Below are 122,720 nucleotides of genomic sequence, written 5' to 3' on the forward strand. Positions count from 1 at the left end.
TATTTAAGGGGAAAAATCTCTGATAAATACTCAGTATTCACTTCCCAATCAGCACCAAACCACTGATTAGCCACTAATCTGATCAAAATGAAGAATTTAGCAGCTGTAGAGACAAACACTTCCCTCGGGAGTTGGTGGAGAACAAAACAAAACAAAAAAATAAAAAATAAAATTCAAGATTCAATGCAATTGCACCAAGTTTTAATACATTGTTGTCTGTAGATCTACTGAAATTTAATGTCTAATGCAGGGGTCTTCAACGCTAAGCTTTCCCTTTACTAAAATATGTTGGATTCATGTTAATGTGTATTGAAAGAAACTTAAATATCTGATGGGAAAATAGGGAAAAACATGTACAAAAAATATCTAATCAACCAGATTTTATGACTCCCCCCCTGCAGTGCCTCTGTGGACCCCCTAGGGGTCACTGTGGGTAGCACTCTGTGGGTGCTACCCACAGAGTTTTTCCTATTTAAACCTCAATTTCCCACTAGTTCATCAGAACTGAAGAAGCTACTCGGATGAGTGGCGAAACGTCTTCAAGAAATTCTACAAGTCCAGCTGACCTTATTCAACGCTTTTTTGGATTACCATGACCTGGATGACTGAGAACCTTCACAGACATATTGCTACGCACTTTGGACCAGCACCCTTCGACTAGTGCGGGAATATGAGAGGACCTCGAGGAAACTTGCAGACTACAGGAACCACCTTCGGTTCAACTTGAGATGCAGACAACACAAGATTATTCCCACCAGCCTACACATAGGTTCCACCGTAAAGGGCTTCAAAGCGGAACAAATTCTCCAGAAAGCTCAAGCCCAGCTGCTCAACGAGAGAGTGAGACAGGTCCATTTCACCATCGACGCTCTCAAATCCAAGGCCGAACACTGCTTCTGCAAACTAACTTCGCAGCTACCTGAGGACATTCTGGAGAAAGTCTCCAAATTTGTGGAAAAGGCCCAGATCACACAACACACAAAAGGTAAGGAACGACAGAAACGCAAATTCCAGGTTTTGCAAACTAGACACAACAGAAAACACAAGTCGGAAGAACTGACATGGAGGAAGAAGGATGACCACACCACGCAGCAGGGCATCCAGAAGAAGTGGGTCCAGAACCTATCGCACAGAGAACTCACGCAACCAGAGAATGAGATCCTGGCCAAAGGACTAAACTTCGCCATAACACCAGAACAGATTCCAGTGGTAGACCTCATCACTGCTACTGAGTCTGCCATCAAGAACAACAAACTGACAAACACAGAAGCCGAACAACTCAGACTGGAAATAACATCAGCCCTCGCCAGTGCAAAAACACCACCATCGAACATCACCCCCCAGGAAAGGAAGGCGCTAGTATCACTGCAGAAAGACCGGGACATCACGATCCTGCCAGCAGACAAAGGGAGATGCACAGTGGTGTTAAACACGGTGGACTACCAGGCAAAAATGAACAACCTCCTCAACGACCAAGACACTTATGAGACACTGAGACGCGACCCAACCAACATCTACAAAACCAGAATAATAAACTACCTACAACAACTGGAAAAGGAGAAGGTCATCGACAGACTCCTTTATTACCGTCTGTACCCAGGGGAAGCCACACCGTGTATTTATGGTCTCCCCAAAATACACAAGGAGGGAGCCCCACTCAGACCCATTGTCAGTAGCATCAACTCTGTCACATATAACATTGCCAAGCATTTGGCATCCATCCTCTCTCCATTAGTAGGCAACACCCCACACCACATCGAAAACTCCAGGGACTTTGTGAACAAAGTCAAGGACGTCACACTGGACCCAGAAGAAACCATCGTGTCCTTTGATGTCACCTCTCTGTTCACCTGCATCCCCACGAGAGAAGCCACTGATGTAGTAAGGAAAAGACTACAAAAGGATGACACCTTGGCCTCAAGAACCAACCTCACCCCAGAACAAGTCTGTGTGTTACTCGACCTGTGCCTGACCACCACCTACTTTCAGTTCAATGGAGGTTTCTACAGGCAAAAACACGGCTGTGCGATGGGGTCCCCAGTGTCACCGATCGTGGCCAATCTCTACATGGAGGAAGTAGAGACCAGAGCTCTGGACACCTTTGCAGGTTCCACTCCCACCCACTGGTACAGATATGTGACGACACCTGGGTTAAAATCAAGACAAAGGAGGTGGAATCTTTCACTAAACACATCAACACAGTGGACAGCAACATCAAGTTCACCAGGGAGGACATCAGCGGGGCCTCTCTGGCCTTTTTGGACTGTTTGGTACGTGTTGAAGAAGATCGAAGCCTCAACATAGAAGTATATAGGAAACCCACACACACAGATCAACACCTGTTATTTGACTCACACCACCCCCTGGAACACAAACTGGGAGTCATCAGAACCCTCCAGCACCGAGCACAGACTGTCCCCACCAGACAGGATGGCAAGGACAAGGAGGGAACACACATTAAACAAACCCTCAAGACATGCGGATATCCCAACTGGGCCTTTGTCAAAGGCTCAAAAAGATATCCCAGGAAGGACAGGGAAGAGGAACAAAACAGAAGGAAGAACATCACCATCCCCTACATAGCTGGGGTATCAGAGAAACTAAGGAGAATTTTTGGTAAACACCGCATCCCAGTTTATTTCAAACCTGAAAACACCCTAAGACAGAAACTGGTCCACCCCAAGGACAAAACACCTAGACAGAAACAGAGCAATGTAGTGTACGCGGTTCAGTGTAGCGAGGAATGTACAGACCTGTACATTGGGGAAACCAAACAACCCATACACAAGCGCATGGCCCAACACAGGAGAGCCAGCTCATCAGGAAACGACTCAGCAGTCCACCTCCACCTGAAGGACAAAGGACACTCCTTTGAGGATAACAACGTCAAAGTCCTGGCCAGAGAGGACAGATGGTTTGAGAGAGGAGTTAAGGAAGCCATCTGGAGATTTAATTTACCAACTATTTATAATTCAGTTTTGACTTCTGTCCCCAAGAAGTTTCAACAACATTCACACATTGAGCCTCCAGGTTCCCATGGACAATAGCCTCGTTAGAGCTCTATTCATAGGGTAAGCTAGCCTAGGCACACAGTTCCCCCCATTCAAGGACAGGTAAGTATCAGCCATTATGGTAATTAGTGACTCCAGTTTCTGGTCAAGCAAGTTTCTGGTGGGTGCTACCCACAGAGTTTTTCCTATTTAAACCTCAATTTCCCACTAGTTCATCAGAACTGAAGAAGCTACTCGGATGAGTGGCGAAACGTCTTCAAGAAATTCTACAAGTCCAGCTGACCTTATTCAACGCTTTTTTGGATTACCATGACCTGGATGACTGAGAACCTTCACAGACATACTGTTAAAGACGTATAGTCTGATGTAACATTTGGATGATTTATGTAGCAGTTCCCATACTTCCCAATTAGCAGTAAAACATGCAGAGAGATAAAATAAACCGCAAGCCGAAGTCAAACAAAGTAGTGAAGCAAGGAGCCAAAGAAGATTTTGTTCCGAGGCTGGAGGAGGAGAACAAAACAGAGCTAAAAAGTCTGGGAGAAAGCCAGAATGATTTCTAATGTTATCTTAGGCAACATGTCAGAACAATAAAACAGTAAAAACAAAGAAGTCCTGTGTGTGGTATGCGGCTGAATAAAAACGGCCACCTGTCAACTTGAAAACTTACTTCCAGTAAGTAAATCTAAGCTGAACTTCCGTCTCACGAAAACCCCCAATACTCCTCATCATCCTCTGCAATACCCAACTCTCAGGGTCATTGTAACTGAGAACCTCCTCTGTCAGGCCCTTATATTTTTAGGATAAGCTACTATTGTTGTATTCCATTGAAGCCAGCGTGCCCCAGGATGTGTTCCCCTCGAACAAGGTCAGAATTCCCGTTCCGTCATCGTTATTCTGCCCAGAGAATAGAAACCTCACTCACAATACTCGCGGCTTTGCTTTGCTCTGGTTCCTGGTACTTTGTTTGTCTTCCATGGATACAAATAGATCTGAAATGGCATTCAGCCACGGCAAAGTGAAGCTGTTGCGGCAGAGAACAGTTTGGGATTCAGTCGAACTCGGCCGGAAGTTGCGCTCGTTTGTCTACCACGAGACAATTAAAAAAAAAAAAACTTTTTTTTTAAATGAATTTACACCGGTACTGAATTTACCAGACAGGATTTAAATATGGAATTTATAGTCCCCAGTAGATGTACATTTATAAAGAAGATTAGTAACTTTATTGTTGAAGATTACACAAAACAAAAACAGAATAACACACCAGCAGAACATTATATACATATTTAATCACATTCATTTAAAGCAATCACTCAGTAAATCAGTCTTGTAAATTACATGCTTAGTTAAGATTATGGCCTTAATAAGCTACATATAAGGCTATTGGTATGGCTTATTGTTTTTTTGTTTGTTTTTTTTAAATGAAAAATCAATTAAACTCTTTAAGTTTTATGAGAATTTGGGAAAAACGTAACTTTTTGGTTCAAAAGGTGCAGGAATTTCACAACTCAACACCCCCTTCGTGGTTTTAATGTTGTGGCTGATCGGTGTGTGCGGTTCGTCCCATTCCTATCCTTTTCCTACACATTAAGTTTCTGTTTGTTACCATATATTTGTTTCCTACTTGTGCTTACTTATGTCTCTATTTTTATTTTCTATATTTATTCACAATTTTGTACATTTTTTGCTTATACTATTCTATTTTATTTTTACTTTTATTTATTTTATTTTACTAGATTTTTTACTTTTATTTTATTTTATTTTACTTTACTAGATTTTTACTTTTATTTTATAGTATTTTAACTAGATTTTTACTTTTATTTTATTTTATTTTATTTTATTTTATTTTATTTTACACATTTCACAGTGTTTTTTTTTTATGTGCAACTGAGCCTCTGTGACCAAACAATCTAAATAATCTCTTAAACTTGAGCTGCCTGGATTCAAATATTTGTCCAAAGCCGGAGAGATGCTGCGGATGGTAAATGCTCCTTTAGTAACCGCTTAGCACTGGCGTTGTTACGCCTTTTTTAGGGGGCCTCTCTTTGGCCTCCCTAAAATATTCTTAATAATAATTATAATGCAAAAAATCAATAAATTCTCACTCTTTGTTGGCTGTTTGTGAAATTTCGCTTACATCCTGTGCATCTCTTGGGGGCTGAGCCTCCCCTCTCCTTAAATCCTAGTGACGCCCCTGGTGTTTAGTCTGTACATCACAGCTACATGGACATTTCCACGGATACCTCTAGCTTTCCTGTTATTATTAGTTTTTTTCTATCGATGTAAATGAGCATAATGAAACAGAGGTACATCCAGATGTGCTCAGAGCAGAGACTCGCTGCCCACACGTTTATACCTGTTTTAAAGGATGGATGGCGTCTATAGATTTAAACGTACAGTGTGTTAAAAGCAAGAGGCTGGAGATATATTTGAAATAAATGTCAGGCATGTGGAATGTGGAGGCTTTTCTTCTCCTCTGAGTGTCTGCAGCGGAGCCACGTCTCCACACAGTTGACTTTAAATGTCAGCGTTTGTGTCACTTTTTCGTGCTCCCTCGTTCGTCAGTCCTTCGCTTCCCACACACGGCCGTCCCACGCCGCTCTGGGCCCCTGTGTTGAAGCTGCGCTTAAGTTGTTAGGGGGCATTAGAGGGCGTCTTAATTGGTCCTTCCAGGCAGGTAATTAGCTCTGATGGCATGTGCTCCCACGGTGAGGCGAATGACGGGGACGCAGCCCACGTCCTGCCCCTCACCCCCGGCCGCCGAAACACAAATGAAGACTATGCGACCTGCGGAGTTGCCACATTCTCTGTTCATTCTTGGGAAAAGACAATAGGTCTAGGCTTGTTAAAATAGGCTCTCCTCTCAGCGGGGAGACAAAGGAGCCACAGCAGCTGTCCCGCAGTATCAAGCTTCAGCGGTCCACGGAAACATCCAGCCCACAGGTTGTTTTTAACTTCCAGCGAGCACGTGTTGCATCTCATTCAGAACAAAGATTTCCGTTTATATCCGAGCTGCTGTGGAAACAGAAGCTTTACAGAGACTGCGGTTGACACTGTGATGCTATAAAACACACTTAATTAAAATAGATGGCACGTTAAGGTCCTCAGTTGGAGGCGCAATGACTTTCACTGGTGGAAACGTGGCAGATTTGTGATGTTTTTTTAGAAATTACCGAAAAATTTGAATAAAACCGTTGCTTAACTTGATTTTTAATAAGAGGCTTATGTCCCTTTTTATTTTTATTCAACATTAAATAACATCGACCATCTTGTCACTAATTACTGTTCTGCTGGGAAACTTTTGGACCTGGTATTCGTTCATTCCTGTGGATGTTACTTAGACATGTCCATTCTCTGATGAGTCACAAACTGTTTCGGAGGCACAAGGGAGACGCACACAATGTTAGGAAGAGGGTCATAATGTTAAGCCTGACCTTTGTACAAATTACCTATTGTGTTAAGTTTACGCTTTAATCAGTTGGCCTCTAGTATTGTTCACAGGTAGATAATACCCAAAAACATTTTGAACAACATCTTTAATGTGATTTCTTTTTTCTTTCTGCTATACAATGCTACTCCCCACTCCAGTATTCATTTCTTTCTTATTCTGATGACAGCATTATGTGCTGCTGCTAAAGGCCCTGAGACTTAAATCCATTGTGTTTCGGCTTCGTTTCCCCCTGGACCTTCTGTAACGTCCCGTACTTTGTTTAAACTTCGCTCCTCCATCTGTTTGAGAACTGACGCCGTCACAGCTGGACTCTGCAGCGCTGCGAGATAATTATCATGAAACATGGCTTAGTTGAAATATATATGTATGTATGTATATATATATATGTGGCCACCAAGGTCAGAGGAAAAGGAAAAGACAATTGAGGGGAAGGACTGCAGAGTGAAGCTGAAAACTAAAAGAATTATGCCTATGCACTAAAGGTTGACATTAAGAGTGAACTCTGACACGATTTGACACTAAATTAAAAGTCCTTATGTAAAACTGGTTATGTCTTTCTTTCTCCGGTGGCCGCTCTGAGACCTGAAGACGAATCAACGGCAGTTTTCCATCATCGAAAGAAACCCAATCGTATTACCTCAAACCTGAAGGACACTGATGAGGTTACCAAGGTGACATACTGCCCCCGGATCAGAGGATAAACAGATTTGAACCAGGTCGCTCGGGGCCAAATGTCCCATTTTGCAGAATTAGACCTTTGGTTGCGGTGACAATGTGTTGCCGTCTAGTTTCATCTAAATCACAATAAAATTGCACATTTATCTCACAGAAAAGAAAAACACTGTTCGTCATCACACATGGTTTCCGTCCAATAAACCATAGTTCACACAACATGTAAAATTCTTGAATTTGAATTATTTTTGCTTGATTTTGACACAATTTGTAAAGGTTGGCTTCAGTTTGACTGTAATTTAATACTTTTGGATTCATAACTACAGTCCAACAGGGAGCAGGAAAAAGAATCGGTTCTTGTAACATTCACATGGCATGATAAGGCTAAAATATCTCAACAACTACTGGTTTTAAATTCATTGTCCTCACAGGACAAACACAAAAGACTATGGAGATCCCTGACATTTTTCAATTTAGCGCCACCAAAAAGTTAATTTAGCAAGAAAGGCAGACTAGAACTTCTTGTTTTGGGCATGTTTTGGTGCTTTTTAGCTAAAGCTCTGCATGCTAACAGACTAAAATACACTAAAAACATAGTTAGTTCTGGCATATTTTGCAGCTGATTAGCTAAAGTTAGCATGCTACCAGACTGAAATACATTTGAAATATAGTTTTAGCATATTTTGGTGCTAATTAGCTAAAGCTATCATGCTAACAGACTAAAATACATTAAAAAATTATTTTGGCATGTTTTGGTGCTAATTAGCTAAAGCCAGCATGCTAACAGACTAAAATACATTAAAATAATCATCACATCAGCTCATCTGGCTCTAAAAAAGGAGTTTGGATTGTTACTGACACAATATAATAAGAATAAACATCAGCACATTAGCATCTGTATAGTTGTAGCCTCTTATAGTTGTGCAGCTATGTAGCAAAGCCTGTTTATTTTGCCATTTTCCTCTTTTTAACCCTCAAATTTAAATCCAAAATGTTCCACAGGGTCAATACTGCAATAACAGCGATGGCAGACATCTTTATTCAACATTAAATCCACCATAAGAGACCACGTTCTAAAAAAGATTAAAACTGTATTATTCCTGGAATTAATTTTCCTTCCCTAAGTAAATGTTATTAACTTGTATAATGAAACATTTAACCGTGTTACAGGCAGGTAAGCGCGTTAGGTCAGAGCCTTTTTACACCATTTGCATTGCGTGACAATCTAATAAATGAACCACTTTCACACTTAAATAATGAAAAATCCTTCAACGGATCGATTCAAATCCAATCGAGTTGACCCCCCGGGGAGGTCAGGAGACCGAAACGCTGCCGTCTCCTATTTGGTCTGACAGCAGCCGTTGTTCCTGGGGGGACGCAGGGAGGAACTCGTCTGCCCTCGCGGCTCACTCGAGGGTGACGGTTTGGAAAGTCCACTTTGACCCCTGACGTGGAGCCCCCCCCCCCTCCCTGCTTCACTTCCATCCTCTTTAGAGGCTCGTCTCTGGCCGTTTGACCTCTCGGGTGAACTCTGGACACTGTCCATGTCACTCATGTCTTAGCTGTTGGTGGCTGAGGACTGAAGCAGGACCACAGGGACGTTTAAATCTTCCAGTGTTTGCAGGGTAATAATTTAAATTACTTTTATTTAATCCAGCGCTGCACATGTATTTAACTTGGAGCTGAAAGGAATAACTTGTCGTCTTGATTGTTTGAAGAGGACAAAGTGGCGAAATGTTGTTCATTGCCACTTAAAAACATAGTATTTAAACCTGTTTATGAACCAACACATCTCTAAGAGGTTTAATTAATTTATTAAAGCATATTTCCTTCCATTTAAATGTAAAATCTCATCATTTCCAAGGCTTTTTAATGGTCATTTGAAACACATAAAATGTTTTACAGGACCACAGCGCCCTCTAAAGCCCGATGTAAGTATAGCAGTTCACAGTAAAGTTGCATTTCCATGTTTTATTTGCAGCTTTTAAACTGACGTGTAAATCAGAACATAAATAAAAACACACAACGTTGTACATTTGATTTTAATTATTCTGTATAAACTAAATGAATCAAATAATACAGCAACACAAACATCAGCTGAAGAGAAGGATTTGGAGTAGGATCTCCCTGTACAGAATATATATACATAACAATGAGCGCAAGAACAAACCATTAATCAGTAGAACTGCTAATTATGGTAATAACAAAGAAAGTGGAGAGTGGACATATATTCCTGGTATCAACAGAGCAGAGCGTCGTGAATCTTCTTGACAATCTTCGTTAGGAGCTTCTTGCCCGGAGTGAACGACGCCACGATCTCTTCAATCTGCTGGATCCTGCAAAAACATGAAAATATTAAACACACTGTCAGGTAACCATTAAAGCAGTAGTAAAGGTTTAATGCTTATTTATAAGTACAAGTGAGGGATAAAGTCTTGTTCTTTAAAAAAAATTCACATTCACTCACGTTGTGCTTCCGATCAGGTTTTTGAAGCTTTCTACTTGAAGGACACAGAGTTCGTTGGTCAAGCTGACGGCAAAGATCACCTCAAACTTGGAAAACGTCCGGAGGCTGCTGAAGATGATGCGCACGCTGGAAAAAGAAAACACGAGCAGCTATGTTTAATTTCGTCAAAATGTTTCATAAAGCAGAATGTTGCATCGCTTTCTCTTGCACGGGACCTTTTATTATATAACATAGTGCAAACGTTTTAGGCAGGTGTGGTGGAAAAAATGCTGCAAACTAAGAATGCTTTCAAAAATAGAATGAACAGAAGAGAAATCTAAATCTATTTGGTCTGACGATCCTTTGCCTTCAAGGCAGCATCACTTCTACAATCCTACAAAATCCCTGACTTTGTGCAAGTGAACCTATAAGGACTGATCCTGGTTTGAAGGCAAAGTGTAGCAACATCAAATATTGATTTGATTTCTCTTTTGTTTGCTCACTTTGCATTTTATAAATTGATAAATTATAAATATTTACAGCAGTTTTTCCCCCCACACCTGCCTAAAACTTTATACATGCATTGCTGTATATGTAGTTTTATTGTTAAGTTACGTGTGGAACAGAGAACCCCAAAGATTCAGCACGATCCCAGCTCACTGGGAGCGGGTTTATTGTATCGAGTGATGAATTGTTGTCCTCTGCGGAGTTCTTACTTGGAGTCGGTGCAGCTGATGTCGAGGATATCGAGCCGAAGACCCCCCCACATCTTCAGCAGGCGGATCTCTTCTCCCAGCAGACGACAGCGACTCACCACCAGGCTAACGTCGTTGAGCAGCTGCGCGGAAACAGACGAAATACTTGAGCGGGAAAACTTAGAAAGCATTTCAAGCAGGTCGTCCGGTCAATCTGTCTCATTTGTGTCATGCAGAAGACAAAAGCTCCTATTTAAATGAGCCCAGCTGACAACTTTTTGAGACTAATGCTTAAATTCAAATTGAAATTCAAATAAACTTTATTAATCCCTTAACCTCCTGAGACCCTGCATACTCATATGGGGACATTAGGTTTTAGGTTTGTGGCAGTTTATGCTGCTTCATTTAGACCAGTTGTCCTCATAGGTGGACGCTTTAGTCTGCCATCTAGTGGTAGCAAAGGGTCAACACACTAGTCGGTGTAAGAACATGATTTCAGCAGATCCGTACTGCAGCGGATAATGAGACAAAAGTGAACAAGGTACAAAACATCATCAAAGTTTACGGTTGTAACTTATTTACTTATACTTGTTAACTTCTCTAGTTTGTTAAATGTTTTCAAGATGAAATGAAGAAACGGTTTAATTTATTTCGACATATTTAAGCTGCTATGTCAATAGCAGCATATCTGGCTACCGTAATTATTGTAGTCTGTGTGCAACATTTTTTTCCCCTCGTTCATAAAAAGCTAAAATTGGGGAAATTTTCAGGGACAGCTTTAACTGGGGGACAGAGGCTGTACCCAGAAATCAGGGACGCCTAAAAAAAACTTTTTTTTTTCGTCTCTCGTTCTGCTGCTTCATTTTTTGGACCTTCCAGTCTTCACCACAGTATGAACCGGTATACCACCCAGCCCTAGTACCCAGTACTACAATAGTTCATCTCTTTTAGTTTAGAGCCAGAAGAATTGAGGGACTAATTAAAGCAAATCCATTAAGGTATAAGGAATACATGTAGGAATACATGCTAAATTCAAGTGGAACAGACTTAAAGGGCTTAAACAAGACCTTAATCAAAATTGCAACGAATGTAACATGATCTTCATTCACTCACCATTGGAAGGTGTCTGCTCGTTGGATATTTTTCCACCCAGGCCGATTCTCCCTCTATGTACTGGGAGACAAGGTTGTGAACGAGGCGTGCGTGGCTCCACGACTGCTCGTCTGGATGGAGAACGAAACGCGACACAAATGTTTTACCCAGATTCAGTGGAGACGTCACAAATAATGACTCGGATTTAGTTTCTCACCATCGAGTTCAAATTTGAAAGAGATGTGGGCTATCCTCCGCTCACACCCAACGCCAGCGTCATCTCCTTCAAAGAGAGAAAGGTTGAATCATTATCAGAGCTCTGATTAAAAAAAAACAACAACATGAATCACGTTTAGACTCTTCTACAGTGTCGAAAATCTCACCAGGAGACTTTTCAAACTCCACTTGTAGATACATGGTCTCATGGAGAAAAGTGAAGATTGTGCAGTCGTCTCTCATGTCCTTCAATTTCCATTCATTCAGCCTGAAAAAAAAAAAAAAAAGTAAAAGATTTAACTTTAACAATTTTGTGTAAGAAACTGACTTTATTTAAAACCTGCTTAAATACATAAACTGACATGTTGAGCATGTCGAGGCGGATCTCCAGGTTCCTGGTCTCAGCTTTCATCCGGTTAACGTCGCTCGAGTTCTGCTTCTTTTGCATCTCCAGCTCAGATATTTGTCTGCAGCAGAAACAAATACAAACGTTTATGTGTGATAGTACGATAATTTACCTACGTTCCTGTAAAACCTTGCATGGATGAGGAAGTAATATAAACTCACCTCTCATTATCAGCCAGAGTCTCAGTGACTTTATTCATTTCTGTTAAAACAAAACAAAAACAAAAAACAAAAACACACAATGATGTATTATATTTACTTCAAAACAAAAACCTGAAAATAAACAAATTACCTTCCCGGAGAGATTTCAAACTTGGTTTATTTTCAGATCCTTTCTCCTCAACTGCAGCCAGTTCTAGGAAAATAGGGACAACATGTCAGCCAGTTCTGTTTTACTGCAGAGCTGCTGTCATTCTGAATGATTTATCATGTACATTCATACTGATCAGGCATAACATTATGACCACTGACAGAAAAAGTAAATAACATTTAAACCATCTTGCAACAATTCAATGTTCTGCTGGGAAACTTTTGGGCCTGGCATCCATTCATCATGTGGATGTTACTTAGACATGTTGCGCCAACCTAGACCAGACCAGACCCCCCCACGACATAACAATTACACTCCTTGATGGCAGCAGGATGTGTGACAGACACACACACAAACATTGAAGAACAGCACAAGGTGTTGACCTGAACATCAGCCACAACTGTTCTGGAGGCACAAGAGAGAGACCTACAGTGTGTCAGGAAGGTGGTCATAATGTTACGCCTGATTGGTGCATATACAGTGAAATAAATTAGAGGCGTCACCAACGAGCAGCCATACCAGTTTCTAATTCGCGAATACAGTCATCGAGACTTTTTATCATCGCATCTGCCTCCTCAAGGGTTCCTTTCAATTTCTGCTGCTCCTCCTATTAAATGTAGAAAATAAAAATTAAAATCTCAAAAATCTTTTAAAAGTTGAGTTGAATAATATTGTGTGTGTGTGTTTGCAGGTTTTACCAGATTAGCCTGCACAAGGTTTGAATAGAGGACCTCCTTCATTTCATGCGACTGAACTTTGCTCGTTTTTCTGAAGAAGTTATTTCTCTCTTTTAGTTTGGAACCAAAAGATTTGAGCTGTTAAATTAAAAAGCAAATACAAGCGAGGGTTAGGAAAAATTAATTCCCACTGCTGTTTGCACACCAAGCAAAGTTCACAATCCTCATACGACAATTATCCTTTAATACCTCTTTCTCTGAAGAACACTTCATCTCTTCCCACAGAGGCCTATTAACAGCCTTAAGAGGTTTGTCAAGATCTCGCAATCGAACTTTTAACCTGGAAAAAAACAAAAAACAAAAGATCTGTTATTGAACTTCTAGGTGTTTTGAGACAAGTCTAACTTTGTACTTTTAAACTTCTAACAGTGCAGTTTTAGTCTGAGAGTTAAGGGCTGACAGGGCATTCAGATTTAACAGGACTCTTACCAGGCTAAGAGAAAACACTACATGCGTGGTTTGAAGCGTACATACCCTTCCACCTTCTCTGTGAGGGTCAGGACGTCTGACTCGTAGACCGTCTGTTTAGGACGGTGGACATGCCTGTCTTTCAGTGCATCCATTGGTGTGGTGTCCGTTTCTGACATAAGCTGCAAAAAAAAAACAAAAAAAAAAACAGTCACATTACTACCGTACATCTTTGTTTTTTCTAGATTTTTTTAATAACATAGATAAGATTGAGAGTTATACTCACTCTACCAGGAAGGACACTCTGTCTGGGATTGTGGATGACAAAGTCAATGCTGAAGAGTTTGAAGAACTCTAAAACTGTGATGCTGCCGTCTTCCAGTTGCTGTGATCAAACCATTGGAGACAATTACATAAATTGTTTTTCTTGGGATCCGTTTTAAAAGTGCATCTAAACACAACCTACCTTCTGCACCTCGCTGCCGTAGTCTTCAAGCTGGGATTCAAACATGCTGTGTTTAAAAGCTGAAAACAAAACAAAGACGTTTACCCAACTGTAAGTGTAACTGGGCGATCTGTCACCGCCAGATAAACGATATCCACGCGAAACCATGAGGACTTACTTGACTCGAATGCAGCCTCACATCTCATGCTGGCTGTGTGGCTACTGTTGGAGGAGTCTATGGTGTGTGAAGTCATACGAGCTGCGGTAATGTTACGGTCGATGGCGGACTGCAACGCCTAGCGAGAAATAAAACCAAAAGAGGAGAAAACCTTTACTACTACCAAATTAAAAGCCCACTGTAAACACATGATTATGCTCTGCTGATCACTGGTAGGGCTACACTTCAGTTCATGCACCAGGTCTGTTGAGGAATCACCAAACCACAATTCAATGAGCCTCAGTTCTTTAATCCAGTTCTGGACGCGGCAAAAACCGATTCAAAACCCGTTCAAGGAAACTAAACCGTAAGGCCACATATTTCTTCTCCACTCTGCCAAATCTGTTCTCTGGTTGGTCAATAAGCACTAAGATCAGTGTTTAACACGCAACATTAAATGTTTAAATGAGGTTTAGCGCTAGGAGCTTTAGACTTTATCAAGAAAAGTAAACGTGGAGGAGCTTCTGAGTTTGCATCAACAAGGAACTAAACCCTAAATAGGGTTCTTGACTCCTAATCTCCTACATAACCTTGGCTTTCTATTAATAACAGGTACATAACAGTACACCTCTATTATTTCATATTTCATGCAGTAGTTAAATCTGACCTACCATTTCAACCATCTCAGTGGTTGTGTTCATTCTCTTTTCGTCCTCATTTCTAAACGTGTCATCTTCTGGTAAAGGCCTCTTTCGTCCTTGACCAGTCCGAATCGCGTTTTCTTCGAATACGTTGTCGTCTAGAGGCTCGTCCACGTTCAGATCTTGGGAAGGAACCGTTTCCTTCTCATAGAGTTTCTGAGGACTCCTGATGTCCAGCGCTTCCGACATGTCCTCGCAGCTGCCCAGCTCCTCGTCGAAAATATCGCTCACGTCGTTGTCAGTGTTGCTCATCTGATGGGAAACGTCGAGGTTGACCGTCTTTGTATGTTCTGAAGTGTTTAGCTTCTTTGATTCATCGGATTTGCTTCTCTCTGGGAGCTTGGGTTTAAAGCCCCCCATAGAGAGTCTGGACATAAGTTGATTAGTCTTCAGGCTGAAAGGAGCTGTAGTGGTACCAGAGATTTGTTCGTCTTCTCTAAGACACTGAGCTTCATCTGGAACGTTTACTGAAGACATTTCAAGTTGTGGCTCCACTTCAGACGGAGATGTGGTTTTATCTTTTGAATTTCCGTCCAGGTCGTGGCTGAGATTAGGCAAAGGTGCTGTGCAGCTTTCCAATGGAACAGCATCAGGAGCTGCATTTATCATGTGGCTCAAACGCCTTATTTTTGTCTGGAGGTCAGCTAAAGACATCCGTCTAGACTTCCTCGGATGTGAATGATCAACGTCTTGGTCGGCTGCACTGGGTGAACTTTCCATCTTCTGCGATAAAGTAGTAGTTGATTCAGTTTCTTTCTTGGTCTCTGGTTCGTTGCAATGAGATGAAGTCATTTTCTTTATATGTTCATCACTGGAGTAACATTCAGGGGGCTCTTCTGTGCATGTTTGCTCCAAGATGTAGCCTGTTTGAGCTTCAGTCATATCCATGCTTGCATTCAATTCTTGACCATCTGTCTTCCCCGAAACCAAACGTGAGGCCTCACGTTCAGTTTTCATGCCTGATATCTGTGTTTCAAGCTGATTCGTATCTGTAGTTTCTTGAGGGAATGGCGTGTCAGTAGACTCTGCGTCAGGATCAGTCCATAAGGCACTTGTTTTGGACAATAAACCATGTCCTGATGAGGATCTGTTTCTACGAGGATTACAAGTAGAAGGCAAACCTGCGTTTTCAGAGATGGGTAGAACGTTCTCGTGAGATGGAACAGCGTGTGAGGCCACGTCACTGTTAATATTTACTGTGAGGGACTGGGTCATATCCATGACTGCTTCATTTGCATTGGACCTCACAGTTTTCTCTTTGCATGTAGGCATGGAGTCCACATTTGGTTCGAGAGCCGTGGCTATGTTTACAGTATGACTGCGTGTCACGTCCACAGCTGCGTCACTTGAAGTGAACCTCACAGTTTTCTCTCCACTAGTAGGTATAAAGTCCACATTTTGGTGTGACTGCAACTGTAAATCAGCCATGATGTTCACAGTGTGACTTTGTGTCACATCCATACAGGCGTCGTCAGCCGAAAACCTGACCGTTCTCTCTCTGTAGTCGTCCTCAGCATCAAACTTGACCTGAGAAACAAAAAGGTTTAAAGGTTTAACCACCATCCATGAAACTAAACCGAAGTATGTAATACAAAAAAGTGACCCCAACTGCAGTGCAAGACAAATAAACTTATTTAATAAAGTTGTTAATAATTGGTTCAGCCATTAGCTTATGTAGAGGATAAATGTTTAAACTCACCTGAGGCCTTTGCACCTTTGTCTTTAAAGAAGTCTTCAATGAGGTTTCAACACCTAAACATGAAGAATAAACATTTTGTCAAAAGTTAAAAACGACTCTTTCACGAGAATGCACCCATTTTGATTATATTAGTAATCAATTAGTCAATAAGGTCTTTGTCTTCTATTCCACAAGCTAGAACACAAACTATAATATAAAAGGTGCAGGTTTTTTAAAACAATAAATATGTCAATCCATTAGATACTCAGTTTAAATGTCAGCTTCATAAAGGGTTATCTTATTTTATTTGCAATTTTGTTACATTGCAACAACATTTCGTTCTGTATACACCCTGTGCATGCAAAATGACAATAAAGTTAGTCTAAGTCGTTATGGCATTTGTTTAAAATAACAGAGAAGTGTTGATTCAACTGGGTGGATCGACGCACATTTCTACTACTTTGACAACCAAATCTTAGTCGGTGGCCTAGATTAGATTAACAAATACCTTTGTGTCAATCCAGTTTAGCAACACCATAAAACAACCTAAACTATTTCCTCCTAAATTGTCATCCAGTTGAATAACGACCTTGTTTTTGACACCGTTTTAACCAAAAACTGCACATAATAACCACAAACATGACCCTAATATTATCAGATAAGGCTCATTTTTCCATTTCCAACAATTGTCTGATAACTCTAACTTTGTGTTGGTTACAAGTCTTATTTCAGTTATTTTCTCCTCAGTCCAAGAAATAATCCATTTCCATACCTTTAGAGTTAGATGGTCCACTGGTCTGTTGATGTGAAGTCAGGTTCCCACTTTGGGCGTACATGCCTTGGGTAGGAAAAAGACACTGAAGAGGATCATCTGCACCAGAGATTTCCATAATGCGGCCGGTCTGAGCTTCCGTCATGTCCATGCTTACGTCGTCTTCGGGACAGACTGTCCATCCATGAGAGGATGGTGGGACAGTCTCCCCTTCCGGTGTCTTCACGGGAAGGTCTGATACTAAATTACTGGCAATATTTACAGTGAGGCACTGGGTCATATCCATGGCTGCGTCGTTTGCATTGAACCTCACAGTTTTTTCTCCACACGTGGGTAAAAAGTCCCCATTCAGTTTTAAATCTGTGGAAATGTTCACAGTGTGACTGCGAGTCACATCCATACATCCGTCATCTGCAGAGAACCTCACTGTCCTCTCATCCAGAGAGCCAGGTTTGTCCTGTAGAAGCATTAAGGGTTCATAATCATAAAATCATCTTAGTATTTTAAGGACACAATGAAACATTAAGACAGAGCAGCTATAATACATAAGACATGTAAAAAATAAATAAATAAAATAAATGTAATCTCACCTGACGCCTTGGTGTTCTTGTCTTTATGGGCTTCAACATGGTTTCCATACCTATACATGAAGATGGGCAATGACATTTTTAAGCCATTTATCGTTGTTGTTCTAAAAATAACAATTATTCCCAATCTTTTGTTGTATTTTTGTGTTTGTATTCTAATTTTTAGTCTCCTTTAGTCTGTTTTTTAAGTCTTCAGTTCACCTGAGCCAAAAATAAACTTGTAGGTTTGTCCATACCTTTAGAGTCTGAAGGTCCACTGGTCTGTTGATGTGAAGTCAGGTTCCCACTTTGGGCGTACATGCCTTGTGTGGGGAAAAGACACTGAAGAGGATCATCTGGACCAGATATTTCCATAATGCGGCCGGTCTGAGCTTCTGTCATGTCCATGCTTACGTTGTCCTCAGGACAGAAAGTACCTCCATCAGAGGACATACTTCTGCGTGATAATGAAGACATGTTCGGAGGTGGACCGCACGTCTCACCCTCTGGTTTCTTCACAGGAAGATCTGAAACTAAGTTACTGGCAATATTTACAGTGAGGCACTGGGTCATATCCATGGCTGCGTCGTTTGCATCGAACCTCACAGTTTTTTCTCCACATGTGGGTAAAAAGTCCAGATTCTGGGACGAATGCAGCTTTAAATCTGTGGAAATGTTCACAGTGTGACTGCGAGTCACATCCATGCAGCCGTCATCTGCAGAGAACCTCACTGTCCTCTCTCTGTAATCGTCCTCGGAGTCAAGTTTCTCCTTTAATTTAAAGAACAAAACAACACTTTGAGCATATAGAAATGAAATGATCTTAAGATGCCAGTATACCTTTATTATTAGAGAGGCATGTTATTATTTTAGAGCCACAATGAGTTCAATACATCATTCCTTAACAGTGAAGCTGCATGATAATAAAAAAACAAGTGAATATTTAATCTCACCTGATGTATTTGCACCCGTTTCTTGAAGGATGACTTCAATGAGGTTTCCAACCCTAAATGTGGAGATAGAGGAATTACATGAAGAAATCAGGCAATGAATTTTTTTCTAAAGCTACATCTTCATTTCAACTAGAAGGTTCACGGTTTTCATACCTTTTTGGCTCAGTGATTTTCGTGCTTCCCTGCTCTGCGGTACTGAAGACATATCTGCTTTCTTCAGACCATCACTCTGGTCGTACATTTCTTGCGAGGGAAAGAGAAACTGGAAAGGATCATCTGACCCATTGAGCCCTATTATGCGTCCAGTTTGAGTTTCGGTCATATCCATGCTCACATCGTCTTTAGGACACACTGCATTTCTATCGGCTTCACCAACATGGGTCCTTGGTGTTTTCATCTGGAACAGGGAGTTGTTTGTGTTGGCAGATTCTTTGGAGGACGACGCCACAGCAGGTTTCATTTTGGCAGACACAGGTTTACCACTGGGCTCCACTGGTTTACAATGTAGAAATCCTGAACTATTTACTGGCATTTTCTCCGAAGCTGTCGGACCACTGGCAATGTTCACTGTGTGACTCTGAGTCATGTCCATGAACTCGTCATCTGCAGTGAAGATTATAGTTTTATCTCTGCGTTCATCTTTTGCATCAAAGCCGACCTGAAGAACAAAAGACACTTAGTTGCCCCATATTCTCCAAAAAACTATGCAGATGCACATTAACATCAATTGTACATGTTATGCTGTACTTTCTTCCATCAACAGTCAAAGAAGTAAAATAATTGTGTAACTCACCTTCTGCCTTTGATGAAGAGCAGGTAGAGGAGGGTTTATCAAGGACTTCCTCTCTGATTTTGGAAAAAAAAATGCAGTTAGACGGCTTTCAAGCTGGTATTAAACCAACAAAAAATATATTGCATGAGAAAGGGACAGATTTGAAAAAAAACTGAAGTAGCAGAGGCTGAGACATGATGACTTGTAGTCCTTTCAGGTAATTGCCATTACTTGCTAACTGTTGCTGTTTTTACACAGATATGCATAAAAATACATTACAGATCTCCTTTCGTTCGCTTGCCCAGGCATGGACCATGTGTTCACAACTTTTGGCCAATTACTCAGCTACCTTCAAATAAATTGATGTCAATTTGGTGGCAAGGGCAGCTAGCAGAGGTATTAAAAGCAATGTAAATGTGGGAAAACTTGAGTAGTTGTTTATTTATTCATCTTAAGTCGTGATGTCATTACAATACTGACTGTGTTAATATGGTATCCAATAACACAGAAGTCTACATTTTCCATAATGTGATGCCTTGTAAAAATCAAGCTTCCAGCACACGTGCTGTATGTAATGTTGCCATAGGTCTTAAACTTCAAACACAAAGTTCCTCAAGAACTGATCTATAATAGTAATAATACATTTTATATAAGAAGCGCCTTTCAAGTCACCCAAGGAGACTTTACAGAAAGGAACAGACGTATAGATGATAGAAGAATGCATCATACAACAGGGTAGTACTGCAATATTAGACATTTCATACCTTTTGGGTTGGTTGAGCCCAACATTTTACTGCTCTGGTTGGCCTTCGTCGTCTGTGATGCTCTTTTGTCAGCGTGGGCGTACATTTCTTGAGTGGGAAAGAGACACTGGAAAGGGTCATCGTCATCATCCACTCCCAGGATGCGTCCCGTCTGAGCTTCAGTCATATCCATGTTCGTCTCATCTCCTGGACAGAGTGGACCGCCATAAGAGGATTCTCTAATCTTCCTGGTGGTATTTCGTGGCTGGGGAGCCAGATTCTCTTTATCCACAACTGCTCTCTGCGTTTTATTCTGAGCCAGAGGGGTGTTTGTTCCCAAAGAGGACGGTCCAGCCGGGGGTGTCGTCATGGCGGTCGCAGCATTGGTGCTTGGGCCACTTGGTTTAAAGAGATTTGAGAGGAAGTTTTCAAATCCAGGATCCAAACAAGGCACTGACGTGGATATGTTTCTCTTTGTATTTGAAGCCTGACTTAGAACATCCTTGGACCCATCATCCACAGTGAACATCGCTCCTTTCTCTCCACCGTGGGTAAAATGTCATAGTTGCGAAGGGAAATATCTCCAAGCAAATCTCCATCTCTGGCAATGTTTATAGTGTGACTCTGAGTCATATCCATGTAAGCGTCTTCAGTAGAAAACATCACTGTTTTCTCCCCTAAGTTGGTTTCAAAGTTGACCTAAAAAAGTTGAAATAAACAGAACAGTGACTAAATAACAAGTTTTAGATTACCAAAAACTAAATCCATAATGTTATAGTCTAAAATATAAATATACCAAACTAATTTAACCATTTGGGAGCAGTCGTAGGAAACATCAGAGACTTTAAACTTACCTCATCCCTTTGCTGGGAAGCATGTAGAGGAGCTTTCAACAGGGTTTCCATACCTACATTTGGAGAAATGAGTTTAGTAATAGCAATCTTTCACTATACCAGCTTATGTGAGTGTTTGCTAGTAATGGTATAAGACTTAAAATAAACAGAAATATACCCATGATTTGGCTTCCATCTTCAGCGAATGCTAACTGGACTCTTTATGCAAATAAACAGAGCATTTATGTTAAAACAGAGGGATGCGAAATGCATGTTAAATGGTAAATACTGAAGGATAACAACACCCTACCTATTTTGTGTAGTTGCTGCAACTGTGGAATAGCACACATAGAAAAATGATAATTACAAAGCAGGAAAATGTAAATGACAGCAAGGTTGCACATTTATTGATACATTACATACTTGGAGTAAGGTCTTGTAAAGGAGTTTGTCCAAGGGAGCCATTTTTAACATCCCTATAAAGGAAAAGAGTACTTGTTAGAGTAAAATATCAGTATCACTGTGTAAAATAATGAAGCCTGAGTTGTATTTTTTTGTGACTTACTTGGAAAACAGGAGAACGTCGTTGGCAGGAGCAAAACTGACTCTCCTTGAATTCCTCTTTTCCACCACTTTCACACATTCCACCTTAGTGAAAAATAAAAACAACGTATAACTGACAGCTCAATTCTTCTTCTGAATCTCAAATCAAGCAGCTCATTTACCACGTTCTCCTGCTGCTCTGGGTCCGAGAATCTGGCTGATTTCCGTGGCGCTTTTAAAATCTGCAAAATCATATATATTTTCTTTTTAAAGCCATTTATTTGTTCTTGAGAAGTAAAGAATATATGTAATAACATTTGTCTATAAAAGGTTTATGTCACACTCACTGAGGAAATGCGCCGCTTGGAAAATGCACTGCTTTCACTGTAACAAAAAACAGGAATTCATATTCAGTCTTTGGGAGTTGTTATAACATGCAATGTTCCAAGTAACAGCAATACATTATATCAACATGAAGCGTAAAGATGCTATAAACGGCAAAATGACACTTTGAGGTTTATGCATGTTGCACAAGTGACTGTTTTCTCTAACCAGCACAGTTTTTACTCACATATTCCTCGTAGGATCTAGAGGCTCCATCTTTAACTGTAAGAATAGAGAGATAATATTTAACACACGATAAATGAATTAATAAATCGCCGTTTCTGCAGAATAAACTCTCTTCCCATATTGTTTGTGGCACGCCAGCAAAAACAGATGCATTGCAACTTGCACTAAATCTCAGCTTCATGAACGTTATGATATTCAGCATTTGTGTAAAATGGCATGTCGTTGATTCAGCTTTGTTTTCACTTTGAAGGCTGTGGTTTGTAGTAGTGATGAATTGTATCGTGTTGCGATGTGCCACAAGTGTTTCCATCATTGTGACAACACCAATACAGCCAGTGTGCTCAGTTAATAGCAGAAACAACCGTTTAAATCAATCCAAATTTAAAACCACCACAAACTAGATCTTGCAAAACTGATCATGCAGTTGATGGGGCATGAAGGAAGATTTAATGAAGGACTGTTACACTAGGATGACACATTTTCACTTGTGTAATTACTACACTGCATACTTAGACTTAACTTTAAATTAATCACAATGTTTTTATTATAGGAGGTGTAATACTACTCTATAATTGCAAGTGTATAAACTGCTGTCAGGTTGACTGTTAACGACTATTACACAGAAGACGCTGTAACATTGTTAAGGGGTAAAAACATAAAGTTAAGTTAAGTTTACAACTAAACATATCTACACAACAACCGACGATATTAAAGGTGAAATTTAACTAAACTATTCAACTAAAAATACACCATTAGCTCGGCAACGTTATAACTTCCCTTCGTCAGTATAAAGCACCTATTTCATTGAAACAAGCTAATGTTTACTTACCTCCGCAGCGACGACAGAGTTACGGACTATTTGGTTAGTTCTAACTTTACTGTTAGCTTGCCATTCATGAAATTAACGAGAAAAGAACCGAAAACCGAGGAAACATGACAGCTTACACACCACAATTTCTGTTGTGTTGTTTCACCCCGCGTTTCTGCGGCGGATACGTTAAGTTTTTGAATTTCTCCGCATGCGCAATAGCGTCCTACCTATGGCGTTTGTTTCATATACTTTCTTGTGGTTGTTGGTTTAAAACAAATATTTCGGTAACCGATTTTTATAATTAAGTCAAGAAAAAAATATTGTCGATTGAAATTTATAATATGTAACGTTTAGCTCAAGAAATTATTATCAGGAAGTGACGTAGATAACCCGGAAGAAGCGTTAGAGGGCGGCACGTTTTAAATATTCTTACGGTTTGACTGTTGACATTTTTTTTTTGCAACATACCCACAAAGGTACGTATTCATATTGTGTTATTGAACCACAACATATTCGTATGTTACATTTATGTATCATACTAACATACATTAACTTACAGACCAGCTAAACTAAGCTTATCTAACTAAACGTTTTTGTGTATTTTTCGTGACAGTTATATCGAACCAAACTCTATTCAAAGTATCACAGATTTTGTGTTCCGGGAAGTTTTATTTATTATTATCTTATTTATTCATATGTATATATGTTAAATGTATGTACAAAACAAAGTTTAGTTAATCGGATTGTTTCTTCATATATTCTTCATAGGTGTATTGGTAGCTGCCTGCAGTATTGTATTTATTGTGGAATAAGAACATGGCAACGAAAATCCCAAGAGGTGAGCAAATTTTGGCTATTGATTATATTGCAACAAAACACAAAAACTGACAATACCGCTGTCATCCATGTGTTTTTTCCTGCAGAAACAAAGAGAACCGGTCATAAACTTGAATCCAAAGACACTGTAGCTGCGACCCAAGCAGCAAATGCAGGACCTAAATCAGATGGTGTCCTTAAACCCACAAAAGAAAACATAACAAGGTAAAAAATAGACAAGAAATAAACAAACGTGTTGGGATTGTTATGCATCTGACTGCTCTTTATTTTCATCCTTCCCTTCATCTTTTGTCTTTTAGAAAAATCGTTGCACCTAAAGTTCACAAAGGGTAAGTCAGTGCTGAATCACCATAGTCAAAACTTTACAGGACTATTAAATATATATATATATATATATATATTTATTTGTTTTAAACAACTTTATTACAAATTACCACAGGGTCTCCACCAGGTATGGGCAACAGGCTGAGCTCAGGGAGCAAAATCAGCATTTGATGGTTGTGAATGAGGAGCTGCAGAAAAACCTCTCAGAGACACAGGTGCAAAAAGCAGTTGCTGATGACATATTACACACAAATCCCTTATTCTCTTTAGTCTATTTTTATTTTTTCATTCAGTGTATTCTATTAAAATCAAAAGCCATTTTGTTTTGTGTTGCAGCAACGAGTAGCTGAGTTGGAGCTGCAGTTCAGTGACCTTGAAAAGGAGAATGCAGATGTTCAGAGAAACCTTAAGGACTGTCATGTTCTTCTAGTTTCTGCCAAAATAGATCCAGGTGAACATAAACTATATACATATGAATATAAATGCTGTCGTTTTTTTACTTAATAGAAATCAAATTGTCTTTGATTCTTAGTTTTAGGAGAAAGAGTTGGTGACGCAGCGCGGCAAAATGAAGAACAGAGGAAAGAAGTTATGGTACATTTTATTTCTTTTTACTTGATGATATACAGTCTGTACATGCACACATCAAACTCACACAAATAACTACAAACATGAGTATAATTGAAATTGAATTGTTCCATGCCACATAATCAAACAACTGAAGGCAAAATATTAAGAGCACACAGTATATTTATCAAACACATCCTAGAAACACGCAGCATTTTAACTATCATAGACAAAGCCACCTAGCAAACCTCTATATTGTCTTTATTTTAGAGCGTTTCCACAGACCTGCTGAATGAATTAAAGGCCTTTGGTGATGTTGCATCGCAACAACGCGCTCGGCTTGAGGTGAGTCCAAAGTCTCCCCAGGGTTTTATTGTCCTGTGGTGTTGCAGTGTGAGTTAATGTTCTATTTTGAAACTTTTAGGACATCCAAATGACCATGACGGACCTCATTAAAGCACGAGAGCACGTGGCACAGGAAAGGGAGACGTTTTCCCTGCAGGCGGCTGAAATGGAAAAAGCTCTGGAGGAAGCGGAAGCTCTCTTACACTAACTGTACAGGCATTCCCCCGGTTTAAAATGAGCTTTTTTATTTGACTGTATTCATGCATAAGCGGTGTTTTAATGTTAGTGCTACTAAAAATGAGTGAAGGATTCTCACCTTTTTAATGGTTTGAACAGCACCTGTAATATTTTGTGCATCCCCTCATTTGAGTAGAAACTTTGTACAGTATATTTCCAACGAAATTGAAGCAGGTTTCAAAACAACAAAAATAAATAAAGCATTTTAAATATCTTGAAGCTTTTCTGTTGATTTAAACGTTGCATTAAAAATGAATGAAAACTGTGCAAAAACTAATTCTGGTAAAAAGATAAACTAAATCTTATACTACTAAAGCAATCTTCCTGTATATTAAAAACACAGGGTAAATAAAGTACCTATCTATCTATCTATCTATCTGTCTTTCTCTCTCTCTCTCTCTCTCTCTCTCTCTCTCTCTCTATATATATATATATATATATTTTGCAGGCCTATATGTCACACATCAGTGCACTTTCCACCTAACTCTTGCCGACCAGTAACGTGGCGATGCTCCTCATTTAAGAAATGATAAATTGCGGCGTATGTTGTGGTAGGGGTTTACAGTGGTCTCCAGACTGGTATTAAGCGTGGAGCTGCTGATGCTGCTGGTGCTGCTTAAGTTGCTCTGTTCGCCCGCACCAGCGTTGGCCTCTCCCGTGTGGCTGGTGTTGTAGTAGTAGATGAACAGGAAGAAACCTGGTGGACAGAGGGAGATGTTCACTATAGCAGACTGGAAAGGGCTTATTTGTTTTATTGTTTTTCTGCATTCAGTAGTTTTTCTGTCCTCCACACTTTTCTTTGAGTTGAATTTGCAGCTTTTTAATCCACTTAAATAAGTGTCATCTGACTAAAAGTAGCCCTACACTCACCAAGAGGCAACCCTTTATAAGACAAAACAGTAACTAAATAATAGTCACTCTTGTGGCATCACGTTAGCTGCGGTAAACACACCGCGTTAATAAACTCCTGCTTTGGCCCCTGATTGGACACTGGCAGCTGCTTTGAGTAACTGTATTTAAACCTGGTATTAAAATGTGCCTCCGCCTCTGATCCCACGCTCTCTATGGAAATAAATATAGCAGTAGAACATGCAAAACATGCTGTTTCCTGCGGATCACCCCAATATGAAAACGATTTCAGCGTGAGGCGCTATAAAGTCTGTCTCGCTCACTGAAAGCAGTAAAGTTATTATGTTTATATATTTAGAGTTCACAGAGATCATATCAGTTGTGTGGCCCTGACACATTGAGTGTTCACACTACTTCACACCTGCATTTCAAGCTGGCCATTGCTACGATCATCGCTTACTTTTGATCTCAGGAGAGCCATTAGCTTTTAAGCTGCCATTACTTTTAGCAATATCTGGTTCTTTCAGCTGAAAACACCAAATGTTAATGTCAATAAGAGATAAAAAAAAAATTAAAGGGAAACGGATTAAAAGCAGCATTAGTTTGAATCACAGGCTTAAATAGTGTATAAATTGTAAAAATTTATACACTAGCCACCCCCCCCCCCGCATCCTGCTGGGTATGGCTGCTGCCATTGCCACAACATGGTCAATGGTATTTACTCATTAACTCCCCCGTCAGCGGTTATGATTACATTAAAATATTGATAAGTTGTGCTGGACCACATCCATGCAGATCCCAGTTGCTGGATACCTTGGAAGGAGTTGAGGATGGTGAATATGTAGTACGAGGGGATCCTGAGGACTCCGTAGGCCAAGAAGGCAAAACCCCACGTGATACCCAGGATGCAACACAGGCCCATGATGGTGAGGATGCTTTTGCCATTCTGGCTCACTTGACCATTCAACTTGGGGTTTTTGAGACAAAAGAGCCAGGACACCACGATAATGAAGGTGGTGAAGGTGAAGAGGAAAACCACCACGTAGTAGCCGATGTTTACAATGTAATGGATGTCAGTGTCCGTTATCCAGCACCTTGGAACATAAAGGCGAGTCAGCTTTTATGAATTTAAAAAATCTGTAGACTGAAAAATGGTATAGCAACTTACAGGGACTCTGCGTTTTCTGCGTTGTCGGCCTGGACGATCTGTTGGCCGTATTTTCCCACAATTAACAGGACAACCACAATTAAACTGGGTATGACTGGGAAGGCAAACAAATAACAACCAGTTAAGAACGTTGCGTTTCTGTTTCTAAAAAATAAAGAACGTGAACTCACTCCAGCTGGTGACGGAGACTTTCAGGATGTAGCGATGGATTACGATTTTGCCGGCCATGTACAGCTGCAGGCAGAGGTGGAAGGCCTGCACGGCGAACCAAGTGAAAGTGGCCAGCAGGAAGTAGTGCATGACAGCCGCCATGATCTTACAAGCCCAGGTGTTGTTCAGCCTTGCCACGTAGTTGTTGATCAGGAAGGCGAAGTCGAGGAAGAACATGGCTGACACCAGGTGGACGAGGATCCTCGTGGATTTGCTGGCCTTCTTCCTCCTGTAATGAGAAACCAATCAGCAGAAGATACACAGATACGCAGGATCATGTTTTTACCGCCAACCGAAACAAATATACAAAGCAGATGCTCCGTCTCTAAACATAATGCACTTATTTTCATTACCCGCCACAATGAGGCCGCTGTTCAGGAATCTAATTTCCCTACTGTAAATATTTTGAACATGACCTTATCCCAGCAAAGCGGACTTATTTACATGACCCAAATATCATGGAACAGTACAGTTATCCGCACAAGATGTTCTCTGTTTGTTTTATACTATACTATACACAGAACAGACACGACATTAAAACCACTGACAGGAAAAGTAAATGACATTGATCATCTTGTGACAATTCTTGTAACGCATCCTGTTATCACAGGACAAATCCAAAAAAAAAACAACAACAAAAAAAAACATGTCCAGCTTGGGGGCTGCCTGTATAAGAAACAGTTCTGGATCTATCTGAGCAGAAAGGCACCATATAAATAACATTTTGCTACCTTGTAAGGAAGTGCATGAAGAGGACTATGCCGAGGAAGAACATGGACAGGCCGCAGCCAACTTGGGTGATGATGTTGAGGTTTTTCAGGTCGGTACTAGAGATGGTTTCATTGAGGGGTGTCTGCGGAAAGCAAAATAAGAACAACACTCTTAGGGACTCGGATGAATTGTTACTGCAATTAAAGCCATGAGAAAGGGGGGCTGAACACACCAGTAAAATAGCGAAGAAGGTCAAATGTGTGCACTGGCATGTAATGTTGCGTCCAGTTATGTTCGTCACGCATCCATCTTCGGTCCAGTTTGGTTTAGCTCCTACAAGAGTCACTGAGAATTAGTTTCTTAAAACTATAATGTTGCACTGTGTGTCACAAATGTTCTCATTCAAATATCACAGTCAAAACATAACAGATATTTCAGTAACATAATAATCGTGCCTACATCTTCCTTTTCTTTCAAAGAAATCAGTTTCACGGGTTAATAGAAGAAATAAAAAAACGTTGTGTTACAGACATTGATAATGGCTACCTACTGAAGCTACAGTGCGGGGATTTTTGTTTTAACCCTTCTAGCAGTATTAACACAGCATCATTTTTATCTCGAGCATGAAAACATTTTCTTAGATTTGATATTATCCCTCCTGATCACTGGAGGTTGATTTCATAGAACCCATGGTTACATTTATAACTTTTATACTCTAGTCTTTTCTTTTCTTTTCTTTTCTTTTCTTTTCTCTCCTGAGACCCTGCGTCCTCATATGAGGACATTAAGTTTTTCATTTTGCAAGCGACCATGGGACAAAGGTGGACAATGTGCAAAACCTCATCAAATTATACAGTTGAAACTTGTTTATTTATGTTTGTTAACTTTTCTACTTGATATGACCATATGACAGATTTAACAAATTCTGTCAATAGTAACGAGCTACAACGTTATTAACTAGCAAATACTCGTTTGAGGAAGTTGGAATTTCAGTGTTTGCAGTTCTGTTTATGCTGAGTCATGTTCAGGTATAAAAATAACTAGTTTTAGATTTTGTTACACATTGGTGACTTTATATTTTGTGTTATACAGTGAGATAATCCCCCTGTCCACATATGAGGGCATCGTTTATTTTTTAAAAAGCGACTTCCTGTTCAAAGATGATGCTTAATTTTGTTTACGTCTTAGGTCCTACTTATCCCAGAGTTGAAATTAAAAATGCATCACAAATAAAAGGTCAGGTCTCGGGAGGTTAAAAGTTTAATTTTTATCTGGAGGGCCAGAAAGATTTTTTCGAATTCTTCCTAGAGTCAATGTTATTCCTCCTGACTGAGATTGATTTCATAGGACTGCGCTTACTTTTATCATTTTAACACTGTTGTTTTCTTTGAAGGCAGTTCTTTTTTTGTCTGGAGCATGAAAAAGTTTTCTTGGACATTTTTTTTAGGTTCTATTTTATTTTGCCTGATAGTCAGAGATTGATATCATGGAAACATGGTTGCATTCATGACTTTTTTCGGACTTTTATACTCCATTCTATTCTTTTCTTTGCTGGCTGAGTTTTTTATTGTATCTGAAGCATCAGAAGTTTCATTTACTGCTTCCTTCGTTCCATTTTATTGTTAAGGGACCCCAGAGATTTATTTCATAGAACCATGCTTACATTTATAACTTTTATTCTGTCATCTTTTTCTTTAAAAGTAGAGTTTGATTTTTATCTGGAGCATTAGAAAGTTTTCTTGGACACTTCATTCAGTGTTATCGCCCCTTAACCACTGGAAATATATGTCATGGAACAATTGTTACTTTTAAAAGTTTTACACACTGTTCTTCTCTACGAAGACAGAGTTTTTATTTTTGTCTGGACTGTCAGAAAGTGCCAGTCAAAGAAAACTGCCAGTCAAAGACTGATATCATAGAACTATTTATAAAACATACACTTATAACTTTTATACTGCGTCTATTTTGTTTTTCCTGAAAACCAGGGACACAGATTTTATAGACCCATGGTTATATTTGTAACACTGGGTTCTCTGCCACAGACTCCAACTCCAAGATGCTTTAAGTTACACCATATAAATTAGACTTGAATGTAAATGCTTGAATGTAATAGTATAGCATTAAGTTAGGCCTTCTTACGTCAAAATTGCAAGTATTTTGCAGAATTTTGTGCTGTGTACACTGATGGGTTGATTTTTCACTGCACTGCATCTTTTTGTGCATGATTGATGACTGGTGTAATTGACTGGCGCAATTCAGTGGTGGCATTTTTTTTTAATCTTTTGTAATGATACTATCCTTGTGAGAATATGGGGTTCATTTTGAACCTTAATCTACCAGCGATGTACACTTGGACATAACTGACTGTGCTATCTTTGTTAGCATCAGCAGCATATGTTGGTTAAAGAGGTTTAATGGCATCATAGCAATGTCTTCAACCAACAAGCTAATTATAATGTGGGAAATATACCTTTTCCATCCCATGAATGGCACGCTGGTATCCCTTTCTGCAAACATAATAAGAAAATCGCGTTTTAAAGGGTAAACAACCAAAAAAAAAAAAAAAAAACTAAAATGAGAACAAAAAACTGTATTTAACTTACATATTTCATGTTCTTAAAATTGATGTTTATTGTGTCTGTGAGATTGGCGATTTTGGTTCCCATCTCAATTGCTAAAACCTCATCGCCTAAAACAGTGCTGTTCTTCTCATCCTAATAAAATTTGGAACAGTATATTAACATAATCACATACATACATTCAAATACATTTTAAACATACTACTCCTGCCATACCTCTGCCATATTAATAAATCGGAAAACAGCTGCAAACGTTGAATTGGAGCTATTGAAAGCTTGCTGAAAAGCTTCTTTTGAGACGGTTACAGACCTTGAGAATCCAGTTAGAAACTCTCTGTCTTGTATAATCTACAGGAAAGAAAATAAGCATTGTCAAAACTGGATAGGCAGATTATCAAGCACACGGATTAACAATTTACTCAACCTGGACTTGTTGGAAACCACTAATTGCAAAAAGCTAAAACATTCATTCAAAGGTCTGTAATGAGAATGAAGTTTAAAAAAAAAAAGAGTGATGCACCTACATTTATGCTTTGATTTGGATTTGCATAACCAAAGGATACTTCTTCAGCGTCCTCGACATGTGTTTGCTTCACTAAGATTCCCGACACTCCTTCTCCCACAGACAGCTCAGCAGAAGACCCATTCAGGCTGGAAACGATGTTTCCTATGAGATTCACTATTTGACTGTCGACAGATTAATATTAATATTAATATTAAGAGTTCACTTAGATATATCACTGCTGAAACAAAGGCAATATGTGTGAATTATTTGTGTGTTCATTCATCTTAAAAGATAGCACAAGACGAATGGCAACGACAAAAGCCCCTTAAAAAGAACACTGCATACCAACATGAACATATCGCTGCAAAGTATGGAAGGCATTGTCCTGACTTTGGTGCAACAATGAGGGGAAAATTGAAGTTTAACAAAGTGTCTACAAGACAGCGTCAGTGAGGGGTACAGCAGCTGATTGTGTTTACTTATACTTGAACATATTAATATCAGATCACATTTTAACACTAATTGATTTACGGTGAAAGTCAAAACACGGCATCTAAATAGTGAAATCTCTCCTTTACAAAGGTTTTTAGACCGAGTGTTCTGCGGCAAATTTATGGCCATGTGCGATTCATGAAATCCAACTCCACAAACAGGGTCAGGGCGAGGGAATGAAGCCATTTTAAAATGAATATGTCTGGACCCACATTTTTGACAAGATTACGTATCCGGGTTATAGAATACATATATAATAGAGGGTATGCATTGACATCACTGACGCCCTTGGCCACACCCCCCTGAGTGGCAAAAACGTGGTGAAATGTTTCAGTTAATACAGAGAGACTGGGAAAAATGTGGATTATCAAATCAAATTAAGGACAATACGAACTAGTATGGATTTGGAAAAGTGAATTAGCCTCAGTTTTAGGTAGTTTAAGTTGGTTTTAGGTCATTTTAGCTCAGTAAGAGCTTTACTGAGAAGTAACGTTAGCCATATAATACTTTGTTTTGTAAGTAATGCTGCTAATCTCCATGTTCAACTGTTTTTGTTTTTGTTTAAAACTTTTGTCGCACATCCGTGTCACCAGAGATGACGCAGGAGGTCATGTGACCAGTTCATTTAAAGTCCCTCTTCCCCAAGGTGAAGTCTCACCTGACGAGAGAATTATGGGATATCGCGACAAGACAAGGCTTTACGAGGGTTACAGCTCATCCGCAAAACTCCTTTCAATGGAAACACGTACAAAGCCTTTTTATTCTGCGAAACACTTTAATGGAAATGTGGCTAGAGATACCCTCAGATATACCACCAAGAGAATTTGTTAAATTGTCTGGGATGTCTCACCTTGAATGATTCTTATCCAGATCTTACCCTATCACAGTCTATATTTTAGGATAAAATAACTGACGCCCTAACTGACTAGCATCTTACAAAACCAATAAATATCACAGTGAGCCAGTCTTTGGAACGACTCTTTGAAAGGAACAGATCCACAAGATGCAGCTCCCTTCAAAGAGCCACCTCTAATAGGAGTCAAGGCACGAGGCCTTGCAAATCACCTAGCTAACACGTCCCTATAGTGAAGCATGGCAGTGCCAGCATCATGTTGCTAAGGTTTCTACAGATTACTGAGTTAAGGTTACGTTAAAAATGAGGGTAAAAGGCGCCTGGTGGTATTCATTTAAAAGGAAAAGGAACACTAACAAAAGTATAAGTGAAATCCTGAGACACAGAATTTTTAGGCACCGGGTGTAGTCATGGCCAGCTGACATGTCAACAGACACAGGTTTTTTTTGTTGTTGTTGATTGTTTGTTTTTTTAACTAGCAGTCAAAAATGTAAGTTGTTGAGATGTAGCAACAGTGGTTTGGTTTGCAAAGATGTGCGAGAAGGTAGAAAACGTATATATTCCTTACGCAGCTTGTTTCGGATCAATTGCTCCTTCCGGTGTATTTTGAAGATCTACATGCAGCTGTACTTTCTCATCGGGCTCTTGCACCGGGCTGTCACAATTAGTGCAGTTGGGGTCCAGTTTTGACATGTTGAATATGTACCTGTTCTTGAGGTTTTCAGCTGAAGGAGAGGGACATTTAGTTTTATCTCAAGCATTAGCATTTCTCCAACGAAACATTTAAAGCAATATAAATGAATTAAGAATTATAACTCATCCATGACTACTTACTGTAACATTATTTAATTAGATTGCACTAAATCAAAACCAGGGAACAAAAACATTTGTGCTTTTTGAAAAGTATTATGTCTGTTTGTTTCCTGGTTGGTTTAGCAAAAACGACAAAAATGCCAGAAGTCTGAAGAACGGTGGAAGCAGCAATTATCACATATTTATTTTTCACTTACTGTTTTCTATTAGTCCTTTGCAGTCTTTTTTGTCGTATGTAGCCATTTTACATTTGTTGTCTAAGTCCACACACTGAACATAGGTTGAGACTTCAAGAATAAATAAAAAGAAGTGAAATGAGGAGTAAAAAATTAAATTTAACTTTTTAAAATACATTATTGTTGTTTGTCAGATATTTAGTATTTTTTTCACACAATTTCATATTATTTGTTTAATAATAATATACTTTAATATATAATATACTTTTATCCTCGTCATTTTCCCACCACAGACTGAAGTGTAAAAGATTATAACTTACCATTATGGGGACATGATGTACATGTTGCATCTGAAGTCCGAACATAACACTCTAAACAAAAAAAGAGATTATTGAACCAATAATATTTTACATTTTAATTTGTGGTGCACACATTGAAGTACTGACATTTAGAAGAAAAAAAGCAACATAGGAAAATAGATTCACCTTTGCTTAAATTTCTAGTGGCGTTGTATTTCCCATACAGAACTACTAAAGAGTTCTGTTTGAGGTGCCAATCTGAAATGTACAGTAGGTAAGAACCGTTTGTTTCCACCAATTGAGGCCACCATTTTCGTTCCTGGAAACCTGAAAAGCAAGAACAGAAACACACTTGCCGTTTCAATTTGTCGAAACCCTGAGCCATTCATAATTCTGTGAATGTGACAGGTAAGCTAGACTTACGAGATCCACTTTTCTTCACGAATATGATGCAGTCATTTTCTTCTGAAAGAGTTTACCACAACATTATACTATATGAAATATATGAAAAATAAAATAACAAAACACACATTTAGAGAAGTTTAACAGAGGCACAGTAAAGAAAGACCCATGGCAAAGTCTGTTTGGGACCATGAGTCATCGCTATGGAAAATTGGAGCCATGTTTTGAGGAGAGCACATACAAAAACCTTCCACAAATAGATGGATCAGATTTTTGGTTTCAGAAATTAATGAATGATTAAATGCGTGCTGGACTCACCTTTTCTGGTATTATATTTGTTCACCATGATGATGCCATAGAAGTTGTCAGCAACAACAAAAGCCTTTTTCGGGGTTCCCTCATTTTTGTAAAAACAGTCTCTGATTTTATCCTTCTGATATTTTTTTTTTCCATTTTGCATTAGATCTAAATAGAATCACATGACACGTTAAACAAGCTGACTTTTCATTATCCTGCACAGAACATATAATTCAGTTACATGAGTCTTTCCAGTTTCCAAGTCCAGCTGCAATACAACAGTTTATGTCAAGCTTCACAAAAATGGATTTACTTACAACCAGGAAAAATCCCCAGAAGAATGAGGACCGCCAACAAAATCCAAGACATCCAGCCGTGTTGTGTCATGTTGTTTGCACTAAATCTCAGGACGTGCGATCCTTTCACTGCTACGGTGGACGATAACTCTGAATTCTATTTCCTTTATTGGTTTATCAGTCGGAAAAAAGTATTTTAATTCTTATCGTCCCTTGGTTGAAGTCAAAGCTGCGCTACGTCGGAGTAAATTCAAACATCTGAGCCTTCTGGTCAGGTGGATGTGGCAAACTTTGCATAGTTACCCGCTGAAAGACACTTTGTTTTGCAAATTTACAGTTCCTGAATATATAATAAGGCAGGACTGTGCTACTCTCTAATGCAAAACTGCAATCGGAAGGAGGTCATGCTAAGTAATGAATTGGGGTTGTTATAAAGTACTGCCGTGCAGACTGACTTGGTTAAAATAACACAAATGTATAAAAGTCAACCATTAATTTTGGAGCCTATCCCAGCTGTCATTAGGTGTCATTAGGTACAGACCCTGTACAGGTGTCGAGTCTATCACAGAGAGACAGACAACCACTCACACCGACAACCACTTTAGAATCAATGAACCTAATGAGCATGTCTTTGGATGGTGGGAGGAAGCCAGAGTACAAGGAGAGAACCCACGGAGACACAGGGAGAACATGCAAACTCCCCATCAGTGCTAAAAAACAAACAAACATGAAAAACAGATGTATGAGATAAGTTAAACAGACAATTTTTTTTTTATTGTTTGTTTTTGATTTCTAATGAATTAGCAAACATTTCTTTACAAAAAGCTGTCATTACAGGTTATATATATATATATATATATATATATATACTTTGTAGCTGATAATCATTTCCCCATTCCTGCTGCTTGCTAAGTTTGATATGTTAGCTATGTTTTATTGAATTTGCGATAAACAGACATTAGTTAGCATCGAAGCGTCTAGTTACAAATACCACTCCTGTAAATGTGTTGATTCTCTTTTATTCTGTTAAAACTGTTTACAAGAGGTTATGTACAAGATTGTTTCTTGGTTGGACTAGCACTGGCGTCTTGATGCTAAGCTAAGCTATCCAGCTTCTCATCTCATCTAGCTGTCACGAAACATGTGAAATAGTGTATTTCTTAAAATATCAAACTACTAAAGTTCAAAATGGAGAAATGTGTTGTGGTACTTGTGGTCCAGCAGTTGTCGGGGGAGTGCTGGATCTCAAAGTAAAGTCTCAACATGTGTGTGGGTAAATCGAAGGAGTATATGGAGCACGGACACATAAACGCAACACTGAGGTAAAGAAAATGCACACTCATATGCAATATCATCTGAGAACTTCTGCATATGACATGACTCCGTGTTGCTTTTGAGGTCATATGCTCATCATGTAGAGAGTCAAAACAGCAAAATCACTTCAGCTAAAATGATAATTAGCCTAGCACCTGACCCTAGCATTAGCACCTGACCCTAGCATTTTTGTAATTGTTATTGCTTTTGAATAACTTATTTAAATAAGCATGATTTATGAATTACTAGGGCCACGGGGCAACGACCGAGTCACTATTGCTATATTGCGTGTTTCTTCTTCTTGTTTTTCCCTCTTCCTCCTTTTTTTTCATCCCTTAACTCGTCCTACAGCTCTCGAGCTGTAGGACGAGTTATATATAAAAACGTGCGGTTTGATCGGGATTGGTGTGCTATTACTTTTCTTGACGAAATATGAATTTTTCGCAATATGAGTTTTTGAAACGTCTACATACTTTCACATAGACATAGAAACTGTAGAGCCTTGTGTATTGATGTATCAAAACACGTTTCGATAGGTCTTTTAGTTTTTGATCAATCACTGTTCAATGACCATGATCATTTTTGTGGAAATTCTGACTTTATGATTGGTGTGTATTGCACGGAATGACCAGAGTGGATGAATTATCACTTAGAGTGGAGGCAGGTGTCTGAAATTGTGAGAAACTTTTCTCTTTCCACGCTTGTCCCGGCCACAATTTACAAACTAGACACATGATTTTTCCCACAGTTGTATACAAACTAGTTCTGTCTCTCACAATGTCCTCGGCAACCCCGCAGGCCTGAGCCACAACTGAGACTAATTCGTTAATCAGGGACTCCTCCGATGTCTCTGCTGTTAATACTGCTAATACCTGTCTCACATACATTTATGTTACAACAACACACACCAACACTCACTACACAGGTAACTTGGTGACACACACACACACGAAGAGTTGTGGGACGCACACACACATGTGCTCGTAAGCGTGCATTACTTTGTCACACGCAGGCTAAGTGTACTAACCCTAAGCTAACTGCGCTAACCGTATGCTAACTGTGCTATATGTGGGTGCTAAATGTGGGCTAACTGTGCTAAATATATACTAACTATGTTAAATGTGGGTTAAGTGTGCTAACTGTGCTATCGGTATGCTAACTGTGCTAAATGTGGGTTAACTGTGTTAACTGTGCTAAATGTAGGCTAACCATGCTAAATGTAGGCTAACTATGCTAAATGTGGGTTAACTGTGCTAAATGTGCGTTAACTGTGCTAAAAGTGGGTTAACTGTGCTAACTTTGCTAAATGTAGGCTACGTGGTGTAATGTTGACAGAGACGGTTTAGCAGCAGTAGCCCCTGTGGCCCTTTCAAAATTTCCCAGAAGGAATTTTCTAGTTATTTATTATTATATAAATTGTGCTTTTGTTGGTAATTATCAAATACCAAATAATGTATTCAGAAAATAAATAGTCAAATAGAGAGGCATCAGTAAGAGAATTTTCCACTCTACTGCCTCGGACACGCTGACGTCCTTCAATTTACTGTTGGTATTTTCTAGTCTTTCCAAGAGAAGCAAATTTCCATGTCTCTTTATTTTTAAAAACAGAGCCTGCATGTTCTGGAGCTGATAAAATCTAGCTGTTGACATACTGATGACATAAATATACAACCAGGTTGAATAGGAAATATTTTTTATTTTCCTATTACCCTCCCTGCAGGATTGTGTTTTTTTTTTTTTTGGTCATCTGGTCAAGAGTTTGGTGTACATTTACATTCTCACTCTGCTATATTTGTTTTTCAACTGTAACAGTATTTGCATGCATGTATTTAGTCTGCATATGAGTTTCTTTACCTCAGTGTTGGTGTATCCGTGTGTCACAGAATCCTTACATTTACCTATACTTATTCAGAGAATCCACAAACGGCTGTCATTATATTGTACTTTGCTGCCTTTTGGTTGGATCACTTTTGCAAAAGAGATTCTCTAACTGAATGAGCTCACCTGGTTAAATAAAGGTCTAATAATTTTTTATTTTTTTAATTAGCAGTTAGCAGCTAGCTACAAAGTAATGTTCTGAAAAGGGTTAATGGAGGTCAAAGCAGAGCTTAAAAGAAGGGTGGCCAGAACACAACTCAAAAATAAAATGTGATAATTCTTCTCCAGGTCTGTCTGGAGTGAAGAGATAAACATGCATCTGTTTAGAGTTTATTTACCTCTTTGAAAACTTTAAAATTTAATTTTTTTATGACCACTAACCCCTGCTGCATTTCAGCCTCAGGTCTAAAAGTCCGGTGGAAGTAAAACTAGAGCAATATCGGTTGTTTTGTTATTTGAGTGAACCGAACCTTAAATTTTTAAATGTGCTTCCTATCTTGTCCAGCAGAGGGCAGCACATTAGGTGTGTTGCACATACTGGATTCAAATTAGGAGAAGAAGAAGTAAATGCCGGAAGAAGATGAAGTAGTCACCCTGCTTCGTGCAGAGAGCCCGAATAAATGACATTGAGTAACAGTGAGTAAAACAAAAACACAGTAAAAACGAAATTTGAAGAATTTAATTCCACTCGACGTTACCGTTTATTGTCTAATTTGAACATTCGTGGCAATATTGATGTTTGTAACCCGCTGACTCCTGTTGTAGAAGGGACACTTTAATGACAAACTTGAGTGCATTCGTTTAGATCTCACTGTTTACTGGCTAAAACCACATCGACAAGCTTGTGAAATCAGTTCGTCATATCGTTGCTTTAGATTATTATTATTATTTTCAGTCAGGTGGCAGTGCCAGCGCTGTGCTCGCTTTCCAAATTGACAAGCGCATGATTAAAGTGTAAAACGTTCAAAAACATAAACCCCGAAGCCAGAGTGTGGTAACCCGAATGATGGAGTGGATCTTGGCGATTCGGAAAATGATCTCGGCTAATGGCTTGTACGATGCGTGCAGTTACTGTCATGAAAGAAATATTAAATTTGACGATTTCCGAATGGAGTCTGGTTTGGATAATGTGGAATATGGGGATTTTTTTTTTCTCACATCTGTATGAACTTGCTTTTGGTGCATTTGGTTGATCACCTTGAGAGACGAATGCAAAGATACATTTGAACTTCACATCCAATGTATGTGATGTCAAGTTATACACAATCATTATCTTTCCTAGTTTTTCTAGGATATGTCTGCGGGTTCTGTGAGTCGGCTGCTGAGCCGCACAGTGAGCGTGTGTGCTGGAAGTCCTGCCTTCTGGACACGGACGTCGAGATGTCGTGCAAGATATAACATTATCGCTGCCTCGTGGCGATGGTCCCCTTTCTGCACGCCCGTTCACGACACAGGAGAAACTCCTGCTCCAAAGACTAAAAAGCAGACCCCACGAGCTCACGGCTCAGTGGGCAGCATCGGTCGCAAGATCCCTCATCGGCAGATACAGGTGATAAGCAGCAGTGGCGAGAACCTGGGCGTCATGCATCGTGCAGATGTGATCAGACTCATGGACGAGGAGGGTCTCAAGCTGGTGGCGCTCAGTGAGCACAAAGACCCCCCGGTTTATAAGCTGATGAGCGGCAAAATGATCCACGAGGAGCAGCTGAAGCAGCGGGAGAAAATGAAAGTTAAAGCAGGTGCGGAGTGGTAAACTGTTCCCAGCAGTCACCTCTTATATTTCTCATTTGTTGGCTTTTTATTTTTATTTTTTTCAGGAAGATTTAAATCACCGTGCCTCTAAAACATAGGTCTTCAACTGGGGGTCTGCGACCTCTAGGGGGTCTGTGGAGGTACTGCAGGGGAGGTCGCAAAATCTTTGGTTGATTAGACATTTTTATATATTTATATTTTAATTTTCCCTCATAATTTTATTTCACGAGGCTACATATATATATATATATATATATATGTATATATATATATATATATATATATATACACACACACACACACACACACACACAGATATATGTATGTATACACAGATATTTGACGAATTAAATCTGAAAGTACAAATCAATTCCCGTACAGCTTGCAGTTGTGTAGAAATTCTGAGGGTGCAGGTTGAATTTCTTTTGCTTAGGAACCAAAATAAAAAGTACTTAAAATACTGGAATTAAAAAGTGATGCATACAGGAATAGTATTGTAAACATTTTTATTCCCTATTATCCTGCAAAGAAAGGCATTTTTTATTTTTAGTTCATTGCAAGCACATCTTGAAATGAAAAACAAGTTAAATGTGTGTATTCCATCCACAGCTCCCGTGCAGGTGAAGGAGCTCTCCTTTTCACACGGCATCGGGTCCGGTGACCTCGCCACCAAGCTGAAACAAGTGGAAAGCTGGCTGGAGAAGAAGAACCACATCAAGATCACGCTGCGGTCCGGACGTTCGGGACCTGCAGCCAACCTGGTGAGGACGAACGCTCTGAAGTTTGAAAAAATGATTGAACTTTAGCATTTAAAGTTTTTAGTGTTAGTGAGACAAACATATTGTTTTTTTTTTTCAGCCCTTCTACTCCTTAAATACCTCAGAAATAGGATTAAAGTGGCAAATTCTAGGCCTGAAAGTATTGTCTGATTTTATCTTAGGTTCTTATTTTCTTTATAGGAAATCCTTGATTAAGTTAAAAACCAAATAGTGAGAAGCCATCTTCAATCCTGTGCCATTTCCCTAAACTTCACCTTAACGTCTCAGAGGGCGAAGCTCCAATGTTCAAAGAGATGTTCAGGGAAATCTTAAACCATTTGTGTATTCCTTACTCTCAGGACGCCGCTTTGGAGCAAATGGCGGAACAATTAGAGGTACCATTCGGATTTGTCTCCAGACCGAAAGTCATACGGGACGGTAAGGCGGCCACGTGCATCGTCCGACTGCCTTCGGCAAAGGAACTGGCAGAAAAAGCAAAGGCCGAGTCTGAGAAGTCGTCGAAGGCCCCTAAGAGCACAGCGCCTCCTGGTGACAGCACGGACACGACTTAAGGCTTCGTACGGCAGCAGTGACACGACGGTCATAAAAATTTTTCAGGGAAAAAAAAAATACATTGCCTGAATGTCACGGTCAGTTCTTCAGACTATTTTACTGGAACTACCTGGAACCGTGTTTGAACACCATCAAGTATCCGGTTCATGAATTTACACCTGTACAAACATTTAGGCTGGAGGATGTTCATGACCTAATGCATCAATATATCCTGCTTTGGGTCCTGTGTGTTGAGGGGAGGGGCCTCTGTGGATCATCCCACAAATACTTGATCAGTTTTTACTTTCACTAGTGAATTTGGAGGCCAGGTCAACACCTTGTGCTGTTCTTCATGTTTTTTGAGTTGAATATAAAATGTTTTTGTCTGTGTCAGGCTGCATCCTGCTGGGTCATTGCTATGTGGTTGGGGTGTCTGGTCTGGTCTAGGTGGGTGGTACATGTCTAAGTAACATCCACATGAATGGATACCAGGTCCATACGTTTCCCAGCAGAGCATCGAATTGTCACAAGATGGTCAATGTTATTCACTTCTCCTGTCATTGGTCATAATGTTGCGGCTGATGGGTGTATGCACTGATAAATCAACAATGGAAACCAATTAGTAGGACAGCAGCAGGGTATGTCCCTCTTATCAGAAACTAACTGATGAGTCAATGTTGCAGGTCTGTGTGAGTGAAGTGAAACGGACGCCAGCTTAGATCTTTCTCTGGTTTATTCAAGATCGTTTTTTTGGTAAAAAATAAAATCGAATTTGGCATACAGATACATTCACTTGTCACAGATATCTTCTTGACTCGAGTGCCAGTTCCGCTCTTCATCAACACTTTCCTCTCCACAGCAGCACACTGAGACACTGGAACTGCAAATTTCTCTTTCGGCTGGAGTCAAATGTTTCCCATACATAAAAAAAAAAAAAAAAAAAAAAAAGGAAATTGAAAACATAAAAACCAATTTAAGGCCCAAAAAATAAAGTCTTTCCTAGATTGTGTTAAAAAAAATGTGAGAACAAAAGTAACTTAACTAGCATGCATGATCAACATTTGTCAATAAGCCTCGAGTACTTTGTAGGAGGAGAAGGGTTTAACGAAGTGATAGTCCAGGTTGCCGCAGTGAGGGCACTGCTGGACGTTGCTGTACTCGGAGAAATACTGCATCCCAACTCGAACGTCCACCACCGGCTTCCCGCAGTGCTTACAGTTGAGACGGGCCTGAGGACACAGAGGACACAGGGGACACGGGGTCAGCTGATGGGCGGGAGGCTCAAATGCAGCTGCATGAGGCAAAATCCGAGACGTCCGTTCGTGACTTTCTGACCGTGTGAGCAATTAACTCTAAGGTTCGTTATCAACCGGATAGAGACGGGGGTGGTGTAAAAAGGGGTGGGTATCGTTAAGGTTTTATCCGATACCGGTATTTTTTGAAACGGTGCGATGCTTTAAGAATGGAAAACATACAAACTCTGTCACAAAAACGGTGCCTTTTTATATTTAAGGCATATTGTGACGTGCAAGATGAACAGAATAGTAAATTAAATAGCAATTCAAATGAATCAACCAATATAAAATAAAGTTATCATAATGAAAACAGCGGCGTGGGGTCTTGCAGACTATCAAAGACGCCACATTTCTAGGCGTTTAAAAGTCTTCTGTTTAAATGTGGAGGTGTTACCTCCCTTGCACAATATCGCCTTCGAGCACTTGTTGCAGGTTGCAGATGTCCAGTCTGCATCTTTAGAGGTTAAGTACAGCCAAATTTTTGACTGTTTTACCTTACCCCGGATTTCCACCAGACGCTTCTGCAGCGCGTAGTTCAGTGGAGTCCATGCAGGTGAAAAACTGACGTGGCCCCACGTGTAGCGTCGGTACAGCAATAAAGGTAAGGGGACGGTAATTAAAAACTCAGTAGCACCAAAACGGAACACTGAAATCACCGTTTGCGCCGGTGCCATTATGGTGCCAAGTATCGGTACCCATCCCGACGTGTAAACCCGTTGATAAAATATTTGCACCTAAGGAGATTTAAAAACCTGATCTGATGCTTTCCTCTCAACAAAAAGACGAATGATGTGGACGGCATCTTAGTCATATTAAAAATTTTAAACGAATTCAGTGTCAATAAAGTTGGGGGGAAAAAAATTAAAAGCTGTAATGATGCATTTTTGATCAGCAGGGGGCATCAGATCACACTATGAACTCAGCCACTATAATTACACTTTATAATGAAATTGACTGACTGATGATGTATGTGGAGTAATTATATTCTGTATATTGGTGCAGTTGATTGATTATATGTCAACACCCTTTGAATATTAAATCCGTTCATTATAAATGAAGGGACATACAATATTGCAGTGAATCACAGGGTTATAAGGGGATAGGAGTTAATACGTTTATACTTCTTCCTGCTCCATTTTGTACTTTTCTGTCCGAAACAAATTCATTCATTCATTCATTACACGTTACATCAGAAAAACAACAACACAATAATTACTGCTCTCTAGTTTTCTTTTATTTCTCCTGAAGGTGCCTCTGTCCAGGCTCTCTACCCGTGGGGACAGAGCTTTCTCAGTAGCAGCCACAAAACTGTGGAACAGCCTACGTGTCCAGGTTAGAGCTGCACAGTCCAATGAACAACTTAAAACACTGCTAAAAGCCCCTTTGTTATCTTTGGGGTTCAGTCCCACAGTCCCAGCTACACTAGTAACCTTGGCTTTTATCGTTTTGTTCTTTCTTTTATTGCCTATCTCCTATTCCTGTGTATGCACCATCATTTTGTACCTCTGTACAGCACTTTGGTCAAACAAGGTTGTTTTTGCAAAGTGCATTAGAAATAAACTTTGACTTGACCCATCGAGGCCCTTTCAGAGACGCATCATTTCTACCTGGCAACACGGTGAAGCAGCCAGTATGTCGTAGGTGTACATGGTGCCCAGCTGGTGCCAGCTCCCGTCCCAGCGTGACTTGCACTTGATGCACACGATCTTGTGGACGCCCTCTAAACAGTCCACGCAGATGGCGTAGAGGTGCATTAGCCGGCCTGGTGGAGGAAGAAGAACCAGGAATAAGCCATTAGCCGCGTGATTTATTTTAGAGCAATGAAACAACAACAAACTCCTCCTATCCTCTTATGTGGCGCTAAAGCAAGACTCCACTTATACAGTTTCTTCCTCAACTTCTGCACTGCAGTGTCAGGACGAGCATCTGTAGGTGGTGCATGGACTGGATTTGGCTTAATAAATGCGAGTGGAAATGTTTAGTTCAAAGCTCACCGACTTTCTGCTTTTTTATTTAATTTATTGACTTAAACCCACTTGTATGGTCTCCAAGTCACGTCGCGACCCACAAACCATGTTGTAAACCAGCCTATGGACCAGAGTGATGCTAACGTTGGTCGTTATTTTCTTTAATAATTGAACTGATGCCAAAAACGCGATTAAAGATTCATATGTCCTCTTGTGCAATACTACCTCTTGTGCAATACTACTTTGACACTTGAACTATTTTATTTTATTAATATTTTATTTATTTATTTGTCATACCTTATCTGCTGTTTTTTTTTTTTTTTTTTACATATTGGTCTTGATACTATTTTCCACAATCCATCTCTCTTCTGTTACTGGCAGCAGGCCTGCCATTGTACATAATATGCTGTGTTGTTTTTTTTGTTTGTTTGTTTTTTTGCCCACTTTTGCAATTTTTATTCTTTTCTCTTGTTATCTTATTCTCTTGCTCTTATTTTATGTACTGCTCTTCGCCCTCGTAATTGCCCTTCGGGGATAAATAAAGTTTTTTTTTTCCGGATTCTGATTTCTGATTCTTAAAATGTCTTGTTTTGTGCTCATTGAGGAAGTTCTGTTCCTCTAAGATCACTTTGGACTATTCTCTTCACTACACTCGTTCAATTATTAGTTGTGTATAGTCACTGTTTGCATCTTTCAGGACGTGTTGTGTCTCTTTAAGTTGCTGTGCATCTATTTGTTGTTGCTTTGTGCATCGTTTTATTGCTCATTGTTTCACGTCTCTTTCTGACACATGCACTTAATATTACAGAACCTCTATTCCAGGAGGCCCTTGGTCTTATGTCCAATAATCTATCCATTTATTTGATACCTTTGTTAGATACTTTAGAAGTCAGATATTCTGAGGACCTGACCGTGACTTCCAGGCATCTCTACATGAACCGATCTACACCAGAGTCTAGACTCCTTCACCCAGGACTCACCTCACTGTGTGAACTCAGTGCAATTATTTATTCTCACAAGCTCTTGTTACTTAAATAAACCTTGCTCGTCATTTCCTAAGGATGTCGCCTTATTTAAATATCACACCAAAAGACTCTTTAGGGGCATTTCTGCTCTAAAAAGGACGACTAGTCAAAAAAAAAAAAAAAAACATCTAGCCCTAAGCAGGCTTCATGATTACTGACAGCAATAATAATTTAATTTATTGAAAGTGCTGCATGGATTAAACTTTCCCAGCGAGATAACAATGAGTCGACAGTGACAAAGGTTTAACTGAGTCAGTGGAAGATCTAATTAATACAGAGTTCTTCCGGGTCATTCATGCTCAGAACGAAAACAAAACAAGCACGACAGTGGAGTGGGAGAAGTTTATTGAGTTTAATCTTGACCTGGGACTAAAATACAAAGACATTAAAACAGTACTTGACTGTTATCACCGTATGACTCTTTTGTTAGGAACACGAACACTACTAAACAAAGCCGGTCAAACCACACATTGCAAAAGTTTGTCGTACTTAATTTCTTTTTTGTTCTTAGCATGAATGACCCAGAAGACAATTGCTATCAGTGTAAAAAAGATGAACTTTAGTGTGATCTCACAAAAGTTTCATCCCTTAGGGGGCTCTGTAGGTTTAGCGTTACATTGAAAGCGACTTTGCCAGATTAGCTACAACTAATAGAGTTGTGTGATAAATCCATCATTCACAAAGATGATGTATATCAGTTTTTGACCCTTCTGGAGTTGGAGATGTTCATCCAATCCCAAACTGAAAATTAAACTACCTTTAAAGAAAAGATAACAATATAAAAGTTATGAATGTAACCATGGTTCTATGAAATCAATCTCAGGTGACCTGAATAAAATAGAACCTAAGAAGCATTCAAGAAAACTTTCTGACGCCTCAGGATAAAACTGTAAAGAGTATAAAAGTTATGAGTGTGACTATGGCTCTATGACATTTATCTGTGACTGTCGGGCAGAATAAAACAGAACCTATTGAGCAACCAAGAAAACTAAAAAAAAAATAAAAACTGTCTTCAAAGAAAAGAATAGAGTGTGAAAAGTTATAAAAGTAACCCCAGTTTCAATGACTCATTTGCTGCGTTTCCATTACCCCTAGAAATGCGCAAAACCTAAATGTCGCAATAAAAAAATGGTAATGGAAACACATTTCGAAAAACCTCTCAAATATCTCTAAAACACTTTTACGCTCTCATGAGGTGGTTTTTCAGACCTATCGATATAAAAGTGTGTCTTAAAAGTGCAATGGAAACACCTTTTCCGCAATTCCTTGCCAAAGGCGTCACTGGAGATGACGCAGTCGTGTGACCAGTTCATTTGAAGTCCATCATCCACAAAGTGAAGAATTTAAGAGAATTATGGGATTTCGAGAGTTACAGTTCATTTGCAAAACACCTTTCAATGAAAATATGGAAAATGGGCGATTGTACTTTATAGAAATTTCAGAAATATCGTTTTTTATTAAAATGTGTAACGGAAACGCGGCTTAAAATGATGCTTGTTCCGTTCGCTTTTTTTTAACTCTTTGCTTTCCAAGATGTGAAGTAGAGCCAAGATGTGATCTTCTCACTGCTGATGTATGTAAAAAGATGGAAAGATACAAAACCAATTCAGTCGAGGCAACACCTCCTTTGCTGATATTTATATTCTGTCTGACACAAAAGCGAGACAAACTGAATGAATAACCCTTTCTCACTGCTGCATATGAAGGTCATACATATCAAAGCTTGTGGGCCAGCACATCAAAGACGCCTCGTGCTGATTCGCATTCATACTGGGCCGTGCAGAAGCCAGCAGAAAACCCTTTCATGTCCACACGCACTGTACGGACCAGGCTTACTAATGGATCGATTCTTCTTTATGTGAGGAAAGCTGACGCTGTCTGATCACTTTAATTTGAGGGCGGCTGTATAATTGACCATCATAACATGCTAATTATTAATTTGTCACGACTCCGTATGCACATTTTTAATGATCAGCAGCAGCAGCAGCCACATTGTCTTAACACCACAGTGGCCTCTAAGGTCTCGGCAAGGAAAGACAACATGCAAATAGAGGAAGGAAAAGCAAATCAGGAAGATTTGTTTGAAAAGACAAGTCATGAAACACAACAAGGCGACTAAATGGGTTTAAAAATGGGTTTAATTCACTCTGAATATGTTGTTCTCTGAAGAAAGAAAATCTGAAGAAAGAAATGACTTGATTGTTGAAACTGTTTAACCAGGTCTGACCTTGCAGGTGACAGGGGACGTCGTACTCGATCTCGTCGTGGCGCGATGGGCTGAGGAACAGCGTCCCGTCCACCAGGGGAAACTGCTCAAACACAGGCAGCGCCCGGTGGCACAGCGCACAGTTCACCACGTTCCTCTGGCTCGCGGTGAGGGCGGACAGGATGAACCTACGGGACGACACAGACAGATTAAACACACAATGAAGAACCTGCTAAACGCTAAACCCTTCCGGTAGATTTATTTATTTATATTTCCTCGGGTGAGATTAGAGGAGAAGTCCTACACGACTCTTGATTGTTGGTCACTGGAGTTGATTTTGAATCCTAAAATCTGTTGTGACGCCTCAAGTGTTTTAGGAAGCGACTAAGCCTTTAAACACACAGATTACGGAGCTTTAAGATAAGATAAACTTTATTGGTTTTAAGTATTAACATCTACGAAAGGAAGAAACGGTAATAAGCTGCTGACCGCGTGGCACACGCCGTCAAAACTAGCGCAAGAATAGCTCACTCAATGACACGTTGAAGAATCTGTTCTTTAATTTATATTTAGTAGCAGTTAATTATATCACTGTTGTTCTTAAGTGTGGACATGGTAACTAGCTTTGCATCTTGAATTAATCTAATTTTGGAAGGGATTTTTTTATACATATTTCGTGAAATAAAAAAAAAGTTTCAAGTTGTAAAATAACTATTTCTACCTGATCACTTCTTTTACTTACATTCATTACACTAATCATAATAATGGACGTTTTAATGTGGCATAAAAGACTAAGAAACTTCATTTCCCAGAAGCCTTACCTGCGCAGCTCCTCCCCCTGGCCTGCCTGCGCGTCGTCCTCCATCCTGACGTGGTAGGTGTTGAGTTTATGGCGGGGGATGTGGGCGAGGAGCTCCGAGAGGTCCAGCCTCCTCAGGAACTGCACCGGGTGGTGGTGGGGGCCGTCGGCCATGCCGCCGGAGGCGAGCCGGTGGTGAAGCGGGAGGGCGAAGGAGAGCTGCAGGGGGAGAACCGACGCGTGATCCAGGTGATTGCCCCCGGCCGCTCCGCCGGGGGCTCCTAAAGGGCAGCCGCCGCCCCGGCCCAGGGCCCCGCCGAGCAGCAGGTGTTTCCTCTGCGGGTCCATGTGGACGGCTGATTTGAAGAACTCACCCAGCTGACGGGAGCCCCGCAGACCTGTTGCTCCACCTCCTGATCCGAGGGTAGGGGAGAAGGTGAAGCCGGTGGGAGGAGATTGTCCCGGGGAGGAGTCACATGGAGATTTCTGGGGAGGCCCCAGGGGAAAGGGCCCTCCTGTGCCGTGTCCTCCCATTGCTGCTCTCTCTGCAGAGTTCTGCCGGTCCACTGATTGTCTTCGAGGTAGCTCCTGACTAGAGGCCCTGTGAGCCAGCTTGCCGCTTCCTCCTCCTCCTCCTCCACCTCCGGCTGCTCCTCCTGGTACTTTACTTTTCTTGGGCTCCTCAAAAAACCCGTCCCCGACCCCAGCGGCGCCTCCGCTGGCCCCCATCCGGCCCGAGCTCCTCTCCGACGGCTTCTTCTTGCGATCATCCTGCATGCGCTTCACCTGGTACCAGTCGGTGTCCTTCTTCAGGTGACCCTGGCCACAGCGGCAGGAGCAGAACCTGAAGGCCAGGTCGTAGCCCTTCTTGGTCCACATGTTCTGCCGGCACTGCTTCTCGTTCCAGGAGCGCGCCCGGCCGATGCAGTTGAACTGGACGAGGATGGAGCTCTCCCACTCGTAGAAGCACTGCAGGTGCATCCAGTTGCCGTAGGGGCAGAGCTCGTTGTTGCAGAGCACGCGCTGGTAGTCGTCCTTCTCCAGGTCGATGGGACGGGCCAGACTGCAGCCGAGAGGGGTCGCGCACTGGACCTCTGGGTGAGCAAAGAAAAGAGACACGCTGATGTAATTTTACTCATTAATAATCCAGGCACACCGCTAGAAAAGGGTTTCACATACGAGATAACAGAGACTGCTCGCATTTAAATTCATTTAAATGATTCATGAGTTCCATATGAACCACAAATGTCCCTCGATGAGCTTTTCGAGCAATAATCTAATAATTTAGTCTAAACAGTCCAAGATCAAGGCTCAAGGCTCCAACTTAACACATTCATCCCATTCTCCTCTTTCCAAAACACACTCCCAACAACAATAATTTGTCATCGTTGCACCTGTTTTTAACTTCTTAGACCTGGCACTATCACTTATAGCTTGTGCTTTTGTTATGTGTTGTGTGTTTTTTTATATATTGTGTCTGACTCACTGTACCGCCTCTTGCCCAAGCCGTCAATCTAATTGAGAAATTGTTCTCAACTGACTCAGCTTTTTAAATAAAGGTGCAATCAATCAAAATGATTCGAAATGTTAATTTTTTGTTAAAGACTGCCCCCAAAACTAAAAGACATTTGATTTACAATTACATAACATGGGAAAAACTGAGGTAAAAGAACATTTGAGTCGATGGAGGCAGTAGATGTTGGTCACTATAACTTTGCAAGTGTCATATTTTTCCTTGTTTCAGCTTCACAAATGAGAGAAGTTGCTCGTTTTTGCTGAAAGATTAGGTGAAATAACTTTATCTCTCTACAGTCAGTTTAGGGTTATTTCTGCTGCTCTACTCTCTTCAACACTTGTGACTTGCCACAATGTTAAAATCCCTCTCAGTTTTAATGTCACTGCTCTCGTCCATTGATCTGTTTGCCAAGAGTCCCTCTTCCTAAAGTTAATTGAGTTTCAGTCGTTCTTGTCTTTCAGTCTGTTGCTTCCTTCTCCTCCTCCTCCTCCTCCTCCTCTTCCTCCATCCTGGTTATCTCATCTGAAGCATCCATCAGCTTATCTGCTCCTCCTCCACCACCACCACCAGTATCTAGAGTCCGAGGGCGTCTCGTCCACATCTACCACCTTCATCTCGGAGCTTTTTATAGCTTTTACAACAAGAGTATAAACTCTTGTTGCTTCATTGATTTTGCTCTTTACTTTCAATTCCCCTTATTAAAATGTCAGAACAACCAATTTGGGATTTGTTCCCTCTTTTTTTTGCATTTAAGCAAACCGCAGCCAGGACCTTGGCTTAGTCACGTCTTCGGCACTAAAATGCTTTGGTATTATTCCGTTTGTTCGACTGTGCCTTTAAAGCAGTGCCTCCGTTGTGAGCTTCATTCCAACAAACACAGCAACGGGGTGAGAATGTTGCAGCGTCCTCGCAGCCACATCATCGCCATCTATTTATGACATTCAACCAGGCCGCCGGGGGCCTGCGAGCAGATCTATTCAAGAGCTGCCAGTTGTCAAGTCTGGATGTAAATCAAATAAATGTGGGCACACAGTCTCTGCAATGAGTAGCTCACAATAAATATACACAGTGTGTGTATGTGTGTATGTGTGTGTGTGTTGTGGGGAAGCTTCCTTCTTCCTTTTTCCGGCAGAGTGTCAGGTTCTCACCGTCTTTTCTAACTTACCACGCGGTTGAGAAGAATATCTGTGCATTTTAACCCAAGAGAACCGTGGTCATATATGTCAGATAAGGGTCCAGAATTCAGAGATACTTCACTTTGTTGTCATTTAAAGCAAAAAGATGCAGCAACTACTAACGTCAACAGTAAAAAACAAAAATAAATTATTTCAGTTAATCTCAATTCATTTTACCGTAACATCTTTTTTTCAGTGCAGGACTTTTGTAAATTATAAAAAAGTGCTAATATATTGTTTTCTGATAACAGGACTGATTCATCACTGTCCATTCAGTGTATCATCTGATTTGCATTTGGTTGAGTTAAAATACCCCAAACTTTTTGTGCAGTGTAATAGGAAAGTTATTTTTCCAAAATGTCATTGAAGTAATCACAGTAAATGAAGTACAACATAGAGTAAAAATACAATATTTCCATGTAGTGGTGTTATTTCATATTGTTTACCTGCGGTTTATTCATTTATATCTCACTTTTATCCATTTCCTGTTTTGTCAGTGCAATTATTACACACGCAACTTGCAATATGCTTAATTTATCAACTGAATTCCACATTAAAACAAGAAAGGTGCTCTGACTTGTGCTTTTTCATCCAGCTACATCGAGTTTTTTCTATGCACAGGCATTATAACAATGGAAGAAGACACTTGCTGCTGTAAATCTGCATGGGATGAAGTTGAAGTTGAACTTGAGTGCGCACACAAGCGGCGAGGTGTCATTACTACCCTGGAGGAGGAGGAGGCGGAGGAGGAGGAGGAGGAAGGCCATAACAAGACACCGTGTGGAGAAGGTGCGCGTCAGGCCTGCAGGAGCGCCTGCACCCCAACTGTTCACACTAGTCGATCATTAAATGCATCCAGAGAAGTGTCGCATTGTGTCGTTAAGACTTCCTGTTGCTACTTTTTATGGCAGATAAAATACCCCCACCATTTTCCCGCAAGAGGACTTAAAGGCGCCAAACTGTTCTTAAATTCCACAGATTAAAGAATTCTTGTTCATAAATCGAATTATTGAACCGTAAAAAAACACGACAATCGAAATAAACACAACGAGCCGCTGCAAAGTTAGGCTCATATCCAACGCACCAGGCAACATGTACTCGGGTAACATGTCCTGCTTTTGCACGGTGCTCTCGCACCAAAACAAACCCGAGTGGCCTTTAAAATTTGGACTCGGGAGATCGCAGTGCAGTCGAGTAACAGCGACTCACTGGCTCCACTAACACAAGGCCTTTCAATCATGGGCGACCAGTGTAGCTTATAGCTGCGCGCCTGGAACCGAGGACTTAAATGCCAGTGCACGAAAGAAAGAAGTGAAAGAGAGTGGAGAAACATTTTTGCAGCGCTGTATGTGCGTATGGCACAGTCGTGCAGATACAGACAGATAGGCAGACAGGCAGACAGACAGACAGGGTTTCCCCTGTCAGGAAGGCAGCAGCATCACCAAACTTCACCACATCTGCGTCCGTTTCCTCTCTTACCGCTGGAGCGCTCGGTCCTGGGCGCAGCAGCAGCCGCGGCCGCGCCTCCTGCTGCGGCCGCACAGGCTCCATTTTCCTGCTCATCCCCGCTGCTGTTGGTGCGTTTGCTTTTCTTTCCCTTGCTGCTCTTCTGGTTGGGCATTTTACAGGATTCGGGTGTCAGTGTTATTTTCGACCTCTATCGACGGCTCCTGTCAGCGCTGTCTGACATTTCTGTGGACTCCATTCCGGCAGCGCTTTTTATTTTTCTCCGTCTCCGTCTCCCCCGGGTCTCGTCTCGGGGACGTCGGTCTGTACGTGCGTCTGTCTTACGGCAGGTAAAAAAGAAACAAGCTGCTATAACCTTTAGGAGCGAAGGCGTGTCCGGTCCGTCTCTTGTTTTGATTCCTGCTGTTTTCTTCCACCCCCTGACGTCACGGGACCACGCCCCCCCACTCCGCCCCGCATTGGCTGTCAACGGACCCGCGGTGCGTTTAATCTCCGTGGGAAAGCTCGGAAAGCTCAAGCAAACATTAAAACCACTGACAGCTGAAGTAAATACCATCTCGTTCTGTTGGGAAACTTTTGGAGCTGGCATTCATCCGTGTGTTTTTTACTCAGACATTCAGCACCCACCTAGACCACACCAGGCGCCCCCGCCCCAGTAGGATCCACAAAAATGGTGTAGGTAAAAACAACACCACAACAGCACAGACTTAATTTGTCATTTAGATTTCCATCAAAATGAAATGTCGGTGCAATTGCTCAGAGCACAGCAGAAATACTGAGAGAAACAATATATACACAAATAGAATAAATATGCATATAAAACCTTTTGTGTAGAAAGATAAATAAAAGAAAATTAGTTGCACAGTCTAATTATATATACAATATTTCGTCGCAGAGATCCTAAATGGAGCAAGTATCTGGGGCCCCTCCCCTTAACCCATAGGCCCCCACTAATAATATTGTGTTACCAGACACCACCCTCAGAAAGCCCATGTCCATTCTCATGTTCATGGAGGTACAAGGGAGACCTACACGATATTAGGAGTGTGGTCATAATATTATGCAGTGGTGTCCATTTGAAATAATGTTAATTAAATCTCATTGTCGAAGGACCAGGTAATAGACATCATGACACTAAAGTGTAGCTGTGGCATCGCTGAACGATCTCTGATCGTTAATTTCAACAGTGAAGCTACAATCACAGATATTCCCACAGTTCCTGAATGCATCGGCAGGAGAATGGAGACGTAAAAAGCAGATGAGGGGCAATCAGCGTCACATACCTGACAGGAGGCACCGAGGCCTTATTTGGTATTTATGTCAACACATTATTCATCAGCCTGTGTTGTTGTTGTATTCCATAAAAAAAAAGAAAAAAAAAATCCCATTAAGGAAACCGGAGCTGTGCTACCAGGCAAAATTAAAGCAGCCATAAATTCAAGCAAATCTTATCACCAAAACCGAATCAAGCATATGACAAGATAAAGTAGGAGATCGGGGAACCTAATTCCATTCATAAATGTGACATTTTAAAGGGTTTGTCTTGTTTAACTTAAAGCTGTTAAGACTAAAGATGATCTAGCAGCTCTAAAACTCGGCTCACATCCAACTGATAAAACAAGCAAATGCTTTATTGGCGTCACTGCAATCTCCTTGCACGAACAAAATGAAACACTCAGCGAATCAGGTTCAAGGCTTCAAGTGTAAAGATTTATTTCCTTGGAGTGTATATGTCAGCGACAGGAGACCTCTGCTCTTCTAGGAACACATCATTGCCAAAACAAAAAAAAAAAAAAAAAAAGGAAAAACAGTAATGACGCACTCAAACACATCATCATGCTGGCATCCCACACGCTCACGGAAACAGCTCGAGGTACTGGCACTGCTCGGTCTCACTTTGTGTTTAGGAAGTCGTCCGAAACTCCAGAGCAACAGCAGCGTATTCTCCTCGATGGTGACGCAAGCAGCACAGTCCTCACACTTCTTCAGACTCACCCCCATTAGTTTACGTTCACCCAAGTTTTGATCCATCTAAGCCCTGATGCTGAGGAAATTATTGTAATAATAACAATAATTAAAAAAAAAAAAAAAACTTTTCAAGTCAAACTGACACACCTGAATGTAAAATATTTTTGCGAGGTTGGTACAACAGCAGTGAATGTGAATGGGGTCGTAGAAAACTTGCGGACCAGGCGGAGTTTAAAAAAAAAAATGCTGATTATTACACAAATTCAACAAGAAAGAGAATTTGAAGTCTGATATGTATGTGCACACATATTCTGGCAAGAATAAGATACATCGAGGGAAAAAAAAGTTAGCCGCAACAGTTTATATGGAGGCCCAAAGGGTACAAAATTTAACGGGTTTTAAATAAATGAAATCAAATGTGATTTGTAACAAATACATTTTTTAAACTCAGCTCAATAATAAGAAATATTCATCCGTTTTGCTTCTTTGTTAGAGGACATTTTGGTTTAAATTTTTCTGTCTTTGTGATTAGCATTGACGCTTCCTCACAGCAAGAAGGTTCGCACATTTACCGTGTGTGTTTCCGCCTTATTTGCCTTTCTTGACTGACATGAAACAGGATATAAACCTGGAGGCTGTATGAGGGGCTAACATGGCTAACAGGCTAACCATTACAACTGTTTCCAAGGGGAAGCTAATGTCGTTCCACTCTGATATAAATGGGAGGTTGAGTTTTGATTTGATTTTGTGTCATCTGGAAATAAAAATGACCAAAACTAAATGTAAAAAAAATTCTTGACCTGAGTTCAAATCATGTGTTGCGCTATTGCACATTTCATCGCATGTTCGCCTGGATTTACTCAAGCAATTATTTATTCCACAGTGTAATTTGTAATTCAATTAATCATGGCAGCTTCGGGCCTCCATACAAAGCTGAATGTCGATGATATTTCAGCAAAATAAAATAACAAAAAAGCGTTTGATGACTTAACAATTCATCAATAGGTGATAAGTTCTGATATTTGATCATTCGTTAAACTATTTACGCCTGATCTGCAAGTTTCATCAGACCTACAGTACAGAGTAAAGAGCGCTGATACAAACTAAGCTGATACAAGTGTAAATGTGCATCTCGTGTCACTAATTTAAGCCACAGGACAACTACTAAACACATTTTGGTCGATCTGGTCCTGAGAGTCGTTACAAATTTCGCATCGGCACCCTGTAATTATACACTAATAAAAATTGCACAAGAAATAACATTCGCCATTTGCTCGTCAGTTGTTCTTTACAAAAGGCAAAGTCTATGTGTTTGTTTGTTTTTTTTTTTTTGGAATTTTTCAATTAACGACTAGATATAAAAAGATGGAATAAAAACTACTCTGGTACATAGCAACGAGTACAAACAGTAGTTTTCCATAACGTCTTATTACAAAGTCCCCAGGAGGTAGTAGAAATGGCGCATGTAAACATAGAAATGGAACCGCCATTTGTTAACACAGTTGGTGGACACACTACACTATTTTATGCAGAAAACCCATTATGTTATAAGTAATGAGGCTTTAACTCCCACTGCTTATTGACAGTGCAGCTCTGACAGTATCCACTACAAACTTAGGATAAAGTTTGGTTAAAGTTCCTAAATCTAGCAACCACCCCGTCCTGAAACTGAGACATTTAGTTGTTACACACTTACAATTTTACCCCAAAATTAAATTTAAAAAATCTAAATGAACACAAAATGTTACATTTTTGATTTGTGCGTTGACGCCTGTGACTAAAAAAAAAATTGCAGCGCCTGAGAAAGAACCACCGCTCCTCTACGCGATCCGACTCCGTGACGGTTCACAGGCATGTTTTTTCCAATTAGGCACGCTGAAATAAAATAAAACCTTTATGCAGACATGCCTGCCGTGCCCGCAACTGTACAGGTAGGTCTAATCAGATTTGTTATCGTTGTGTTAAAGTTCAAATACTGAGCCTTGTAAATGAAGGAAGATAAAAGTGGGAAACAGAAGCAGGCCGGTGCGCTGCAGAGGCTCAGTATTTGGAACGGGACCCACAGCTACGGGGAGCGGGAGGCCGTCCGATCCCACCGTCGACCTCACTCCTGGAGCAGGATGACGTCGACGTCGTCGTGGACGCCCTGCAGGAGCAGCTCCCCCTGGAAGGTGACCACCTTCTTCTTCTTGGCAGCCTTCAGGGTGCCCACCAAGGCCTCGAAGATGTTGGCGCAGCGGTCGTCGTTGAACAAGACACCGAACTTCACGCTGGTTTGACCGTTGGCATCTGGAAGAATGGATCAGTGCACACAGGGAGTTATTACTGAGGGAGTTATGTAGTTATATCAGTTTAAAACAATTGGCAGTATATAAGAGGAATAAGACAGATTTGAGTTAGTTCTTTATTCCAAATAACAGTGTTGACAGTATTCGCTGTGCACCTTAATTTTCTTTTAATTCAGAATTTTCAATCAGTGCTAACATTTTTGGGGTTGGTTCAGAAAATGGCCAGTCTCAAAAAATATCATCTTCACGTGCATGTGGTTGTCCCTTAACTACTTTACCTAAGAATGGTGTTCTGGCAAAGCCATCGTCAGTCAGTACGTTCACATGTCTGTGAAAATGCACTCGTTATTGCCTTAATCCAACTTTAACTGGACACCTTCAGTGAATGTAAACACGTTACTCCGACTAAAATCAGAGTTCTCTTTATCCGATTAAGAAATTGAGTTTCTCCGACATATTTACGCCTTAATCAGAGTTTAACTAGACGACGTGTGTGCACATGCTCCACATGCGCCATCCTATCGGCACCAAAAGTAGCGCACACATTATGTACGAGTTTAAAAAAGCTGAACTATTATCCATCATGTGGTTGTAGTTTGAAATGCATGAACGATTTTTGTTTATTATATGACACAATAGGTCAACCGGAAAGGGGGCCATATTAACCCACTAAAAAGACACATATCGCCACCTAGTGTGGAAGACGAGGACATGTTCCCGTCAGTTATTCGATTTTCTCTGTTGCATGTAAACTGGGACAAGGACCACATTCAGAGAGTCAAATTTAGAGCGTAGCTTGATTGAACTGTGCATATAAATGCACTGACTGAGAGGCTCCAGTCTCAAGGTGTGAATGGAGTTGAAACTTCTTGGGGACAGTAATTAGGACTGGATGTAAATTGATGGCAGATTATTTCTCCTCTCGTTATTGCAATATAGTACTACAGCCTTGACTTACTTTTGCTGCCGAGACGCTGAATCTCCTCCACCAGCAAACTTATTTCATGCGACACATTCATTGTCACTGCAAAGCAATAGAAAGCACATTAATCCAAGCACAGTTGTTAGCTTTCAGTCAAACTTTATTCAACTTTGTGACCCTTTAATCAGTTGCATTACTTGTACAACATCTCTCAGAACATAACACATAGTTTATCAGTCAACGAGTGGGGGCACAGTGGAGGATATAAAGGAAACATTAAAAATGGTGAAACAAATCAGCAATTCCATGCGTTTCTTGGCCCAAGCATGTATGGCTTAGCAACAGCACCACGGGAAGTTGGAACAAGGGGTCAGCAGACCAATCTGAAGGCAAACAAATGGTCTATTATAGGTGAGTATGTCTAAAAAACAACAGTGTGTCTGTCAACTAGTCGATGTGCACCACTCAGAGATATTTCCAATAAAAACTTACACCTCCACATGGGTCATTTTGAACTCAAAAAGCCTCTTGGATAAAATTCTAATGGAACAATGAAAATTTAATCTAGCATCATTATCACTAAGGTCAATGCCTCAATTCGGCATATACTTTATTAACCACGCAGCACTTGTTTCAGTCAAAATACTCAACTTTCCTCCACTTTGGATAAACTCTGCTAGTGCCAAAGTAGTTATTCAGGTACAATATAAGTGCCAATTTGGTCATGAAATGCATGCCGAATTTCTCAAAACATGACTGCAGTTAATAAAAAGTTATAATATATATCGATCTTGTCAAGATATGTCATTATAAGTGTGGTAATTCTTATTTTGCCATATTTCCAAATGGACTTTGGAACAGCCACTCACTTCCTTGCCAGAAAAACTCACGTTGTTGCCACGAAATACGTAATAATGCATTTTTGTTTCATTTTAAATCACTTACATGGTCATCACCTATAAAAAGGATAAATGTGTGCAGCTCTGAGATGAAAGGAACAAGCTGCAACACGAACAGGGCGGACTATCATCAATGCGGAAATAGATGATTAGCACTGGCGGCTAGCTCACAAGAGCCAGAAATGCTACTTGTAAAACAGCTATTTCACAAATGTGAAGACGTCCTCAGTGGCGGGTGGTTAATCGCAGTTGAGTGGCGTTTTAAGCAACTTCGGGTGTAACAGAAACAATTAATGTCAGCTGAAAATATGAGCTCGCCGGCATCATTAGCATCCAACACTAGACAAATGATCGGCTGAGAGGGGACGGAGGAGTTTTTCAGCCCCATCAGCGAATGCAATATATGACAGAAATTTTTATTTAAAAAATGTAAAACCCGAACCAATCTAAACCGAACACAAATATTTGTATATATACATATATGTGTATTTTTTTTCTTACCTGATATCCTGTTCTTGTTCTTGCTTGCAAAGAATCGATGAACGAGTTTCTGACGAGTCTGCCTGCTGCGTTCAGGACGTGCTGGGAAAATACACACGTGGCACATAATTCACATATTTGCCCCATTAGCGCGTCCACTTAGGTCATTTCAGTTATTCGGCGTCCTTATTTAGTAGCAGACACGCGCAGTAAGACACAAAGTTGAGTTCTTAACAAAAAAAAAATATCAAAAGCTTTCATCTTATGGCTCACTAAGCAAACTTAGACTCAGACAGACGCTAATGATTCAAGATTCAAAGATTATTTATTGTCATTATGTGCGTACATTTGGGTGGTTGCTTCTGGCTAAAGTAGTGGAAATGTATATATATAGTCTATATTGCATGGTATGTATGCTGTTCCGAGAGTGTTGCTTCATATAAGCATATATTTGCAACGATATTTCTACCAGGTTCCAACTATAATGTGTCAAAATGTACGCTTGTTTTGCAGGTCAGTTGTGTTTTCATTCGTCGGGAATTTCCCATACTTTGTCCTGTCCCTGAAGGCATCCCGGGAGCTCATCTGACTTCATTGTGACACAATGCGATGCTTTCACGGCCAATGCCCCCTTATAAGGCGTTGAGGAGGGAGAAGATGTGTTGCTCTCCTGCTCTGCTTTTGCAATTAATCTTTTTTTCTTCTTCAGGCAAGCTAGCAAAGCCGCTCCACAAAACAGAAATAAGTTTTAATAAGGCGAGTCCATCTTGGTAGAGAATGTATCATCATGCATTTAAAGGCAACAAACAACAAGTGTCACATTGTTGACCTTTTTCTTCATTGTGACTAGAGGTGTTTATGAGATGTTTTAGAGATGAAATTTAACCATTTTTTTCTCGTTTATTGCCATATAGTAAAAAAACAAAACAAGCCTCAATGTCCTGCCATGTCTCATCAACAACTGTTAGTGTGTATATGGGTGTGGTGTGTGCATGCACATGTATGTGTGAGTGCGCTCATATGTGTCAGTATGTGTATATATGGAGGATGGGGCTGGTAGTGGGTTTCTTGAGTTTGTTTCTTGTTGTAATGTTTTTTGTTTTTATGTGTGTGAAGCACTTTGGGTTGCACTTTGTTTTAGTATCAAAAGTGCTATATAAATAAAGTTTTATTTGATTTGAATACGTATTTTAAAACGCGCAACATCTGCATTCTCACTTACAGGAAGTTGTCCCGTCTCCATCGGCAAGAAGATGCCGTGAAAGGAGGAGCGCAGCTTTTATTTTGAAATCACTCATCCGGGTCCCTGCAAACCAAGCAGGCTGCTCGCGCTGACTCGGACCGTAGCTCAGTGACGTCAGGAGACGTCAAGTTAAACACGAGAAATGACCGGAAACTGTTCCAGCTTGCCTCCATAATAAAAGCCATTATTCAATATAAACTTATTTTTTTATTTTTCTCCGATGTATCAATTCAGTGATGTTTATTTTTCACAGTTTCCTTTATGTATTCACGTATTTAGAACTTAGGTTTCACTAAAAGGTATAGTGTTTTGAATTCAGGGTGCTGATTGAATATAATATTCATAATTTTGTTTTCATTAGTCTATAACCACCTGTGACTGAGACTAAGGCAGTGAGAGGAATTACAAAAACAACATGCATGTGTGTATAATGAGAGCAATCAATCCTCTTTCCTGTGAATGCGCAGTTTCTTTTTAACATCTGGAGAATCATGTTCTTTTACGCGTCCTAGATACTATTTATTCCTCCTGATTGCCAGAGATGGTAAAATCATGTTTACTTTGATTTAGAAGTTTGTATTCCCTCAATCAAACACTTAGATCTCATATTACAGGAAGATTTGCCTGGCTTGGTTTAGTTTAATTAGCATCGTGTGAACTCATTTGGCAAATTTGAGTGTAGCTGATGTTTTCTAAATTGTAAAGCCCCTTTATCCAACATTAAAGACAGATACATGAGTATATGGGTCATGAGAAAAGACATTTTTGTTAATGACACTATAATAACACTAAACCAAATTGTGCATCTCAAGAAGTTAAGTTACTTTCTTACTAAATTTCTGATGGGTTTTACCACCAGAGTTTCCAATTTAAACTTTAAACTTTCCACCAGTCCCTTAGAACTGAAGAAACTATTCAGATGAGTCACAAAACATCTTCTCAAAACTCAACAAGTTTATTTGTTTTTTTTTTTAAACTCTTTTCTCATTCCCTGTACTTAAGTATATACTGGGATTGCCTTGCCAATTGATAATTTGTTTTAGTAGTTATATAAATGACCTGGATGTCTGAGAACCTTCACAGATTTATTTTTAAATTATTATTATTATTGTTATTATCATTATTATTATTATTATTATTATTATTTAAGATTGTTCAATAAACAGGCATCAGCCACATCACACAATCTACACAATCAAATCTACTCCAAGCAACAAGAAAAGACAATAGAAAACAAATAAATCAATAATAAATAAATGACAGGAGTTATTCAATATATGACAACAAGGTTAGTTTTAATATATCCTCCAATGTCTTTAAAGAATAAAAGTTTTTTTAAAAAGCAATACAATTTGCAGCAACTTTACATTTATGTATGTAAAATTCACTATTTTGTTACACATACATTCCAAATCTTTGTTTTGCATGAAGAAACCAAACTTTAAATAAAATGTATTAAACCTGCACTGTCTTTTATTTTGAAACGTCAACCCGGAAGTCTCGTGTTTACGCCGCCCAGCTTAGCGTCGGTGGCAGGAATGGCGGCCATGGTTACACTAGAGGAAGGAACCCAAAGACCCTGAAACTTTACTTCTAACGGCCCCGCAGAGGAATTCGTGTCTGGCGAAACGCAGGAGCGCCGCCCTGTCACGGAATAAAGGGGCGAAGAAGTGCCCGTAACGTGAGGCTGACGCGGTACAAGTCCGGGTCGAGGAGGTGGGAAGCACTTTGCCAGTTAGCGCTAGTTAGCCCGCTGACTTTGATTGGAGGCAGCCGTTAGCTCCGCTGCACCAACCAGCCAGCTGTTGGCCGCTTGGCTCGGGCTGGACCAACAAGTTAAGCAAAACCATTACCTGGGCGAAACCCCTCAGAGCTCGGACCGGTCCTCCTTTCACCGAGGCCAGCAATTGGGGACGACAACCAAGTCCGACACAAGCGCGTTAGCTTAAGGCACTAGCTAAGTTGGGATCCTGAAGTCTCGCCCATTTTTTTTTTTTTTTTTTTTTTTGGGATCCTGCCCCAGCCGCTGGCTCAAAAGGGGGCGAATCGACAAGCCGACTAGTCTGGTTTTCGGGGTTTTTAACTGGCACCACGATGGAAAGCCTAACGCTGAGTGATTTCGAGCAGAAGTACTACTCGGACCTGTTCGTGTACTGCGACACGGACAACACGAAGAAAGTGGCTTCAAACGGGAGAGTTCTTGACCTCTTCCGGGCGGCCCAGCTCCCCAGCGAAGTAGTCCTGCAGGTGAGCCGGCCTTAGCAGCCTGTCAGCATTATTATTTATCACAATAATACACGCTGGGGGTGTGAGCCTGAGAACTAAAGGTAGAGATGTCAAGAGAATAATTTATGAACTTGCTGTCATCCGGTTTTAGCCCCGTGGTTTTTTTAGCCTGGTTAGCAGAGCTGCGCAGTGGAGGAGGAGACACACCTTCTTCTTCTTCTCCTTCTTCTCCTTCTGGATAACATTAGCTTCTAACTAAAGAGAGGAGTAGCCACACACTTCACTAAACCCTGGATATATTCATCATGTAAGGGAAATTGACACATCTGGTGTGTAGATACCCAGGGATGTGCGCATCGATCCAGAAATGTCGATACTTTCGAGCTAGACGTGTGTTTTTTAGAATCTATCTTCACATCAAAATATCGATACCAAACCCGCTTTCATAAGAAATATTAATGGAGGGGGGGGGTTGCAGCTAAATGCCCCCCACACCTGAGGCAGACCTCTATGATGGAAGTCCTTAAATTCAGAGAGACGGGCGATATCCTGGTGTATAGTGACAATGCATCACAGTGCCCCCCCTCACAGGCATATATACAAGTAGATCTGATGTTTCTTAACAAAAACATGTAAATGGAGAATAATAGAGAATGTATAATATGACCTTTGTTCTCAAAGTTCAAGCCCTAACCTGAAGATCACTCTGTCTGAAGTCAGAGAGACTGTTTTTAGTCTTTTTTTTGTTGTTGTTTTTTAATGTGACTTGCCGAGATTTCCAGTCTTTAATTTCTCTGGTTAAAGAGAAGTCTGATATTTGGCTGCTTGTTTAATTCTCATACAGAGGTGTAAGTTCACAAATGTTCATTGTAAAAGTCGTGATTTTCACATGCACAAGACACTTGGTGTTACTTGGTATCGGATCTAAGGGGAAAAATAGTGATATGGCGCGTCTGTACTCGATACACTGTCTGGCTAACAAAAAAAAGTCTCCGCCTGGATTTAAGTGAGCAAATAGGCACAAGCCTCCTATTGCTTAATAACTGCATCTTTTCGGCCGGCGACGAGTTATTTAACTCCAACTGATGCAATGAGTAGCTCCTCGTCTCTTAAACAACCATGTCGAAAGACACACCCCGTGGTCGTGGAAAAAGATGTTGAAGTCTGTTTGAGAAGGGTCGTGTTATTCCCATGCATCAAGCAGAGAAAACATCTAAGGAGATTGAAGCAGGAACTACTAAGACTGGGTTAACAACTGTCCAACGTTGCATTATTAAAAACTGGAAGGATGGTGAGGAAGAAATGTGGTCAGAAAAAAACCCTGATTGTGCTCAACGTGATTAAAACTTTGGGGAAATCAAATGTAAGAAAAACACGTTTGATACTGAAAGTACGAGCATTTTCACACGTACAATTGGGACTGAGCAGCTGTGTAGCCTTAAGAAAACCACTAATCAGTGAGGCTAACCAGGAAAAAGAGCTTCAGTTTGCTAGGGAGCATGAATATTGGACTCAGGAGCAATGGAAGAAGAAGGTCACGTGGTTTGATGAGTCCAGATTTACTCCAGAGAGATGGAGCATCAGGGAAGTGACCAGTGTCTCCTGTACGAGCCTGTGTGGGCAGTGCTGTGATCTGGCGTTGCTGCAGTTTCTCAGGTCCAGGTTCAGCAACGTTATGCCCAAAGAATGAGGTCAGCTGACTACCTGAATATACTGGATGACCAGGTTATTCCATCAATGGATTTTTTGATGACAGTGTCATGATTCATCGGGCTCAATTTGCACTGTAGTGGTTCAGGGAGCGTGAGACGTCATTTTCAGGCGTGGATCGTCCACCTGATTGACTCCAGACCTGATTGACTCCATTGGAGAAGGCTTTGTGCAGTGGTCAGACTCTTCCATCATCAATACATGATCAATGCATCACTGGATGGAAGTAAATCTTGTGCCGAAGCTTCTCATCAAAACAATGACACAGCGAATGTGTGTCGTAGTCAAAGATAAAGTCAGTCCAACCAATTATTAGAGCATGTGATCTTTTTTTTTAATTTGGCCATGCAGTCTGTATTCTAATGAGCCTGTGTTGAGCTGTTTAACTACATAACTTTCTATAAATAATGTTCTCTAAGGCTCTTTGCTTCACATCACCTCCCACTCTTTCCTGCCTTCTCCTCCTTTCACCAACATCTGCCTCCTTCCTCCTGGGCTGAGCTGACATCTCGGAGATCACGTCGCGCTGTCTGCTTTTCTATTTATGAAAGTTAAATGAAGGAGTTTCAGGATTTGTAAATATGTGTTAATATGCATTTTTTTAAATAATCCCGGTATATTGCGAGAGTCATGAGTGTCCAGTTAAACTGCAGTCATCCTTGTGACTCTCAGGTCTCTCTGTGAGCAGGCCAATGTTTTATATTTTTTTTTTTTTTGTGCAGTTTGTGAGTCAGCATCCTCTTCAAGGTCAACAAAGAGACGGGGAGCTGCGTGGTGGTGGTGGTGGTGGTGGTGGAGGAATTAGGCAGCGTTGTTTAAAAAAAAAAAGCGTTGGCCGGGAGAGACACATGCGGCGCCACAGTGTTGTGTTGTAGCAGGCCGAGGAGGAGAAACAAAAAAACACTGACTGGCGCTTTGTGTCCACAGATTAAGTCCTTTGTCAGCGAGGGAGGGATCAGTCAGCTGTGGCGCGCTGAAGGGCTCACACTTGAGGAGTTATCCTCGTGTTGTGAAGTCCTCCAGCATTAATCATCCACAGGTTGCTAGTTACCACGCTGTCTCCCGTGTGCACAAACATTTCGTAGATCCCCTTGTCCCGCGCAGTCGACCGTTTCTCGCACAAAGCCCTCCCCACGTGACGTCAAGCGCAGCCAAATATGTGATAATCAGGCTTATTACTGGCGAACATCTGCCAGCGCGAACGCAGCGTCGCTTGTGCACCGTGTTTGTGACTTTAAGCAAACACAATATGTCTTTGTTTACGGTGTTGAGCCGTCAAAGGGAGAGCGGTGACATTAACCGCGGTTAATGTCCCGTTTTTTTTTTTTTTTTTTTTTGCATGAATACAATGTTACCAACTGTTTCCCTTCCTGTCGTCTTCTGTGCGGGTTCAGATCACAGAGCTGTGCGGGGCCACTCGGTTGGGTCACTTCGGACGGAGCCAGTTCTACATCGCTCTGAAGCTTATCGCCATCGCCCAGTCCGGTCTGCCTCTCAGGGTGGAGAGCCTCAACTCGGGTGAGTTCAAACCTGAATCCATTAGTCGTTATCATCCCTCGCTACATCGCTACAAGGACAACATACATGTCTGCCGATCAGGCGTAATATTATGACCAGCTTCCTAATATTGTGTAGGTTACGACACGGGGAATCTCAGGGTGTCCTGTGGTGTTGTTAGTCAGTGCCTTTGCGTCCTATGGGCTGAAGGGAGGGGTCTCTGTAGATCATGGATACTTTTTGAGTTTTTCTGTGTGCGTCTGTGTCAGGTTGCTGCCATAAAGGAGTGTCATTGCTATGGGGTGGGGGTGTCTGGGCTGCTCTAGGTGGGTGCTACATGTCTAAGTAGCATCCACATGAATGAACGCCAGGTCCAAAAGTTTCCCAGCACAACATTGACTTGTCACATGATGGTCAATGTTATTTACTTCTCCTGTCAGTGGTTTTAATGTTGTAGCTGATTGTTGTTTGTGTATCAATCACAATACCACTTTTCTGACATGATTTTACTTCCAAGAAATAGTTTTTCCTAACTTCATTGAATTTATTTAATAGAAGAAAATGACCTTTACATGTCGGTGTTACCACTGTTTCTCTTCTCAAACCCTTCTTTAAACAACTCGCGTTTCTGTCTCTACCGGAAACTCCTCTCACCACCGGATCATCACCTTTATGTCACATGAGGCAAACATCCACGAAAGAGTGAATTCACGCCAACCAATGATAAAACAATCCGATGAAGCGTTTACGCGGTTTTATTGAATGGGTATTCGAAGGTTTACGACACCTCGCCGAGTCTGAGATATCTTCCAGATCAGTTATTACCAGCTGAATACTAGGAATCACGTGAATGTTTCCCTGATCTTTTTTGGCACAGATCCCCATATAACACCATCATATCAGCCGCCCTCAATGTCTTTTAAGTTCTCTGACGAGAGCTACCGGGCTTTTATTTGTGTAACTTTAACCTTCAGACGGATCGAGTTGTTTCTTTTTTTTTCCTTCGTCCGTGTGGTTTACGTCTTTTATTTTGGAAGTGAAACCTTAATGAAATTTGAGGTTCTGGGACGAAGAAGCAAAGGGGCCGACTGTCCGTTGTCCTCTCTCACTGGGACTTGAATAAACAAATGTTTAGTTAGTATATGGAATATCTAGCAGGTATATGTTTTATTTTCTAGACTTGTTATGAATAATAGTGTCCTGTTACTAAACCTAGGAGAGGACAGGCCTCTGTACGTACGAAATAAGATACAGAAATCAGTTATTTGAATAAGGCTCCTGATTAAACATTGCAGATGCCCTCAAATGCCTCCAGTCGACACATTAAATGAAATGACGAAAGAAATGGCCGATAGCCCATTTTAATCCGTCATCACATCGAGATGACCCCCGCGCTGCTCATTGTGTTCGCGTGGGGTAAAACACATTAGCCATCCTGTTTCCGTCGATAGCCTAATATTTGTGTTACTGCATAATTAGAACATCGTCAGCTAGTTTCGACTAGTTTTCTGTTTATCTTAATTAAACAGAGCTCGTAGTCGAAAGGCCTGGAGGGTTTCACCGGAAAAAAAAATGCAACTTCATGGTGCTGCTGCTCAAGGTTACTCTGTCGGCCTGAGATATTGCAACATGCTGAAATGATTTCATAATTAGATAAAACTATAAGGAAGCACAGGGGCCACTTCCTCACAGTTGTGCCACATGATGGGCTGTTAAGTTTATGTCTTTGTCAAAGTATCAGCACAAACGGTGGCTTTGTGCTCATTAAAAGAGTTTTGCCGTTTTAATCCGGATGATCAAATGTAAATGGTATAATCGTGTGGTTTATAGATGATATTTGATGAATATTTTCACCGTTAATTAATCATACAACTATTTCTTGAAAGTTTACTTCAAAAAAATTACTGAAATCTGTGTGTAACACCCATCACACCTCAGCCGGTATTAGCTTATTGCACATTTATTGGCCATGCACTTTCTCGCCAAATCATAAGGTACACAACAATCTGCACAAAATTTTCGCCTCATCACTGTTTTTATGTTCAGTTCGTTTTGAGATGGCGTCAGATAGCTGTTTAACAGCGGTGCTCTTAATTAGAATGCATTTGTTTTCACTAGTGCACGTAACGAACTGGCAAGTAAATGCAAATTGTCTACTTAAATGTACAGATTAATTGATCTTTTAATTGTTCTCTGATGAGTCACAACTGTTTTGGAGGCAGAAGAAAGACCTACACAATATTAGGAGGGTGGTCATAATGTTATGCCTTATCAGTGTAAGTGTTAAGTATCCTCACCAATTCATTTACTTAAGACCAGAGATTGAAAATGCGTAAACTAAACTCACAAAAGTGAGAGTGTGCTGTTTTGTAAACGTATCTGTCTCTGGATATTTTACACTTTCAGATGCTTGTGTTTCTGGTAAAGTTGTGCAAATTGGTGTTTTAGGCGACACTGATAACAGAAGACACAGTTCATGGTGCCTGTGTTTTTGAAGTATCGCGTAAACTCCTTGAGCTGTTGGAACTACTGTTTTCTTTCTTTCTTTCTTTCTTTCTTTTTTTTTTTTTTGCCACAGTGGCTTCTTCTGACTCGTCAGTTTATTGCTGACGTACAGGATCTTTATCGCTGTGCCTGGCTCTCTGACCGAGCCTGTGACCTAAGTGGAGCTGACAGCGAGACACATCAAATGTAGATGACCTGACCCTCGCTGCTGACTGTTCGCCCCCTGACCCGGCCTTTCTCACATATACAGGCCCAGACTGCACTGGTGGACGTGGTTTACAACGTACATTATGAAAGGAAAATCTAAATTTACAGGGCACACATGCAAATAGTTGTAAAACATGCACGCACCATCTCAAAAAAATGTTCCACTCGACTATTTATCTTATAGTGGCTACAAGACCTTATTTTCTTCTTCTTCAGTGGTGCTTTTTAGGTATTTGCATCTGTGTTGTTTGTTTTTCTTGCTTGACATTACATGTGTCATCCTTAAACACATGTCTGGTTTACTAATCTCTGTCTTGCTTTTGTTTTGTTCTGCTTTTTTTTTGTGTGTGTGTGCAAAGACTGTTTCGCACTTATTGTTCAAACTGGAGCAGTTAAATTTCATCATCATTCAAATCCGCTGCAAAGGAGACAAACGCAGCTTTTGCTGCGCCAATAATGTTCAGTGTGTGTTTCATTTTGAGGAAGCAGCTCTGCCTGAAAGGAGTACTCACACTGTTGGTTCCCATTATGCAGCTGTCACTCTCTTTACAAGACGTAGAAAAAAAAAACAACATCAGCTGATGATAACAAACCTGTTCCCATTCTCCAGGCATTCTGGGAAATGTAGGGAAACACGTCCCGCTCAATCGCTTTTCGTTCGTGTCTTTCCAGTGAAGGACCTGCCGCTGCCCAGGTTCGTGGTGGGGAAGAACGAGGCCGAAGCGAGGCACGCCGCTCTGTATCAGGACGCAGACAGCCAGGGTCTGTACCCAGCTCCTGGTGCTGCAGTAATACCCCGACCACCTGGCAGGGGCCACCAGAACAAGAAAGGCCCCCCCTCAACCACTTCACTTCCTGTCCACGAGGTCATCCAGCCACTGGCCCCCAGCATAGAACCACAGGTTAGGAGGTGTTCACAGTCTTATATCTGTTTAAAAGGTGCGTTTATGAGTTGACCGAGAATAGACTTGGTTCGGCACAAACGCGCCTTTTTTATCTGTGTTTTGTTCGTTCGGTTTATATTTCTGTGTAGCAACAGCAGCTACTGGAGATAAGCTGCTGGAATACGGCTTCCTGTGCTGTTACTGCACACGCTCCATTAGTTCACATTAGTTCCTGCTGCTCACTTTTCATGCCTTTCTTGCCCGATTCATGACATTTTGCATCTGTTCTGACATGCTCCTTTCTCTGTCTCCACTACGATGCAGATAAAATGTATTAAAATAAAGTAAAAATAAAGTAAAAGTTTATTATTTTGAGTAAAATTAAACAATTTAAGTGTTATCCGTCTTATTAAATCCTATATTTTTTTTTTAATCTGCATTTATACCTTTTGGACTGCGTTCACAGCCCGAACCGACGTCCCCCGTGGTCTCCCCTCACCAGTCTCCCCCGACCTCCCCTCCTTCCTGGAGGAAACACAAGCGGCAACACAGCGGAGGCAACGCGGAGAGGCAGCCGGTGGTGGCTGCAGCTGGAGGTGTGTGGACGCAGTTCAGAGAACCGCAAGGAGGTAACATCCACTGTCGGGTGGCGTTGCCACATTCACACTGCTGAGGATGCAACAGTTAGTGGATCAACAGCCTGCGAAGCAACAAGTACTGAGTAGTTTTAAGAAAAAAAGATGAGGATTTTATTGGTATTAATAGAGAAAATGACGAGCAGATTAAACAATAATAATCTGAGTTAAATGGTAAGGACATATTTTTATGGGAGAAGACAAATTAAACCTGTAGCAAACTGGTTCAAACTTAAAGGACTAGAGATGATGTTTGCAACAGCATCTATAACATCAAAAGGTAGCACATGTGTGACTCTAGCTGTGGCAAAGAGTTTTTAATTGTGTTTGTGTTACTTCCTGGTGTTGCAGCCAACATACTGTGAACAATGTTGGCTGAGAAACGCTGCAGTTACACATTATAACACATGAATTCAGCACAAAATGTGATTTATTTTACAATTATATGTGAAATGATGTGTTAAAACATGCTTTCCCCCCCCATCCAGGGCCAGTGACCGGTGACGGCATGTGGCCGTCCCACTCGCCCCCCCCTCCAGGTCAAGAAAGCTGGGTCAGTTTCACAGCAGACACGCCTCCATCCAGCACGCTCCCAGCAACGCACCCCTCGTCAGTCCAGGTAGAGCAGCGCCGCCCTCCTGCCTCGAGCTCAGCCAACTCACTAAAACTCAGAAAACAAGTTTTAGTGTCAGACTTATTTTAAAGTGTGGGACGGCAGGCACATTTCCACATCCTCAGAATACAGACCTAGACTGTGTAATATAATCTAACATGATAGGAATATACACCTATCAGCCATAACATTATCACCACTCTGGGTTGTAAGCAGGAAAGATTTGAGTGAGTTTTTCACGAAATAAAAGCGATATTTCTGAAATTTCAGAGTACAAAAAGTACAGTTGCACTATGTGTTTCCATTGAAAAGTTTTTTGACAATGAGCTGTAACTCTCGTAAAGTCTTGCTTCGTGATATCCCATAATAATTATCAAATTCTCATCACGTGAGACTTAACTTTGAGGAAGTGGACTTCAAATTAACCGGTCACATGACCCCCAGCGTCTCCTGTGGTGACGGGGGAAAATGTGCTTCCATTGCAATTTTTTATCGATACATCTCAAAAAAACCACCTCATGAGAGCACAACAATATTTTAGAGATACATGTGAGATTTTTCAAACTGTTGCCACTTCCATTACCAGTTTTTTATAGCGATATTTAGGTTTTCTGCATTTCTAGGGGAAATGGAAACACAGCAAATGGTGAAACCGCCAACAGATTTGTGGGCAGCCAAGGCTTAGTGTACGCACGTCCTTTTATGGAAACCATTATTCCCTGATGATATCATTATGAAAGATAACGCCAAAAAGTTAAAATGATTCAGAGACAGTTTGAGGAACACAGCAACAAGTTCAAGGGCTTGATTTCTTGAATTCCTCAGATCTTGATGCAGTCAAGCTTCTGTGGGATGTGCAACACAAACACGTCTGATCCATGGAGGCCAAACTGCTGCTAAGGTCTAGTGGAGTACCAGCCTCTACGGGTCAAGGAAAAGCGAGAACAGCGCAATATCTGGCAGGTGGTTATAATGTTATGGCTGATCAGGGCAGATTAGCCAGTTTCAGGAGCGATCGCTCGCGACATTCCACCAGGCCTCGTCCAATCCCGGTGCCGAACCCCGTCGGCCCGTTTTCGTCACGTCAGAAGACGCCGTCAGACTCTGCAAACATTGAACGTGAGATATCACATCGACCACAGTCGCGTCTCGGACGTCAGGCGGCGTTTTAAAATCAACACGTTATCTGCCGGCGCTGCTCCACTGAAACTCGAGAAGCTTGTGTGACATTGCTCGGGCAAAAAAAGGGCTGCTGTACCCAGCTCCTAATTTTAGCTCGTCATCTTGCCTGCTTCTTAGATTATTATGAGCAAACAACGAGTCGATGCCACTTTTTTTATTGTTATTGCTTTACAGTCCGAACTGTCACCAGAGAGACGCATACACAAAAAGGGAACTCACTTTATTTAGTGACAGAGCAGCTAATAAAACACCTCTTTTGGCGTCCGGCGTCCTGCAGGACAGCACGACGATACGAACGGTGGCCTCGGCCGCCATGACCAACGAGCTCCAGCGGCAGTCCAGCGGCTACGACGACCCCTGGAAGATCACGGACGAGCAGAGACAGTATTACATCAACCAGTTTAAAACCATCCAGCCCGACCTCACAGGCTTCATACCCGGTAGGAAGACGCAGACAAAACGAAGCTCGTGGCAAACGAGGATCTCAGATCTCACTTCTGTTTCTTTGTGCGTTTCCAGGTTCAGCAGCAAAAGAGTTCTTCACCAAATCTAAGCTACCAATTTTAGAGTTGTCACATATTTGGTGAGTCATCGCTGCCCCCCCTTGAGTGGACTTGGTCTTTTTTTCTATATACAGTTTATACACATAAGGTGTCGTGTGGTATGAAATGGAGAAAATCTGCGTTTTCTTATAATGCAGTTTAGAAGCTTTATAGTTTTCACACACCTACTATAAAACCTTTTGTCGCCGTCTCTATGTTTAATCTACCAGGCTGCTGCTATTTTGAAGGGGAACATAATGTTGTCAGTTCCTGTTATGTGCACTGAAGTGAGCAGTTTTATTTGTCGCAACTTGCTTATTTGGGCAGGACTCATCGCAGGTAGCGTCTCTAATTTGAGTGGAATTAGACCGAGGATCAACCCGAACGGCGGCTGTAACGGTATAAATAACGATCTCTGCTGGAGCTACACTCAGATGTGTGTGTGTGTGTGATGTGTGTTTGCAGGGAGCTGTCAGACTTCGATAAAGACGGAGCGCTGACCCTGGACGAGTTCTGCGCCGCCTTCCACCTGGTCGTGGCCAGGAAGAACGGCTACGACCTCCCCGAGAAGCTGCCCGAGAGCCTGATGCCAAAGCTGATCGACCTGGACGATTCAGCAGGTTCGCCCTCTCTCTTCCTCTTCCACACATTTATCACCTCAGACCTCGTTAAAGCCCGTGAGGTCACAAGGTTGTAGCATTTGATCTGGGCTGGGTTTTTGTACTGTTTGCACAGGGTTAGTACGACATGGGAAATTCACAAACTAGCTCCACCTTTACCACTGTGCATCAATAAATATAGTCTAATACATCGGATGTGCTTCTTAACTAACTTACATACAGGCCTGTTTGCACAAGACTAGTATTAATCCCAGGACCTCTGTGTTTGGAGAGGTTTGCTCTGTAACTTGTATGGGATTAATAACAAGGACGAACTCCATGATAATTATAAATCAGCAGCAGTCTCCAGGTTATATCAGTCCTGTGGAAGTAAATTACCTTAATATTCAAGAGGAAACTGAAATTCATTCACACCGTAGAACTTGCAGATGGGTGGAGATAACCTCTAGTAATTCTTCCTCAGTTAACAACCTTTAACTATAAATACTGGTAACTGTTTCTGCACCTAAGTACATGCACCAGTTACTCCGACTTCCTCCCACCGTCCAAAGACGAGCTCGTTAGGTTCATTGGTGATTCTAAATTGGCCGTGGGTGTGAGTGTGAACGGGTCCAGAGTCTCGTCCACTGACAGCTGGGTTAGAACCCCCCCACAATCCTCCAGAGAACAAAGTGAAATATTAGGAAATATACCGACCTAAGAAAGAGATCATAACTTTATGTAAAACCACATGATTTTACACTTTCATTTTTTCTTTTTTTTTTTACTCCTTTAACAAGTTGAGTTCTCTTTGGGGTCTTTGTGCTAAGCTAAACTAATCAACCTCTGGAGGGGGCTAATTTTAAAAGAAAGACATATTTAGACACTGAATTGGCTGCATCATCCTGACTTCATTGCTCTTATCCTGCTTCTAATCTAAGTATAGCACAGGATGGGCTCTATCTGACTCTATTTTTAGCTGCGTCAGTTTTGTCCTCTCACTCCTGTTGGTTTGTTGATCTGCTGTAGATGCATTGCAAATTTAACCCGTGTCTTCATATCTTCCTCGTCCAGAAGTCCCGGAGGCGACCGCCGACGTCGGGTACTCGGGGTCGCCGGTGGAGGTGACTCCCAGCAAGTCTCCCTCCATGCCCTCCCTGAACCAGGCCTGGCCCGAGATGAACCAGAGCAACGAGGTTCCGGCGCGCACACAACACACCACAAACGCACAAACGCGTTTTCCCACACATCCTCTAGGAGCTCTGCGCTTGTTCGCTTTTCGCTGCGTTTGCATTTGATTCATCTTTAATTAATCGCTCCGGGCTGATTAGGTGAAGTCCCTCTCCTCTCTATCCATCCGTCATGATTCGATGGCCACTCCATCCTCTCCATCATCCAACATAATTACTGATAATCCAGCTCCTCTCCTCTCACTTCTTGTGACGCTAGCCTTGCGATCCTGTATGTATGAAAGTCGACGAGGTCTGTTGGGTTTTTTTAAAAAAAGGCCCCGGCCGAGGATGTCGCCACGTCGCCGCGTCGCCCCCGGCGACGGCTGATGATGTCGCACCTCGAACCGAGGCTCGGGCTGATGATGTAAATGTGTGATGTCACTGCACTGGCTGACTGACATGTTTTTTCTCACTGTCTGTCTGTCTCCTGCAGCAGTGGGAGACGTTTAGCGAGCGCTCCTCCAGCTCACAAACTCTGACCCAATTTGACTCTAACATTGCACCAGCTGACCCTGTAAGTCAATCACTTAGTACGCATGGTTTCACCATTAATGGACAGACATTAACCCTCTCTGGATCTCTCCTCCTCCTCCTCCTCATCCTCCTCTCCCTCTTTCTTTTCTATCTCTCTCTCTCTCTGTTTTATAATCTCTCTCTATGTCACTCTGTCTGTGCATGATGTTCTTTCAAAGTGCAATTCACTGCATCAACAGTGGCCAGTGGTGTGTTGTGATTTGGCTGGCTGAGCTTCCATTGGACGTCACATTTTCTCTCTCTCCGGTGCCACCCACCAATCAGTAGTGCATCTGCAGAATGTGAAAGATAAAAATGTCCTCTCATGTGTTCAGCTCTGTACAGTTTTTAAGTGCTTTCTGTAGTTTTTATTTTGTCCTTTTGAGCAGAATTTATTTTCCTTACAGCAGTAATTGGCTCTGGGGCAGTTTTGCACATTTACTTTAGCTTTACTGCAAAAATTATAATTGCTTTTACGTGCAATGTCAGAAATAATGATGAAGATGAAATATTTAACCCTTAAATAGTTGAGAAAATGTGGTTTCAAAACCATCTACTTCTCTAAAAGATTAAAATATTCATTGCTGATAAATACTTGCACAAATCAGAATGTTTCCCCTTATTCATAATTTAATGTCCACAAAAGCATTTGTAGTTTGGCTCTAATAAAAGTTTAATACCCAGACATTGATTTCTATGTGCTCAGAAGTATTAGACATATTTTCCTTTGTAACTGAGGAGCACTTTTTTTTTTTGCAAATGTTATATTTATGCTTGTATTACGAAACAGGTTTTATTAAAAAAAAAAAGTGTATTTTCAGGCCCTAAAAAAACTGAATCTTAATTTTAAACAGGTGCTTGTGTGACAGTTTGTCGGTTTAATCTTCTCCTGAGCGCGAGTGACTCAGACATTCAACAAACCAGAGATACCGGTGTCCCCAGAGCCCTGCGCCCTACCTAAAGAAGAAAACAATTTGTCTGTATTTATTCATGCTCTTAAAGTTGCTCGTCGTTGAGACGTGAAAGCTAAACACTGCGAGGAAATTCTAAACGCTGACTTTGTGTGAGAGTACAGATCTTTCCTCCTCCTGTCGCACTTGTCCGTCGTCTCGCCCGGTTTTGACTGTCTGACTTCCTGTCCTCCAGGACACGGCCATCGTGCACCCGGTTCCCATCCGGATGACGCCCAGTAAGATCCACATGCAGGAGATGGAGCTGAAGAGGACTGGCAGCGGTGAGACGCTGAATCCTGATTGAATGTTGGTGTCTGTGTCTGTGGAAGGAAATCAGAGTCACCTGAATTTGATTTCAGAAGCCGCAGCGACACATAGTTAAATGTGTTCAAATATAATTTGAGCCGCCCAGATGTGATGGTGCATGCTCAGTACTGAGTTTACAGGGAAATGTAACAACAACCTAAAGGCTCCACATTAGTTTTTAGTAAACACAATGTGATGTGGCATTAAACACAATCACACAGTGCAGTTTCTGCTGCTCCTATTAAAGCAATGTGACCATTATGCTCAAAGAAAAAACATTTTATGTTACTTTGATATGTTTGTTTTATTCCTTTATGTTCAAGATGAACTTTATATCAAAACTAACGCCGTGATACGACTAACGGTTCATTTTCAGTTTATTTATCGCTGTAGACTCAACACCTCCTCTGCCATTTCTCAAACCTTTTAGACCACAACCACCCGACCAGTCCTCTGCTGGCTAAACCCCCAGAACTGTCTGAAGAAGCCAAATTACCCGCCTCCATGAAGTTTGTAGCCGCCAACACTGTGGGTGAGTATGGGAAGACTGGAAAACGTTTGGTCGGTGTGTCACAACCCTCCGATGGCGGCGTCGAGCCATCTGTGTCGTCGCGCGGGGCTCTAGTTTTGGCTGCGTGTTTTCTTTTCAGTTATCGGTTTAGAGATGAATTTGTTTTTCTGGGCGTGCGAGACATAAATATTTTCACAACAGCCACTGGATCATCCAGAATCAATAAAGCGAGCGTGATTCAGGAGGCGCCAGCTCTTCCTGCCTTCATAGCCTCCCTGCTAATAGTAGCATCTCTTTCCCCTTTTGAATGACAAGTGCAGACTGCTGCCACCTGCTGGTGTGAAGAGCTGTTTCCTTTTTCCTCAGGAGCACAACATATTTTCCATTTCCCTGTTCATCTTTGTGTTGTGTTCAAGTGCAGCTTTTTGATCCAAACGGAGTAGTTCTTTATTAGCACTTCCTGGACAGTTTAGCTGGAGATTCCTTATTTCCTACTCTTTTATTATGAAGCTTTATCCTATAAGCTATTAAGATAAGTTGTTTTCATTACTCCGGTAGGTAGGAACTAACTTAAATATTTAATTTCCTGTGTCCTCAATTACTTCATGATCTCCAGATTATTATGTTTATTGTATAGAAGGTTGATTCAGTGTTTATGTCCTGTTCTTTTCCATGAAGGTGATGGTTACAGCAGTTCAGACTCCTTCACCTCAGACCAGGAACCAATCACCAGGCAAAGGTCAGTGTCTCTTACTTAATTAATTTCACGTTGTTTTCTTATGTTTGTTGAACATGTACATGTTTGTTAGACTTTGATTCTCTCTGAGGAATCACACGCCCCCATCGTCCTGTGTCCAGGTCCCAGTCGGGTACGTCTCCGGAGGCTCTGAAGGTGGTGGCCCCGCCTCCCCCTCCACCCCGACCCCACCCCTCCCACTCTCGCTCCTCGTCCCTGGACATGAATCGCACCTTCGCCGCCACGTCTGCCCCAGGACAGCCGCAATCTTCTGCAATAGCGTACCCTCCTGCCGTGCCTCCCAGACCTCTACCAACACAGGTGAGAAGAAAAACAATCAAGGTTTCATCCTTTACTCGTGTCAATTGTGATTTTCACCACTTTTTTTTTGTTTTTCTCTCTCCGTCTGTAGACATCAGTACCACACACCGGGCATCGTGTAGAGGCTGAGGGTGTACCGGGAGGCGGTGCCGTGCTCACCACCACCTCCCCACAGCAGATTCCTCAGCAGCCCAACTTCGCAGACTTCAGTCAGTTCCAGGCCTTCGCCGCCTCTGAGCAGCCGTCCAGCCTCCCAGAGGTCGACAAGCACAGCGAGCCGGGACAGGTAGTTTATCCAGCTTATATAAAGTAAATGCACACTGGTCAGCCGCAACATTAAAACCACTTAGACAGGTAGCACCTAGACCAGTCCAGACGCCCCCACCCCATAGCAATGATGCTCCTTATTGGCAGCAGGATGCAGCCTGACACAGACACACACAAAAACACTCAAAAAAAAAAAAGAACAGTACAAGGTGTTGACCTCTATGACATGATCCACATCCCCTAAAAAGGATCATGTCCATTTTCTGATGAGTCACAACTGTTTTGGCACAAGGGAAACCTGCACGATGTTAGGAAGGTGGTCATAATGTTATGCCTGATCAGTGTAAATGTCTAGGCTACCTAAAGTTTGTAAGTTACCTTGTGAATTCTTAGCATTTTCATGACTCCAGATCACATGAATTGAATCCTGTAATATTTTTGTGGGGGATTTGACTGTTGACCTTTGCTTTTTATCATTAAACAAACATATTAAGATAACGCAGATTTCTCATTTTTAAGTTTAAATCCATTTAATTGTAACTGATCCCTATTTTCTTTAAAATAACAAAAACACAAGCACAAAATTTCCGTCTTACAGAAGGTTTTTTGTCACCAACATTCAAACGTGTTGTTTGATTCTGTGATTTTATAACAATGGTCAAATATAAATTTTATTTATGTATTTTAATGTCTGCAGGTGGACAAGCCGTCTGAGGGCGCCGGCCCTTTAAGATCGGTCAAGAGTGACGGCCAAGCAGACGACAGAGTCTCGGCTACAGTAAACTCTGTACGTCTTTAACACAAAAACTCAACGTTTGACACAACAATCCAGAAACTGCACAAAATGAGCTGTAAGCCGCTTCTTTGCAAACAGTCTTGATCTGTTTTTTTGTTTGGTTTTGTCCAGACTAAGGGTTCGTCCGGCCCCCTGGCTCCTCCACCGAAGCCCGTACGTCGGAGGTTGAAGTCGGAGGACGAGCTGCGACCGGAGGACGAGCAGCACGGTCCCCAGAAGTCAAACGTCATAGCTGCCGTCCTGGCCACCCAGCCCTCCATCCCCAGGTCAGACACGCGCGTGTTTCAGGGCGTCGTGGCCGTTATAGTAGCTACGTGTCTCAGCAGTTTAAATAAAAACCGTGTTTCTGTGGTTTCAGGTCAGTCGGAAAGGACAAGAAGGCGATTCAAGCTTCAATCAGAAGAAACAAGGAGACTAATACAGTTTTGGCGAGACTTAACAGTGAACTACAGCAGCAGCTGAAGGTATGAATATCTTTTTTTTTTATTAATTAATAGAAGATGCCTCCTCTCATAACCGTTGCTGTGCTCATGTCGTTCTCTAGGACTTGCTCGAGGAGAGGATATCTCTGGAAGTCCAGCTCGAGCAGCTTAGACCTTTCTCTCATCTTTAACCTTAACATGTGGAAGAAAACTCAGCTGCAGTTCATCCGAATCAAGGCTGTGACCCTCGGTGTGACCCCCCCCCTTCCCTCACTCCCCCCCTCCCTCCCTCCCATCATCTCCCTTTCCGTTTTCCTTCCATCATCCCAGCTTTCCCGGGTGGGGCCCACCTAAATCCGTTAAAACTGTCGACGTCGAATCACACACTGATTAATCAATGGACCGGAACGAACCCGAAGAGCACTGTCTGACCAACAGGAGGAGGAGGAGGAGGAGGTGGTGGTGGAGGAGGTGGTGGCGGCAGGACGGGGGTTTTACAAACTGGCACTTTTCAAGTTTTTCTAAAGAGAGGTGAAGGTGAGGACGACAGTGAACTGAGTCCGGTCTGAAGACGAAAAGCCGCTGCTGTCTGATCACTTCACTCTCTGAATGACTGAAGAAGAAACGCAGAGTGTATTTGTCGTGTACGCGTGACCGTTTTTTTTTGTATTTGTGTTCCTGTTTAGCGACTCACTCGGAGGCTAGCTCACGTACGTTTGAATCGTCCGCACCAAACTCCAGTTAGAAGTAAGGTAACTTTAAAGAAACGGTTAAACTGTTTTGGGGGAAAAGGCGCTGAGGGTGGCGAGAAGATCCATGAATTATCCGCTTAGCTTAGCATAGCAGAAAGACAGGAAACGGGAAGTTTTTCTGGTTTTACGCTTATATGCTTCTTTGTACACTTCTGAAACCAGTGTATAAAGTTAACAGCTACAAAAAAAAAAAATAGAAGCAGAAACATGCAGCAGCACATATAAATGCTTTTTAAAACAGAAAAAAAAACAACACGACACTGATCTACATCAGCCAGGAAGCAAGGATTGTTAAATGCGCCTTTTTTTAAAGGGAGTTTGGTGTAGGCAACCTCTTAGTCAAACACACTAGCCTACTTCCAGACAGGACTTTATCTTATGTGTGTGTGTGTGTGTGTTTGTGTGAAGCCTTTGACGGCTAAATCATCATGGTGAAGGCTTTTTTTTTTTTTTTTTTTTTTTTTTGTGGGAACTCTTCTTGTGATATGAATTCAGCCCACCTCCCTCTGATTAGCGCCCCCTCCTGGCTACACACATAAACGGATGGAGTTAATGAAAATGCTGTTGTTGCCCTCACACGGCGTTTGAGGGTCTGACGACTGAACGAGCGGTTTTAACTTGATGCCAAATGACTGAACGGTCACTCCGCTCCTCTTTCACCTCTGCTCGGGCTGCGTCGTTTAAAGAAGAAGAAAAACTCTTTATTTTGTTTCCCCTTCTGCCGACAGGTGTTTTTGTTTGCCGTTCCGTTTCAAACGTAGCCGTGGTTTGACATTTCAGATTTATTTTTTTTTCCTAACCTTTCGGGTTTGAAGATTTTCCAGCTGCTCGACTGCACGTTAATGGCGTTAATGAAGAATTGCTGAGAAGGGAGATTTCTCCTCAGCAAACACACACACTCGCACAGATCCAAACCTGACTGTGTATAACACGAGTCGACTCAAAAAAATAAAAAATAAAATAAAATAAGTGATGTTCCAGTCGGGCTGTCGGCACTATGCAAGTATGGGGCGACGCATCTTCACAGACCAACTCTACTTAGCTGTTCGTACTCTGATAGTAGCAACTGTGTGAGCAGTATCCTCTGGTTTCTGTATCGTAGATCTTCCAGAACAACATCTACTGTATGTGTGTGACTCATTTCTGGCTTTTTTTTTTTCTTCTTTTTGTTTGTTTTTGGTACTGATGAGCGGTTACCGCCTCCCCCTGCTCCCTGCTCCAGAGGGAAGCAAACTCCAGTGTTTTTTTTTATTTTAACCAGAGCAGTTTCACCTGAAATGTGCAACATGTGAACCTCTCCCCTCCCCTTCGTCCCTCCCTCCCTCCCCCGTCCCTCCCTCCCTGCTTTGGGTTTAGATGAAGCTCAACAGGAGACCAGTCAACAGGAAACGGGAGACCTGAATGACCCGACTGCACTTTGAACTGAACCCCCCCTCCTTCCCTCCCTCCCTCCTTCCCGTCTTCCCCTTCTTCTCATTTCTATTTCTTTACTTTTTTTTTAACCTGCATGTTTGTTCTCGTCTGTATTTAAAAAAACAAAAAAACAAAAAGATGCTTTAAGAAGAAAAAAAATGATGAACCACTTGAGTTTTATTTCTTCAGTACAACCTGGAAACTGTAGTTTTTTTGTTTGTGTGTGTGTGTGTGTGTCGGTGTCCTGAGACGATTTTTTTTCGTTGTTTGTTTGTTCCTCTGTGTTGGTGAAGCATCAGTCTTCTTCTGAAGCCTTACTCCCCCCCTCACCCACCCACATCTCTCCCCCCAAACTGGCGTTCAGGTTTCCACGGTGGCTGTCTGACCTCTCTATCCTTGTCGTATCAAGGCTCGCCTTCTTTTTTTTTTTTTTTTTTTTTTCCCCCTGCTGTTGAGGGTGATGATGTACTTGTGTGTGTGTGTGTGTGTGTGTGTGCGTGTGTTGAGTGTGTGCGAGTGTTATATTGTTTCCAGACCTGGAACTAATACCATTTAAAACCCTATTAAACACCTTGAAGTGGGATTGGTTCATGTTTGCTCGCACAACAAGCTCCCCTCCTCATGCTCCAGGCAGGCAGAAGCAATCAAGCGGCGGGACGAAGCCTTTTTAATGGGATTTTGAATGTTATTTGCTCCCGGATCTGTAGTTGTATATTGTATATGATACACACTTTTTGGACTCATGTGTAAATTTGCATTAATTTGCTGACTAACGGCGAAAGAATATTCTATTTAATTCCTTCTTTCTTGGCTGTGGGATCCTAGATGTTTAACTGCATGGATGTACTGTATCTCTGCAGAGTCAACTAGCAGCTGTGTGATTTTTACACAAAAATAAAAAACGGCACAATATTTTAAACACTGCTCCGTTTTACTCGCCGCTCTGTTTACGCAAACGCACGATTCGAGAAGTTGAGCTAAACTGTGGCTAACGAGACAAGTTGAGCTGTTTTTTTTAGACGAAGGAGACGGAATTTAATTTTATTAAAGGGGCTGTTTGTCAGTGCAGTTACTTCTGTCTGCATTATATGTGGAATATAATTCACAAAAACCTTGGGCTCATAAATAAATGTATAGATACATGGTTTGGCTTGTCAACCTTTGGGCAAAATTGTCCTCTTCATTTGGATGCCATGTCCAAAAACTGCTATAATAACTTAACGGATTAATATTTTTTCTGCATAAATCCCTTAAACCAGTTACTGCACAGATACTTGATCATTTTGGGATCTAGTGAATTTCATGAATTTAGTGTTTTTCATGTTTTTTTCTTGAGTTGCTCCTAAACTGTTTTAGTGTTTGTGTGTCTGTGTCAGGCTGCATCCTGCTGGGGGTGGCTGCTGCCATCGAGGAGTGTCATTATTATGTGATGGGGGTGTCTGGTCTGGTCTGGTCTAGGTGGGTGCTACATGTCTAAGTAACATCCAGATAAATGAATGCCAGGTTGAATTGTCACAAGATCACAAGATGGTCAATGTTGTTTACTTTTCCTGTCAGTGGTCATAATGTTGTGGCAGATCAGTGATTGTATGTCTAGTGAATGATGTCTGGCGCTTTTTTTTTTTACTAATACTTATCATATCACTTATCATGTGTGCATGACGTGTGACATTCGTAACAAACACATTTACTCTTATTTTAGATGTGTTTTGACGATTATAGGATAAAACCCAAATTAATAACAGATGACACAGAGACAGAATAGGTTTACATCTACTTTATTATTTGAGTATATTGCAGGCCTGACCTTATTTCACTACAATTATGCTAAGCAAACTAGGGGCCTAGCTTACGTATACATGCATATATGGACTCAATCTTCTCATCTAATCTATAGTAATCATTAAATACTGAGCCCTTCATTTAAATATGGTTTAAACGTGCTGGCCTAAGCTCGTGCAGCAGGTTTCTTGCAGCAGCTCAGAGACGTCTCAGAGAGCCGAGGAGTCGGCTCGGTGGCGCCCGGTGAAGCTTCACGGAGATGCCAAAAAGTGCTACACGGTGGAGTTGTGCTGTGGCGGCTGTGCGATGCAGGCTGTGAACGGAAATATGAATGGTTAAACTTTTACCACAGACTCATGCGTATGGACCGGTGGAGGATTTGATTTGACCTGACCACCAAAGAACAGACAGCTCATTAAAAAAAGGGAGATCTTTCTCACCGTCAAGTTGGACTTCTTGGCACCTGATGCACTTGTCATGGACCTCGAAGCAGGCGGTTTCGTTGTGTTGGATCGCTTGGCAGGTCTTGGAGGCCAAGGAGCCAGAATTGTCTGGACCCAAACACACGTTATGTTTTAGTTTTGTTTTTTTATAAACCTGACGACACCTGTCATCTATACTCTATTAACATTGGCTCCATATCTACGACCGTGTGCCACAATTAAGTCTAAATAAGAGGTGTCATACTCATTTTAGTTCATGGCTGGTTAGCATAATACTGTTAGCATGATAGCACAATATCTAACTAGCAAATAACAGCAATGGGAAAGAATTACTCAAAGAACTTCCCTTTCACAAAATCTTTCACGAACAACCTGAAATCTCTAAAGAAATGTAAGTGGAATTTGGGCGCAGTGCTGCCACCTGCTGTTGAGTTGCGGGTCTCAGTTAAGTTACGTCTGCAACTTTTCCTAAAACAGTGCGACCCCTCGTGGACAAATTAGGAATAGGTGCCAATTTTATTGAAACATCGCAGGTAACGTCTTCTGTGTAATATTTGGACAAATTCATCCGTGGTGGGCCAGATCGGAAACCTCTGGCGAACTAATCTGATGCATTGTCAGTCAGTGTACGAGTATCAGCGAAGACTACAAGCCTCTTTTTAAGCCCTTCTTCTGTAAAGAGGGGCTTAAACTGGTCACAGTTTGTACATGACATCTTGTAACGAGGTAACTTTTCATCTATTGTGTGGTGGAAAATTAGCGAATTAATCCGTTAAAAGGCATTAATATTGGATTGTTGGATAGATATTTCAAAGATAAAACTTAAAAGCCTTTGTGTCTCATCATAAATATCCTTCAAATTGATCTATTTTAATTGCCTGACTGGTTTACGCGTTGATGTCTTCTGGTTGCAGTTGCTGCCCTCTTAAATCTTTCTGAACTACTGACCACAAAGTTAACCAGGCTGCAAAACAACAACAAAAGTAATGTGCGCAGACCGCGAAGAACAACTCCACACATACCCTCTTCACTGGTGCTCTCCATGTCAAAGTACTTGTGATATTGGCCCAGATGCTTGAAGAAGTAGAACCAGTGGTGGAATCTGGAGTTGGAGCTCGTGTCATGATGCTGTAAGAAAAAAACACTGGCTCAGAAATTCACCATGAACACACCAGTTACCAACTTCTACTAAGAAGGTCAAAGCCCGTGTTCTGACCTCGCTGTCGGATCCGTAGGAGCAGTTGTGGGTCAGGACCATAACACATGGGTCCAGCACACAGGGCCCACACTCCTTCCACTTGGCGGCCATGGTGGCGTTGCAGATCCCTGCCCTCGACATCATCTCCTTGGCCGTATGCAGAATGTGCTGCAGCACAACATGTAAACTGTTACTTTAGGCCAGTCTCCTTTTAAATGTTTAAATGTCTTGTGATCGCTCCCTACCTGCACCCTCGTCACGTTGATGGCCCTCAGTTTGGCGACAAAGAATGCCTGGCTGGTGGTGGCTGTGAATCACACATGACATAGAAAAACAGTGTCAACTTCTAGTAAATAATCCGCTAAGTCTCTTAATTTTTTTAATTTGTATCATTATCCCTTTGATTCTTTTTTTATTATCATAATAATATAGGTCTTGTGGGGGCATAGACTGTATATAAATATGGACAACACGTCAGCACATCCCTGTATTGGCTAAACTGACACTATTTTCCCGGGAAGTCACCATCTGACCACACTTCCTCAGGATTCACTCACTATTATGTCACATCCTGTTTCTATAGCCTCAGTTAGCCACCTGAAGTTAAACTGAAATGGAAACTTACACTTGAACGTGCATCAACATTATATTAACTACCTAAAATAACTGAAACCTTCCTTTAAAAAAAAAAATGTATCTGACGTGTATTTTAGTGTTTTAGTTCGGCCCAAATTCCGTCCACTAACATGGAGGAGGTGGAGCTTATGACCTATACTGCAGCCTGCAGACACCAGGGGGAGCTCTACTTGCTTTGGCTTCACTTTAGAGGAGCTGCTCCACCTTTATACAGGCTATGGTCAGAACTAGAGAAATCTGTGTTACACACGACTTCCCATAGGGGGAATATTGTTGATCTCAAGTTTTAACATCATTTTTTTTTGTTGTGATTCTATTTTAAAAGGAAGAACTTTGTATAATACGAATTTGAAAATAAAAACAGGGCACTTTAAATCTCGATTTAAGCCCTAGAGACTGCGTAAACTCACCATTTTGATGGTGGAACATGGGCACACAGCTGACCATGGTCATAAAAAGAGCCAGCATGGCCAGAGACTCGTTCTTCTTCATCATCATCAACATGATTCCTGTTTGGTTGTCACAAGGCAACGGTACAGCAGACCTGGAAAAACAAATCAGACACACACAGGTTCAGTCTAAACTGTGTCAAAATGTTTATTTAAGTCTAAATACTTGTAATCGCACTTTAGACCAATATTGCTTCAAACTATCTGGTTCGAGCTTTCTGGGTATTTATGCAGTGTTTTAATCTGCAGTGAGGTAGAAACAAAATAATTTAAATATATCTGGGAGAAAAAAATGTTCAACTGTCTTCTCCTCTTATGAGTTTAACACATCACTCATTGTTCATGCAGCACGTCACCAAGAGGAAGGTTCGTAAACAGGGAACGAGGAAGCTCCAGCATGGAGCTTTTCTTAGAGTAATCATCTCTATTATATTAAATTACCACTAAAATGCTAGTTTGGTAAGGAGGATTGAAACTACTCTGTTTTCTAGAGATAACTGAATATTTTTAGGTTTTGAGGGTTGGAAATTAAAAAGAAAACATCTGAAGAAACTACTAACTAACTATTTTATTAATATTATTGTTTTAACCATAATAGAGAAAATAACTGGCAGATAGTGTCTAATCTAATGTATTGTACTGTACATAAACATGTAATTTACTTCATTTATAATTGTATTTTTAGATTTTGTTTAGGTTCTCTTATGGCTTTGCAAGTGCTAAAATAAAAAGAAACAATTAATCACGTTGCTTAATTAATCTAGTTTAAAATTTCTGAAGATTCGTGTACCCAGATTATTTGAGAAAAAAAGGAAAATTAAATAATAAATAAGTAACAGAAAATGAAAAAAAAAATCAAGGGTTGGAGGCTCACCCATAGGTGAGCAAAACAGACATCAGTAAATTAAAATAAAATAGTATAAAGTCTCTAATTTGCAACCATTCTCTTCTCATCTACTCATCAATAGAACTACAAACATGGCAGCCTGCACATAGAAGGAGCTTCTCCTAGGAGAACCACCTTTAAAGTGAAAAGCCTTGTAGACTCACCCTTTTCCTTTGACTCTTCTGACTCCGTCTGAAGGATGATGCTCAGGTGTCTTCGCTGCTTGTATTTATACCGGCAGGTAAGAGACACGTGACCTCATTAAGGTATGTAAAACCAACCAACGCCAAGGAAATGTCTCATCACAGTTAAACATGAAGCACAATATTGTAAAACCTCAAGGGGCACTCAAATAAAACTGTTTTTTAAAAAAAAAAAAAATTAAGAATAGCTGTACATATTTTCAGAAATAAATAGTTAGCTAGTTAGCTTAGCTTCAATTACAAGGTTGCTAGCTAACCATTAGCTTACCTCCCTATCAAGAAATAGTTTCGTAGTTACTTTTTTATTATGCAATTTCATTAGATTAAAGAAATTAAATGTGTTTTAGAGATATTTTGTTACATTTGGATGGTGAGACTGGTGTTTTCTATGACTATCTAGGCTAAGATAACAGCTACTTGCGCAAATTCATGTACGTCAAAACTTATACTTCAAAAAAGGACGTCAAAATATCCATAACGTGGGAATATATGTGGGTATTTTAATATAAGTATTTAGGGATAAAAAAAAGAGAAGAAGATAAAAAAAGAAAGATCAGTCAGTAAATAAAAACCTTTAATTGTAATCCAGAGAGAAGACTTCATCTAAAAGTTGACAGAGAAGGAGCCAGGGAGGAAGCTAAATAGACCATTATGCAATAATATTCATTATTTGGTTCAAACTATTCACTAATGTAAATGTTTGAGATCTGTCTTTCAATATTTAACTTTCCATGATGGCGGCTCTGGGCTTTACAGGTTGTACCAATGTACAATGTAATTTTTTCACATCATGACTGAGCCTTAATATGTTTTAAAAGTCATATTTACTGCGGTAAAAACATGTCTCGGATTTAAATTTGGAAAAGGAGCTATTACTGGAAAGCAAATAGTTTTAAAGTTTACATGGAGTCATTATATTATGTCATTTCACTCACGGACATGGAAGGTCTTTAGTGTTTTATAGTCATTTTGACATGGATATAAAAGTTTTATCTCATCTTATCCTCACTGGAGTCGCGTGGGGGCTTTACAAGTTAAAAAAAAAAGAAATAATGTCAGTCTAATTTCATGTAATTTTATTTATTATCAGGACTATTAGTACATATTTTCACTAAGACTATATATGTGTTATATTTTATTGTGAATATTCTTTTTAAATCAGCTTTTTATTCTTCGCTGCTTTTCTGCAAGTTAAAAATATATACTTTTGTTCTGAAATATGAATTTGTTTCCTCGGGATACTGGCGTTCAACATTTCCCTGAGGCCTGAGGCGTTTTTTTTTTCAGTAATCAAAGACAAACATTTGATTCATCTTACTTTGAATTGTTATTTCAACGCAATCATGTTACACAATCCATATACTTTTTCTTTTGATATTCTGACTGTTAATTCAAACACACTGAAGTTACAGCTATATAAGGAATATGAACTTAAAGTGTAGAGTCACAGCTTTAGGTTCTTTTTTAGGTATTTATGTTCGTACTGAGGGTAAGGATTTTTATACACTGTCAGCTGCTTTCAGGGCCAAGAAAACAGACCCTCTATTTTGTAATTAAAATTTAGACGGGCCGTGTGCTATAAGAAGACCTGAATGTCCACTTTCTCTGTGGGTTTCAGGCTTCGAATTGTTTCTATAGTTGTAGATAAAATTTAATTAAAGCATCACAAAGAAGCAAAAGAAGAAATATCCCTGAGCATGGATCAGCCTTTCAATTTGTGCGTGATTATCCTCAAATCTGCACTTTAAGCCCACATTCATTATATATTATGTAATATCCCACTTCTGACTTATGAAAGAAACAGTATAACTCAATATCTTTCACAATGTCTTTAATAATTTAACTAGATTTCTGACCTCTTCATGCCGTACAGACACTAAGTCGCATTTCTGGGTCTTTTAGTTTTAACCTCGTCCCAATATTTCACAGCATCCACACGTTTTACTCGACTGTGACAGAAAGACGTTGCTAACAACACTTGTGCCGTCTCGCAATAAATCCGTTTTCATCCACTTTATTTTTTACCTGCCTAATTGTGTCAGAGCGCAGACAAACAGACTGAACAACAGTAATACAGGATGTGACATAACAGACCTGGTTTATGCTGTTCAGTGTAATCTGTTAATATGTTCAGAAATTTAATTTATTTTTTTATAATTTTTGTATATTTTCAATATTTTTTAGTATGTAGCGTTTTTACTTTCTCTTGTAAATAATATCTTTTTGCACTATTTTGTATATACGAAAAGGAGAAGCTCGCCAATCTCGTATATATACGCTGTATAATGACATTAAAGGGAATTCTATTCTATTCTATTTGTTTCTGTTTGAATCTGATGAAAGAAAGACAAGAATAATAACTTAAAAAAGTTAAAAACATCAGAGCTGCAGTGTATTCCCATCTGCACATATAATTAAGTGTTACGTAACTCTGAAGCAGAATAAACCCCTGAGAACATGACAGCGTCATGTAGTGGGTGAGAAGAACCACATGAGGATTCGTCAAACAAATTATTAAAACTGCTGAAGAGTCTTCAAACACCTGATGTTTGCACTGTTGTTAAAATGTCTATGTATCATGGAGATACTTTGTACTGGACTGGTTCATAGTGTTACGCTGGTGCACAGTGTGCCCTTAGATTAGTCTAATGGAAGTTACACAGTTTCCGCAAAAGTAAAGACTTGACTCACCTGAAGGTTTCTGAACCTCGGGGCTAACTCTGAGCATAGATGTGATGTGTTTCATGACACCAGTGGATGAAACTCACACAGAGGCCCAGTTTAGATCAGATCGGATTAGATTTACTATCAGCCACAACATTATGACCACTGACAGGAGAAGTAAATGACATTTAGACCATGTTGTGACAGTGCAGTGTGCTACTGGGAAACTTTCAGACATATCATTTATTCATGTGGATGTTACTTAGACATGTAGCACCCACCTGGACCAGACTAGGGACCCCCACCCCATAATGACCCATAGGACCCAGTGTCCCTCACTGCCAACATCCTGTTACCAGACACCAGGACCCTCAGAAGGTCCATGTGTGTCCACGAGGAACAACTTTGACCTACGTAATATCAGGAAAGTGGTCATAATGTTATGCCTGATCGGTGTACGTCAATACAGTTAATTGTTTTATGTCAAGCAAAGCAACAGTGTGACATCTCTGCACTCGTTAAACAAACATATTTACAGTCTTTGATGTTGTAAATGTGAACAAATAGACGCTGAATTGTTTTATTTTAAGAGTCGTCTCCGTGGGACCGGACGGTGTCTGAGGGCGTTGCTGGGTGTCATGTTGTGAATCGGTCACAGCACTTAAAGATTGATTACCTCCAGCTTTGAACCGCCAGGGACAAATGTCCTTTAGCTGTTTTATATGAGAGTGTCACAGGTGATGATGTAATTTCTCATAAAAGCTGTTTGAGATTCATGTGTTTTTGGGTGCAGGTCACTAACTTGTCCACTAGGTGGCGGTCACTCCATTCACTAAACCTTTTCTCCCCCTCCGGGTCCTAAATTGTTGAAGTAAAGGGGTTCTTAGAGAGTAGATAGTTGTTGTACTGGATGTTTCATATAAGAATTTCTGGTCATAAGTATCTCACTAATATCTTTAACCAATCATAGTTTAATTTTGTCCCTTATAGCGTCTCATGTGTTAATGTCCTCTAGTCCTCAGTTGCATGTCGCTCACTAAATTATTTTATTTGTAATTATTGTTCAAAAACTAATTACACAACCTTCACTTTAACTTGCAGCCTCTATATCATAATATATGTTCATATTTCACTCTAACAGGGGCCGGCAACCTCATTTTCTTTGCATACTCTTTGTTTTGCATTAAATTTTTCCACTTTTTTGTGTACATCTTTTAGTACATTTACTTGTGATATCAAGACTTTTTTTATTATTATTTCTTCCAGGCTCTAGATACTAATTAAAATGTTAAAATAGATGAGCCTGTTTAGTTTCATTGTACGTGTTTCTGACAGCACTGAATTATGTGAGAACTCCTGTGAGACCTCTCTCTAACAGTTTATATCTAGTTAATGATGCATGACAGTGTGTGCAGATATCAGAGAATAATGGACGAGTGAAACTGAACAACGCAAGAACTTTACAACAATCCAGATTTATTTATTTATATATGTATATTTGTGCATGTGTTTTATATTTATTATTTTCTGAAAAAAGGAGGAGGAGGTTTAAATGTAAATGCTGCTTCACTCAACTAGACTACATGCAAGGAATTTACCCATCCACTTCTTTAGGTCAGTGAGGGTTACTTTGGTCATGGATGCACGTAGAAGGGATTCAAACCAGCGACCTAACTAGTCTCTCACTCAAACTACTGCCTCCCCCCGTTTCTTTGACTGAATAAGGACAAGAAGAAGAAGAAAAAGAAGATGAAGATGAAGAAGAAAACAAAGACGACGGAGTAGACGACGAAAAAGAAGTAGAAGAAGAAGAAAATGAAGAAGACGTGGAAGATGAAGAAGCAAAAGGAAGAAGAAGAATATTTTTGTCTATTTGAGGCCAGTTTCAGTTACCACTGAACAAATCCCAGAAGCAAAGAGAAGCTCAACTTTAAAACTCAAATACCCGTTGTCAGGTGAAACTTTTTAATAAAAGCAGCTCACTCAGTTTAATCTATCGATTAAACGTTTCTATCCATTCAAATATGCTGCATAGATTAACGTGACGTTATTAAACACTAATCAACAACCCATTGTTTTATTTTAGTCAAACATATTTAGACTCATATTATACAAGACCAGTGGAAAGACAAACAACAGAAGTAAATTTGTCAGCGGTGCGTATCCTCGTATTATTTAATTGTGTTGATGAATGGTAGCGGCTGGAACACGTGTTTCTTGTGGAGGAGATTACGTTTAAAACCCAAATACACTTAATAAACCGCTGGGCTTTTTCCCTTTTCCCTTTGTACTTGGTTGTTACAGTTGCTTGTTATTTACATTGTTCATCCCGAAATGTCTATGATTTAGCTCAGGAACATTGATCTCCATTGTATGTGACATATGTAGGAAATGTGCTTTACATAACAAAGCGGCAGCGACTTACTGACTGTGAACGTTCCCGAACGCGTTCCAGACAGAATACATTAGTTCAGTGAAACAGCACCATCTGGATTTTTTGGGGGGAAATTCGCTCCAGATTTACAGCTGGTTTTACATATTTTTTTGGGGAGGGGGGCAGGGAGCAAAGTCACATGAGTCGGGATCAAGTAAAGATCTTTGGCCTGGATAAGATGAGGACGATGCCTTCTTCACATTAGCAAGCAGCTGAGAAAAAAAGAGTTGGTGGAGACCAAAACCAAAGATATTAGATGAACATTCATGGAAGCCTGATTCTAATCAGTGATCCATGTTTAATCTGTGCTGCACATATTGTGGGTTACTTGGTTTGTTAAACGGTTAGATCTAGTTTAAAAATGTTGTCATAACTTGTCCACAACTTCCAAAGTGTTCAAATCAGCTGACTTGAATGAGGACAAGACTAGATGAGACGAAATGAGACAAGATGAGATGAAATAAGATGAGATAAAGCAAGATAAGACCAGACATTATGACACAAGATCAAACAAGATAAGATGAGATGAAATAAGATGAGATGAGACAAAGCAAGATAAGATGATATAAAATAAGATAAGACAATAAAAGACAATTGAATATTTTCTGTGACCCTATTTAGTTTTTCCTTGTGTTTCCTGTTTTTATTTTGAAAAGCTCTTCCTTGCTGTTTCCTGTCTTGTTTCACTTCCTGTGTTTTACTCCCTTTCGTGGTGGTTGGGTTGGTTTCTCCTGGCGTGATCCGCCCTCGTTAGTTTCAACCTGTGTCTCGTCAAGTCGTCTGTTGTGTCTCACCGGTCTGTTCATCCAGCGTCTTAAATTTCATAAATTGTCATTAAGTCTTACGTTGAGTTGATCGGCCTGACTCTTCAGAATCTTGCGTTAGCGTCCCGTTGCACCAATTCCCAGTGACAGAGACAAGACAATGTAAGGTAAAATGAGATGTACCTCTATTGTAGGGAAAAGTGACACAACAGAAATATAACTGGAGAAAGAAAGACAAATATGCAGCAATCTACACATACACATAGAAGGAAAATGTCAATCTCTTCTTTATACAGTATGTACTTGGTATTTGTATAAATGTGTATATATATATATTTAAATATATCTGTACATGTGTTCATACATTTGTTTCAGTTGTTACTAGTGTGACAATGACACATGTATATCTAAGCTTTAAAAATCCACATGGCAACAAACTGCATTTCTTACATTTCTTACTTTGCGCAGGCAAACGGTGAACATCTGGAGCTGAGACTTCCTGGCCTCTGGGTATGTTCACTTAGCTTTGCTCAGTGTTGACAGTTTGCCAAGGAGCACATCCAGCCTGACTAAGCTCATTTTCTGTTGCGTGACCTGTCGCGAACCTATTTTTGTTTTTTATTTCTCGGCGCTCTGCGCTGTCTCTGCGTCGGATCCCTGGCTGTGCGGCGTATGTCTTTCAAGTCGAGCTGCTGTAGCATTCAGCTGGAAAACAACTGGACTGAAAACCAATGCACTCGTGCAGCCAGTGCTCAAACGGCGCCACGGCTTTCGGCGTTTCTGCACACGGCTCGCTCCGTTGGCTTCCAGCACAAAAACATAATTATCAGCCGGCTTAATTGGTCCCATTGGTGGTACTGAAGGCTAAGGCTGACAGACCGCGAGTGAGCTTCAAACACTGGGATGATTCTGGTATCAATTTAGGCAAAAAAAAAAAACTGTGGATAGATGTGTGAATGTGTAGGAATGTGCATGAACTAAGTTGATTAAGAAACTTCTTGCAACCAAGGACGTGGTGGCTGCATGATTAAAGCCTGAGCGACATTAAATTATCTCGTGGAATACTATGGTTTTCACAAAACTGTAGCGTCCAAGACTGGAAAACTTCTTCTTTTTTTTTTTTACCTTTCCAATGAGGCAAACAAGGGCTTAGTATAAATAATCCTTAAAAGGTCATGACTCACTCCAATTACAGTTGTGGTGGTGATGCAGTGCAAAGCAATCTGGCAGCGCTGGAGTATCCCGATAAGAGCAGTAATGATCGAAAGGAATGTTCTTCAGGGCACTACAGACCATTTCTTCATTTGTTGGCTTTGATGCAGCTAATTTAGCCACAGTGTGTCCATTGTGATCCTTTGTGATGTTGTGGTGTTCACATATACCATAACCTCTTAAGGCAGAGGTCTTCTGCAGGGGGTTTGCGACCTCTAGGGGGTCCACAAAGTCTTTGGTTGATTAGACATTTTTCATATATATATATATTTATTTCCGCCCATAAAATTTTATAAAAAATTCTTCTATGTTTGTGTGTTTACTTTATATCAAGGCTTAAAGTTAGGCATAATTAGTGGTACACTCTTCATTGACGTCTTCACCGATCACTAGGCGTCTGCTTAGGCCAAGACCAGCCAAGATGGCGCTGGCCCAGTCCACCACACTGAGCTTCAAAAACCAATCTTCATTCATCTTCACCATGGGTGACTTTACTGGAGGTTCGTCCTTTCTCGTTAATTAAAAACAATTAGGCATGGAAATTGAAAGGCTACGTAACAACAATGAAAACTGTTATTAACATCTGACTTATTTATTCACCAGCACAATGGAATATTTTAAATTACAGGCTTAAGAATGTAACACAGACACAAAGAAGATACATGATGTGACCACAGTGCATAAAAAAAAGGCAGCTGTCAGTTTATTTTACATGCCATTTACATCAATGATTGTGGGCTTATTACAGTAAAACCTCAGTCTATAATGCAGTACAGTTCAGGAGTACCACAACTAAAGCGCTGTAAAATTATCAAGAAACACAGTTACAAAACACTTTAACTAGGCTTTAAACTGGTTTTAGGTTAAGCTATTTGTATTAAGCACCAAGTAGCTCGGACTACTTTAAAACAAATGTGTATTTCAGTTGTTGGTGGAAAAATATGGAATTCCAACATACAGGTTTTAAAAGGTTGCTTTATGTAACGTCAGACCATCTTTTCTTTTCTAGTTGTTCAAGTTGGGGGCAGCCAAATATAAGAAACATTTTCTTCTTGCTGCTCCCTTTCTATGGAGGGCTGAAAGTGACAAAATGGAATAGATAAAGTTGTTATTAATTTAATAAAAGTGGAAGTAAATGCATTCAATAAATTAATTGTGTCACTTTTGGCTTACGTTAAATGTAAATGTTAAATCTAAATGTTAAATGTTAAATCTAAATGTCAAATCTAAATGTTAAATCTAAATGTTAAACCTAAATGTTGGCTTGTTGAAACTAAATATTTAGCTAATATGCAAACGCTAAAAGCTTCATTCTGATCAGTGTTGTGATGGGTCTCCCACTGTGCTGCCCTTCAGTGACTGACTGACTACATGTGTCTGATTCGTTGGAAAATTCAGACTTTCATCAATGAATCTTCATGTTCAGGTGCAGCAGAGTGACCCCTTCCAGCTCCGAACTGCGACAGCACCAGTAAGTTTGTCCTCCAAGTAGCTTAGCATGCGTAGCATGGAGGTAAAGCTATCTCACTATCTAGCTAAAACTAGCAGCAGATGTAGCCGACTCTTTGCTAGATTAGTTAGGGATCAACGTGCTCCGTGCGAAGCGCATTTGTTTTGAGTCTGCAGCGCCGTACTGTCTGCTGCCCATTTACAATCCACATCCTCATCCTAAAGCTAATGCTACTATATCTGGACAGAAATGTCTCCTCAGGGCTCCAGCAGCTTTGAAAATGTAGCATGCAGTTATATACAAACTCTCTTGTCCACTTTTATGTAAAGAAAAAAAAAATGTGTTTGGCCTTTTTAAATTCCATCATGTGGAGTCTGCAATATATTCATTTGTCCAGTTGTGCACGCATGAGCTAAAATGCCCCAGATGGGAAGCGAAGGCGCTGAAATCCAGCTCCACCAGACCCGCTGCTGGAGCTGCCTCGTCAGCTGGTTGGCCGGATGCGTGAGTGCCCTGCGAGACTTACACCTGCTGTTAGTCTAACGCTCCGCTAGTCGAGGTGAGCAGGAGCAAGCTGAGAGGACTGCACACTGGTGCCAGATTGGGATTAAAGCCTTGGACATGAGTGTTAGCCTTTCGAGCGCGTAGGTGTGCGCTCACAGAAACTATTTTCCTGTCTCACAGGCCGAGGCCAAAGATATTCAAGGTGCTGGAACCACGGTGTTCAGACATTTGTTAGCAATTAGCCTCGACCACAAAACCGACTTTCGACAAAGCACATGAACCCTCCCTGCCTGCCTGCCTCCCCCCACCTTTTTTTTTTTTTTTTGTATCCTGTCCCTTTTCCACTCCCTCCTCATTTTCAACTTTTTCTTTGTTCCCCACCCATCTCTCCCTCTCTCCTTCTTCTCTTCATCCCTCCTCACTCCCTCTTTTGGCCCTCCCTCCCACACTGAAGTTGCACATGGTTTCTGTCTTGGGAGGTTTAACTTTCTCAGGCTCTGGATGGAAGAGGGATGATGCCAGGGAGCTGCAGGAGAGCACACATGTCTGAAACCTGGATTGATCAGTTTCTTTTTTTTTCTTTTTTTTTTTTTTTCAAATGAATTAATCTAGGATTCAAACAGTTGCTGGATGTGGGTGAATCTGTGGTGGAAATCTGGTGAAAAATTGAGACATGTTGCTCGAATGAGTCCGCTGGAACCTCAAAGGTGAACTGCTGATTATTTTTCTGCCTTTGCGGGAGAAAGAAGACATCACCGCTATCATCGGGCTGAGCATCAACAAACTGGAACGGCTTTTCCACAACAAGCTTTTCCGAAGCCAGAAATCATGAAAGGTGAAGCATCTTTACCTCTCAAGTCTTCTATTTACTATTTTTCTACTTTCTTGTTTTTCTTAACTGAGCCTAAATGCAGGAACTGTATCTGTCATGGTGGCACGAACTGGAGGCACCTGCACAGAGCACCGGTGACCACATATGCTTTTCATCAGCTCTGAGGTTTTGGCAGCGAGGATCCTGAGAAAGTGTGCGTTTGTTGTTGTTGGATGTGAGACTTTGATCAGTCAGCTTTAAATCTCTCCCCTATATGTGTGTGTGTGTGCTGTTTCATAAAGCGTAAAATGTTCTCTGGTCCTGCCAGTCCACCGCAGATTGACTTAATATCCCCCTCAGAAGAAGGCGAGTGAAAACACAAGAGATGGATTTGAGCGTTTTCACAACATGGCATGAAAGGAGAGCTGCCAGTGGCTTTGAAGGGAGCTCCGATGAGGAAGCCAGACTTACAGTATGAAAGGCTGACAGAGGTGGGAGGACTGGGAGGTGGGGGGATGGTGGGGTGGGGGGGATAATAGAGCAGGAATGAGAGGGAGCAGGAAGAAATTAACGGCATGACAAAACATTAAGAAGTGTTGATACGTTCGGCACCAGCGGCTAATTGGAATCGGATGAGTTTATTCCTGTTATTATGGTAATTGTTCACTTCAATTGAAGTTTTGCTTTCCCCTGTTTCTGATTAGGCTTCATTATAAACTTGGACGCGTTCTCTTGCAAATTTTAAACTTTGCGCAGTGATTGTTGTTGTTGTTGTGCTCTTGAGCTCCAGCTCCAACAGATCCATTATATATAGGTGGGGGGTCTTATTTTGTTTTCAGTTTCGCTAATGACCTAGTGTGAAATGAGCAAGAAAAACAATCTTGACTTGGACTTGTTGGCATCATTCCTGGTTGTTAGCCTTCGAGCTAATCTTGAGCCTAGATTTTTTTTTTCGTGTGTTATGTGATGATGCCTCTCATACATCGAAGATGGACAACTACCAGCCAATTACCAGAGGAAAAACAAATTAAATAAACGTGTAATTTCTGCTGTAGGGTCGTGCATTTTAACTTGAAAGTCTAATAAGCATTGACTAAATTTTGAAGCATGCCTCAAGTGGCCATTGGAGGAACTGCAGTTTGTTTTGACCCTTGAGGTCTTTGCACTTGTTGTTAACAAGTGAAATTAGTTCAGAGCTTATTTAAAGTTAGCTGAATTCTATATATTAGTTGCAGTTTTATATTTTATTATAATAAAAGTTGCACATGAGTTGCTGTTTTTGTGGAAGATATTGTCAGAAATATTGAGTGTCACGGCATCCCAGACGGCTTCTCCTAATTACAGTACAACGTGACGTAAACACAACACAAGTACAGCTTAGTCACCATGTCTGTTTTTTTGCTCAGTTTATATTTTATCTTCAAGAGTCCCCTAGTTTTATTTACATTTTCTAGGGCATGTGAATCTTGCAGGTATTTGGTTACAGTGATGTGCATCAATTTGTTTTGATTAAATGTCTATGGGGGAAAATGTGCAAAGTTCTACAAACATGGAGATTTTTTTTTACTCACACAAATAACATTTAGAAAGTCCAGTAGAGCTGTAGGATTTTATTTATCATATTTATGTGTGTGTAAACCCAGCATCTGGGTTACTGATAGCAGAAGCTAGAAAATGCTTCAACACCTGAGTAAATGTTGATTAAATCCAGTTTCCATTCTGCATCCAGACCACAGGGTTCGCCATGTGATGTAAGACAATACTCACATCTGCCACATACAGACCTAGAGAAAACTCCAACCAGCACATTTCAGCCTTCAGGGGGAGAAGCTGCACACGAACCACGAGACGACACAGCGAATTAGCTCCAAGAACGTACGGTTCACAGTGCTCTTTCCAGCCGACGAGTGCAGGAGGTCTGTTAATGTGGTTTCCAGCCTTGCCCGGCCAGAACAAAACATGCTGCCTCATACATTCCTAACGGGGCTGGTTTGGAGGAGGAGGAGGAGGAGGAGGAGGAAGGAGAAGAGGGGAGGGAATGAGGGGGAGGGACGGCAGACAGGTGTATGGCTGGCAACGAAAAAGGAAAGAGTGAGTGAAGCTGAGGCCCGGCTAGAGACAGGATTTTCTTGTTTTCGCTTCCTTTTTGCTGTGGCAGATTTAGAAATTTACAGTCAATGCATCTTGAATTTGGACCGAGTGTCCGAATATGATACGAACTTGTTCTTTTTGCATCAACAAGTGCTTTACTTCATTTATTTTACAAGCTTGGAGATTTGTTCCAAATCTTCCCGCTGAACTTTTACTTTGTTTTTACGCCCGCATAAAAATGCTGAATGTGCAAATAGATCTTTAATTATTATGAATTTCACAAATCATTGCACTTTTAATACTGCCTACTGCTGTTGGCTAGGTTAGTTAGCAGGTGTCTTGTTGGATGCTAGCTGGTAGCTGACTGCTAGCCTCCTGGTTGGTTTTCAGTTGGACTGGGCTTCTAAATGTGTTTTGCTTCAGATCTTGGCTCAAGGGATTGTAACATTTCATCCTGTGTAATAATGAATGATTTAACCTGCTTTTGTCCACCGTTTAAGATGTGACAGTGTGCATCTCATTTTATGTGAGGATAGGCTATTTGTAATACATTAGGTTTGGATCCATTTCTCTTGGCCCAAGTTGGAAGCCATTTGTTGGAACTCTTTACCGAGACAGTAATTCTACACAAAATAACCATATTTTCAACAATTTTATTATGTGCAAACTTAAAAAATGCCTTTGAGTAGGTGTACTATATTATAATACTATATTATTATGCTAACCTTTTCACTTGTCACTTTAATCTGAACAGGAAATGGAGTTTTGTTGGTTTGTTCCATTAGCTAGGTTGCATGCCTTGGAGTAACAGCGCCTTCAAATGAAACCTGTAAACTTGTAGTTACGTCTTAGGACATTGTTTAAATGGTAACACCAGCCTTAAGCTGTGAGAACACCACAGCTCGGCAACTGTTGGCATCTAGAAGCCATCACGACTAACAGGCTAGCAAGCTAACAGCCGCTATATATATGACCCCGTTTGACAAAATATGAAGCGACTAACGATAATGTTTTTCAGATCAAGTACTTTTATAGTGCAACCTGTTTCAAATACCATTTAGCACTCGATGGGATACCTTTGACAAAAGCAAATTGTTTGGGATGTTTGGTGTTTGGTGAAGTTGTTAACTGACTGCTTCCCAGAGAATTTGGATTGTTCCTCTGCTAGTGTTAGCAGATGTCTTTCTAAATGAGTGATGCAGTAGTACATTTGTTGTATTTATCACGATAGTGGGTTTCATCTTTGGTGAAGCGTTGATGAAACAATAATAGTTTGCTGCAAGGACCCATTGGCCTCCTCAGTCCTCACCGGTCTTCTCTGAGGCGTCCATGTTGTCGTTGTTGTCATGTGATCAGTGACTAGTTGACATGATGCTTAAACTGCATGGCTACAGTGCTACACCTAGCACACCGTAATGCTTTTACTAGGCCATGTTTCAGCTTGAAAACAGCTGGTGCAACCAACTCCAGGCTACTAATGACGTCCTGGTTTGGTGAGGAAGTACTTAAATGGTGTTTATCTGTTAACTAACTTTAATCTCACATTTTAACTCTATTTTATACGTTTTTTTGTCCTGTTGCATCATGGAAAAGTCCCTCTAAGCTGGTGATCACCTCATAAAATGCGAAAGCATGTAAATACCAGAAAGGCCTCGAAACTAAAGCATTAAACAATATTGTACACGCCCTTTGGCCTGGCAGCCCTATAAACCTAACCAGGCTGCGCCTTAGCTTGGCCGACCAAAGCGGTTTAGTCCTGAGAACTCGTGATGCTTTTATGGGATCGTGACTCTGAAAGTCTCCTGTTTCACTGCTGCACCACAATAAAGGAGCATTCTCCCGTAATGGCATCGTCCACAACTTCAGCTTTGCAGTCTGCAGCAACACATACCAGGCGTTTATAGTTGTGTGAGGAGACCACACATTCCAGTCAGAGGGCACCTAAACGGCCGAGATGTCAGCGGAGGTTTGGAGTGAGATTCGTTTGGCTTTACGAGTTGTGGTCAAGACCTCCTCTCTGATCTGGAGCAAGGCCACTCTCCTGACTGTGGTTACTCTTAATGCTTGGATTTTCTTAAGTTCTTGAGGAATATTTCCTGGCCAGTGTATCATAATTTAACACTGGGAGAGGAACATGAAATAAAGCACGACGTGTTGAACCCACGCATCTTTATGTGGAGCACAGGAGATCGAATAATGTCTTGAGAGATGTGGTGAGGTCAGAGGACATTCAGGGCACGCTACTTACCGAGTCCCTAGGCAAAAGTAAAATGCAGAACAGGGATGAAGGGACGTAGAGGGTGGGAAAGGGGGTTTGGAAAGTCCAAAGCCTCCTGAGAGAAACCGCAGAGGAACCACAGTAGTGCTGATGGTTAGCTGACTCAAATACAGACCCAGGGCTGCTTTCACAAACACCAAAGGTCCTTTGGTGAAACAGCACAGATGTAGACCCAGTGAAAGTAAAAAAGCAACATCCTGATGTTTCATTTTTTATTCATTTATTTAATTTGGGATTTTAGTGAGTTTATATTTTTTCCCCTGATCACACCTGCACATGTTTCTCCTATGGGACAGATTAGAAACAATCAGCGTGTGTGCTGTTTTAACCTGCTGCTAGCCTTAATATTTTCATAGGTGTTGTACCTGGCCACTGTGCTCCATCTGGATATGGGGCCCACATACAATAATATGCAGCATAATGATTGAGCAGTTCACTAAAAGCTCAGTTGAAGCCCTGAAATGTAATATTTCTTCATCTTGTTTGCACAAGATAATGATTTCTCTAAAGACTGTGTAGAATGTTCATATGGAACATGCAAACATTCATGTCTACATACTTTTATGTATGTATGTGGTTGTTTTTTATTGCCTTTTAATACAATTTTTGGGACATTTTCTTCCTGTTTAAATCACGCAGTAACCTCACAGGTGCCAAAAAACTCCCTTGAATGACCTCTAGGGGCTGGGTCCAAAAATTTGTCAATCTCCATTGACTTCCATGTAAAAGTGTCCAACATGTACAGTACATCAGAAATAAACATATTTACAGCTTGGTTCAAGCTCTTTAGCGTATTCCTCCACCAAAGACAACTATATGGCTTATTTTACACACATCTTACCACAATGACCAAACTTGTTGCTCAGCATTGGACCTCACTTTTAAAACGGTACCAAAATCATGTAGAATTAGGTTTGAATGAACACGTCCACATACTTATGGCCACATTGGACGGCTCTTGTTTCACCACATTCTCTTTCTAACTGATGTTCAGTTTGCCTATAACCACACATATAGTTTAATAATGAAACCATTGAACCAGGTGTCAAAATAGATTTAACATCCGTCCGAATCTGTCACAGAGAGTATTCTTGGTTTAGCGTGTAAGTGCAGTCATCTTCCTGACCGTGTTGTACTTGAATTATCGCCACCCAGCTACAAGAAAACAAAGTCTGTTATCTGAATTGTTTTTGCAGATGTCCTGTGTTTGTTTACTTTGGGAGGAATACTTCGCTCCACCACAGTTCAGACCAATGGGGCCGAACTGGTAGAAGCTTAACAGAGTTTGAAGTTGAGTCTTTCCACTGAACCAAAAAACGCTTTTTAATCATGTTTTTGCCTGAGTGCCTAGGTGTGTGACCTGGCCTGGCCGAGTTGTGCTGCTGTCAGATCACCTCAGTTCTGCTCTGTGTGTGTTGGACAGGGCCACTTCCTCGCTAACGAGACAGGCGTGGAGGTTTTCTTTTTCTTTTTTTTTTTTTTTCTCTTTTTTTCCACAGAGAGAAGTGAAAACATGAGGAGAAAGAAAGTGGAAGAAGGAGGCGTAGGAGGAGAAACAGTGGATGTTTCAGGGCGGACACTGATTGTGATACTTTCAATTTCGGCTTCCAATAACAAATAACGGGCTGACACTTAAATATTTCAATCCAAACCACAAAAGCCCAGGAAAATGACAGGAATTCAGTTTCTGCCACAGAAATGTATTTTAATCAGTGTGGGAAAGCCTCTTAAACAGGACCAGAGAAACAAGGGATTCCTTTTAAAGGCCCCATATTATGCAAAATTCACTTTGTAGAGGTTGTGCCTGTGTGTGAGGCCCCAAAAGACGCTTCCCTCACTTGCTTGCTCCACTTTTCAGCTTTTTACCTTCGTGACATCACATGGGGAAATAACCACTCCCTCCGGTAGTGGATGCTACATTTGACCCGTCCCCCGGATAGATGAGCCCACCCTATAAAATGACTGAGCGGGCGCCATTTTTTTCTCCTCGCAAAACCCTCGCAAACACACATGACAAAAGCATGATGTTAGCTGCAACAGTTACCCTTACAGTTAGCAGAAGCTAGCGTTAGCTGCATGGTAGGAACTGTAACAACACATTCTGGTTCAAACTGGTAAGGTTGAAGGACAGTGTCTCTACCAGACACAGTCATAAATCCACCGTGGTAACACCAGTGAAAGCCACATCCACTCCCCGAGAGGGGCGTTGAGTAGGCGTGGACAGACACAGCTCATTAGCATTTAAAGGTACAGACCTGCCTGTTGTCAGTAGAGCTCACTAGAGCCACTCTGACTGGCTGAAATTCAGGACCAAGGCTGAATTTGGGGTAACACACTTTGAAAACAATGATGTTGGACCCCTGACACCCATATGAAATTGTTGAACAAATGTGTAATATGGGACCTTTAAAATTTACTCTTTTGGCCAGTAGAGGTCAGCAGAACCGTCTGTAATTGACCTGATAAACGTGTTTCTATAGCAACAGAAATCCAGTTACGCCACTGGGAGACACAATTTTAATATTATTGTTATAGTTTAGCTGCGTAACACTCCACTATGTTCACTAACTAAACGCTGTTCATTTTCTTCCGAAGGTTAGCTATTTTGTAAAGGCGAGTGGTGGGATTGAACCAAAACAGGACAATTGTGGGTTGTACAACCAAAACAATCAGCTGATGGATGGTAAAACGTTTTGTGCAATACCCTCTGTGAGATAATTAGGTGAATATTTTACAAATTTACACATTTTAAACATGCCCATGTTGCATTTATGAATCACTGCTATGTAGCTGAAAGCAGGTTTTAGTCTCTTAAGGTCTAAAAACATCCATTGGTGCAATGCAATATTCATATGCACGACTTCTATTGTATTTAATATTCTATTTCTAGGTTCTGGGTTTGAACCTGTTTGCATGTTTTCCCTGAGTCTGCATCTCCAAAGACATACTCGTTAGGTTCACTGGTGATTTTAAATTGGTCGTAGGCGTGGATGTGAATGGTTGTCTGTCTTTCTGTATAAGCCCTGTGATAGATAATGAATGAATGACTGTTCACTGCTGCAAATATCCCCACTCTGGGACAAAGAATTCTCTCATCTTATACTCTTAAAAATTACCTAAAGTGCACTGTGAGCATCGCCTCGCTAAGCTGAATAATGGCCGCCACTGAGATGCTATATGCTCAAACTGGGATATCAATCGGTCTAAATATGGACAATCCTGTGAACTACCTTTTCTGAACTTTCACCTCCAAAACGTTCTGTATGCAGCTCTCTCCCCGTCTCTTTCCCTGTTTTCATTTCCCTCCCTCTTTCCTCCATCATTATGTCAGGCTCTGTGTTTACAGACCTGACCTCAGCTGTTCCAGCGCTGACTCACATAAACACTGACCTCACTGCGCCATTTGCAAGTGGACTACCAACATTTCGCGTCACAAACACTGTTTCTGGAGATACGTCTTATGATTCCATTTTACCCTGTTTGTGTTTTTACCCAACCATGTCATTTATATTCACTGTTTTCTCCCCAGCCCACACCCTCTATCTGTCACCACCTGCTGCATTAAGCTACTGGAATAGAGTTACTTGATGTAAACTGTCGAATTCACGCAACATGCGCAGTAACGTGAGACCCAAGTCTTTTTTGACATTGTGTGAAACATCTAACGGGTTTAATTCTCCTGCCAGACATTGTTTAGTTCTGTTTTTTTGTCTTTTCGTTTTACAGACTGTCTGAACTCTCCTCATGTTGAATTGATGATGTGTTTAACCACAGAGATTCGTCCAGTGCAGACATTTTATTTGTCATAAATTTTGTTTTGACTTAAGAAATAAGCGGGAAAAACATGCAAAATGAACTTTTAACCATTTTTCATTTTGCATTAAGCAACTCCTTCCAGCAACTACAGCAGCTGCTATTGTGTTGCACAGATCAAACTATACTTTCAGAACCTGTGCTCAGCTCTGGAAAGTTTGCTCTGTGTCTGGAGGACAGCAGAGTCTAAAACTATTTTAAGTGATTCCAGCAGTGACCCAATTTCCTCTTCATTCAAATTGCATTTGTTACTAACATGTTTAGTTGTTGTTTCTGTCATCTGTGGGAAAAATGACAAGGAATTTGTAATTTATAGCAAATGGGCAAACTAATAGCAAAAATATGAGTCGTGTTGCTGCTAGGAAACTGTTGGCGTCTTGAAGTCATCGAGGCTAACAGTTTAGCAAGCTAATGGCCCAGAAACACACGATAGTAAATGCAAAGACATTATGAAAAGATTTTCCTCAGATATATTTTGAATCCATCCAGTACCATGTGCTAATCTGACATCCAGACATCTCTATTTTCCCTATAAACTGTATTCTAACACAATCAACATTGTTAGATACTACATCCTGCTTGGGATGTCTGTTTCCATCAAGGATCAGGTCATTGCTATGGGGTGGGGGTGTCTGGTCTGGTCTACGTTGGTGCTACATGTCTAAGTAACATCCACATAAAAGTCAGGTCCAAAAGTTTCCCAGCAGAACACTGAATTGTCTCATGACGTTATTCAGTTCTGTCAGTGGTCATAATGTTGTGGCTGATCTGTGTAAATTGCCAGTTAGCTGATGCTTCAACCACATATTCTAGTGAATTCTAATTATTTTGTGCCAAAAATAGAAAGCAAGAAGCGTTGCAGGGTCAGATTAGGGTCTATACCTACAGGAAAAGGAAAATTTAATGGCCATAACCACCACAGAAACATCGTTGCAAAGTCAAAGTATGACTGTATATGTTACCATTTGTCAGCAGGCTGACACTGTTTTCTTAAAGACTCCCTCAGACTGTGGCAAACTGTCCAAGCGTCTCCCTGCAGCCACTCAGCAGCTCGTCCAACCCCCCTGCTTTGCGTGTTTTCCAGCTCTTTCCACCCGAAAGCCGCTCCCCTGTGGTCCCACCGAGTGTTTCCCCAAACTTCAAGCTCGACACTCGCAGGCGCCTCAGGTGTGGAGCTGATGACGTGTTGTATAAAGCCCACAGCGGCTACGTACAGCTGCGAACACGAACTTAAACGTATTGTGGGACTTTAATGTAAACGGTCTCCATTTTGGTTTATTAGGCCCTCTGGTTATATTCTGTCACGCCAGCTTTTTTTTTTTTTTTCCAGCGTGCGATGAAAATCCCCACCTACGTCGGATCACAAAACCAACAGCTGATGTCAGAACTTGCTCCACTACGGGGCTGTTTTCTCCTGAGCGAGCAAAAAGGGGAAAAACTTATTATTTGAGCCAAACAAAATCATCCATGTCCTGAGATAACAGCCTCGTGCTGCACACGCTCGGTCCTCTCGCAGCGAGACTTCAGGGGGATTGTGAAGCAGCTGCTTAGCGTGATTTACGAGTCGAGTAATAAAACCTGGTGGCGGCTCCAGAAGAGTTGAGTTTCAGCCAGCTTAATTTTAAAATTTTTTTTTTAATGCCTGTTTTGTGTCTCTCTTTCTTTCTTTGGCAGACAACTATGGCGGATACGAGAACCAACTTTTCAAAGGTAACGATCGAGCTGTTTTGCTTTCGCGGGCTACAAGCCATGGACGTCAACCAGCTCATTATACATGACTTTCATTCTGCTCTCCGTCTGCATTCACACATGTGGCAAATTGCATTAACTGACAAGTTTACCCACCTACCGAGCTCGAACTGCCTCGGGTTTAATTGATCTCATGGGATACAAGTGCTCATATAAACTACATTATAAAAAGCTGTTGGTGTTCTTTTGGATTCAGTCACATCAGGCTAACGACGGTATTAGTGATGTGCAGATCGATACGGAAATATCAATTCTTCCGATACCAAGTCTTTGTGCTCTAAAGTTGATTCTCAAATCAAAATATCGATACTTTTGACACTTAAGTCTAAAAAGTATTGTAATAAAGACAGAACTGCTCCTTAAAAGCAAGTAGAGCTCCCCCTGGTGTCTGGCCACAGTACAGGTCATAAGTTCGTGTTTGTGGATGGGACTTGGGCCAAACTAAAACATTAAAATGCGTCTAATACATTTTAGGTAGTTAAAATAATGCTGATGTATGTTCAAGTGTCAATTTCTTTTGTATACGTTTTAGTTATTCGACGCTATAGAAACATGCTTAATTGTTCGGTTAATTAATATTTCAGCTACTTTAGTTCACGCCAGAGAGTTTGATGGACTCGACGAGCTGTCTCTGCAGGAGGTTATGTTACTAATTTTACATAAACCACTTACGAGCTCAAATGTGTAAAGTAAATGTTTGAAGAGTCCTGTCACACTGATTATAAACTCCATAACCAGAAATACTCATTAGAAGACCTCAGCCTCAGTGCAGCTCTGCGTAACATCAACAAAGTCACTGAAAACTAAACCATTTAATGGATATAAAGCAATACATGGCCTATGTTGTATATATTGTCTGTATCATGATTTCAGATGTGTGTGTGTGTGTTTTCTTTCTTCAGAGGAGGACCTTACTGGAGAGGAGGAGGAAATGCCTTCGTTTAGAGGTGACACTCATACTCTTTAAACTGGATCCTTCATTATGTTGTTGTTATTGGCAAGTTCCATTTTTTTTTGCAGAAAAGTAGTAAAACTGAGAGTGAAAATGAAGTTGTTAAAATCAAACCAAAACCAAAACATCCCACAACCTTTATCCATGGAAACAAATTAGGGTTTACAGAAAACGACTCAGTTTGAATCATTCGTGTGTCTGCCTTTAAAATACTTTCAGAATGAAACGTTTTATTATGTATTACGTATTATTATTATAACGTTTTTTTACTCATCACCTTCATGTGCAGCTCCACACGACGACATGAGATTTTAGTGTGAGCTTTTACACCATCGACTGTATGTACTACGGGCAAACCCATCGTGACATCACCCAATGGATTCTGAACCTTTTCTGAAAATTAAGCGAAGTGGGCGGAGCTACCTGCTGCCTCCACTACCTGTTAGCTCAGGCTATGACTCGAAATTATGCGGAATTTTAAACCTCAATAAAAAATAAACAAATGAGTTAGAAAAAAAAAAGTACAGTTGTCATGAATAGTGGCATAAACTATTGAGACCTAAACTGTTTCCAGGCTGTAAACATGTTTAATATCGCCATAAAGTTGGGTTTTTTAACATGGGCGTCTATGGGGATTTGCTCCCCTTTGGAGCCTCAAGTGGCCACTCGATGAATTGCAGTTTTTTTGCACTTCCACATGGGCTTCATCTCTCAGACCTCGAGGTTTCTGCTTGGTTTAGACATGCAGCAGCTATCTTTACTGTTCTGTCTCATTGCTCTTCTCTTAACATGTGGACGCTTTGGACAGAAAGGTATTCTCAGTTAAAAAGCTCAAAAACTGTCCTGGGTATGCTATCTTCTCAACCAAAGGTATAGTAGCTAAAGATATATAGATAATATAATATATATAGAGAGATAAAAGCACAGGAAACATTGGATTAACATTTGCTCGGTGGACTCAAACACAGCTTGATATTGGCCGTTTCCCACATTCATTTAAAGATTCCGTTAAATACAAAGCTGTTTCCAATTCGACCAACAAAAATCAGTCTTAACTTTCATTTTTAACTATGCACCAATGCCTAATATATCACTGGACGACTTCTCTCTGACTCTTGAAGAACTCCCACCAAATGTATCTGGCACCAAGACTTTAACAGCATATTTAACTTTATATAATTCTCAGGATGTACTGGTAGCAGATGTGCGTACGTCTCCTACTGCTGATTATCTTCTTACTACACCTGAGTGGCGAATTAATTCACTGCATGTTTTTTTTTTTTATGGATGTGATGTGTCTGCAGGTCGTACCAGAGGGGGCTGTGTGCGGTGCCAGCAGAGCCATTCTCTCCAGCTGGCCGTCAAAGTCCTCTACGGATTCGTTGCATTCCTGATCATTACCGTCGCAGTGCTGGCGTCACTCGGTGAGCTCAGTTTCACTTCACGCGGATTTAATTTCTCCGTCCACCGTCTCTGCGTTCAGCCTTTTTGATTTGTTAGGTAAATACTCTGATTATCACCCACACTGGAGAACAGCGAGGAGCAAGCTTGTCTTCTTAATAGGTCCGAAGTCTCTCCTTAGTTTTATGTACTTTTTTTTATAAAACATCGTCCATTTAACTCCCACAGATCACATGAATGTGGCCTTGGGCTCTGTTTGCAACGTCTTACCTGACAGCTGCTCAGCACAGACAGATGTTTTTTACGTTAACATCGACTTTTTATATGGGGCTGAAAGCCGTAAATCTTCTACTACCATGAAGGGATCTCAGTGGAGAGGCTGAGTTCCAGGCAGAAGTAAAACGCAAAATCCCACAGAACACAAAAGGCTGCATTCAGGGACATAAAATACATACATTTGCTTTGCTAATACCTGTGTGTCACGTGATTTCTTTTTTAATAATTTATCCACTACATTGCACGTGTTCAAGTTTAAGTTGTATTTAAAGAGGGAAAAGCTGAGAAACGTGACACTTTATGTGGGAAACTGCTTATAACGTAGGTCATAACATTTTTATATATATTTATATAAATATATATATATATATTTTAAAAATTTCCCTTCAGAAATTAAATGTCTTTAAATACACATTAACATAAACATATTTTAGTGAAGGGATAAATGGAGGCAAAAGGTGAACCTATCTATTATCTGAATAACTCAGTATTGAATGCAAAATGATAATAATAATGTATATTTATAAATAGCACTGGGCCGAGTTTAATATAGAACACATATACAGGTTGGGGGTCCCTGCTTAATCTCTACATCAGTTTAGGGTCCTTGGTCTGAAAAACGTTGGAGACCCGTGACTTATAATATTAATAATATTACAAGTATTACTAATAGTAATTAAATTTTATACTGTATATTTCATGTTGTATGCATCACATTCATACGTGCACAGTACAGACACAGATCAGATCCTCTGTTGCGAGGCTTTGTGAGAATAGTTAGTTCTCCAGCACAGCTGTTGAACTCCAAAGTCCTAAAAACATTATTATCAGGAGATAAAAATATTGCACTTGGCTGCAACTCCCCAGTGCATGTGCACAAAGAAAAACAGGATTTTTCCATTTCCAGCTGTTTCTCTTTTCTAACAAATAAAGCATTTTGCAAAAAACGATTAAGTAACAACTGCGGTGTGATGTAACACAATTCTGAAGCTTTTTTTTTTTTGGCTTCGTGGAAAAGATTATTGAGAGTGATATTGAAATCCCTGCTAATATAAACGATAAAATCTATTTGCAGATTCATGAATGTTAATATTGTTACGGCTCTTAAAGGGTCATGGCCACGTTCAGCATCACTGTCACATCGTTTCATACAGTAGAGTAGGTAGTATGTGCACGTGGAAGCATTTATGTGCAAATCCATCACAGAGCAGACCTCTGTCCACCCCCTGGGTCGGAGCTTAGGATGCTGAAAATAACACACCAAGCAAGCTTACACGCAAAACCTCTTACTCTGTAAATTGTTGCTGCTCTCTTGGGAAATATGTCGATGGGAGCAGGACCAGGCCACCTGGTTAGACCATCACTCCTCAGTGTTTTGGTTACATTTGTTAAGTTTAATGAAAACAGTTTTATTGTTGAGGCTTAAACTTCCTGTTTTTATTCCTTCAAATATTTCTCCCCTTCATGCAGAAACCACGCAACCGTGTGACTTTCAGTGAGATATTATCTTAGCCCTACTGCTGACTAGTAAAACCACTCAGCTAGCCTTACCTTTAGCATGCTCCCCAGTCAGCATGTTTCCTCCTCAGCCACAGTCACTCACTTGATGGCTCTGCTGCCAGGGACATGTTGTTTACTGCGACCCTCTGCTCTCTCCCGTGAAAGCCCACAGCAGTGGTGGATTTTGCCACAAGTCCATGGCAACCCGCCTCCACCGGCCGCACATCGGCGCTCCAGCCTCGCTACTCAGCTTCTACCGCCTTCCCTGCATATCGAAAATGAAATCATGACCTTAACTTCCCTTAACTTCCTTGTCACCTTCTTTGTGTGTCTTCAGTGTTCAAGAAGGTGGACAACCTCGCAGAGGAGGAATCTCTCTACAGCAAGAAGATCAGCAAGGCCCAGCAAGGAATAGAAGGTACTAACTCGAGCCTCTACAACTGATATTTCATGTTATGTTGTGAAAGGAGTCGGTTGCATCTACGTAGAAGGAGGGCCAGACGCTGCAGCTCCTTTTAGCTTTAGGAGGTTTAATAGTAAGTTTCAGCTCATTGTTTAACTGTAAGGCTTGTGACTGTCGTGTTTCAATCTGCTCTCACAGTATGGGCCAGTTGTTCTGGTGTACAGAAAACACAGTCAAAGCCAAGCAGATAATTCTAAAACAAAGCTGTAAATGGTTGAATATGGGGATTTGTGGATGTCAATAATCGCAACAACTCTGGGATACCAACCTGAAAGTCGGTGATATGTTCCGAGACTTCACAAACTGCTTCTTTTACAACAATAAAATAGTCTAAAATTGTGTTTTTCTTTCTTGTAAAATTCTTGTAAAACGAATAAAGTGCAAAATATAAAGTAAATGGTTAATTATTCAGCTCATTCTTTACCTTAACAGAGCAAGTTTCTATCAACGTTGGTTATTCAGTAGTTGTATTTAACCATTATTTACTTTTTTACCCCTTCCAGTTTGATGAACATCGATTTAGTATCTCCTGAACTGCTCCAAAATGGAACTTTTTACATGATTGGCTAGTTTTGTTTGTGCGGCATAATCCCTCAAGTCAAAGATAAGGTCATAAGGTTAATGCAGAACAGATGAGACCTTTTTTCTCAAGCACAAACAAAACACAAACAAACACACATGTGGTTACCATGAATTATATTATGCACTATCATCTGGAGTTGTTATTCATCCTCCTTCAAAGTCTCTTTCTCCTCTCTCTCAGATCTGAGGTCCATGTCTAATTGCTCTGGCTGCCTGGATGTGACTCTGTACAGCGAGGAGATCAGCAAGCTCAAGAAGGAGTTTGAAGATATGCAAAGAATGATACTAGGACAAGAGCAGGTATAGTGGGTGTGTGAAAGCATTAAAGTATCCTTGTAATCAGCAGTCCAAAACCATATTCGTATTCGTCCCCCTTTCAGGTTCTGGATCAGACCTCCCAGACTCAGGACACTCTGAAGTCCACCAGCAACCGTCTGACACGGGACATCCAGAGCCACCTTGTGTCGATCAAACTCCTCAACCAGTCGCTGGAAAGATACATGGACCGGGTGGAGGGGTGGAAGGACGTGATCGAAGAAACGGAAGAGAAGATGAAAACTCTGACGGAGGATCAGTACGACATCAAAGCTGCAGCACAGACTGTCAACACAACGGTGGCGCTCAGGTGAATGGGAAGCGACACGCGTCTCTTTGTTTCCACGCGGCCCTGCTAGATTATTACCACCTCAGCTGCACAGTTTCAATCTTGACCTTGTAGTGAACTGGCCAAGTGGGAACTTAATCAGTGGTTGACGGCAGCCAGAGCTTCAGCCACATCTTACGCTTTTTATTTTTTTTTTATTTTTTACAGTTGTTCCAAGCAAACCATTATTTACAAAAGCTAAGTACAGTAAAGATAACAACTGGGTTCTCCCGTTTGAAAAAGCCACAGCTGTGACTCACTCGCAGGACATTTAATTCAGATTTACATCGGCGACGGATAAATTTCTCTTTCTTTTTAAACATTGTTATACTTTTTATGCAGTTTTAGATGATTTATCCCTCGCCAAAAAGATCCTTCAGCATCAACTTTCACTCCACTAAACTACAAACTATGGAATGCTATGCAGCTGAACGTACCAGGAGCTAAATGCTAACATTAGCATGCTTACAAGCTACCATCCATACTGACATAAAGCAGCTATCATATTAACAATGGTGATTACTTTCACCATCTTAGCATGTTAGCATGCTAACACGTGCTACTTAGCCTTGTTTTCAACACAAATGCAACATTTTGACTTCGTGGTTTTCAGATGATTCATCAAGGTGACATGTCCTGAACGAAACATCCATGTATGCACAAACTTTCCAGTTAAACCGTCCAGTTGTAGTTTTTAAATCAGAACATAAAAATGTTGATTTTGTTGCTAGATTACCAACGTCACATTCATCTTCTGGGGAACATGGACATCTGTGCATCATTCTGGACCAAACACATTGTCCCATTCCTAAAGGAATGCAAATGCAGACCAATAATAGCCACTCACATGCTTTCTCCTTGCTACAGTACACTGTGGATAGATGCCCTGCAGAGAAAAGCCGACGAGGAGACCCTGGTACTGCAGAAGTTGACCACTGACTGGCAGAACTACAGTCGGGTTCTGAGCGCCATCAAGTCCAACACCAGCAGCACCACGCAAACCATGCGCTTCCTCCAGAACAACATCATAGCGGATCACCAGAGAATCGCCATGTCCACGGAGGTGTACTACGACCTCATTCAGCAGGTTAGCGCGTACATTTTATCCGCCTGGGATACTCATAAATGGATCTGATTTGACAGGAATGTCAAATTACTAAAATAAGAGCTGTGAGAGTTTCAATGGCCAAAAGATCATTGGCTTATAGGAGCAGCCATGGGGGTTATCGTTGACTCTTAATCCACTTGTTTTGAACTGGACGATTTCAGGTCGAGGACTGGAAGTAGTTCAATAGTGGATCAGTTGAGTCTTGTTTGTAATGGATCTTCTTATGCATCATTTTTAGAATGTGATGACACTTAAAAAACATTAAAACTGAAGAAATGCTTGGGCTTAGCCATGCAGCAGATGTGTTTGACTGCTAAATGTGTTTGTGTTTTCTGCAGGTGATTAATCTGCAGATGCAGCTGGACAACATAACATCTTTCATGGATGAACACGAGGAGAACATGCATGACCTTCACTACCATTCCAGGTAACACACTGTACCTTTAAATAGAAAAGAACATTATGTTGACTACTGTTATCTTCCGCAAAACCTTTTATAATCTCATGTTTGTTCCTATTCTAAACCCAAGTCTAAGTTGAACATTATTCAACTCTGTTGCCCCATTCATACTGTATGTACCCACAACATGAAGACACGTCAAAGAGTGTCGTTATTCCAGTTGGTAGAAATCTCATCTGTCTTCTTTAGGTATTACGAGAACCGGACAGGCGAGCGTTTTTCTGCCTTGGATGGCCGCCTGAACTCCATCGAGATGGAGATTGACACAATCTCCTCCAGCATCAACGCCACTGTCAGCCATGTCCAGAGCATGTACAAGTACATCAACATTGAGAGCTCCACCTGCCAGAGTCGCATGGGCAGACACACAGAAGATCTACAGGTTGGGGAAAAACACAAACATTATGTATATTTGCTATTATTAGTGGTATAGCTTGTTTGAAAACTATGCAGATTCCCAGTTCTAAAACCACATGACTGTGATTTGGTTGCTCCTTTTCTTGTAATTTTAAAAAACTTTTGATATATGAAAAACGTACATATTCTTCTGATGCCACGTCACTGGTAATTTCCATAACTCATAATTCTTCCTACTCACCCTTGTGCAGAACTTGAACAACACGGTGTTGTTACTCCTCCACTTAGCCGACAATCTGAGGCAGCAGAACATGATGCTGAACGTCCGACTGGATGTGGACGTCAGGAACTTGTCCATGGTGATGGAGGAGATGAAGCTTGTGGATGTTTTCCATACCCAGCTCATAAATAACTTCACTATAGTGAAAGGTACAGGAGATGTTGTGTGCATGGAAACAGATCCCCAATCCCACAACGTCCACTCTTATTTTATTTAATTATTTATTTATTTCTACAGGCGCTCCTGGACCACCTGGGCCCAAAGGGAACCGTGGTGAAACCGGCCCAAAAGGACCTATTGGATTGAGTGGCAGTAAAGGTGACCGTGGCCCCATAGGAAGTCGTGGATCTCTCGGAGAGAAAGGTTCTCTTGGTCCCAAAGGAGCCCCGGGTGAAGCAGGTCCCACTGGCAGTAAAGGGGCAGTTGGTATCAAAGGACCTAAGGGGGCCATTGGTCCACCAGGACCTAAAGGTGAAATCGGCCAGAAAGGTGAAATGGGTCCTTCTGGTAAAGATGGAAACCAAGGACCTGCAGGGCCTCAAGGGATCCAGGGCCAAGCAGGACTACCAGGCATCATTGGGCCACCAGGAGCAAAAGGAAAGCCAGGACCAGCAGGGCCTCCTGGAGAACCAGGACTCCCTGGACCTCCAGGCTATCCGTATAGTCACGAAGGAGTGAACACCCCCCAAACTGTGGCACCTACAGCTGGGTCCAAGAGACAGCAAAGGAAAAGCATAGTCTGAGGAGATTTATTTGGGACAAAGAGGCCCTAAAAATCGGAAGTAAAGTTGTTCATTGTGGCAAGAGACACAATGATCCATTTCCAAGAGAACAGACAATGGAGAACTTTATGAACAAATGCAACAAACCAAATTCAAGATGGGGCTCAAAGGGAAGACCTTTCCTTGAGGAAATGACATAGTCACAAGGAGTGAACGATGAATAAAGGCCTCGATTACATAAATGGACCTCACAGACTGAGTCGTTGCTGGGATATACTCCACGCTGGGAATCTACAGCTTTGACACCATTTAAACGTTGTACAGTGGTGGTCTCTAGGATTTACCCAAAACACAACTCACACAACTGGAAATTGATACAACAATAACAACATCTGTATGGACAGGAATAATAATAATGATTTAAAAAAAAAAAACTGCCATGGGATTAACAGGAATAGAGGACACACCCATTTTTGAATCTGAAGTCTTGCCTAGTTGAATGTACTGGAAGCAAAGAATGTGTTTGAGGTTATTGTCAAGCCACCAACGCCTCTCGAGGCATAATAAATAGCAGGGCTGTTAACCACAGATTTGGACCGGAGTAGAGCTGTTTTCCATCCGGACTACTTAAAGGTTTACGTTCCCATTCCCCATTTCACGGACGTAGAATAATACCCGCTCGTTTTTACATTATGCACATGTAACTGACACGTCCTTTTCTAACGGTTGACACTTTATTGGTTCCTAAAGTGTCTTTTAGTGTTTCAGAGCAGGTACTCTGAAGCCCTTTTAATCTACGGCGACTGTGGTCAGAGTTTGAAGAGGAAAACTTTACCTTTGATGCAATCTTTGATTCTTTTCTTTCTCTTGTTGGTTGAAAAAGTAAATAAATAAACTAGTCCTGTTGACAGTTGGAAGCTTTTTGAGAATGATCTGATACAAAGACTGATACAACTTCCATGTTTTTGTGTAAAAGCGAAAGGCTTTAGGTGATGACTAGCGTAGCTTAGCATAAAGACGCAGCTTGTGTGACTCTTTGCAAAGCTAATTATCTCTACAACAAAAGCAGAAACGAAACGTTAAAACAGCTATTTGTAGTTTTAACGGGAACTAGTGTACTGTGACATTTTCCAACATATATTTTATCCAATTGCTCAACTCTTAGGTTCAAAGCAATCTCCAGAAAGTTGTTGACAGGACATAACTACCCTTAAATCTGTCAGTTTCAAAATACGCGAGCTACGCAAGAAAAATGATAGAGATATTACAGACCTATAGTCTTTTTGAACCTTGGAGAAAGCAGGGATAGCTATTCCCTTCTGTCTAAAGTCTTTATGCTAAGCTAAGCTTACTAGCTGTGGTACCACATTGCACACAGGCAATTAACTCTGAAGCAAAGCAAATTTACAATGTACAACTAACACTTCAAGGTGTATGAAGACAAGTGAGTAACTGCACCAACTGAAAAGTTGTAGTGGTAAAATCAATTTTTCTTCCTACTTTAGGCAACTGTGACAACAGACTAATGACCTTTAGAAGGGTTTGGTTTCTACAATACGCAAGATAATCATTATATCTCAAAATAGACGTTATACAAAAAGGGGAACATTAAGTTTTTGTAAATCTGGTTGTTGTAATGAAGTGCGACTGGTTTGCATTGAACTTCAATAAAGGCTTTTTTTTTTAACAGTCTCTGCCTCGTTGGTATCCTACTGTACTTCTAAACCGCTGGGATATTGTTGCCCTGCGCAGGAAAGGGAGTGTTTTTAATTCAAAACACATGTCAACCCCTCCCATTTGATTTTTTTTTCTTATGTTGCTTCGATTGTCTATATTTACCCTGTTGTTTTAGCATACGTAATCGACCACAAGTGTGGCCTGGGATTTACTCTTTCAGTTGGTGGGAATGTGTAGATGTCAAAATGAATCTCACCTGATTCACACCACAATTAAGCAAATCAAGCGTTTAATGATCTGCTGTGAATAAACCGCTTGATATCTGACACAGGCTTATGTAGGTATGAAAAAAAAACAGATAAACGCCTCCCTGCAGAGCGCCGCGGTCGCACTCATCTCCCGCTGAACGGTGTTTTCAGAGCATTTCCTTCATTTCGACTGCAGGAACACAACATGCCTTATGGGATGTTAACAGAACCTGATCTCCAACAAAAACTTCCTCCAAGAATCCATAGAAAATCCCTTATTCCTGCGGTTCCTGCACGGAACATTTGCTCCAAATCACTCACTTCAGAGACTCGAAGCGAAAGCATGAAGCAGACGCTGTTTTTGATATCTGAAGCAGAGAATTTATATAACACCCAGGATATGGTCGCACTTTAAAAACCCTTCAAGCTAAATAGAACCATTTCTCCACTTCTTCTTTTTTTTATTTTTTTTATTTAAGTATTAATATTGTGGTGAGTGGAGGGCCTCCAGCAAACACATCTAAATTGCTCCCACATGTGGAGTCATAAATCACCAACACTGTTACCAAGCTGATGTGGGGTGGAGGGGGGGGCAATGCGGGGCATAGTACCGCAGATTTCATCACAACCAGCCATGAAGGAGGCAGATAGAAACTGTGAGAAAAAGCAAAAAATAAAAAAGCACAATTCTCATTCTTGATGATAAATTCTTCTGCCTGATTATGCAAATACCAGCAGATTATGATCCCATAGTTGTACATGCATCTATGATTAAACTGCATTTGGTCGGTGACCTCTCGAGGCTGTAGTAACTGTAATTGGGTCACAAATAAACAGCTAATAAATGTATGTAGGGAGGAGGTCGGGGTTGGATTCTTGGGCCAACTTGTTTGGTTCCTTTTTCAAACAAGTTAAAAGAATTAGAGGCAGTTTAGACTTCTGCGTCAATTCGTAAGCGTAACTACGCACCACAGCCACACAGAGCTGTGATTGGTTTCTGGCTGCTTCTCCATCTCCACAATTTTCAAAGTGACTGTTCTGGATCAATAAAGATTGAGGAAAGGTTAACCGAGGAGATTAGTACATTAAAACATGTGTAAAACTCGTATTTGGCGAAATTCCATCAAAAAATTCAGTCACCATTGTTAAAAGTGAAGCAGGAAGTAGAAACGAAACAGCGCCCACTAGTGTTTGGGTGGTGTTGCACCAGCGTAGGCTATGTGCGTAGGTTACAGCATGTGTGTACCCTAAATAAGGCACTGCTAAGTACTACTAAGGTGCAAACACACTTAAAATTACTGCTAAATTAGGACCTTGACACATTCATCACATGACGACAAATGAGTTTACGAATTATTTCACTTTATGAAGTTTGGGAGACACTGATGTGTATGGAATTTGTGCAAATTAGACATTTTATTATTATTATTATATTGGAGCTTGGTTGGTCTAACCGTGGTGAAACCGGTTAAATGCAAAACATTTTTAAGGTACTGTACTTTAAGGATTTCAAATTTTTAATCCATTAACTTAATAATTACACAAATATGAGGTATTTTACTCAAGTGTTATCTTCTCTATCTACACCGGGCAATTTAAGATCTTTTTATTTTTATTCAAATGCAATCAAAATACATTTCGCAATATTTAATTGTGACATTTCACAGTTACAGTTTCTCAAGGGGGATAACAGGCTGTTTTTTTTTGTGATTACTTGCACATTTCTGCTAGTTTTAGTAATCATAAAGGTTTGGACGGTGTGATTAAGAAGAAAAATGAACTGAGTCACAAGCACAAATTGTCTAATAATAGAATAATAATACTCTGTATAAACACATCTCCCAGAGTGTACTCGCCCCTCGTCAGCGACATCAGCGTCCGTATCTGTGACAGCGACTTGCAGCGCAACAAACGTACGCATGAGTAAGACGAGAAAATGGGCCGAGAGCTGTTTAAACTGGCAGGAATCACTTGTTAATTTGGGTTCACCCTGTGCACCACACACTGATTTGCAAGGTATATTTGACAACTGGCAAAGGTTGCATGAGGGGGATTTTTGCTTAATTATTGTTTTTGTTCTTCTTCGTCTTCTCATGGCCGCTCAGCATCTTTAATCTGAGACTCCCGTAAACACACTGCGAAGACAAAAGCGGCGTTCACCGGGAGGAAAACCTTCTGAAGTGCCGTCTTTTTGGCAACTCACAAAAGAAACAGTGGTTTTTATCGCCCTTCGAGTTTATCCTGTGGCTTTTTTAAAAGGTCTGATTAACCTGAAAGTTGTATAATTTTGCGAAATTACCACAGTGAATGATGTCCAGTGACAAGTATGGTGTGCTACGAGCCGAGCCAGGAATGTTCTCTGGAACATCTGACAAGTCTGAATTTACTGAGAGGAAACGACATCGCCTTTTCATATGTGTATAATTTCATCAGCCAACACGGCAGAGCTCTCTGACTTTACAATCTACACATTTTCCCTTTTAAAAATCATTAAGGGGGGGATGTAACACCTCTTACGATCTCGAAGCATGAACACTTACCAGCTGTGAAGGAGGCTGAGCTGTGATACGCTGAAATGGAGTAATGGTTCGTTGCCTAACAGGCCCCCCGGGGGCAATGCTTTCTGCTGGCTCAGTGCTGTAGTTTCGTACCAGCACATTGCTAAATAGAGTGAGTTTATGTTAAAAAGCCGCACCTCACAAATAATCTCATTTCATTCCTCAGGGTTTTCTGTTTTGAAAGATTAGACGCAAACGTCAAGATTAGCTTTATATCTACTGAGAGGTTCAATTATCCTGTATTATTATTGTTATTATTATTATTTGTAACCAAATATCTACAATATCACTGTTAACTCCTAACTATATGACTTAGCATTAGCGTGATAGCGTTGCCCCTTTGAGCAGGTTAGCATGGTCATATTAGCATTTAGCTCAAAGCACAACTGTGCCTAAAGGTGTTTTACACACAATAAGAGACTAGCAGTGATGTTGAGACAGTAGACCATGAAATTTTAATGGAGTTCAGTGAGTTACGTGAAGCAAAACTTGGAGCTAAGCCCAGCGGGAGCGAGCGATACAGTTGACAGACATATGACGCAAGTTCCCTGAAGGTTTACTGTTGCAGCTTTGGTTCCTACCACAAAACTCACCGTCAGGAGAGGGTCAGATGACCACCTGCGACCAGCTGTCAGCTACAGAGCGATGGACGACGAGGACACGTGGACAGGGCTTAAGTAAAGGCAAAAGGAATTACTCACAACCTCTGAATGGTAAACGTAACTGGCTGCTGACCCCATCAAACCGTGTAACATTTGTGTCATTAACATAACAGCTTTGCACAGCAGATCATTTACCTTTCCAGCTTTTCTCTTCAACCGTGAGAGATTAAATACGAACTGTTCCCCTCAGAGGAAAAGCAAACGAGTACAGTTTCCTGCTCTCGGCCTCGGCCCTGTCCTGCTCCGGTTCATTCCCAGTGTTTGTCAGTTTTGCATAATGTCCGCCATATTGACATTAAATCTCCTAGAAGTGGGAGGTGGCACCTTGAGACATTACCTGACCTGCACCGACACACACACACACACACACACACACACTAACATAAGCACATACAGTACACCGCACAACTTGAGACGTTAGCTAACCGTTGACTTGACAGGCCCCCAAAGAGCTCATTATGTGGACAGCTGTGAAAACACTCTTGGCCTTTCACTTTGGCTCAGGTAACTCTTACTCAGTGTGAAAGAAAGAAAAGGATGATGGGGATCACACCTGCCACAATGCGTGCCGTGAGTCAGCAGGTAAACAGATACTGGCCTCTCGCTGAACGGAATAAATTGAAGCTGCAGGGGATAAAAATGCTCCCAAACCTTCCTAGATGAATGTGAGCTGCACTCACAACTCCACCTCCCTTTATTCGCGTGCACCATGTCCCTTTACTGCCTCAGATTGTCCTCTAGCACGACAGGCTGCCAGAGATCTGCAGCTGACGCCTGGACAATGTGGACAAGGTTCTCATGTTTCCTTCAAGTTTTCTGGCATGTCTATGGGCCATACTAATGTGCAGGCATGTTTTTCCCATAAAAAAAAAAAAAGTTAAATCGCCCGGTAAGAAAGCTTCTGAATGACATCCACACCTCCTCCACTCATGGATCATTCTGCAGCTCGTGCGTTCTTTCGGAGGTCGTGATGACCAAATAATGTTTTCAAGATGAGAGGAACATCAAGAAGACATTATAGCTAAGGTTAGGGAAAGACTGGGCGAATACGCTACACAGGAAAGCTAAGGGAGCTGGAAAACATACGCCCCTACGTAGCTCTAGTTGGATGCTGTCAGGGAATCTGCAACAGAGTGAATTTTTAGAGAAAGGAAGTGACAAAAGCACAAAAAAACAAAAGGCACATAGAAGTTTTTGTCTCATTTTACATCTTTACCGCATATGAACATCAAAATCAAAAAAACACTGATATTTTCAGGTGGATTCAGGAGATGCCAGCACTGTGCAATCGTTTGCAGCATTTCCCAGCTTCCTGGTAGCGAGATGTTCGTCCTTTGAATGAGGAATAAAGACTACTGCCACCTGCTGGGATGGAGGGTTATTTCCTTTATTCATTCCTGTGCGTTGAAGTGCAGCTTCTTGGTCCAGGCCTTCGTCGCTTTTGGTGGCTGGTTTGGTAAGCATGCAGGGAAGACAACTCTTTGTCAGGATATATAATATGAACATCAGCACAGTGGACCGTGCCGGGATGAGGTTATTGCTTCTTAAATGTGTGGTTGCATTCGTCAAAGTCAAGTAGAAGCTGATGTTTCCTCGCTGTGGTTGTATAGAGAACAGATGGCTGCGGGCAGTTCTACCTCCTCTCCTACTTTGTGGGGGGAAAAAAGGGCCTGGAAGGACCTTTTGAACCTCTTGAGTAATCCAGCTTGAGACAGTGTTTCTGTTGGCGCAGACGCAGCTAGGAGGGTGGGAGCGCTGTAGGCTCACAGCGTACATGGGAGCATCTGTCATGTCAGAGAAACAAGCCGCTGTCTGAACCGTGGCTTTGTCCTCCTGCGGTGACACAAGTATCTGAAGTTTCTGAAAATCTGTTACTTGACCCTTTGGGCTATAAAACGTGCTCAAACGTATAAGCTGTGGCAGAATTATTGCTCAACAATTAACACGTCTGGTTCAGTTTAAAAATAAACACCTCTGCAAAGCTGACTACAACATGTTACATGTCATTGATTGACGAGAAAATTAAAATGGTTGTTAGCGGTTTTACGTGGTGCAAACTTCAAGCCTCGCATCAAGCTGTCAGAAAATGAGTGTTACTTCTGAGACACTGTGCAGAAAAGCTTAGAGCTTAAAGCTGAGAAACCTTGAAGACAGCCAGGCTGGATGCTCACCCCTGCTTCAAGTCTTTGAT

At 41.0% G+C, this 122,720-nt stretch overlaps 8 protein-coding genes and 1 long non-coding RNA gene across 13 annotated transcripts; 4 read left to right on the forward strand and 5 right to left on the reverse strand.

Moving 5' to 3' along the window:
* Positions 1 to 9,090: 9,090 nt before the first annotated feature.
* knl1 (kinetochore scaffold 1) lies at positions 9,091 to 20,600 on the reverse strand. Of its 2 annotated transcripts, XM_047574417.1 has the most exons (25): positions 20,252 to 20,600; positions 19,509 to 19,561; positions 18,869 to 19,373; positions 18,716 to 18,768; positions 18,020 to 18,533; positions 17,787 to 17,836; positions 17,197 to 17,653; positions 16,446 to 16,498; positions 14,717 to 16,273; positions 14,067 to 14,184; positions 13,910 to 13,968; positions 13,730 to 13,828; positions 13,510 to 13,625; positions 13,225 to 13,315; positions 12,997 to 13,113; positions 12,818 to 12,905; positions 12,281 to 12,343; positions 12,151 to 12,190; positions 11,946 to 12,050; positions 11,751 to 11,851; positions 11,585 to 11,650; positions 11,389 to 11,498; positions 10,297 to 10,418; positions 9,602 to 9,727; positions 9,091 to 9,470 (listed from the first exon to the last, which is right to left on the reverse strand). In XM_047574417.1, the coding sequence occupies exons 1-25, from the start codon at positions 20,598 to 20,600 to the stop codon at positions 9,374 to 9,376; spliced, it is 5,109 nt and encodes a 1,702-aa protein (XP_047430373.1). In that variant the 3' UTR covers positions 9,091 to 9,373. The 2 variants fall into 2 exon arrangements, with proteins under 2 accessions (XP_047430373.1, XP_047430374.1); XM_047574418.1 differs by lacking the exons at positions 17,197 to 17,653; positions 17,787 to 17,836.
* A 2,757-nt stretch (positions 20,601 to 23,357) lies between these two features.
* Positions 23,358 to 25,514, forward strand: knstrn (kinetochore localized astrin (SPAG5) binding protein). The gene is made up of 9 exons (XM_047573107.1): positions 23,358 to 23,463; positions 23,756 to 23,825; positions 23,911 to 24,028; positions 24,124 to 24,153; positions 24,264 to 24,363; positions 24,485 to 24,599; positions 24,681 to 24,742; positions 24,986 to 25,060; positions 25,140 to 25,514. Exons 2-9 carry the CDS (start codon positions 23,804 to 23,806, stop codon positions 25,266 to 25,268), a joined length of 651 nt encoding a protein of 216 aa, XP_047429063.1. The 5' UTR covers positions 23,358 to 23,463; positions 23,756 to 23,803; the 3' UTR covers positions 25,269 to 25,514.
* LOC124998662 (adhesion G-protein coupled receptor G2-like) lies at positions 24,734 to 33,383 on the reverse strand. Its single transcript, XM_047573106.1, has 11 exons — positions 33,233 to 33,383; positions 31,339 to 31,501; positions 31,031 to 31,162; positions 30,839 to 30,949; positions 30,706 to 30,742; positions 28,468 to 28,568; positions 28,256 to 28,377; positions 27,485 to 27,753; positions 27,315 to 27,408; positions 26,960 to 27,240; positions 24,734 to 25,994 (listed from the first exon to the last, which is right to left on the reverse strand). The coding sequence occupies exons 1-11, from the start codon at positions 33,355 to 33,357 to the stop codon at positions 25,813 to 25,815; spliced, it is 1,617 nt and encodes a 538-aa protein (XP_047429062.1). The 5' UTR covers positions 33,358 to 33,383; the 3' UTR covers positions 24,734 to 25,812.
* A 294-nt stretch (positions 33,384 to 33,677) lies between these two features.
* On the reverse strand, positions 33,678 to 34,256 carry LOC124998791. Its single transcript, XR_007111098.1, has 3 exons — positions 34,139 to 34,256; positions 33,974 to 34,024; positions 33,678 to 33,764 (listed from the first exon to the last, which is right to left on the reverse strand). It is a non-coding gene; the product is annotated as an uncharacterized LOC124998791 (long non-coding RNA).
* Positions 34,257 to 38,666: 4,410 nt separating this feature from the next.
* mtif3 (mitochondrial translational initiation factor 3) lies at positions 38,667 to 41,580 on the forward strand. Of its 2 annotated transcripts, none has more exons than XM_047573787.1 (4): positions 38,667 to 38,775; positions 39,431 to 39,878; positions 40,501 to 40,652; positions 41,009 to 41,580. In XM_047573787.1, the coding sequence occupies exons 2-4, from the start codon at positions 39,434 to 39,436 to the stop codon at positions 41,219 to 41,221; spliced, it is 810 nt and encodes a 269-aa protein (XP_047429743.1). In that variant the 5' UTR covers positions 38,667 to 38,775; positions 39,431 to 39,433; the 3' UTR covers positions 41,222 to 41,580. The 2 variants fall into 2 exon arrangements, with proteins under 2 accessions (XP_047429743.1, XP_047429744.1); XM_047573788.1 differs by having other exon boundaries at positions 38,700 to 38,775; positions 39,422 to 39,878.
* Positions 41,581 to 41,916: 336 nt separating this feature from the next.
* Positions 41,917 to 53,083, reverse strand: heca (hdc homolog, cell cycle regulator). Its single transcript, XM_047574397.1, has 5 exons — positions 52,664 to 53,083; positions 48,516 to 49,587; positions 47,716 to 47,882; positions 44,104 to 44,258; positions 41,917 to 42,430 (listed from the first exon to the last, which is right to left on the reverse strand). Exons 1-5 carry the CDS (start codon positions 52,803 to 52,805, stop codon positions 42,266 to 42,268), a joined length of 1,701 nt encoding a protein of 566 aa, XP_047430353.1. The 5' UTR covers positions 52,806 to 53,083; the 3' UTR covers positions 41,917 to 42,265.
* A 1,178-nt stretch (positions 53,084 to 54,261) lies between these two features.
* abracl (ABRA C-terminal like) lies at positions 54,262 to 59,360 on the reverse strand. The gene is made up of 3 exons (XM_047574260.1): positions 59,230 to 59,360; positions 57,866 to 57,931; positions 54,262 to 56,908 (listed from the first exon to the last, which is right to left on the reverse strand). The coding sequence occupies exons 1-3, from the start codon at positions 59,333 to 59,335 to the stop codon at positions 56,724 to 56,726; spliced, it is 357 nt and encodes a 118-aa protein (XP_047430216.1). The 5' UTR covers positions 59,336 to 59,360; the 3' UTR covers positions 54,262 to 56,723.
* Positions 59,361 to 61,850: 2,490 nt separating this feature from the next.
* On the forward strand, positions 61,851 to 82,197 carry reps1 (RALBP1 associated Eps domain containing 1). 3 transcript variants are annotated; one of them, XM_047574191.1, is made up of 19 exons: positions 61,851 to 62,698; positions 65,782 to 65,905; positions 69,269 to 69,498; positions 69,947 to 70,076; positions 70,604 to 70,734; positions 72,188 to 72,350; positions 72,430 to 72,493; positions 72,918 to 73,072; positions 74,126 to 74,247; positions 74,717 to 74,797; positions 75,943 to 76,030; positions 76,486 to 76,587; positions 77,245 to 77,305; positions 77,425 to 77,623; positions 77,715 to 77,909; positions 78,588 to 78,677; positions 78,798 to 78,952; positions 79,045 to 79,150; positions 79,231 to 82,197. In XM_047574191.1, exons 1-19 carry the CDS (start codon positions 62,546 to 62,548, stop codon positions 79,297 to 79,299), a joined length of 2,418 nt encoding a protein of 805 aa, XP_047430147.1. In that variant the 5' UTR covers positions 61,851 to 62,545; the 3' UTR covers positions 79,300 to 82,197. The 3 variants fall into 3 exon arrangements, with proteins under 3 accessions (XP_047430147.1, XP_047430146.1, XP_047430148.1); XM_047574190.1 differs by having other exon boundaries at positions 61,855 to 62,698; positions 69,947 to 70,109; XM_047574192.1 differs by lacking the exon at positions 74,717 to 74,797 and having other exon boundaries at positions 61,855 to 62,698; positions 69,947 to 70,109.
* Positions 82,198 to 96,300: 14,103 nt separating this feature from the next.
* On the forward strand, positions 96,301 to 117,076 carry scara3 (scavenger receptor class A, member 3). Its single transcript, XM_047574276.1, has 12 exons — positions 96,301 to 96,733; positions 106,566 to 106,601; positions 107,543 to 107,587; positions 108,897 to 109,016; positions 111,107 to 111,187; positions 111,996 to 112,114; positions 112,195 to 112,439; positions 113,325 to 113,544; positions 113,904 to 113,992; positions 114,215 to 114,407; positions 114,634 to 114,811; positions 114,900 to 117,076. Exons 1-12 carry the CDS (start codon positions 96,727 to 96,729, stop codon positions 115,403 to 115,405), a joined length of 1,839 nt encoding a protein of 612 aa, XP_047430232.1. The 5' UTR covers positions 96,301 to 96,726; the 3' UTR covers positions 115,406 to 117,076.
* Positions 117,077 to 122,720: the final 5,644 nt, after the last annotated feature.

This window comes from Mugil cephalus, chromosome 21, assembly GCF_022458985.1.
Source record: "Mugil cephalus isolate CIBA_MC_2020 chromosome 21, CIBA_Mcephalus_1.1, whole genome shotgun sequence".
NCBI classification, from domain to species: Eukaryota; Metazoa; Chordata; class Actinopteri; order Mugiliformes; family Mugilidae; genus Mugil; species Mugil cephalus.

Bases quoted from the DNA above. Each gene is read 5' to 3' on its own strand.
- knstrn (XM_047573107.1), top strand. From the start codon at position 23,804: ATGGCAACGAAAATCCCAAGAG. The intron at 23,826-23,910 runs GTGAGCAAATTT...TTTTTCCTGCAG, and splicing joins GGCAACGAAAATCCCAAGAG to AAACAAAGAGAACCGGTCAT. The intron at 24,600-24,680 runs GTGAACATAAAC...TTTGATTCTTAG, and splicing joins TTCTGCCAAAATAGATCCAG to TTTTAGGAGAAAGAGTTGGT.
- knl1 (XM_047574417.1), bottom strand. From the start codon at position 20,600: ATGACGACACCCCCGGCTGGACCGTCCTCTTTGGGAACAAACACCCCT. The intron at 18,769-18,868 runs GTATGAAAACCG...CTCCACATTTAG, and splicing joins AAAATCACTGAGCCAAAAAG to GGTTGGAAACCTCATTGAAG. The intron at 14,185-14,716 runs GTAGGTCAGATT...ATTTCTCGCTAG, and splicing joins CCACTGAGATGGTTGAAATG to GCGTTGCAGTCCGCCATCGA.
- LOC124998662 (XM_047573106.1), bottom strand. From the start codon at position 33,357: ATGTCAAAACTGGACCCCAACTGCACTAATTGTGACAGCCCGGTGCAA. The intron at 30,743-30,838 runs GTAAGTTAAATA...TTATGTTTGCAG, and splicing joins ATTTTAAGAACATGAAATAT to AAAGGGATACCAGCGTGCCA. The intron at 25,995-26,959 runs GTATCCAGCAAC...TCTGTCCACCAG, and splicing joins CATCCTCAACTCCTTCCAAG to GTTTCTTCCTGTTCATCTAC.
- abracl (XM_047574260.1), bottom strand. From the start codon at position 59,335: ATGTGCCACGTGTGTATTTTCCCAGCACGTCCTGAACGCAGCAGGCAG. The intron at 57,932-59,229 runs GTAAGAAAAAAA...ATTGCTTTGCAG, and splicing joins GAACAAGAACAGGATATCAG to TGACAATGAATGTGTCGCAT. The intron at 56,909-57,865 runs GTAAGTCAAGGC...CCATTCTTCCAG, and splicing joins TCAGCGTCTCGGCAGCAAAA to ATGCCAACGGTCAAACCAGC.
- mtif3 (XM_047573787.1), top strand. From the start codon at position 39,434: ATGTCTGCGGGTTCTGTGAGTCGGCTGCTGAGCCGCACAGTGAGCGTG. The intron at 39,879-40,500 runs GTGCGGAGTGGT...TTCCATCCACAG, and splicing joins GAAAATGAAAGTTAAAGCAG to CTCCCGTGCAGGTGAAGGAG. The intron at 40,653-41,008 runs GTGAGGACGAAC...CCTTACTCTCAG, and splicing joins CGGGACCTGCAGCCAACCTG to GACGCCGCTTTGGAGCAAAT.
- heca (XM_047574397.1), bottom strand. From the start codon at position 52,805: ATGCCCAACCAGAAGAGCAGCAAGGGAAAGAAAAGCAAACGCACCAAC. The intron at 47,883-48,515 runs GTAAGGCTTCTG...GTCGTCCCGTAG, and splicing joins CAGGGGGAGGAGCTGCGCAG to GTTCATCCTGTCCGCCCTCA. The intron at 42,431-44,103 runs GTAGAAATGATG...CTGTGTCCTCAG, and splicing joins CTGCTTCACCGTGTTGCCAG to GCCCGTCTCAACTGTAAGCA.
- scara3 (XM_047574276.1), top strand. The intron at 107,588-108,896 runs GTGACACTCATA...ATGTGTCTGCAG, and splicing joins GGAAATGCCTTCGTTTAGAG to GTCGTACCAGAGGGGGCTGT. The intron at 114,408-114,633 runs GTTGGGGAAAAA...ACCCTTGTGCAG, and splicing joins GACACACAGAAGATCTACAG to AACTTGAACAACACGGTGTT.
- reps1 (XM_047574190.1), top strand. From the start codon at position 62,546: ATGGAAAGCCTAACGCTGAGTGATTTCGAGCAGAAGTACTACTCGGAC. The intron at 70,110-70,603 runs GTAACATCCACT...CCCCCCATCCAG, and splicing joins GTTCAGAGAACCGCAAGGAG to GGCCAGTGACCGGTGACGGC. The intron at 76,588-77,244 runs GTGAGTATGGGA...TTTTCCATGAAG, and splicing joins TGTAGCCGCCAACACTGTGG to GTGATGGTTACAGCAGTTCA.